General features: G+C 39.7%; 1 protein-coding gene across 9 annotated transcripts; it reads left to right on the top strand.

Moving 5' to 3' along the window:
- Positions 1-39,913: 39,913 nt before the first annotated feature.
- Positions 39,914-132,945, top strand: ZMYM2 (zinc finger MYM-type containing 2). Of its 9 annotated transcripts, XM_074569712.1 has the most exons (26): positions 39,954-40,077; positions 41,119-41,177; positions 62,356-62,479; positions 63,756-64,257; positions 64,522-64,615; positions 71,721-72,006; positions 75,562-75,727; positions 76,525-76,737; positions 89,355-89,505; positions 90,271-90,386; positions 96,008-96,124; positions 96,710-96,860; positions 108,327-108,499; positions 114,234-114,399; positions 115,321-115,355; positions 117,128-117,257; positions 117,425-117,540; positions 118,403-118,574; positions 120,195-120,302; positions 121,780-121,874; positions 123,048-123,216; positions 124,132-124,283; positions 127,891-128,005; positions 129,095-129,346; positions 129,729-129,849; positions 132,095-132,945. In XM_074569712.1, exons 4-26 carry the CDS (start codon positions 63,766-63,768, stop codon positions 132,285-132,287), a joined length of 3,783 nt encoding a protein of 1,260 aa, XP_074425813.1. In that variant the 5' UTR covers positions 39,954-40,077; positions 41,119-41,177; positions 62,356-62,479; positions 63,756-63,765; the 3' UTR covers positions 132,288-132,945. The 9 variants fall into 9 exon arrangements, with proteins under 9 accessions (XP_074425841.1, XP_074425851.1, XP_074425813.1 ...); XM_074569731.1 differs by lacking the exons at positions 89,355-89,505; positions 90,271-90,386; XM_074569722.1 differs by lacking the exons at positions 89,355-89,505; positions 90,271-90,386 and having other exon boundaries at positions 39,983-40,065; positions 63,756-64,615.
- Positions 132,946-144,179: the final 11,234 nt, after the last annotated feature.

The following is a 144,179-nucleotide window of genomic DNA, read 5'->3' as shown; positions in this document are numbered from 1 at the left end:
AAAAAAATATTTTGAAAGGAGGCAAAATGAGTCCCTTGAAGTTCTTGTTCCAATGCTTTCCTTTTGTTATAAACATCCACTTACATTTCTGTGATTTACTAATTGCAACTCGTATCATGGGAGAAGTTCTACTAGACTGTTCCAACCACTCTCCATAAGTTTGGTATTTAATACTTTGGATGCAGCTGAACTACATTAATTTCAGAAGAGTGGGGGAGTAATAGTTATGATCCCAAAATAATTTGTTGTCACACTGTTATTCTTGAGAGTCTTTTTTTGAAAGCCTGAATTTATTCAATTTAGCATTCAACAGGCCACACCAGACAGCCCTTATTTCATACTAACAATGTTTGGTTTGGCCTGGAATTTATTTTAAGACCTTAAAAATGTCAGAACTTGTTGTAGCAGTAACGTACTACCTTTACATGTACTACCAGCCTCCCTTTTCTGACTCATGTATAGCCTTGGATTATGATCTGGCAAATGGTTGTGTATCTAAATTTATTAGCATAAATACAATATTCTGCATATGCATGACTGACTGTGATACAATCACTACTTCCCTAAGGACAAGAACATTTTCGTGGCAGAAGACAGGAGCAGATTGTGAAAATCACCAGAATTTTTCATTTTGTCTGCTACAGAGAAAGGTTCTGTTTGGTGTATGCTAAAATGTTAACGCTATTAAGAGATTTGGATGTATTTCCAAAATACACCATCCAGCCATGTGCCATATGAGACACAGTCAGAAACAACTGTTCTAGCTTTTAATTTTCTGTATCACAGCATTATTTCCCTACCAAATATCATGATCCCGCTGAAAATCAGGGAGGTATCAGACCTCTAGAAGAAAGTCATGAGAGCTTTTTACGCTGCAAACTCGTAAATGCTACACATCTCGATCTGCAAATAAAAATCCCAAACTATTTGTATTTACCCTCGAACAACTTCAAAGTGATTTCTTGGATAACAGCGCTGCAGTGGTGACAGCTGTATTAGCGCTAAAGTCGGCTTCTCAACAGAGGCAATTGTGGCTTACGGTTCAACAGGTCTCTGGACTCCCAGGTTTCTTTTGTTTTACTTCCTGGAACCTGCAACAAGTCACAGTTAGGATCAGTACTTGTAACTCAAACTACAGTGGTAGGTCATGACAGAATGTATCAGGGAGCACTAGGATTGAGAGGTACATTAGGGCATGCAGGGGGATGCTCCATTTGGGAGAAGGAGAGAAAGAAGGGAAAGGATGAAATTCTGCACTGATAAAAGTAGGGAATGCAGTAGGCAGTGGCTGACGGCCTGAGGTTGGGATCCTGCTCAGAAATGCAGGGCCAGGGAACTGAGGGACATCACTGTGCATGACCTGACACAGGTGGGAGCTGATGGTGCTCTTCTCTTGCCATTAAAGACAGCGTTTGCTTGCAGTATTACTCATGGCAGTATCTTGGCAAATTAAGCTTAGGGGGGGTTTTGGTCTCCACTACTGAGCTTTTCTTACAAAATTAAATTGGCTAAGAGTATTAAAAACGGTAGCTGTCATAGCTGTGCCAGCAGGCCTGATGGTATAAACATAACGGTGTGGAGAAAGAAGTGCTTAATGCAATCTGAAAAAGCAATGCATACTTTTGTAATTATCTGAGGCTGACCTCATTATGCTACTACTCGGGCATTAGGAGCGGTTACGAGATCATGTCATTGCAGTGCCATCTGGTGACAAATACTGGAATTAACCACAAGAACTTTAATAGACTAAATCAAGTGAAAATAAAGATGGAAAACCTACAATAAAATTATATGTCTGGTCCCAGATGGACAGGATGACTTTGATTTTCTATTTTTATACCTGGTGGGCAGGCCTCCTTTCTCTGTTCTCCTCAATAGTACCATAATTCAGCAAGATACATTCACTGTTTTTAAATGGAGAGAAATGTATATGAATCACATTTATAAATTAATCTGTAAAACCTAACCTAATATGGTTAGTAGTCACCTTTATGCATACAATATTAATAGATTTTTTTCCGTGAATAAAAACCAGTATTTCAGAATTATCCGAGTATGAAAAGTCAGTATCATTCTTTAAAACAACACTGGTCTCAAGGAAAGAAGGACTGAAAATATAGGAAAATACAGTTATCTGTGAAATGTACTTGTCAGATGGACATTTAGGCTTGACAAAAATTATCTTGCTTTTCCAAAGCTACTTTCCCCACTAATGTAACCAATGCTTTTCATTTTGAATATTTTTCAGCATACTGTCGTTGCCTGTTAGGTAGAAGAGTGACTGTTACCTACTAAGGCAAGTGGGAATTTAAGCCTTAAGAAAGCATTCCCCAAATACATTCAGCCCCTAATTTATCTCTAAACTGTGCTGTCAGCACATCAGGCAAGTAAAGCTTCCTGACAGTCCCTGGGATTAGGTCAGGAAGAAGCAGCAGTTTGCGTGGAACAGCTGAAATGACCCAGAAGAGCTGAGCTCCTAGCCCCAGAAGAAAGCAGTGCCACAAACGTGTTTTATTCAGGCCATTTTCTTCCCAACTGTCTAACACAAACTTGGGCAGTTGCAATTTGCCACCAAACTGGGCAATTAGCCCAACCAAAAATAGCCCACAGGCCCCAGAGGCCTTCGCGCTTCCCACTGGGCCTATTTGTCTTTCTCTGGGCCCAGGAAGCCTCTCTCTTCCTCTGGACGCCTCCCATGACACATGGCCTGCAGACAAACTTTAACCAATCTCTGATGGTTTGACCCTGCTATGAGCTGATGAAAACTGCACTACCAAATCGCAGAACTGCCTGCTGTTCTTCATCCCGTACTTCGCGCACCATGAAAAGCATCCACCACCAGTCTATCTGGGGTTATGGCCTCTACACAGCAGCTACCGTCCAAATAACTAAGGTCATGGAACCAATCTTTGCAGTGCAATCACTCAAAATTGAGCCATGTCATTGATACAGTAGTAGGTACTTAAAAATACTAAACCCCACACCCATCAGGTATTTTCTTCCTCAGTACTTGTGACACCATTTACGATGCGGGAAGAACTTGTTGTTGGGATCACATGAGTAAAGGAAGAGCAGTGGGTTGAAGATGAGTAGGCTACCAACTCTTGAGGATGAACCCTGTTAAGCAGCACAGATCTGATGCAGAGCTAACACCTCTCCTCTGCTCCATGGTGAATTTATGTATAGGCAGTAGGGAAGTGTTGACCCACCACATCTGGAGCACGGGTTCACAGAGTAGGAGAGGGCTGTGGCATCACACTGAGAAGATGTGATAAACAGCCATTGGTCCAAAAGACAATTATGAGAGTATCACAGTAAATGTGTGAAACTTAGAACAGCTGGAAACACTGGACAGGCTGAAGGTGCTGTTAACAGCTAATTCTCAAGTGCTAGATAAGCAGGAGACATGCCCTGGCAATAGATCATTGATATGGAGGTAATGGGGTTCCAAGCACTGGCTATCTCAGTTTCTTTTTGTGAGACTTTTTGGGGGATAGTGGGCAATTCTTTTGAGTGCTTCGCTATTGCCTAATGATTTTGAGCAGGAGTTTTCACTGCATTACCAGGCAAGAAAGAAGCTGGAGTTTGAATGTGCTCCCTATGAACTGTTTCCCTTATTAAAGTGATGGGTTCATAGTCTGCACATACAGTGCACAAGCAACTGAGCTGATTTAATAGTTCGTTGTCACCAAAACAGGGCAGTAAACACCTCCTTCCTGCCTCTACTGCTTCTCTCTTCCTTACTTTCCTCCCTTGGCCACAGAGTGTCCCCATCCTTGTGCTGGCTTGTGTGCTCTGCAGACCCTTCCATGATAAAGTTAGCTCACTCACCAACAGAAAACTTGACACTTTTCTACTGAATTAATTTTCTGCTGTGTTAGTGAATTGAATCAGCTCAAAGGTTTGACAAGCACCTGACCCAACACAAAGGTGAGCAACGTGTAAGTGGCCAGCAGCAGGGAGACGGTGAAATGATAAAAGAGTTGATGTGTTTCAGTTTCAATCATTACAGACCTTACATTTTGTCATTTTTGGTTTAGAACAAGTAGTAGAGGCTGAAGCCTGGATGACTTGGATAATGAGGAAGGACCACATCCTGCCAGAGCAGGGGACAAGCATGCCTTGCTATCAGCTGGAAACCAGGGAAGTATCATCAGGTGAAGAAACAACCTGGGAAAGTTCCCTTTCAAACATAGCTAGGAATTTCTTTGTTTATGACTTCTTCATAGTGATGCTTTTTGAATTTGAGGATAGTGAAGAAAATAATTTTTTTTTTGTATGAAAATTATTTGGCAGAAATACTGTGTTTTATAATCGTTATTAAGGTTATCTAAAACAGTTGCTGAGTTCCAAACCTGCGTAAAAAGTAAAGAATTCTATTTCAGGTGTAACCCCAGACTAAATTTCTTCAGTTTACCTCTCCCTGATAGAGCCTTGACCACTAAAAGTTCACTGATAGGAGATACCGTTCACACAATCCCCCAAAGGCTCCAATATCTAGAATGTTCTAGATTATGATACTGACATCTTGAGTCTTGTAAGAGAACGTAGACAGAGAATCCTTGAAAAGTAGTTCTGTATAAGTAATTGCACATGGCTTTGAATATTTATTACATATATCATTGTCTCCTCAGGGTTGCATAACTAAGCACTCGGTAAGGGTTTGATTGCCTAAACATGCACCAATTAGAAGTGAAGTGACCTGTAAAGTTTTGGTAGTGATATATGTTTTTCATGCAAACCTATTAGTATGACAAAATTCAGAAGAGCACATATTTAACGCTGTCTCTAAAGCAGATATTTTCACTGTGAAATATGTAAGTGGAAAAGTTAGTGTTGTACAAATCAGATATTCTCTGCTAAGCATCTTACTAAAGTAAGTGCAGTGAAATACTGGTTTTAACTAATAAAACCTGTAGTGAAATGTATAGATACTTATAAAATAACTTCTCAATATTCAGCCATTGTGGAAGAGATGAAAGAATGTACCTATTCCATTAAAGGCTTTTAACAGAATAATTTAAAAGTCTAAAGAGCCAATAACGCTACCGAGAGAACTATCTGGCTTTTAAAGGCTTCGAGGCACAATTCACATCGTGTCTAGTACGATGTGGTAGATGGCCAATGGTTGATTGTCTTTTATTCCAAATAATCTCTTACAATCCACAGTAAAATATATTTATTGCATTTGATTATTTGTATCTTCTCTTATTAAGCTAATGTCTTCTGTAAATTTTCATACCCAATTCATCTTTGTATAGTAATTTCTTCTTTTGATTTTCCTTTCAAATTGGAGCATAAGAATATTTATCTGTCAATTAACTTACTCTTCCACAATGTCACCGGGGCTGATAATGTTCTGTAATCTGAACAATTTAAGAACCCTTGCAGTAGACAGTGACTATGATCTGGAAAAGTATTAGACATTTCTCTGCGGTCTTTATTTTTGCTTTCCAGGTCTAGGACTGGGGTATTTTTCTTTGGCAAGGGAAGGAGTTTAAGCTGAATTAGGAACGTGTGAATTAAATTTTCAGTAGTTTATCTAATAGTTTTACCTAAACCTCTTTGATTTCACTCATATCTGTCAACCACTCTTACAGCTAGACAAGAAATAGTATTTATAATCTTTGAGGATTTTCCACAGGTCAAAATATTTTACCATCCTGAAAATTCAATAACTTAAACATTTTAACCTAATCAAAATTATGAAATAATAAACAAATTAGGTGAATTGAAACATTGTTTTGACAATTTTTTTAATATTTAATTTCAATTTTATTTTATTTTATTATTTTTAAGGTAGGATGTCGTTTGTCTGTAGTGTAGCACACAGGAATTCAGGAACTGCCATAACAGAGAAACCTCAAAGCCTGTCTAGTTCATCATACTACCTTTGACGGGTAGTTAATGCAAAATTTTTAAGAGAAAAGTGCTGACCTGTTTAGGAAGTAGATGTAGGTAGCAGATGTACAGTTTTACTGTAAAAAAAAAAAAGCAAAAATAATGCAAGATGTAGCATCTCAAAGTTGCTAAATTAAAACTGATGTCAGAAAATTAAGTTTCATTTCATGTTGTGTAATGTGATATTAAGCTTTTTCAACTTCCTATGGCTGCTATTCAATATTTGTTAGTTCAGGTGTACGTCTAAAATTATACCACACATAGATCAGATTTTAAGCATTTTATATGTTTTTATTATTTTTGCAAAACTCTGAGAATCTGTCTTGTGAGTATGGCTATGCCTGGCAGCACCACTTACACTGGTCTGTAGAGCTTCTGCTCCATTCTTTCCCCTGACATTCCTTACTGTCCCTGCCTTACTTCTTACTGCAGGATTTTTTTTAACACATTACTCAGCTGCTTTCTTCAGCCACATGTGACCCGGATGGGGGAACTAATCCAGCTAAAAGAATAAAGGGAGAGGGAGAAGAGGAGCAACTGAAGCATTGTTTAAGGCAGCGTTGATAGAAAATAAATGTAGAATCACATTTCATCCTAGTCTCAAACAGCATCTCTCAGAGGCTTCATCTTCCCTGGGGGGAGGGAAAGGACACTCCCTAAAGTACTACCTCCTTAGATATCCGGAACTTGGAGGTATCCATCTGTGTGAGCATGACAAAGAGTCTGTCCCTGTAACAGCCGCACTTCAGGAATTTGAGGAGGAAGCCTAGCAGATCCTGCTGCAGTTTAAAACTTTTCTATCCCTGTGTCAGCCATCTCTCTTCCAAGTCTTGCCAGCTTTCTGGTACACTGCTCATCAAAGTGGACTTGAGCTAAAACAGTACGCTGAACTGGAGTAAATGAGACATGAGCACATATTGCTTGCTCCCAGCTCTTCGTGGGATCAAGGTAAAGTTATCTTGGCAAGGCTACCAGGCAAGCAGCTGAGAAATATAACACACTGAATCGTGATAGTAAAATTAACCATGAACTTTTAGCCTAGTGAAAACATTAAATGTAGATCCACTTTTTTTTCCCAAAGTTATAGTCCATGTAATACTCCAGTATAGTCCATTATCTCCCTTTCTGGACCAGAATAAAGAAGGCCACAGGCTGCCCAGTTAATCTCTCAAGCAAGCTTTAATCCCAAAATAAATGAAAGGGCAGTTTAGCTCATTCAACAAACAAATACAATAAACCGCTCTACGTGCCTGCAGGTCAGGCAGCCTTGCAGTGATAGCCTGCTCTCAAAGAAAACCTCTTGCACGTACAGACAACTTCCTGTAGCCAGCCAGCTCCTACTTCTGTTGGGATCCCATTAAGCCTACTAGCAGAGATTGTTGCCCTGGGCACTTCCCCGCACCAGTGGACCTGTTAGTTACAGGGCAGAGTAAGCTGCTCCCACAAGCCCTCATGGTGCTACTTACACTGTATGACAGTTACTGCAAGTCACTGGTTAAATCTGTAGTATAGCAAGATTGCTCCATTGCCCAGAAATGAAGAAACCTGTTAGGAATTGTCCTGTCTCATATAGAAATTTAAGACATAACATCGCATTTTGTCGGCTTCTAGATAAGGCTACATATATCGGCTCCTTTGGGTTTGGTTTGGTTTTTTCTGGTATGTTTTTTCCGGTATGTTTTTTCCTAGTATTAAAGACTGTGAGGAGAGCTTTCTGTTTGAATATCAGACTAAGCAAAGCAGATACTTCCTGTGAACATTTAACACATTAGCCTGTGTTGTGTGAAAAGGGGTAAATCGGTTTTGGCAGAAGATAAACCCCCTTGCGTTCTAACACTCCTCACCGAGGTGGGAGGCTAGGTGCGGCTAGGTTTAAATTCTGAGTGATGCCCAATTCAGCACTATCAGTCCAGTCATGTTTAACATGTATTAAACTATTAGATTTGGATACGCTAATAGTGGACTGCACCTTCAGTCTAGTCGTGCTCCTGAACTAGCACGGCCACTCTGGAGTCTTTGGTCGCGCTCAGTGAGAAAGCGAAACGAGTAGCTACTTAAACAGTGCAGTTTATTTAAACAGCAGATATACAGGTTCTTAGGATTGCCGGTGATAAATACACTGTCTGCAAAGCACGTGCAAATAAAGATATTGTTAAGTATACAAAATGCGCGACAAAGTTATAAATGATACAGCCTGGCTATAAATGTAGGGTAGAGATTCTCTAGAGAAATTTCTAAGTTCCCCGAGGAAACACTCGGTATAATCTAAGTCTTACCCAAAGGCGTCCCTATGGGGGGGAAGAAAGGCTCGGCCCGTCGACTGGTCCTGGAAGTTAGCGATGGAGTTCTCCTCGACTTGTTTGCGATGATGTCTTCCCCGATATCCCCCCTCTCTCAGGCTATTTTTATACTATTTTTTTTACCTTCAAAGTGGAGTTTGAGTGACTTCAGTCATTAATACTTTTGTTATGATTGGTGTACCCAAGGAGGAGTGCTTGCACCTTGGGGGTGGGTAGCCTCCAGGATAGAGGTGTGTTTTGGTACATTGTAATGAGCAAAGTTCGCACAAAGGACAACGTTTCATCAACATTTGACGCAATGTTGGCTTGGGTAGCGAGTAGAGCCACTTATCTGTTTCACAGTAAGCAAGTAGGCCGCTTATCTGTTCCGTAGTACCATCTCGTTCCCATATCTGCTATTCATCATAAGGGAAGGCCACGGAACAATCGTGTTCCGTTCCATCCCTCGTGTAGTTTCGCAAACAGCCTTGTACAGGGAATCGCAGATGTGGCATTCTTCGTGTGCCACCTGCGGCTGTATTCTACCTCAGAAGCCTCTTGATTTTATGACTTTCCTTAATGTGTGAACAATGCTGTACTTTTGTATTCTTGGCCAATTTAGTACTTATTCCACAGCCTGTGACCCAGGGCAATTTAACAGTATCTTCAAAAGCAGGTGACAAAAGCTAGAGGCTGAAATCAGTGGAAGCTATAAGTACTTACTACCTGCAAAAATAAGGCCATTTTTATATAGATGTCTATGGGATGCACAGTCTACAAAGTCTTGATCTTCTTAGTTTCTGCACTGGGGGAAATGTTTACTTGCTTCACAAGGGTAATGTAATGTAATATGAATTAACTTTTAAGCACTCTGAATCCTCAAATGAAAGGAACTCTTCAAGTATAAATTCCCAAGATTAATAGTGCATTATCACACACAGAATCCCAGTTATCCTATGGCAGAAATGTGTGCAGGACAAATCCCCAAAGCAAGTGATGTTCATTAGGTGTTCCAATTCTGAGAAAAATTGGGACACTGTGGTCATTTTTTTTATCAGGCAAAGGACTGAATGTACTTCTTGTAGGAACAGGACTGCAAAGAACAGAAAAAATCAAAGCCATGTACCCCTATACAACTCTGCAAATCAGTTCATGTCATCTCCTGATGCCTTACAAAGAGGCATCCTCGACGTAACCTGGCATTGCCATGTAAAATGTACAAAGCAGCCCACATGCAAACCCATCAACCCCGCAGCATTTCCACAGTGGGATGCACACGTGCCTGAGCCTAGGTAGGGATGAATGCTTCATTTAGTGTGTACGGGAAATAGCGTGAAGTTTGAAAAAAATGTCATGATCCAGAAACACCTCTGGAGCCCAATGATGTGCCAGGGTTCTGCAGTGTCCAACCTCCTGAGTCCAACTCCCTTGGACATAGTGAAACCAAATGAAACTATATGGTCACAAAAAGTCACTAATTCAGCTTTTTGCAGATTAACTTATTTGGTCGATACTCAAGGGAGAACTGTGACCAGAACATTGGAGATACTTTTTCTCAAGCTAGCTGTTATGGTTTGAGACACCCACAACAATTTATTGTCATTTAGACAATTATTCTATCACCTGATGACACAAACACACCCCCAACCCGGGAAGGGGAATTGTTGAAAAACAATGAAACACGAGGGTTGAAATATAAATACATTTAATAGGATAAGATTAAATAATTAAGATTAATAATACTAAAGAACCAGTATTGATCCTGATACCAATATAAAATATACAAGGATTATACTCAGACAATTCTACCAGCAGGACGCTGTGCACTCCCAGCAGGGGACAGCAATGTCAGACACAGAGCGCTGCAGCTTCAGGAAGAAGGGAAGGGCTCAGGGGTCCGGCACCGGGGCAAGAAGTTCTCTGGAACGCTGCCTTCAAGGGAGAGAGAGAGAGCTACGCAGCAAACTTTCTAATTTATATTAATGTGATGTTCATAGTATGAAAACATCCTGTTGGCCAGCTTGGGTCAAGTGCCCGTGTCTCGCTGCTCCTCATCCCTGCACCTGGCAAGGCTCAAAAACACCAAGACCTTGAATCCCACATAGCGTAGCTGGCTATAAAGTAAATATTTTCACAAATTCAGACACTAGAGTCTTCTAAAAGTGCAGTTTTCCCATGCATTAGAAGATAAATTAGTCCTGTGTCGCTCAAACCAGGACATTAGCCCAATCCTGACGTGCTATGCTGTGTATGATGGGATGCAGAACGCTGTGAGGAGAGCTCCCTCGGACATGTGCACACACTTTCTAAGACATGTCAGACTTCAGTGAAGCCCTAAAATGGAGAGATCAACTTGTTGGGAAGGGAGAACAGACTGGCTGGGGTCCAGGTGTGAAGGGATACTGCTATCTCTGAGCCTCTCTATGGAAAATAGGTCTGGTGAGAGGAGGTTCCTTTATTTGGCTACCAATAACTTGGCAAAAATGTTTTCTTTCTCTTTATTTGTCATGGCTCAAAAGAAATGAAGAAATTATCATCTCCTTGTGTTTATTTTTACTTTTGCTTTTTTACATGACCAGGTGGAATCCTTATGTGATCTGGGCCAGGACTAGGTCACCTAAACCTGGCTGGTGGCCACGCTCAGGCAAGGTACTACCATGCATTGCAGCAGAATTTAAATGGTTTTGCACTGAATAGAATTTGAGCACAGGCAAAATTGGACATAAAGGCGGCTGCAAGACTGAGTATCAAAATCTAAGCAGAGAACTGGAGTGCTGTTAGTCAATTTTGAACCATAATGATGCATCCTTTCAGGAACTAAACATTAGCTTTGATTGGTAATCCACAGACCGACTAGAGAATGGATTCTCTGCTTTCAATAAAAACAGCAAAAGAACCATGAAGAGTATGTTTGAATTAAGAGAAGGTAAGGCAAAAGAGACTCTCTGCTATAATCAGAGACAAAGACCTGATGGTATTACACACAGTTAGCATTTGATGAGTCCAACCACCACTTTGTTACATTGAAGAGTAGCAAAAGGCATCTCTCCAAGCTGCATTGCCATATAAATCATAGGAGGAAGCTGTAGATACATGTCAGTAATAGGTACCAAATGGAAAATAATTGGAGAATGGTGGCATCCAGTCCACTTATCAGGACAGATAAAGCCAAATCTAGAACATGCAACATACTCTGCCCTGACGTGGAAGGAAAGAAGGTGCATGACCAATGCGGGGAACCAGCACGTGCCAACCTGCAGAGCAAGTGCACTGAAAAGGATGAAAGCCTTCCTCTAACAGCATGGCAACATCACCCTCGCTTCTTCGTGTTTCTGCTGTTAGTGGGAGATGCCCAAGAGAGTGTTTGGAGGATGAGGAGACAGTTGGTCAAAATACCAAAATCCACTGAGGGCTGAAGCTATTCTCTCTGGCATAGGCTGTACACTAGTACCCTCCACCACAGAAAGCAGTGAATGTTCCCATAAAAGACAGAAGGATTAACAGTATTAAAAGGAAAATATCCTGCAATCAGCACAAAAAGTAGAGGTATTAAGAGTGGTCAGCAGAAAGACCTTGGAGAAGGAGCTGGGCTATGCAAACCGCAATAGATACAGCTGCACTTGCAATAAGTGGCAAGTTTGGTGTTCGAAGTGTAAATTACTTTCATGCAGTTACTCTGTGTATGCTACAAAACACATTTTTTGTGTGTGCATATGGTAATTCTCTCCTTTATTCTACAACCATATAGGTTTGCATAACATTGCACATTTCTTATTCTGATCTCTTACCATCTTTTTAGTAAATGTGCTACCATAGGTTGTCTTTTAAAATACTTATTTAGCACCGATGGTCTAATTCCTTTTTTAATTATTACTTTTTTTCCCCTATAACTGGAGGCTTATCTGTCAGCAGAGGCTGGCGCATAACGTCGCCTGTGAGGAGCCTCATGAATAATTGATCCCTTCCACAATGCCAGCGCCTCCCGTTCTTCCCAATGGGGCCGAGATCACAGGCTGATGTGCTTTTTTTCTGCCATTTTTCAGCACCGGCCATTGTTCCCGAAGGGCTGAGCTCACCGCCCCAGGAGGCCCAGCCCAGCCCACCCGCCGGCCACAAAGCCGCCGCCGCCTCTCAAGATGGAGGCCTGAGGGCCATGGCAGCTTCACTCCCGTTGAGAACTATGTGCAACAGCTGCCATTTTTAAAGAGGGCGCTGGTTGTGATGTGCCTGGCGGATTCAGCCTCTGCGGAGCGTGAACCTTCATGTTTGGGAACACAGGGAAATAAATGGTCATCAACCAAGAACAGCCCTGAGTGGAACACTGTGCTTGAGGTCCCGGTGGTTTTCAACAGCGTAGGAATCTGAAAGATCCATCTTGTTCCCATATTAGGACAAAATTTAGGAGAGTAAGCCTATACGCAGGGTAGAAAACTTGAGATACAATCAATTTTAACTTCTAGGCTAAGTAATTGATTTACACAATCTTATAACTGATGTTGTACTCAAAAAGAGAGCACTGAAATCTTCAGAAGAATATTCTCTATTTTTATACATAGTAAAGAAGTTGACTCTACACTGATACGTCTGTTCACCCATGGGAATGCCAGGGCTGAGTGCTGTCTCCCAAGTCAGGATCCTCTCTGGCCACAGGACCAAGCATCACATACCTTGATGGTGGCTTGGCTGTGATTCTCCAATGTGTATTTACTCTTACAAGAGACTTCTCCAACAGGCAATACATTTGAAAGACAATAATGTCATTTTACGGTTTCTTTTTCTGTGTAACCTTTCTTATGGAGAATGTTCACCATGTCCTCAACGGAGGTGTTGCAGTCATCCTTGCCCATCCATGGTTGCCTCGTCATACCTGGTATCTCAGTAGCTGTGGCTACATTGCTCTGAAAAAGAGGTGGTGTTGGGGCAGCCAGCTCGGGTACGCCCGGTGGGTCTGGGGCAGATGGCGAAAATGCTTCAGGCACAGCTTCAAATGTGGCATCATCCCCGCGAGGCTATGGGATTTTGCCAGCAGTTTTGGACTAGCTTTCGCGATGCAGTTGTAGATATATTCAACACATCTTGCAAGTCAGATCTGGAAGGATGAAACAAGTAATTTGTCTTTATTCATTTAATCATACTTCTTGGAAGTCCACTGTTGTTTCAAAGTGGGACTCATCAGAACAACTTTTAAAGGAAAGCATATTATCAAGCTTTAATAAATAAAGGCACTTGCAATCTGGACCTTCAACTGCTACAGGTTTTAGGTTCCACTGACTGATCTGACCCAGCAGAAGGGCTTGTATTCGTAGTCTTATTGTCGAAATACTTGCATAAATTGTACAGTGATTTAATTTAAAAGTAGAAGATAATACAAGCTGCTCAAATTTCTGAAGTTTCAAAGACAATAAAAATTTTAACATGCTAGATGTTTACTATTTAATTAGTTTTTAGCTAATGAGACTATTTGGGGTGATGTTTTGAAGTAAGAGATAGATTAAAAAAATATTAGCTATCTTCGAAAAAATATTATAGCACAAACTGATTTTTAAAAAGTCTGAAAAAGAAACATAATAAATGTACCTTAGAAATATTTATCCAAATAGCTAATGGGAACTTTATGCTATTCTCTTTTTTAAGATTGCCTCAAGCTAATTCTGAGAGTGGAGGAGAAAAGCAATGTGTATGTTGGGGATGCTAAGTGGAACATTTTGGATAGATATATATATTCTCAACTAATTGCTTCTCTCTGAATTCTGAGTAAGATATGATGTGAATACACACACTTTCTTTTATACAATTTCTATAATTTAATTTCATTTAAAAATATAAGTGCAATATATTTTACAGCAGATCATAGAATCATAGAATGTGTTGGGTTGGAAGGGCCCTTTAAAGGTCATCTAGTCCAACCCCCCTGCAGTAAGCAGGGACATCTTCAACTAGATCAGGTTGCTCAGAGCCTCATCAAGCCTGGCCTTGAATGTCTCCAGGGATGGGGCCTCCACCACCTCTCTGGGCAACCTGTTCCACCACCCTCATTGTAAAGAACTTCTTCCTAATGTCTAATCTAAACCTACCCTGCTCTGGTTTAAAACCACTGCCCCTCGTCCTATCGCTACATGCCCTTGCAAACAGCCCCTCCCCAGCTTTCTTGTAGGCCCCCTTCAGGTACTGGAAGGCCGCTATAAGGTCTCCCCAGAGCCTGCTCTTCTCCAGGCTGAACAACCCCAACTCTCTCAGCCTGTCTTCATAGGAGAGGTGCTCCAGCCCTCTGATCATCTTTGTGGCCCTCCTCTGGATGTGCTCCACCAGGTCCACGTCCTTCTTATGCTGAGGGCTCCAAAGCTGGACACAGCATTCCAGGTGGGGTCTCACGAGGGCAGAGGGGGAGAATCACCTCTCTGGATCTGCTGGCCACGCTTCTTTTGATGCAGCCCAGGATGCGATTGGCCTTCTGGGCCGCAAGCACACATTGTTGGCTCATGTCCAGCTTTTCACCCACCAGTACCCCCAAGTCCTTTTCCGTGGGGCTGCTCTCTATCACATCGTCCCCCAGCCTGTATTGGTAATGAGGATTATCCCGACCCCAGTGTAGGACCTTGCACTTGGCCTTGTTGAACTTCATAAGGTTTGCTCAGATACTGATTGATCTCATGGAACTAATTGGAAGCCCAATATTAATTAGTACATTAAGACTGTATTAAGTTAAACTGAACATACTTGAAATGTAAATACTTTGGAACAGGTATTAAGATATTTATAAAGTCATTAACACAGTGGGACTAAGTGATACTCTTAAGTGATACTGCAATGTAAAACATTACATTAAGTAAATCCTTATACCATTGGGATTATCTGTTACAAATACAAGTACTGAAGATTGCATTATAAGATCTTATAACTTATTAAACAAAATTTTCTTTTAATAAATGCAGAAGGATGAGCATTCAGTTACACCCTCTTACACCGCTACACTTAATACTTGCTAGAAATTGCTACTTTTTAGTAAGACAGCAGTTGCCAGAATGTAGGCTGAAAAATGCAGGGTTTAATTTAAAATTTTATTGCCAGATTTCACACTTTATACTTAGCAAGAACTGTTTCTTGCCAAGTGAACTTTCAGAAGACCATACTGTGCAAAATGGCTGATACTGTATTTGAAAAATACACATAAATCTGTGAACACAGCCTGCAGTCCATCCAGACAGTGTGAATGTTTAACCTAGAGAACAGCTGCCTGTGAGAAGGACTGTATTTGCTGTTATAAAACATTCTTTGTGTATTTCAAACTCACTTCGGGGAAGCCTATCCCAGCATCCTCAGATGCAAATCATTTTGAGAGTGTGATAAAAGTTTTTGTTAATCAAGAATTAAAAATATAAATTCTGGTATGAACCTCTTACTTCTCCCAGCAGAAATGTTTGAGGATCAGAGGAGCAAACAGTATAAAAAGGAAACCAAAACACATTGTAGAAGTGTGGAAAAGGCTCACATCATACAGAGGAGTGCAGTAAGGCCATCAAAGACAACTAATATTCTTTTTCTGAACTTGTGGAAAGAGGCAGAATTGCAAAACTTGCTCTCCAGGTAGCTTAAATGAATGGATGGCACAGAGAGATCAAGCTTGAATGAAGTCTCAGTGAAGAAATACCTTCACAGATTACATAGGTCTTCTTGATGTGCAAAGTTATTTGATGTAGAATGACAGGAATTACAGTGAAAAGTGGTTCAGAGATCATCACTACACAGTCAGCTAGTTGTGCTACACAGTGAAGTAATGATGGAGGAAGAATATCCATCAGCCTGCTTAGCTGCTGCTCTTGGAGACCAGAGCTGCTGCCACTTGACGTTTTTATAGGAGTATGAGCTCTGCCTTTGCATTTGTCTCCATTCAGCAGGTTGAGAGATCTATGTTGGATCTGTTTGGGAACCGGTCACAAAACTGTCTACCTACAAAGACACTCTGGTACACGTACCAAGTATCTCAAATAAGAGGTGTTCCAGAAAATGTGGTTTCTGAAGTTACACATTTCCTCTTAGTTACAATTACAAATCCATTTCTACTCACCTCCCAGAGACTGACTGTAAGTAACTGTAAAGTAAAAAGTAACTGTTGTTACTTAAATGACTGTTATGCGGAAGAATACTAAATCTCCATTTACTCAGCTGAAGCTAGGACATGTCTCCCAATTTCCTCATTATTTCACTAGAATACATAGAATCATAAAATCGTTTAGGTTGGAAGGGACCATTAAGATCATTAAGTCCAACCCTTAACCTAACAATGCCAACTCCACCACTAAACCATGTCCTTCAACACCACATCTACACATCTTTTAAATACCTCAAGGGATGGCGACTCAACCACTTCCCTGGGCAGCTCTTCCAATGCTTGACAGCCTTTTCAGTGAAGGAAATTTTTCCCAATATCCAATCTAAACCTCCCCTGGTGCAACCTGAGGCCATTTCCTCTTGTCTTGTCACTTGACCGACACCCACGTCTCTACAACCTCCTTTCAGGTAGTTGTAGAGAGTGATAAGGTTTCCCCTCAGCCTGCCTTTCTCCAGTCTAAACAACCCCATTTCCCTCACCTGCTCCTCATAAGACTTGTTCTCCAGACCCTTCATCAGCTTTGTTGCCCTTCTTTGGACCCGCTCCAGTACCTCAATGTCTTTCTTATAGTGAGGAGCCCAAAACTGAACACAGTACTCAAGGTGGGGCCGAATACACAGGAATGATCACTTCCCTAGTCCTGCTGGCCACACTATTTCTGATATAAGCCAGGATGCTGTTGGCCTTCTTGGCCACCTGGGCACACTGCTGGCTCATATTCAGCCGGCTGTTGACCAACACCCCCAGGTCCTTTTCTGCCAGACAGCTCTCCAGCCACTCTTCCCCAAGCCTGTAGTGTTGCATGGGGTTGTTGAGACCCAAGTACAGGACCTGGCACTTGGCCTTGTTGAACTTCATACCATTGGCCTTGGCCCATCGATCCAGCCTGTCCAGATCCCTCTGTAGAGCCTTCCTACCCTCAAGCAGATCAACGCTCCTGCCAAAGTTGCTGTCATCCGCAAACCTACTGAAGGTGCACCAGATCCCCTCATCCAGATCATTGACAAAGATATTAAAGGAAAGATAAAGATAAAGGCCCCGATACTCAGCCCTGGGGAACACCACTTGTGACCAGCCACCAACTGGATTTAACTCCATTCACCACGACTCTTTGGGCCTGGACATTCAACTATTATTTTACCCAGCAAAGAGTACGCCCGTCCAAGCCATGAGCAGCCAGTTTCTCAGGTAGAATGCTGTGGGAAATGGTGTCAAAGGTTTTATTAAAGTCTAGGCAGACAACATCCACAGCCTTTCCCTCATCGACTAAGCAGGTCACCTTGTCATAGAAGATCAGGTTTGTAAAGCAGAATCTGCCTTTCATAATCCCATGCTGACTAGGCCTGATCACCTGTTGTTGTTTTCCTGTTGTCCTGTACGTGCTGTGTGATGGCGCTCAAGATGATCTGCTCCATAACCTTCCCCGGCACTGACGTCAGGCTGACAGGCCTGTAGTTCCCCAGATCCTCCTTCCAGCCCTTCTTGTAGATGGGGCATCACATTTGCTAACCTCCAATCAACTGGGATCTCCCTGGTTAGCCAGGACTGCTGGTAAATGATTGAAAGTGGCACTCAGTACCCTTGGGTGGACCCATAGACCTGTGTGTGTCTAAGTGGTGTAGCAGGTCACTAACCATTTCCCCTTGGATTATGGGGACTTCATTCTGCTCTCTGTCCCTGTCTTCCATCTCAGGGGGCTGGGTACCCGGAGAACAACTGGTCTTATTATTAAAGACTGAGGCAATGAAGGCATTAAGTACCTCAGCCTTTTCCTCGTCCTTTGTCACTATGTTTGCCCCCACATCCAATAAAGCATGGAGATTCAATGGTTTGTACTGTAGTTAAATATGCAACTCAATTAATTCAATCTTACCTGTAGAAACTGTACTGCTACAGTTGTAGAACTGTTGTCAGCACATTTAAGCTTCCATCTAAATTCTGTCTTTAGTCCTGTATTGTTTTATTTTAGTAAATTTGTTTGACTTGAAAAGTTGGACAGACTAGTTTTGAATTCCAGATGATGGAGAAAAAAATCCTGGTGCTGTGCAACATTCACATGTGTTTTAAAATTACTTCAACCCAAAATATTCAAGTTATATAGAACTATAGCCACTGTAATCTGATAACCAAATACCTTGTAGGATCTGGATCATAGGATCCACTAGTTCAAAAGGATCTATTTCTATCTTACCTTGACTTCCACTCTTAAAACTCCTGGAAAAATAATAAATGGGATGTTTTACTTGAACAGAGGTTGTAATTAAGTAAAACTATATATAACTGTGAGTGCATTCTGGTCATTTACTGGAATACTTCTCCTGATCAGGAGAAGCCTTATGACCTGGTTGCAAATTGTACATGCTGGATCACCTTTCAGTAAAGATTTAATCTAGATCAAGCATGAATACAGCACTGCATTTGCATCACACTTCCAGAGCACTTGGTACAGTGTTTATGCCTCTTTTATGGTGGCTATCCTTTTTCATGCTGTCTATAGGAGGACAAAAGATGCTTGATTCAGCAAGGAGCCAAAAGTAGCTGATCCAATATCAAATCCTCTAGGACAGAGTTAACCTTCACAGTTTTTACATACACTTGCATGGTGAGTTTGTATGAGTTCAGGACTTTGCATCACGTGGTTGCAATGGTTTTGATGCAATACTACGACATTTCCTAAAAGAGACTGACAGCCCTGTGAAACTATGGCCTTATGGTCAAGCAAGCAGAGGAAAGGTGTCTTCACAAACCAACTACAGGATTCTATTTTTTTTTTAAATTAAAGCACCTGAATAACAATTTCAGCTGCACTGTATAAAGATTACTAACAAGAACAATTCTGAGCTAGTGCACTGTGAAAATTACTTAAATAGGGACATTTACAAGTAAATTTTCGTTCTCATAATAAAATGTGTCACATGGAAAGTCCATTGTTTAATCTCAGGGTGCAGGAGAAGTTTTTTGGCGTGCTGTAAACTGATTGTACAGTTACATTATAGATCCTTAAAATCTGTCAGTTTTCTGAAGGAAATCTAAAATTAGTTATCTTCTGTCCACATTTCATTTTCTAAATACATAGTTTGGTTTCGGGCGATAGCAATCAACAGCTACTAGTAAGTTCATCAGGAACTACCAGGTGTCACTTCTGAAAACATGGTTGCTTATTCAATGTCTATCTTAGTATCTTATTCTTAGCCTACCAAATAACATGATAGAAAATGTACCTGATCTGAATAATGCATTCTAGAGGTCTTCTAGGACATTGAGAGCTAACTTTATCTAGGGTAGGATTAAAGCATAGATATTATATCCCAGTGCCTGCTGACTACCTCTTGGAACAATGTACTTAAATAAAAATCTTCCACTTATATTTAAAACTTAAAAAGCAAATTTCCGGTCTTGAAGTTGTAAAGGAAATAATGCAATCATAAATTAGGTATGACTCATTAAGGGTGTTTGATCTCCTAGCCTAGATAAGAAGTGTGAGCTGCAACTGCCACTTAGTGAAAGAACTCTGTGAAGAGACAAAAGAAGTGACAGATTGCCTCTTTCACACACAGACACATGCATAGTTTGGCTACAGAGAAGTACTATCTGTGCATACCTCTTCCTGCCCCTGCTTCTTCTCTGAAGGGAGATGGGGATTCCTGTCGCTTCATTGTTCCTGAGAGGAGTCATCCCCTGAGGCCTGTCTGGAAGTAGATAACAGAGTCTGTGCCACTGTTCTTGCCAGGACGGTGGGGAAGGCAGCTCCTGCCACCACTACTCCAGTAGCCACAGCCACAGCTACTTGAGTAGCCACAGCAAAGCTAATGAGAACCCCATGTCGTGATATACCTGACTCCATAGACTACTTCAAGGGCTAGGAGAAGATGCCCCCAAAATGTACGGATACTGGGATTTGTCAGACCGAGAATTTGCTGATCCCCATTGTAGAATAAAAAGGAGTACAGAGCCCTCTGGGTCTTTGAAGTATATAAACTTAACCAGATGATGAGGATATCCTAAAATAAGCAGAAGCCCTGAGCATTCATGGTTAGTATGAGCAATCATGAATCTTCAGTCTTCACCTGATGCTCAGAAGATGAACACCCCCTTCCCTCACCCCTCTGCTTAAATACAGCTGTTCCAAATGACTGTGCTTAAAGACCTTTAAGTCTTAATACATGATTCAAGTTATGATCAAACTGGTGTAACAGATTGTATTATTTTTCACAGAACTAGAATACTAATGGGGTAAAACCTGTTGTAGAAGAACAGATAAGGAAATAAAGACTTATTTTTGCTATGAGCTGCAGATGGTAGAGGGACATCTTCTGCTGAAGATCTTTGAACAGAGAATAAAGGAAATCCTTAGGGGTATTACCACTGTGGGAAGCTATTACAGATCAGCAAACTGGAAGTTGTAACTACTTGTGAGAAAGTAGACAAGTGATGCAGAGCAACTATTTGATAGTAATGTAGATTATTAATTAGGCTTATTATTCACTGGGAAAAGAACACAGTGGGACACAGACTGTCCAGTAAGATCCTACAAAGGGGAACGCACCTTGAAGGAAGCTTTACAAGACACGTTTTTAACCAACTGAGGAACTGGTTGAAAGTGGGAAGTTAGGAGATCACCTAGGAAGGAGAGACTAGGAAATAGGAATTTAAGATCCTTAGGAAATAAGAACAAGCAGAAATTGGAGACAAGCTGCCAGTTCCTGAAACAAATAATTTACATAAACAAATGTGAACTGTACCATTGTGTAAGAAAGACCATAAATGTACAAAAAGACCAACCTGATAAAGCCATGAGTTCTTCGTTCTTAAACAAGGAAACACAGACAAAGTGCAAAATAGGTCAAACTACCACGGAAGAAATAAAAATATACAGCATAAATATAAAGGTACAAAAATCGGAGAGGTCAAGACACATAAAAAATAAAAACAAAAAAGGAGGCAGTGAGCTAAAACCATCAAGGAATAGTACATATATATTTAACTACATTAGCAATAACACAAAGATCAAGAAAATAACTAGCCCACTGATCAATACATAAGAAAGTTATCAACAGATCTAACAGTTTAGTGCCTTTTTTGCATCAGCTTCCACCACCAAGGTCAGTTGCGATCAGATGGTAACACAATGCCATAGTTAAAGGAGTAAGTACTCAGCCAAGAATAAGAAAGAACAGGTTAGAAAATACTTTGAATTGTGTACTCTCAAATTGTCTGAACCTGGGGAACCTCAGACTAGGATACTTAAAGCACCGGGTGAAGCAGTTAGCAGCTATCTTTGACAAACTGAAAAGTAATGAGAGCTTAGAAAAGGGAAAACATCATACATATATTTAAGAAAGGGGAAAAGAGAAATCAAGGAATTCTAAGCCAATCAGCCTAATGTCTTTTCCTGTAAAAATGTTGGAACAAACTATTTAGAAGAATCAGAAAGAACAAAAGTTACAGCCAGCATAAAGCAAATAACAGGTTAATGGGTCTCACAGATTAAGAACCAGTCCATGTTTTGTACACTGGCTTTGGTAATGGTTTTCATATTCCTGTATGTGAAAGTCTAGTAGATAACCTGGAGAAACATGACCTAGACAAAACTACTGTAATGCAAAACTGTACTAATAGAGTAGTTATTGACTGTTCTCCATCCAAGTGGGAGAGCAGAGAGTGTATTGACTGGAATCCTGCAGGGCCAGGGGGCCGTATTGTTCGCTATTTCAAAAGGTACCTGAGTAGTTAAATAGAAAATCCAACTTTGCAGGTGATGCAAAAATGGGAGAGATTCTAACTATGTTTAGTCAGGATTAGAATTCAAAAAGTAAGTCAGAGAAATCAGCATCAGAAAAAAAACAAAAAAGGATATGACTCAACAGGTCAACAGGGAAAAGTGCAAGATGCTACCTCTGGGCAAAAATAATCAAATGGATGGAGAACAATGAAGTGCTCAGGTGACTGTTCTACAAAGAAGGATGTGGGACTCCTGATGTATTACCAACATACAATGGTGTTACAAAAAAACCACCAAAACTGGGGTGGATAAACAGGAATACAGCCTACAAGACACAGGACATGATCCCACATTATATGGCACTGGAGACTCTCCAACTGTAATACTGTGTTCAATTCTGGGCACTCAAAGTCATGCACCCACTAGCAAGTGTCCACAGAAAACCAAAAGAATAATTAGAGCTGTAGAAAATACGGTCTGAAAGAAATTAGGCATATAGCCTGGGTATATTTGTTCTGAAAAAGCGAGAAAGATTCAAACTGGATGTTAGGGAAAACTTCTGAATGTTGAAGGTGTTCAAGTGTTGGAATAAAATTCATGACGTTGTAGAGGTTGTTTAAAAACAAGCTAAACAAAGTTTTAAAGAGCAGGTCAGGAATCATAAGGATGTAATTCATTTTGCATTGGGCTAAAGCGATGGGCTACTTGACCCTGAGGGATCCCTTTCAGCCTTAGCATTCTGTGCCTTCTCCACAACGTAATTAGTCCTATGAGATTTCAGCCTAGTGAAGCAGAGGACCAGTCTCTGTCCTAATTACTCCACCTTTCCAAATTGCCTCAGAAATATCTTTTTTTTAACATGAAAACTGCTCGCTCAGATGTTTTTAGCTGTGACTATTCAGTCGTAATATTTATTTTCAATACCCTTCTGTAGACTGAGGATTAGGACATCCTGATGAGGTCTTAAATTAAGTCCTATAAACAATAGTGCTAGAGTGTGCTTCTACAGACAGAAGATTATTGTGTTGTTAACTAGCCTGAGCTAGCTAGCTTAATACCATGCAGGAATGAAGCACAGATTGCTTTTCTCAAATGGCTGCATGAATCATTTCACTAATCCATTCATGGCAGGAGGGTAAGAGGCTGATGTGTCACTTTGATACCGTTTCCTTGAAAAGCAGCTGGAACTCTTCATATGTGAACTGAGCCATTGTCATTTATGGTCTGCTCAGGGAATTCTTGTTCATGAGCCTTATTACTTCCACTATTTACAGTTCTTTGCATAGAATACTGAAGACTATTTTAGACACCTTTTGCACCTAAAGATGCAGCACAGTAGTTGAAATGGAATTAATTATTCATTCTCCAATCAGTATCTGAAAAGTGCCAGAATATTTGTTTGATGTTCTAAAAAGAGCTGCTGTGGCATACTGTCACATGCTGACCCCTCTGATCACTCGGTGTGCACAGACTGCTATGGAGTAATTAGCCGCTCCCAAAGGTGCAAGACTCTTTCTTTTGCATGTGTTGCAGTTGTCATTCTCTTTGACTTTGTCATTTCTTTTTATTTGTGGAAGGCGTTACACTATGTCTGTAATGATGACTGTCATGTTTGCCACTCCCAGTGGTAAGTTTCCCAGGAACAAAGTAAGATTCAGGAATAACTTCTGGTGCTTCACACTATCTCTGGTATATTCTAACCTGTAATTTTAAGCAAATAAAGATGGAATAAGTTGCTCACTGAAGCAAGTCCTTTTTCTCATTACAATACCATGTATGTTAGCCAGCACTAGCACACTTTTGGGTTCATGTTGCATCTGTTTGTTTCCACAGGATTCAGTCTGTACCCTACACAACAGATGAGCTGCTTCTAGTTGTGTATCTTGATAGTCTCACCTGCCGTCACTGATGGCACATGTGAGAAGTCCATTACTCTGACGGTCATTACTTTTTATCTCTGTATCTTCATCAGCAAGTGTCCGAAAACATTTGTTTCTCTAATTGGACATCCGCCATTCCAGGTATTCCCTTTTTTTGATTACCAATCAGGGTAGGAGGTCCAAGTCGCATCCCTCCTAGCTTCCCTCCCAGTCTCACATTAGCACCCCTGCTTAGATGCGCTCGCTCTATCATGTGGTGGATAAAAGAGGGCATCTGGATCCAGCTGCCACTAAATGTAGGAGCTGTCTCCCACCCTGAAAACTAAAATCTGTAGATGTTACCTATAGTAAGTTGCTTTCCATATCGGTACTGGTGATATTTTTCCAGTTCTCAATGCAAACATGGTTGTGTTCTACAGAGGTAAGAGGTTTAGAATTAAAAATATAAAAGTCTTCAGTATCATCTTAAGGTTTTTAAAAACACTGCTTATCTTGTCTCCAGAGGAGGATGACAAGTTGTATGCAAATATGTACTATGATATGAAAGGATCATTTCAGATGACAAAAAATTTATGATAACTGGAAACTTTGGTCTGCTGAGACCAACTCAATTTTTCTCTACTGTATAATCTTTCATTTTAATTTAGCTGTTCTGTCCCAGTGTTAGGTAATAGAGCTGCCGCAATGACTAAAATTCCTAGAAACAAACTTAAACAGATCCTACTATATAGTCAAAATGTCTAAAGACAGCTATTCATTGATGGAATTTATCAGTGGTATTGCCACACTCCCACACTCCACAGTGGAATTTCTATTTTCTATTTTTTTTAAACCCCTTGCTCGCTTTGTTCTAAGACCATACTCAGCATCAAAATATATGTTGGAGCTGAGAGGTTCTGTTTCTCACCTGGGCCACTGAGAAATCCAAGTAGCATCAATGCGTTAAGGATCACATCCTGTTGTGCCCTGCAGTCAGATTGCTCTGGGAGTCGCTTTCTGGGCTAATAGCTCTGTAGCTGATAACAGCAAGTCTTGACAAGCGGACAAGCCAGAACCTGACCCCAGAGCTTTTGCTCCCTGCATTTAAAGGAGATCTGCCCCATATATTTCATATGCACTGGAATTATCTGCTGTTTTTTTGCATTTCAGTTGTAATCATGCTCCTGACTGTTGCTCTTGAGTCCTTACTGATATTCTTGAGATCTGCTTTCTGTTCCTCTATTGATTCCCCTCGCACTCCAGTAGTGGGACTTGTTTTCGACCAGATCACCTCAGCCCTCTGCATACACTAGAACTTTCTTTGGTTCTTTTTAGCTTTGTCAGTGGACATACTCCTGACTGACCACTTAATTTGGTAAATTCTTTGACAGTTCTGGCCTCCTGAGTTCAACATCTTCTTCGTTTGCAATGGAAACCTGTGGGTTTTGCTGTGGCTTATTTTGCATGGTCTATTTCTTGTTGAGAAATAGTAAGTGCAAATATTGTCAGCCATTAATACATAGATGGTTTTAAGTGTTTTAATTTCAAAATAGTACGCTTTCGGTATCCATTGGCTTGGGCTAGACTCATCTTGGAATAATGCTTGTCAACAGATAATAAGGAAAATACACGCAGTATTTTAGGCAAAGAGGATTGATCTCAAGACAGTATTATTAACCTTGCATATAAAATGAGAACTCTCCAAGCGCTTAACTTTTATGTTTCTTTATCTATAATGCAAAATACACTGGATTAGCTTTGCTCCATATTCAAGCAATATCGCACTGCTGTGTTTAAGACTCCTGTGCTATGTAGAAAAATTAATAGAGATTTTTTTCTAAAAGGTTAGCTAATTCTGTTTTTCTCTGGGGTCTTTTTTTAAATGATGAACATAGTTGAATATTCCTCAATCACCTGCTATCAAACAGTACACAATTCCTTCATTTCATAGCAAAGACGCGTAATCATCGTTCCCTGGGCCAATGCCAAATGTACGAGACAACCACTATGTCAGCTGGTATATACCTAGCAATATTCAATACATCAACTTCTAAGTGACAACTAGAAAGTGAGAATGCTGAAACAGGAAAACGCTCCAGCATCTCTATATTTTTTTATTTATATGATTCACATTTAGTCTGAAATTTAGAAGTGAGCAATGCTCAAGAAACACCTGCTTTAGAGTTTCTGGAACTGAGGGAGGTGGGAGACGCAGGAATTCTGTGAAGCTTCAGAATCCTCCACTGAGTCAGTGAAAGAAAGAACATTAAAACACTTCCGACTTTTACTCCATATACCGAGAAATGTTTACTACAAAAGTGTACGTCTTACAATATACAAATTAAGGTTATGCTTTTAATTTCATTTGTACTATCCAAATTCCTGTTTACCTCACTGCTTCTACTTCTAGTAAAATAGTTTCATTTTAATTCTGAAAGCATCATATTGGATTTATACATTTATCGTGATGATTATATTCCCAGCAGTGACAGACTTGACATAGAACTGCAACAAATTCTGAATGTACCCACTAATCCACACAAAAATGTCTGAATCAGATTATTTTCTCTAGCAAATATAGAAGCTGACAACAATGTAATTATTAATTGAAAATATCTATCTGAGTTTGCTTCTAGGTAAATGTGAAGAAAATTAAGCCCCTTGCTGTTAGTTGCTGGAGGAAAATTAGATTTTAAAAATGCAGCACAATTTAGGAAAAATGACTGGTCAACTATTATTAACTGTTCTTTGTAAATAAAACACTAGTTTTTCCTGCTATGCCTATCTTAGAATTTAATCACCCTTGAAAAGATCTCTTACCAAAATGAGTAATTGCTACAAACAACAAAACCCACAACCAACAACAAAAAGCTGTTTAGTGGAAAATACAATATCTCTGTTTAGTTTCAGTGCCTTTCCAAACAACTTTGGGTGATGATTTGTTTCTTCCAGAAGAAAAACTCATGATAAAGTCAGTTATTTCTTGATGCAATCCCATTTATTTACAAAGAAAGAAAAATACATGTATTCTGAGGAATATACAAACAATTCTATTTCTTTTATAGCAGAAGAACAAGAAAGTGATGGTAACTTTTCTCTAGCAGTTCTACAACTTTCTCTCCAGTTCCTTGATGTGCTGCTACTTATGCATAATCACATCTAATAAACAGTAACATGAAACTTATCAGTCTTCCTCTGACAAGCTCATTAGACCACATGTAGCTTAAGGGTCACAGGACTTTTTTTCCATTTTTGTTCCTAATTCTTGATTCTAGGTAAACTACCTGAGCCCTACTCATGACAAAAGGATATCCAGGATGGCTTCACTGATCAGAAAGCCAGGAAGGGCTGATTCTAGGGATTGATTCTAGAATCAGTCAATCCTGATTGATTCTAGAACAGTCTCCCTTGGCTGCCTAATCAACATAGAACAAAAGACTTTCTCAGAATTAATTCCCATGTGAGTTATATTATAACTTTTAGGGAAAAAAAACAACCTGTGATTAAAACATTTGAGTGATGAAGAATCCATACCAAAGCTTGATAAGGAGTTCCAGTGCAGCCTGTGCCTTTCTTTTGTTCTATTATGTCTGTCTTTGACATGTAGGCAATAAACAAGGAGCTCTAGTACTACCAAAATCATAAATAAAGTTAGGATTTGCTCAAAGCTAAAGTCACCTCACCTGAACTTCTCAGTACAATGATGTCTCTGACTACAGAGTGGCTTTGCTCTCTTCAAACATCCAAAAGTTGGGCATTTAGAATATGTAAGCATCAACACTACCCTAAACAGTCAATGGTGAGAGGAAAGTATGTGCAGAAATACTGTACCATCTACAAAGTAGTGCAGTTTTGTGAGATGAAAACTACACTCTAAGTCCATTTTTTTTTCAGTATCTAGTTACTCTCTGTAATTTTCTCATTCATCTTGTCTATTTTTTCATGTTTTTGCACCATGTACTTCAGTACTGGTCCAGAACTATGACAAGCACCGTTGCAATATAACTTCCCTACAACCTCTTAATATTTCGTTCTTTCTACATTTAAGGATTATTATGTCCCTCTTGCCTACAAGACAGTGATGAAGGATCATACTGCACTGTGACCCTGTTAGCACTGGCCAGGATAGGGCCACCTGGACTCTTGAACATGGTAAAATTTCTTCCCACCTGATGAGCTTGCACATAGAAATATTTAAATGTCTATTTCTTCCTTGCACTCTCTTACTAAATGATTACATTATTCTAAGTGAGTGACATGCCCTTACAGATTAACCGTATTAATTAACTGGCTTATAGTCAGCAAACAAGGAAGACCTCCAAATACATTTTATAAATGACTTACTGGATCACGTTGTGTTATGTGCTGGTCTGGCATACACTGGAAAGTGACTTCTCATATCTTACTTTTGCGTCCCCACAGAAGTTAAAGCAAGAGTTTCTCTAAATTATGCCATCATAAGTTTTGCTGCCATTATCAGTGACCCATCAGGTATAGTGTAAGAAAACTGTGATACTCATTTCTTTCCCATTCCCCAATTGCATGAATTACATGATTACATGAATTCCCGCTGATTCCCTAGTCATCTGCTGATGGAGAGCTCTTAATAATGGGGATTTTCCATTAATTATCTCTAGCCATTTTAAATTGTGTGTGTTGAAAAGTGACTTTGTAGAGCAAAATTTCCAGCCTAGGATCTTTCCTCACAGCTGTCTTCATAGTTTTACTTCTTTTCTGTACTTTTACTTCTGTTTTACCAACATAGCTAGAAATAGAGTCAAATACTCTATTTTTTCAATCAGTAAAATGTATCTGTTGACACTTTCCCATAAAATTAAAGGTCTATGAACTGCAGAGAGTTAAAATTTATGGCATTTGGCTTTGTTGTAAAGGGATTTATAACATAGCATATTTTAAGTTCAGATGAAGCTTTCTCCTGCAGGTTATCTGGTTGTAGCTTCCTCTCTCACGTGTTACATCAAAGGTCTACCTCTTCCTTGTCTAGGAATTAACTGGTATCTCACTTCTATCTGAGTAGAGACACAAGCCACTTACCTCAGTGGGTCATCTACTGTCTAGCAGAACAATGACTTCAGGCTGGTTGGGGTTGTTTTGACAATATGGTCAATGTTAGGTATCTTGAAATCCTGAATCTTTAAAATGTGACGCATGGGTAACATTATTGAAAAGCCATGGGGCAGAGCCCATAGAAATCCTTAAATATCGCATATGTATTTAATAGCTATGATCCACGGTAATATATGCAACCTGTTGTTTTCCACCTCTCTCCTTCCTGATTTCTATTCACTAACCTACATTCGCAAATGTTATAAGCTGGAGGCTGAGGGAGCATTTGGGGAGGTATCACTCTATTGCTGTCTTCTGCTGTTCTCTAGATGTTCACCACTGGCCACTGTGAGAGATGGGATCCTGGACTCAACAGACCTTTGGTTTGACTGCTTTTATGTTGCTATGTTCCTGTGAGACTGAAAATTCTCTGTTTGTACAAGTTAGCTTGTGATCATTAAATTCTTAGATTCCATCCATACTGACACACTCCAGTCTGAAGTGAAAACTCTGTAATTGTTCCTGAGCAGCTTGCTATAATACCAAGAACTGAGAGCAAGGAAGCAGTGCTGGAATATGGAAATATGAGAAGACACGCTTGAGGGGACTGAACGATTACTGAGATAAGGAAAGGATGGGAGCTAGAGCAAGGTTTCAGAGAGATAGGGGACTAGGATATAAGCCTCAGATATGCCGGAATGTGCATCTTCAGACTGGAAGTTAGGACATATGTGAGAAAATGGAAGACTGAGACACAGGCTGCAGGGCAGGTATTGATGGAGAAGAGAAGGGAATGCATGGTCCTTTTGAATGCAGATTAGGATCCAGGATTCCTGACTTAGCTGGTAAAGAGACAATATAAAATATTAGTTTATCTCTCCCTAATGATTAAGCTACGCAGAATTCACACATTATAGTTTTCTCCTGTTTTTATTCGCTATTAGCTCATGTCACCAGCATTTGTTCCATAAACTCCCGAGTTTCAAACTTCTTGTATGAGCGCCAGGGATGTAAATTTGCTTCAACAAGATAAAATTTCTGATGGCTGTTTTTCTAGATTGCCTTTTATGAAGTTACCTCCAAAAAGTAATTTGGAGAGTGTTAAGATTACAGAGACAAACATTCAAAAAGTAGAGAGCACTCGAGCTCAAGCTACTTGTGAAAACTTAATTCAAACTCCTGGAATATATGTACCATGATACAGTCTTTTATTTAGGAGATCACATACTATTTCTACCGCAGGCCATTCCTTCCTTCAGCACACAGGATACCTAGTGTTCAGAGTATGAAGTCATGAAGCAGACTGTTGTTTGTATGACCCTTTCCTCATCCAGTACAAAAGCTACACAGTGCAGTGACTGAGGCAGAAGATTTCAAGAAGAAAAAGTTGGTTGTGTGTTTTGGACAGAAGACCATCTCCTGAACAACTGGATTCTCTCCTTGTCTCATTTCAATGAATCCTGCATGAGGCTGAAACTCATTTAATTCAGATTTGGGATAGGCGATGAGAGAGATTTATTTTTCGCTTCCTAAGTACCCAGCCTCGTGCTCTGGAGACTTCTCAACTGCAAGCAAAGTTGATGTCAGATGTGATTGCCAAATGAAGTGTAAAAATAAATCCTATATCCTTGACAAATGTAGCCATCCAAAACAGGCAGACAACACATATTTTTGACACTAATATGATTGTACTTTAGTTCTCTGTGTATAAAATAGGGATAAATGGACTAATGTTTGTGAAGCTGTCATCTGCCATTGATAGGTGTCAAAAGAATCACAGAATCATAGAACATGCTGAGTTGGAAGGGACCCATGAGAATCACTGAGTCCAACTCCTGACTCCACACAGGGCAACCTAAAAGTTAAACCAAATATCTAAGAGGGTTATCCAAATGCTTCTTGAACACCAACAGGCTTGGGGCAACAAACACATTCCAAGGGAGCTTGTCCCAGTGCTTGACCACCCTCCCAGTGAAGAACTTTTTTCTAATATCCAATCTGAACTTAACCTGATGCAGCTTTAAGCCATTCCCTTACGTCTTATCACCAGACACCAGAGAGCTGAAGAGATCAGCACCTCCCTCTCTGTTCCCCCTCATGAGGTAGCTGTAGACAGCAATGAGGTCACCTGTCAGTCTCCTCTTCTCTAAGATGAACATACCTAGTCTCAACACCCGCTCCTCATAAGTCATTCCCTCAAGTCCCTTCACTATCTTTATTGCCCTCCTTTGGACACATTCTAATATTTTTATATCCTTCTTCCGTTGTGGAGCCCAAAACTGCACACAGTACTCAGGGTGACGCCACACCAGTGGTGAGCATAATGGGACAATCACTTCTTTTGACCAGTTAGCTATATTGTGCCTAATGCTCCCCAGGATATGGCTGGCCCTTTTGGCTGCTGGGGCACAGTATGGACCCATACTGAGCTTACCTTCAACCAAAACCCCCAGTTCCTCTTCTCCAGGTCTGTACTTGCACTCAGGCTCTTGTCCCCTAGCATATACATACATCCAGGATTACACCACCCCAAGGAAAATTACTTAGAGCATGAAATGGTGTTTCTTAAAAAATGCGTGAACTGAATACCCTAACACAGGGATAAACCAAAATGTTGAAGGGTATTCATGAATGTCATTCCCCTTATATGCGGTGATACGAGACGTGATACAAAAAAGGAGTATTATTGCAATTTGGGAATACGACATAATGCATACGCTCAAACGTGCATTGCCAATTATTAACCAGTTCAAGGGATCGAAAGCATAGGAGCAGGTCTGAAGGTGGGATCACAGGGTGGGGATTTTTGAGTCCGACTCAACATAAGCTGACAAAGTGGGAGGAGGAGCTGCCTGTTGGGCTGCACATAGGCAGCAAGACTCAAGGATAGGAGACAGCAGCTCCAGGGAGTGGAGAGTATGGGAGGCATTTCTCAAAAGCCATGTCGTGAATTGGCTGTGATTTTCACAGTTGGCTTTTTAGAACTGAACTGAAGTTGCATGGGCATGTAGGGAACATTGCATTTCCTAACCTGCAGGCATTTCACTTTGCAAACTTACAATTGCTTCTATTACTTTTTTGTGTATAACAGATTTATTTATAATGGAGAACACAAGAACGGTTTAGAACGAACTGAAGAAATGCTTGTGAAAGAAGATTATAGTTCTAGGGTAAAAGCAAGAGACTGAAGGGAAGGTACCTTAAGAGACACTAGAAGGTTAAAAGGGAATGATGGAATGTTGGAGAGGAAGTAAAAAGAAGACCACAACAGATTCAGAATTGGGTGTGGGTGTGCACCAGTGAGGTGACTGAACTTGAGGATCAAGCACTGGTTAATGCAACTAAGAAGAAAGAAAAATTTTGGGTATGTGGAAAAGAGGCTGCAACATGATGACAGATGTTTAAAGAACAAGCATTTAGTTTTCTGGACACCGAGCGGAAGTCTCATTTTGCAGTCACTGTAGAGGAAGAAAAGGTAAGGTCAGTCAGGAGTCTTATGAGAGTCTCATCACACAATCTTGTCTTCATGGAAAGTAGGATTGGATCCTTCCCATTTGCAAGGCTTTATGTGACACGTGTTTGGAGTCCCATGGCAAGGGAGCGACTATGGTGTTTAGCATACTCTCCCATCCACCTTATAGTTCAATGATGCCCTGGTGGAAAGATCCTGTAGTCAATTTCCTGACCGTGTCCTACCCTAACTCATTTTTCCAAATGGCCTTCTGTCATATAAACCAGCAATGCATCAATCCAATCTGAAGGTACTGATGACTATGGCACAGTCCTCAGCCAACAGGAAAGGACAAGTTGCCCAAAAAAGCAACTTTGTTCTTTGCTAGAACAGACTCAGACACTTTGAATGAAACTGAAGAAAAATGGCTTTGTTTTGAAAATGAAAAGGTTTGCAAAAAATTACCATTTTCTCCAGTTTTTGTCTACGAAGTATGTGTCAAAATATTGTCAAAACTATCATCACAGTGATTTGCAGTAAGAGAATCTTATTATAATTTGTAATAATTTTATTTTTTAATTAAATTTCCTACAAGAAATTTCTTAATGTTTTAAAAACTGACAAATTTTAAACCTTATGAAATAGAATACACTTCACATTTTCATATTTTGCAGCTTTTTTCTCTCAGCCAGCTCTAAGCAATGCTAATAACCAATTAAAAACTACGTTGTGGATCTTACTGAGATAAAGCAGAAGCCAGGTCACCAGTAAAAACTACTCATTCCTTTTCATATATGTAGCATCATTTTGATTTATGCAGGCTAGCGGAGCAGTTTCATAAATGGGATATACATTGTTCCCCCGTGCCTCCCACTGCACCCCTTTATCTGGCACCATCACTCATCTGATTGCACATGCAGCAAGATCAACGTGTTGATCAACTGAAAACTCGCCAATTTTTAGCCACATGAATGCTCGTGTCAGTGCAGAAAGGTGACAGAAATTTATAGCCAGTCATTGAGGAGAGGACAGCACCGCTACTTTTGGCAGCAGCTTTATCATGCAGCAACTTGCCTGTGGTGAAACCACACACTAAACCTCATGAAGCCTGATCTTGTTCAAGCTCCTCGGTATAAGAAATACCAGGAAAATAAAGGAATACCATATGCCAGATTTAACGGAAAGAAACAGAGTTGAAGGTTCCTGTATACTGAAGCCCTTTCTTTCAACACTGTTCTTACAGACCCCATAGGAGGAGATCTTCAATCTGTAAGTAGAAAGATCTTGTTTAGGAGGAGACTAGAAAAGGTTTGATTTATCAAATCCAGTACTTGATTAATATCTGTGATCAAATAGTCTTTGAGATCCACTAATGAAAACCTAGAAAAAATTGGATTTTGAAAGAATAAGGAATTTTCTTTATATATACGCATACATATGCAGATGCCACTCCAAAGATAGGTTATGGTAAGATGAGAAGCTAGGTTCATGCGACAACTCCCTCCTGCTGAAATGGAGTCATTCCATCCTCCTTCAGGCTGCACGCTCTTCTCTGCTGTCTTTGTGGGGGCTTTGGTACCTGTCTGACATATAAGTCACTTCAACTCACTAAGGTGGCAAAAAGCTATTTGCTTTTTCTTTTTCCTTAATTGGTTTAATAGGTTGGAGAACAAATGTTATTAATGGTGGCAGGGCCCCAAATATAGCTGAATGTCATAGCTGACAGCTTTTCTCAGAAAAATGTCACTAAAGCAACATGAAATTATTCTATTTTAGACTTGGACTTACAGTTTGAGGACAGTATAGAAAAGCTGGTTGCAGAAAATTATCCTAAAGTTGATTTAGTGAAAGAAAACCAAAGCAGGTCTGTATCTAAGCCTCTTGATTTCATAAGGCAAATTTTGGTAAACCTAACTAATCAAGTCAACTGAACTGAGGAGGTCAGGAGTTTGAAATGGAAATGATTTGCTGTTTCTTCAAGAGGCAGGTGCTAACACAGTACATAGAATGGATAACTAAGTAGAGAGCTTTCAGGGAAAGAAAAACCTTTGCTCCACATTGAGAAGCACAGAGGTAAGATGATATTTTCCAGAGAAGAATGAGGGAAATGGCAGCAGGTACTACCAAACAGGAGAGTGTCAAATTGGAGAGTGCCTGCTAGTTGATTTCTTTGGGAGTTATTCTTGGGATTGATCTTATTGTTTGGCAAAGAAGAGAAAATAACCTCATTGCCTTGGCTGGTTTCACAAAATTAGGCAGCATCATCAACACAGCTGCAGTGGGATGTCATATGGAAAAACAATGAATGACCTTGATGATTGAACTAATGGAAATAAACCAGACAGCTATAATACAAAATGCACGGTGATGCACTTGGAGGCTAATAAAAATGTTGCTGTTAACAGAGCACTTTCCCAGTAAATGAGTGGTGTAGAAAAGAACATAGGTACTACTAGACTAGAAGGTGGTTATCTAATGTAGTTGTGCAAAAAGGCAACTGCACACCCAAGACTGTGATATTTCATGGAGATATGGAAATATTAAAGTACTGTACAATGTAGCAATTCAATTAAAAATCGGATATTATGGGAATTTGAACCCACTTTCAAGATAGATGAGTTCAGACTGGGACAGGTGGTAATAAAGGCTACTAGAATGACTAGTGGAATGAAGATCTGTTGAGCAAGAAGGGACTAAAAGATCTTTGTTTAGTCTAGCAAAAGGAAGGCTGAGAGGGAATAATGTTACTGTCTATAAATATATCAGGGGTAAACACCAGGGAGGGAGAAGAGCTATTTAAGCCAAAGGACGAATACTGGCACAAAAGCAAATGGATTCTTGAATAAATTTAGCCTGGAAATTAGAAGAAGGTTTCTAACCACCAAAACAATGAAGTTCTGGAACAGATTTGCAACAGGAGTAGGGGGTAAACATATCAAACTACTATCAAGATGAAGCTTGAAAAGTTTCTGGAAGGGATTATATGACAGTTTCCTGTAATAGCAAGAAACTGGACTCAGTGACCTAGGGAGTCTCTTCCAGTCTTAAGGTCCTATATTCTGTTTTGCACTGTCATTTCTTCTCCATAAGGACAAAAGATATTTATCCAACTAAAACCCTCAAATGTTTCAAAACTATTAAAATTATTTTGCAAGTAAAAATTATGTTGATTATTGTAAACTCACTACAAGTGATTTCAGAATAACACTTTATTGGGTATTACATTCTTAGTCTTTACTGTATTGGAATGTCTTCTGCAGGGAGGTTGCCCAGTTTAGAACATAAGTTATTCTTTACTTTTTCAAAACTGAAATATGGGATGTGGCATAAAGGTCATTTAAAGACATATTATATCATGCAATGAATAGTAATCTTATAGGATAGTGTATGTTGTCTCATTATTTGACCTTTAGAAAGACCTCTTTTGGCTAAGTAAGCTGCAAATTAGAGCTGAATGCAATTTACTTATAGATGCATATTGATTTGTTTATAAACATTATGAAAAGTATATGTCTTCAACAACCATAATAAAACCCATAGGTAATGTTTTGTAGAAAGCAATTTCTTTCCAATTTTTTTATAGTATGGGTTCTGTTATGCACAGTACAAACACATATACATATACGGTATCTTTTCATTAAGAGCTTTAAAGAATAGCTGCAATGCCTAATGAAGCTCAAAAATCAGAACACCAATAGAGGGAATATTATATAAGAAAACTACAATGATCAATGTGTTACTGATTATAGATGTTTTAAGATTCTACTTTTTTCATTTGGTTTTGGTTTTTTAATTTTTTTCCTTCCGCTAGTATTTCTTGAAGTTGTGTTGGGCAACCAACTAGTAGACCAGAATTCCACTAAGCCATGACCATGAAAACATGACATGTTCCACTAACCAATACAGTTCGTCCACACCTTTCTTCTTTGTGATGGCCAAGGGTTTGTTGAGGATAGACAAAGAAGTAACATTAAGGGCAGAAAACAAAGAAATGTTGGCAGAAATGGTAGGGGAAGAAAGCAGAGAAAAGAATAAGATAAAGAGGATAAATAAACTATGTAAAGCAGAGATTGCAAGGCTTGCGGGGCAAGGCAGTATAGAAGCCAACAATGACATCAAAGAAATTTTGGGGTCACGTACTTTACAAAGGATTACACTCCATTTTAACTTCCTCAGGTAGTGGAAACACACCGACATGTCTATAAACGTAAGTTTTATCTGCATTCCAAACACAATTTTTTTCCAAGCCAACCACAGAATCAGTTGTAATAAACTGTGTTCTATCACAAACCTCTACTTTCCAAGTGTTACATATATGAAGTAGTGAAAGGCACCTTGTTCCAAGTATTTCCTCTTCATTCCTCAGAACTAGACATTCTAGACACCCAAACAATTAGATTGATGTAAACCTAAACAGTGTTCAGGCTGAAGAAGTCCTTCAGCCAAAGGAATATGTTTCCTTCCAATTCTGGAACAAATGCTACTATTCGTTATGATAGATAAATACTGCTGATAGCAGGAGGTAGCTTTAAACTATGTTCATTCTGTTCCTACAATATACTACGCATCACTTGAAGGTTGGCTTGGTAGTGTTCTTCAGATTCCTACTCAAACATAAATTCTTTAAAATATATCAGATTACTCCTTCTCAGTTCAAATACAGTTGACTGCTTTTTGAGACAATTTTACTCCATAACAGATAGAAGGATGTCAGTCGTCTTCTAAGTCATTGAGCATACTGTTGGTTCAGCTTTGTTGAATTTATCTACTGCCCGTCAATACATTTGACATTTTTTAGTGACGTTCCTGACATCAGGCCTGTCCATGAAAGCAGTGGTGTGGAACCTATAAATACATCCGTTTCAGATCTCTGGTGTTCATGAAGAGATTTTACTGCTCAGTGTTTGAGCTAATGCTAACTCTTTCAAACCATAAAAAAGAATTACTTGATCTGGATTATTCTTAAAAATAATCTGAATTATACATGGTTTTACAGATAAATTTACATAGGTGTCTGAACATTTTTCTCCTTTCTCCTGATGTCAGTTGAAAAAATGGAAAAATCATGGTGTATTTAATTATTTTCGTCTACATTTGAACATATGAATTCAAAAATAGGGTTACATGTCTACAGGGCGACAAGGGTTCTCTGGAGTTAGAGACTTTTATATATAAATACATTTTAGTACAGTTCCAAAATTGCGAGCAAAACCATTAAAATTTCCGTTTGAACTGTATAATCTAAAACATTAATGAAACTGGTCTATTGCTACATTGTTTCATAAAAGTCCTAGATAATGCTGCTAGGTAACATCTATTGCTAGGACAGCGGTAAGAGGAAGGTGCTCTTCGGTTACTTTTTTAATGACTAATAAGGGTGATAGGTTTCACTTAACATGTTCTAAATTAGAAAGCCACTCATTTTCTACCATCCATCTCTGAATGCATCAAAGCTCTCAAAAACAGGTGCTTAAGTCCTCTAGAATTTCTTTCTGAACTTCATCAGAACTTAAATGTTTATGGAGAAGCACTGTTGTAGAACAAAAGATGTCTTCCTGAGACATCTGGAGGGGTTTTCCAATCTGGAAAGGTTGGAAAATATGTAATGCGGAGGACGACTTAATGTGGTTTTGACTTTTACCAACTGAGAAGATATTCAAAGCTAATAATGGAAATGGTCAGGAGCCAGCTGATGTGATGGAGCATATGAGATTCAATGTTGAAATTTCAACAGCCGCCTGGTTACTATGAACAGATTTAGCTGGATGGTGTGATGCTGTAGAATAAAGTTTATGAATTTACAGGGCAACTTTGAGGACACCTTCAAAACGGGTGGTGATTCATCTCCATGTCGCTCTCTTCCTTGGCAGCAGTTGTGTCGGAGCTGTTCCGCCATCAGCTCACCTCCTTCTGTCAGGCATGAGCAATGGCAGCGCCAGCTACTGCGAGCCCTGAGGTAACTCTCTCCCCCCACACCAAGTAGCCCTTCCAGGCTTCATCTAGTGTCTAGGATGGTGTGAAAAATACCCCATTAATTCCCATCAACGACTTAGTTGGAAAAGCTTTTGGCTTGAGTTGTTGACTGAAGGCTGTGTCTCCGGGTGGGACCATTGGGAAGAAATTAGATGTATTGTTGTGACAATAGAAGATAGAAAATGCCAGGTCTCTCCCACAGATGAAAACTATTAACCAAACACACCAAGGGTGCGTGGTGGAGGAAGGAGCCAGCCCTTACGTGACGGCTGATCCCGCGGGCGGCTGCCAGCTCCGGGCTGGAAATGGCGCCAGCGGCTTGAACCCGGCTCCTTGCGCACGGCTCGCTCCAGGGGACACCGCTCCGCCTGGTTGACTGGAGGAGGCAGGGCGGGTGTTCGCTCGCTCTCTCTCCCTCTTCTGGGCGGAGGAGGATGAGTACATGGGGCAGAGCGCGACCAGCGCGCAAGGCGGGAGGCTGGGCTGGCCAGGTCCTCGAAGGAGCGGGCGTTGAGTGCCATGACCAGTGCGGGGGGAAGGAGCCGCGCAAGGGAAGTGCGCATCCTCCATTTTGGCGGAGGGCGGGCGGAGAGCTTGGCTCCCGGCGCCTGGCCGCCGTCGCCGCCCGCAGCGCTCCTTCCCACCCCGCGGCACTGCCCGGGGGGCACCCGGCTCCTCTTCCCGCGGGGAGCCGGGCAGAGGCGCCTCAAATGGAAGCCCCGCTGCGCCTCACGTTGGTTCGAATTGGTCCCAAGCTCCCCACAGCAGCTCTCGACAAAATGGAGGACGCCACCACGGCTACCACCACCACCACCACCACCAGCAGCTCCTCCAGGAGCCATGTCGGCGGCTGACATGGCGCCCTCCCCCGCAGCGGGTGGGGGCAGGAGGGCGTCTCGGGGTGAGGGCGGCGAGGAGGCGCCGCTCGGCGGGGCAGGCTGCCGGGGAGGCGCCCTCCCGGGGATACGTGCGCTCCCTCGCTGTCCCCTGGGGGAGCGCTGCCATTATCCACGCTCCGTCCCTCATGGAAATGGCCCCAGGTTCAAAGCCCTGCTGGGAGAAAAGGAGCAGGGTGGCACCTCTCGGCGGGGTCCCACCATACCCTACCGCTTGGCGGCTAGGGGCGAAGAAGGAGAGGTGAGCCCGCTCCCCACGGCCGGGGCTGTGGCGCCCACCGGGGACCGGGCGCAAGGCTGGGATGGGCAGCGCAACCTCCCCGCCGGCAGCCGGCCGCAGGAGCGCAGCCGGCACAGCCGGGACCCGGCGGCAGCACAAACTTCTCCAAGTTGCTACTGTCAAAGAGCCGGGCGGAAGTGCAGCCCTCGGGCACGGGTAACGAGCCGGTGGGCAACGAACGATCCGGGTTCCTCAAACCTGATGGATCAAAGTGGGAAGAACCCCAGGCATGGCCAGGAGGAAGATTGGCAGTTTATAGGGTCAACCGGCTGCGGGCGGCTCTGATGGATGGGCGGTCCAGCCACTCCGCGAGCCCGGCGCCAGAGCCCGCCCTCTGGGGGAGCCAATGGCGGGGTGGGGAGGCGGATCTCCCCCGAGCTCGCTTGGCCCGGTTCCTCCTCCCCTTCGCCAGCAGCTGCGCTTCGCCCGGGACTGGACCGAGTTAGAGTTGAGACGCCGGAGGAGTAGCGCAGAGTGCGTGCGTCCTCCGGGGAGGGAAAGAGGGGGGGTGTCCGTGCCTGCGAGAGGTGGGGAGCCGGGTAAGGTGGGGGTGCGGGGTGCTGCGCCTCAGGGGCGGGCTGGCGGGTGGTTGGCGGCGCGGAACTGCCCCCCCGGGGTGGGGATGGGAGAGCAGCCGCCGTGCCGCCTGGCTACCCGGGCTTAAGTACCCCACGGTGTCGCCGCTGCGCCGCCACCTCTGGCGGCGGCGGAGGGGGGCGCGGGCAGCAGCGGGGGCAGCCCCGCGGATAACCATCGTGGCTCGGAGGTGGGCGACGGGGGGTAAACGGGGGGGGCGCCCAGGGCCAGCCCTGGGGGGGGGGGTGGGGGGGCAGGGGCATTTGGGGGAAGGGCCGGGTCTGTTTTAGCGCCTCCTATTTTAACTCCCTCCCTCCCTTCCCCGCCGGGCCCTCGGCTGTTGTTCTGCCCCGGTGCCTCCCCCCACCCACCGCCCTCGCCACCCCCCCTCCCCGCGGGTGCCTCCCTCCCCTGCCCGGCGCGGATCCTGCCGCCGTCGCTGCTCCCCTCCCGTATTGTTTGGCTGGGTCTCTCTAATGGCGGACACGGACAGGAGGCGGCAGTGCTGCCGGCCGGCTGCAGGGGGGCAAACCCGAGACCGGGGGCAACTGCCGCGGCAGCGTGCGGGGGGCCGAGGCGCTGGCCCGGCGCTGAGGCGCCGCCTCTGAGGGCCCCGCGACCCCCCGGGGTGCCGGTTCAGGGCTGCTTAGGCAAGTTAGCAGGTAATATTTGCTCCCCGCCGTGGGTGCCGCCGCTGCTTTTCTCCCCCTACCCCCTCCAGCACTCGGGCGGAGAAGCCCCCCCCGGTGCAGCAGCGCCCGGGGCGGCTCCTTGTCCCCCCGTTTCCTTCAGCGGGGGCAGGCGGCGTGGGTGTGCTGGAGGTGTACCCCGCCGCCCCCGGGGAGGGCAATAAATATTATTTATTTATTTATTTAAAGGGTTGGGATTAAAGGGAAGTGGTGGGTGATGCAGGCGGTACCAGCCCTGGCCAGGCGGAGGAACCTCTGCCTGGGGGCGCTGCCTGCTCCTCGCTGCCCCACGTTAACCCCATATCTTTCCCTTAGGGCTCCAGCCCAGTTTGGTGCAGCCTTGGCAGAGACCAACAAGGAGAGGGAGCTCCATTGTGAGTGCTATTTACGTATCTATTTCAGACCTGCTCAGTGAGGGCTTGACCCATCCCCTACCCCCTTGTATTCTCGGGGGGCAGGGGTAGAAGGAGGGGCCTCCATGGTTGGGTGGGGAAATTCCTGGGTCCAGCAGCTGCTGCCCTGGGGCGAAGCCCCAGTAATGGCTGTGAGGCGGCTCCTCCTCGGGGTGGGCGCTGCTGCTGCAGACATCGCTCCTGCAATACCAACTCCGGCAAGCAGACGACGGGCTGCTGCCGCTGCTGGCCTTACCCGGCTCGGGAGGGAGGGGGAGGGCAGATTTCGGGTGCCCTCTAGAGTTTTGGAGCGTGTATTGACATCCGTGACGAGACGCCTTTAGCCATCTTTAAATTATTTTTTCCTCCCAATCTCGTGTCCTGCGTATCTTGAAGCTAGGAAAAGGAATAAAATAACCCAGCGGTTTGGAGAGTCTACTCCATCCAGTGTCTCTCCTTTGTGCCTTCGGACTGGTTCTGAACACCCACGGGTTTGCTTGGGTGGTTTTGTTGGGCGCCCTTGGCGGTTCGTGCGCCTTGGCGGGGCTTCTGAGCCGTCTGCGTTGCCCCTTCCCCAAAAAGCTGGAGGTCACTGGGGAGACCCACAGTTTCTTAATAGCGAGTGTTTTGGCTGCGTGGGCTTTTCATAGCAGATTGTGATCTCTGTTGGGTGTTAGGTCGGCTGAGGAGAGGCCGATGTCCCTGTCGGTAGGATTGGGGGGTAACTCGACTCTGGTTTGTGCCCCTTTTAGTAATGGGGATTATTTTTTTGTGCTGCGCGGGGGATTCGGAGGTGTCCGAGTGGCGCGGCGGAGGAGGGCGGTGCGGGCTCGGCGTGGGAGAGGTGCGGGAGGCCGGAGCCGGGCTGCGTCCGCCGCTAGGGGCCGCGCGGGACGCGCCGCCGGGTGCGGGGGGCGACGGGCGGCCGCGGAGCAGAACACAAAGGCAGCGCCCGCTCTGCGCTCCGGGGCCGCGCTCCGGTGTGGGGGGGTTCAGGTGGGGTAAGTCTTCTTCCCCACCGCCTGTATCCAAATATTTTCTTCTCCATCCCACCCCCCCGCCCCTTCCTTGCCATTCTACATGGTAAATTTCCCAGATTTGCCTAGCTTGCAACTTTCTTTGTCACTTTTTTTGTGGCTTGCATATACAAAGAGTCCGTGGTTCTCTGTAAAACCTCACTGCTTAGGAGGAAAGCATCAGATTCACATTTATTCTGAGCTTCTGAAATTGCCAGCCTCATGAAAGATGCTAAGAGTTTGTTATGGCCTCTTATATTAATGAAGTGGCCTGCTCTAAACCTTGACTTACTACTATAATTTTAAAATTTCAATTAGAATTTTGAAACTCTTACCATGTCTTGGATGTAAGGCTACCATCTAATTGTACTACTGATGCATTACACATTCCAGTCTTAACAGCTGTTCTGCTTTTTCTGATGCTTCTTCATGTTAAAAAAGTTACTTCTAAGAGTGGTCAAGGCAAATAACACTTTGGAAGGAGGGAGGCTGTTGGGTTGGAAAGGAGTGAAAAAGGATGTTGTGTTTTGAAGCTGGTTTGAAAAAATTATTGCAGCTTTGTGTGGCTGCCTATGAAAAGATGACAGTACTGCCAAGAACAGCTGTATAGCTAAGATTCAGTAAACCTCAATAAGGACTTGACAGCCGGTTTATGAATTACTCTAACATCTTGGACAAAAGCATCCTAGTAGATGGCACATTGTCCTCCAACTGTGGTGGTACAGCCTTTTTTCTAGCACATGACTGGAGGTAAAAAGCGTATCCTGTGGCACGTGATAGGCCATGCTGTTGCATGACGGAATGTATTCGGTGCTTAGTGCTGCAAAGTCAGCTCTAGGAACTAAACTCCTCAGCCACAATTTGTGAAATGAAGGTGATGGTGGGACAAAATTAGGTAGTTAAATAACTTATTTTAATGAAAGACTGTCTTAAGTAGAGTATCTAATAAATTTGCTGTATTGTTTTATAGTTATTAATCCTGTTTGACCTCAAATATATGATTGCATTCTACTGTTGCTTACCCTAGAATAATATGCTAAGAGGGATTTGCATCAGCAAGAATGTACAAATGCCAGTGAAAAAATGAAAGCAAGTTTGTCTTCTGCAGAGCTTGTTCAAGTATATAGAGGGATGTGGGACCAAAACTGGTACAACCTCTTTCAGATTTTTGCTGGCTTTCTTTTCTTTTCTTTCCTTTTTTTTCCTGTGTGTTTTTGTTCAGCAGCATCATGAACAGCCTTGCATTGTTACAGTAGCTTTCATTTTGCTTTTGAGGACTAAATGCAGAATTACTGTAGTTGTGTTATCTTGTGTTGGAGTTTGCAACCGATTGATGCACTCTGCAGCGAAAGCAGACTGAGGCGTTCTGTGAAGAATTTATGTCAAGTATTGTTATTAATGGAAAATCCACTGTTTGTGGACAACTATTTCTTTTTTCCAGAAGACATGTAAATCACCAGTAATAGTGAACTTAACTGTGGAAAGGGATTGAAATTTGAAGTTCTGAAGAGTTCAAAAGACTAGCAAGCTGTCCCTTTTGAGAAGTTTGAGGTAATGCTTGCCTCATGAGGCTCTTAAAGCCCTGTATGCTACAGGAGTTTTGTTGTCTGCTGAAATTGTTGAGTTTAACTCAAGGGTTGAAAGTGCTTTTTTTGCAACTTCTTTTTCACTTTGTTTCAGTGATTTGATCTTACTAGGTGAACGCTCCAGGAGGATAACTGGGTTTCTGAGAGGTTAGAGTTCAGAGGAAACTTAGCTTTTCTTCCATGCTTGTAGCCTACCGTACGTGCTGCTGGCAAATATGGCTGTCAGTAGATGTTAAATTGGTATATGAATGATCTGCTCCATTTAGATGCTAGTATTAAAAGTCTTAATTTTAGACCAAGATTTGTAAGTTTGTCAGGTAGTGTTTTGTACTTCTAAGAGAAATTTTAGGTAAAAAGGAGCAGTGTGAGACTTCTGGAATGAGGTTGCATGGTATGTCCTCTTCAGTTAACACTTTGACTATATTGATTTTAAATCATAGTTTTCCACCAGTACAATGGCTTCCAGCTCCTCCCGTTTGTTTCCCATGCTGCGTGTGTTGGTGTAGTTGCACTTCAGTTGTGTCATTGATCATGTTGCCTTTCTTGGGTGAGAAGCCCTGATTCCTTTTCTCTCGAGTGCTTCTGTGGTTTCCACTGTATCAACAAGCCTTGCATCTTTGTTGCTGTGTGTATCTTCATTCTTTACCCCCACTGAGATGGCTGAGGAGCATTCACTGCTGCTGTGGTTGGCTTGGCTGAATATGAGTTGTCGGTATGCGCAGGTGGCCAGGAAGGCCAATAGCATCCTGGCCTGTATCAGAGATAGTGTGGCCAGCAGGACTAGGGAAGTGATTGTCCCCCTCTACTCAGCACTGGTGAGGCTGTACCTTGTATACTGTGTTCAGTTTTGGGGCCCTCACTACAAGAAAGACATTGAGGTGTTGGAGCAGGTCCAAAGAAGAGCAATGAAGCTGGTGAAGGGTTTAGAGAACAAGTCCTGTGCGGAGTGGCTAAGGGAGCTGGGGGTTGTTTAGCCTGGAGAACAGGAGGCTGCGGGGAGACCTTATCATCGCTCTCTACAACTACCTGAAAGGAGGTTGTAGTGAGGTGGGGATCGGTCTCTTCTCCCAAGTAACAAGTGATAGGAGAAGAGGAAACAGCCTCACGTTGCATCAGGGGAAGTTTAGATTGGATATTAAAAAAAATTTCTTCACTCAAAGTGTTGCCAAGCATTAGAAGAGGCTGCCCAGGGAAGTGGTTGAGTCACCGTCCCTGGAGGTATTTAAAAGATATGTAGATGTGGTGCTGAGGGACATGGTTCAGTGGTGGAGTTGGCATTGTTAGGTTAAGGGCTGGACTTGATGATCTTAAGGATCTCTTCAACCTAAACGATTCTATGATTTCAACATCACTTATTTATACTTAAATTATTTTGGCAATTAAAGTCTTTTGTCTTCTGTGAGCTTCCATAAATTAGCAATCTTAAGACTAAACTTGTATTTATCCTGTGAAACTCTGTGCCAGTAGAGTTCAGTAGGATTCACACACAAAAAAAATCTGATTGTATGTCTGTATGGATGAAGACATCAACAGTTGCAATAGATGAGATCAACAACTGTGCTTTATAGACACGTTGCATCATAAGCGTCCACCGAGGGATTCTTATGCCTTCACATGGAGTATCTTATGGATTGGACATGTCAATGATGGACGTTGTTTTCTTACTCCAGTTTGCTATCAGAACAAAATTATTTTAATCAATGGTTATAATACAGACAACAAATTCATATTTTACTAATCCAACATAAATAAAATCAACAAAGATTCCGTTTTCTGGTCAACTGGGAGTCTCCAGTGACTTGATTGTAACCACTGTATTTTTCAAACTGTTCTGTATTGGGATGGTATTTACGCTTTGTACGTTTGTCCTAATGCTTAAGCACTCCATCTTCCTCAGTGTTTCTCAAGCTTTTTGGAGCTACCTTCACCTTAACTTTGTTCTCTGCCCTTTTCACCATCAGTCACTGGAGAATAGTCTGATGAGGGTGTCAGGGATTCATCATTAGGTGAGGACAGGGGCATTATGGAAGAGTTTTTATCAGTTTCTACATGAAGTTTCCTCAATTCTTTTGTTGTGAAAGATGGCATTGGAAGAAGATCGTAAAATTGGGCATAACCCATAAAATAACTATGCGCATGATTTTCTAATTTAGGCCTGTTAAAGCTCATAGTCACTCTTAGAAACATGGACCTGTTTGTTTTCCTCCTGCAGACTTTTGTTGGAAACATATTGGCATCTTGTATTCCTTTAGGCTCCTCTGTGCAATATAACCGTACTGAACTTTAAACAAAAGCACATTCATGATGCAACTATCCTTTTTTCTTTCCCCGCCTCCCCCCGCAAAGTTTAACCTTGGTCAAAACCTTACTTCTTTCTGGAGTTCCTTTTCTTTAGATCCCTATAAGACCCCTACAGTTTGGCATTTACCCCTAGTACTGCGTCAAATTTCTCTAAAAGTAGTTTTGTTAATCTCATTGATGGACTCAGCTATCATCTCTGTATGGATGACCTTCAAGTCGCTCTCTTCCAGACTGGCTGCCTTCTATAGCAGCTAAATCTTAGCTTGTGCTTCTGACTTCTCCTTGTGGATGTCTGACCTTTAGCTCAGGCTACTATCGCAAAGGTGATCCTTTGGAAACTCTCTGTGCTGTCTGTGACTTGTGGACAGCACTGTCATGAGATCTCTGCTTTAAGTCTGTAATCTGGCGCTTGTTTTAAACAAAGCACATGGCTATTCATCTAACAGACTGCAGATCTCTTCCACATAGTAAGCTGTCTCTTAATTGTTAATAAGCAATTAAGTGTTCGTTACACAGTTGTGTTAAATCACATGACTAAATCTCATAGCTTGCCTTTGATCTCTCTATCTTGTGGTAACATGTTTTCTTACAGTTGTGGTAAAAGTGATCCTGCTCTGTTGATACAGATTTAGAATCCCAAATGAGAGGATTCTAAACAGAGGACTCATCTTCTGCTCTGACTGTCCGGCATTTTTGCATCTTGTGTTCTATGGCTGTAAAAGTAACAGGTTACTTGCCATTAATTTAAAGTTGGATTTTAGCTGTGAAGGGTATTATCTATCTCTTTTCTTGTTGTTAATGAGATTTTAAGTGTTGTTTAGAAGGTGACATCATGGGCAGTTAAACACTTGTTCATTCTCCTGTGATGCTCCTCATGCTTGGAGAAGTTCCTTGCATGCACCGTTTAAAACAGTTGCAAGCTTGTAATGCAAAAGAAGCTAACTTTATGAAACAAAGCCTACTAAAACCATACCACCATCTTTCTTATCACTCTGGGACTCAAATGCACTATCCTTAGAACAAGAACTAATTCTAACTGTTGTTTATGGTGGTGCCGTTGCCTTGTATTCTCCTTTTTGTCTCTCTCCATCTGTTGTCCCTTATGTTTAGCTTGTTTGCTCTTTGAACAGTCTTATTCTGTGTTTGTACGGTGGCTAGCATAATGTGCAGCTTTGGCTCCCGGGAGCCTGTGATAAGAGTTGCAATATATGGGTGTGGTATCAGTGTCTTTTTTTATTTTATTGTTTTTTTTATGTGTGTGTGGAAAGGAAAAGAAGTCCTAGTGTTCTGTTATACCTGAAATCATTTAATGATTTTATTTGAGCAAGAATTGATAAACATATATAGGTTAGTATATTAATCAAGGACCCTTACTAAGCTGGAAGAATTTACCAGCCATCTTTTGAGTTAATATCTAGTATTTTTGTGTTCATGGGTTTTGGATGGTTTTGTTTATTTTGTTTTGCTTGTGGTTGTGTTATTCTTGAAAAATCTTCATTCAGAAGGTGAGGTTTTATTTTGGTAGATGTTGCCTCATGAAAGAAGCCAAATAGTATCTAGAAAGGTCAGGTAAGAAGTTCTCTATGATATTTATAATAAAATAAATTGTAATTTAGAAATGGCAGAAAATGGAGAGTGCAATAAAGGTTGTTTGTTTGTTTCTTATCGGACACAAATGTTGGATATATCTTGGAATTGTTGCCATTGTCACTGTGTTTGGCCATGATTATGTATACTTCTGTCCAAAGATTTAACAGAATTACTGAGATGGTCTGACTAATATTGTGTATAGTACAGCAGTTATGAGCTGGACTAAGTCCAGCATTTTTTTAATAATTAAAAAGAATTGGATCCAGAGTTCGGAGAAGATCTATAAGAGTAACTCAAGGAGGAGTGGAAAACATGCTTTCTATTAACAGACTTTAGAAACTTAGTCTATTCCTCAATTAAAAAAGACTAGTTTAGGGTGCAGCTTAATTCTAGTTAAGGAGAGACTAATCACCCAGTAACATATTAGGTAATAGGGTGCTCCCCCATCCCCCCAGTGTTAGAAGCTTAATTTTGGGGTGCTGATTATTGCCTGAGCAATACAAATTCAGACAGAGAACAGTATGTAGGATAACTAAGAGTTGGAATAACTTACTGAGGCATCACTTTCTTCTTTTTAGGCAAAAGTTTAAAGAGGATTTGAAAAGCTCCATGCTAGCAAAGTCAAATATGTTTTTCGGTGTGTGTTTTTTTTTTTTTTTTTTTTAAAGGTTGGAATATACTTTGTTCTGCAGGTCTTTATTCCAGTTGCAGATTTGGACTCAAAAGATTAAATATTGGCTTAGAACAAATGTTACATAGTGTATTTGTAATGGGGTTAAATTCAAATAAGTATATATGGTTGGTTGCATGACCATTTAAACCAGTCTAACTTAGGGTTGTCATTGTCCTCTCTTCTTTCTACCAACACTGCCTTTTCTGGTTTGGTTTTTTTTTTTTTTGGAGTCAGTTTAGCTCTATGAATCATCACAATGAAACTTTTTTTCAGGGGAGCTGTGTAGGTGTTGGATGCTTGCTCTGATTTTTTTGTATTTCAGATTTCTACCACGTTATTTGCCATGGCGGACTGGCTGCTGGTGCCTGTGAGCAGCTAGTGAGAAAGGGAGAGAGAGTTGTGCTGGAAAAAGTGGGGGAAAGGAATGGGAATTCAGAACCATGTCATGTTGTTTAAAAATAAGGCTACCTTTTACTTTTTAAAGCTAGATCCATAAACTGAAGTCTTGATTGCTTAATGTAACTTACAGCCAGTGAGCGAGTGCAGCTGTGAAAAGCTATCAGACTTGTCTTGCTGACCATATCCATTCTTGCCTTGGATCCCACTTCCTGTCAACTTTACCTCAGCATAGAACTTGAAATATTTAGTGGTTGTTTTTTCTTTTCTTCCCCTTCCTTTTTTATCTCATTTTTGGTTGTGGTGTTAAGATTTTCTTTCCGTTGTTACACTGTAGCTTCACTGGCTATATACTTTGTCATAGCCTACATGGCTTTCCCTCCTATATGTAGCATAGTATTCATGTACTCTCTTAAATTTGTTTTTCTTTGTTCTGAATTATGACATGCATTGAATGCCAATCACTGCAGGTAAATTGTGTTGAAGAAGCTTTTCCATGCTGGGCCAAAAATACCAGGTTGTTAGCTGATACTCAGGTATTTCTCAGGGATGAAAAATCTGGTTGAGACTACTAGGTGATGTTAGTTATTGTTAAAGACAAGGAAAATGATCTATCTACAAACTTGTTGATTTACAAACTATGACATGGCAGTTTTTCGTCTTTCTAAGCACATGCAATAGTAAAAAGAAAGGATTTTTAAAAGCATTAGTAAAAAAGATTTGTCAATCAGGGACTGAGAAACAGTGTGTGCCAGCAGAGTTACTTTTTTCATGAGCTGTACATACGTGAGTGTAGACTAAATACTACCTTAAAATAAAAATTCAAAAAAACCCAAAAGGAAGCAGTAATGAAGAATAACATTAAAACTAACTGTTGGGAATTAGTGAAGCATCTTCATTTCCAAAATGTGTGGGAATAGTACAGGCTGGGCACCGATAGGGGTGGAGTTGAACATGAGCAATGTACCCTTGCAAGGATGAATGGAAACGGCATACTGGGCTGAATTAAGCAAGACCGTAGCCAGCACTTTGAGGGAAGTGATCCTTCCCTGCTGTTGGATACTTGGGAGAAGACATCTACAGTGTTTAGTCCAGTTTTGGGTAGACCCTGTTATAATAAAGATACTGATATACTGGAGTGAAGTCCAGTGGAGGGCCACCAGAATGCTTCGCAGGCTGGAGTACATAACAAAGGAAAAGCTGAGAGGGGTCGGTGTGTTCAGTCTAAAGAGGCTCTGGAGACAGATGTTAGTGCTGTCTTCAAGTAATTAATGAGAAAGTATAGAGAAGATAAAGCCAGGCTCTTCTCAGAGATGCACATTGATAGGCTGGCAGGTAATGGGCATAAGTTAAAACAAGGAGAATTCTGAATGGCTAAGATAGTCAAACATTGGAAGAGGGTGTCCAGAAAGGTGGGGAAATCTGTATTCTTATACATATTCAAAACTCTGTTGGATGTGACCCTAACAACCTGATTTAACTTCAAAGATGGATTTCATTTGTAATTTGTCACTGCCTTGAGCTGGGGTGCATTTGATAAGGTGATATCCAGAGGTCCCTTCCAGTGTCAGCTGTTCTGTTAAACTTGCAGTGTTTAACTTAAGTCTGACATCATATAGTCACCAGGAAGATTCTGTCTATTGATATACAGTGCTTTGCTGTAAGTTAATTTGAAGACTTTCTTTTCCCCCTTAACACAAAAATAAGAATAAAATTATTAATAAAATGTAAATGCATCGCATACTGTTTAAAAACAGCTTCTTAATATTACCTTAAATAGACTGGCTTATTTTTTTTTAAAAAAAAAGTATATTTTTAAAGGGAAGGTTAACTTCTTAACAGAATCAACATTACTGTAGTTAATAAATTGGTCTGGTTTTGAATGTGTAGTTCTACAGGATGCATTAGATCTAGTAGAGCTTATCCTCTTGCATTTGAGATTTCTCTTCCTCTTTTCTGTCTCTACTTGTTTTTTCAGATTTGATTGGTTTGTTTATTATTGGCTATACCCTAATTTCTTCTAACTTCACAAATTTGAAAGATTGTCTGCTACTTATGTATATCACAGAATCTTCATGGTTGGAAAGGACCCTTAAGATCATCGAGTCCAACCAAACAACCTACAATCTCTGCCACTAGAGCATGCCCTGAAGTGCCACATCTAGATGTTTCTTAAATACCTCTAGGGATGGTGACTCAACCACCTCCCTGGGCAGGCTGTTCCAGTGCCTGACCAATCTTACAGTAAAGTAATTCGTCCTAATATCTAATCTAAACCTCCCCTGCCACAGCTTCAGACCATTTCCTCTGGTCCTGTCATTATTCACTTGGGAGAAGAAGCCAACACCCACCTCTCTCCAACCTCCTTTCAGGTAGTTGTAGAGGGCAATGAGGTCTCCCCTCAGCCTCCTCTTCTCCAAGCTAAACATGCCCAGCCCCCTCAGCCTCTCCTCATGTGACCTGGTCTCCAGACCCCTCACCAGCCTGGTAGCTCTCCTCTGGACACGCTCCAGCACTTCAATGTCCCTCTTGTACAGGGGGGCCCAGAACTGGACACAGTACTCGAGGTGGGGCCTCACCAGTGCCGAGTACAGAGGCACGATTACTTCCCTACTCCTGCTGGCCACGCTATTCCTGATACAAGTCAGAATGCTGTTGGCCTTCTTGGCCACCTGGGCACACTGCTGGTTCATGTTAAGCTGGCCATCCACCAGCACCCCCAGGTCCTTTTCTGCCGGGCAGCTTTCCAGCCACTCTTCCCCAAGCCTGTAGCATTGCTTGGGGTTGTTGTGACTGAAATGCAGGACCCGGCACTTGGCCTTATTAAACCTCATACAGTTGGCCTTGGCCCATCGATCCAGCGTGTCCAGGTTCCTCTGTAGAGCCTTCCTACTCTCAAGCAGATCAACACTCCCACCTAGTTTGGTGTCGTCTGCAAACTTACTGAGGGTGCACTCAATCCCCTCATCCAGATCATTGATAAAGATATTAAACAAAACTAACCCCAAAACTGAGCCCTGAGGGACACCGCTGGTGACTGGCCGCCAAGAGGATTTCACCCCATTAATCACAACTCTCTGGGCACGGCCATCCAGCCAGTTTTTAACCCAGCAAAGAGTACACTTGTCTATGTCATGATTCGCCACCTTCTCCAGGAGAATGCTGTGGGAGACGGTGTCAAAGGCCTTACCAAAGTCCAGACAGACAACGTCCACAGCCTTCCCCGCGTCCAGAAGGCAGGTCACATGGTCACAGAGATGAGGTTGGTTAAGCAGGACCTCCCCTTCCTAAACCCATGCTGGCTGGCCCTGATCCCTTGGCTGCCCCGCACTTGCCGTTGAGAGCTCACTCAAGATGATCCTCTCTGTGATCTTCCCTGGTATTGAGGTCAGGCTGACAGGCCTGTAGTTCCCCAGATCCTCCTTCCGACCCTTCTTGTAGATGGGAGTCACATTAGCCACCCTCCAGTCATCTGGTACCTCCCCTGTTGACCAAGACTGTTGATAAATGATGGAGAGAGGCTTGGTGAGCTCTCCTGCCAGCTCCCTGAGTACTCTTGGGTGAATCCCATCCGGCCCCATAGACTTATGTGCATCTAGGTGCAGAAGCAGATCATTGACTACTTCCTCCTGGATTATGGGTGGGTTGTTCTGCTCTCCATCCTTATCTTCCAGCTCAGGAGGCTGAGCACCTTGGGGATAGCTGGTCTGACTATTGAAGACGGAGGCAAAGAAGGCATTAAGTATCTCAGCCTTCTCCTTGTCCTTGGTTGCAACTTTCCCCCCAGCATCCAGTAAGGGATGGAGATTCTCCCTGGCTTTCTTTTTGTTGATGTATTTATAAAAGCTTTTTTCGTCATCCTTAATGTTAGTGGCCAAGTTGAGCTCTAGCTGGGCTTTTGCCTTCCTAGTTTTTTCTCTGTGTAACCTAACGAGATCTCTGTACTCCTCCTGAGTTGCCTGTCCCTTCTTCCAAAGGTGGTAAACCCTCCTTTTATTCCTAAGTCCCATCAGAAGTTCCTTATTCATCCAGACTGGCCATTTTCCCCGCCCTTTAGACTTGCGACGCTTGGGGGCAGCCTGCTCCTGGGCCTTTAAGATTTCCTTCTTGAAGAGCATCCGGCCTTCCTGGACCCCTTTGCCCTTCAGGACTGTCTCCCAAGGGACTCTCAACCAGCGTTCTGAACAAGCCAAAGTCCGCCCTCTGGAAGTCCAAGGTGGAGGTTTTGCTAACTCCCCTCCTTACATAGCTATGAATTGAAAACTTGACCATTTCATGATCGCTAAACCCAAGACGACCTCCGACCACCACACCTCCCACTAGTCCTTCTCTGTTTGTGAACACTAGGTCTAGCAAGGCGCCTCCCCTGGTAGGCTCCGCGACCAGTTGTGTCAGGAAGTTATCTTCCATGCACTCGAGGAACCTCCTAGCCTGCCTGCTCTCTGCTGTGTTATATTTCCAGCAGATACCTGGCAGGTTGAAGTCCCCAACCAGAACAAGGGCTGGTGATTGCGAGACTTCAGCCAGCCGCTTATAGAATACTTTGTCTGTCTCCTCATCCTGGCCAGGTGGCCTGTAGCATATTCCCAGCACAAGATCTCCCTTATTTGCCTTCCCCTTCAACCTTACCCATAAACACTCGACTTTATCATTGCTGGAATGTAGCTCTATACAATCAAAACACTCCCTAATGTACAGAGACACACCCCCACCTCTCCTCCCTTGCCTATCCCTTCTGAAGAGCTTATAGCCTTTCATCACAGCATTCTAGTTGTGACAGTCATCCCATGACGTTTCTGTGATGGCAACTACATCATAGCTGTCCTGCTGCCCAGTGGCTTCCAACTCATCCCGTTTGTTGCCCATGCTATGTGCATTTGTGTAGATTAGGTTCTTACAGGTTAATATAGTCACTAGTCTTGATACAGTTATATCGAAAGTATGGCCAATGCAACTATACCTCTTGTGAAAGAGAAGTAGAATATTTGCTTAGTTACAGAGCCTTTTCTCATGAGTATCTATGCTAAATTTGTAGCATTTGCTGTAATACATCTGTTAAATTCCAACCCTGCTTCCTAGAACCTGTAATAATTAAATGCTGTTTTAAATACATTTTGCGTATTGATGTCTCTATTTAACTTCTTGAATGCTAGCAAAACATAGGGACTTCATAGATTTGAATTATCAATTAATCTTCATTGGTCCCTGTGGAAGAAGAGGAAGGCATATTTTTGAAATGCGTGCTGTTACTCACTGACATTTATTACTGGTCTGTATTCCATTGCCCAGTCCAGACATCTAAATAATTCTACTATTCTCACGTCTGTTTCTGATCTAGCCATTCTGTATGTATTTTTTTCCTACTAAGCATTACATTTTTTTAAAACTAAGATATGTTAAATGACACCTTGGCGTCTTTGCATGCACTTTCTGCTATTTATTTTTACTTCACAGTGTTTTACTTGCCTTTTTCCTATTCTCATGTCTTCAGCATAGTGTTTCTCTACTGTTACTGTACTGCTCCCTTTCCACTTAGGTCATCTTTCAAGTCTCTTGCTGTGGTCTAGCGTTACCTGCTTTCCTGGAAATAGGTATGCATTTGGCTATAAGTAATAGATAAGCATTTAGATATAACTTCTTCTGTGGGTCCTTTGGTTCTTTTTCTTGTTTCACCTTCCTATTCCATTTATAATAAAGGATATCCTTAAGCAACACGTTGCTGCTTGAGTAGTAGGGAGATAAAATTTACTGTTTACCACATTACACAGAATGGCTTTTAAGGCTAGAAGTGGTGCTGGGTTCTTGCTGATCAGCACCATTTTATGATTAAACAGTCACGAAATACATTGAAAGTGTGTGTATAAGGGGGTTGGGGAGATACATGTCAGTATGACTGCCCTAAAACTTACATATGGTCAACATGATGATTTGACATGACTTGCTGTGTCAAGTGCTGCTTATCCCCCAAGAGTCATCTTGAAAATGATGTGCATACACTTGCATTCAAGATTGACCCTGAATAGAATAAAGTTTGAGATGGACCCCGAATTTTCGTTCTGTTCATGTATACAGGGGGAGCAATTCTTTGCACTGGTTGAGTAGGAAGACCCAAGGAAGAGGTGGTGTTAAGTAAAGGTATTGAAATGTTCCTGGAAACATCAGTTGGAAACCAGGTGTCAGCATTCACACCTAACCCTGGTGGCTGCAGTGCAGTTAAGATGCTCAGGAGATACTGAAGTTTGCATGTTTTCAGTAAGCTTTAGGTAGCACGTAAATAGTTTTTCTTTTAAATAAAACCAAGACTTACTGACTCAGCTGCTTCAAAACTATTTCTTTTACTATGTAGATCTTGCCTTTTTACTGTTCTTAGTTACAGGTCTTTGTGTGCGTATGCTTTTCTCTTAAATTTCCTGAAATCTGTGACAAACACATTTTGGTGTTACATAATGACTTTTAGTAAGCTAATTTCTTTAATCTGTACAACTGCTTTGAAAATCTGGGCAAAGAATGAAATTTCAAGCAGCTCCAAACGTACTGGAAAATGACTTCTGGGGTAGTGTCTCTAGGCTGAAGCAATGACATCTCAGGCTTTTGTAATGGTGGTACCCAGACAATGGATAGTGAGACCTGTGGACCAAAACTTATTATCCTGTTCCTGAAAGCTCTTACTTGTGTTCTGAAAAAACAGCAATATAAATATATTGATGGGTTAGTGTTAATTGTTATTCAGACTCTTGGTTAATATTTATAATTAACTTCATAGTATTTTAAGACCCTTGTTTTACTTTGGTGTTGTGAATACTTGCACTTGAATTTAGCCCAAAGTGTGCAAGCAATTATGTTGAACTCACTAGCGTGATTTGTGTATGAAGCTGGTAAACTGGTGAAATAGTTGTGTCATTGTGGCCTTAATGTAGTATGTTAGGTTTGCTTAAAGCCTTACAAGTTTCAGATACCTTCCTGATGGTGACCAGTGGATGTACACATGCTTTAATATTCAGTCTGTCGCTGCTTGCTTCCTTGTCAGTTAGCATGTGCATTTTGGAGTGTTTGACACAGTATTTGCTGTCAGGGTAGTGCAGTTCAGTCTGTGGCTATCAGCATGTCTCTACTATCCTAAAATGATCTCTACACTGAATTTCAGAGCTGTAGCACCAACCTTGTTATGTTCAGGCACAGCTGTTAGTGTTGTTGCACAGAGATTTTTGTTTTGGGGAACTGGTCTGGCTGAAAAGGACTCCAGCAGGAAAAGTCTCTGTCAGCTGGATCAACTTTTGTCTGGCTGTGTATGTGGTTGCAGAAACAGCTGTGCCACATGATAGTGTAACAACATGAGTCTGTGGACCTGATAACTAGGTGCCCCTCAGAAGTGTTAAAAACTTTTGTTAGAGATGTAAAAGTTGACAGTAGATTGGAGCCACCACATACCTGAGCATAAAACGCTAGGGTTGATGAATAGATAACCCTCAGAAAAGATATAAGAAGGAAAATAAAAACAAAATAAAACAAAAAAACCCCACCAAACCAAAAATGCTAAATGTTTATAATAAGAACGTTCAACAAAAATGGTTTTATTGTGTGGTTGCCTGTGGTAAGAATTTTATATCTGATGACTCAGAAGGACCCTACAACTCCTCTTTTTTTTTTTTTTTTTTTTTCTTCCATAGTATATATTATTCATTACACAAATTGTGACTGGACTGCAGTAACAGCATTCAGATTTAGCTTAAAGCTGTCCTGAATTGCAGCCCTTTAAAAATGTTGGGTTACTTCTGCTATTTTTTGGTCTTTATGAGCGGGTACAGTTGGGCTATTAGACTGCCTCAGTTGCAGTGTAAAACAGCTACTTAAAGGCAATTTTAAGTGTAGTGGTTTATTTTGCTTTTGGGGTGAACTGTGGCATAGATTTGGTCAGCCACTGGGGTTCAGTTTATGGTTCATACCCCAAGAAGGCCATGGTATGTAGGTTGCATCTGGTTGTGTAGGGAACGAACGTTCTGGAGTTGTAGCAAGACGTTACAGCATGCTGTTAAGCTACAGACCTTCTTGATAGCTCCACACAATCTTTACAATAGACTGAGTTTTTGATCATCAGACTTAACAAAAGCCAAGTGGTAAAAAGTGACTCGCTGTAATAATGAAGAATAAGAACTCTTGGAACTAGCTGAATTAAGGAATTAATGATATTATGGTCAAAGAAATGTCAGGGTCAGGAATTAATCATTAGAACTATATAGCCTCGCAGAACATTGAGATGAGTTCAGATTTGTCTCTTACCTGATTATTTTGCCTAAATGTTGACACCCATTGCTCAACAAAGTCAGTTGGACAGCAATAAGCCAAAATTCAGATTTTGAGTGAGTAAAACTTCCATGAGGCTAGTGACGTTTCTTTTGCATGTAAGAATATTACTATTCCGCTACTAGGTTAGTAGACAGTTCACCACTGTTGCAAACAGGTTACTGTCTAGGAATAGAAACTTGGCAGGTATAGCATGATTTTTCTGCAGGTGTATGCTGGTTTTCAGCAGCTGGCTAGCTAAGGACTTCTCTAGAGTTGCCTTTGGACCACTGCGTTTAACAGTCATCAGTGCATTTATTTTCATGTTTATCCGATCCCTGGTTGAACTGGTTGTATTTCTGGCCCTTGTAGCCTTCTACAGCAGTGACTCTCACAGTTCAGAAGAAAAGGTGTTTTCCTGCACAATAGAGTATTAAAGCTACTGAATTATTTCACTGAGTGCCTTTTTGTTTGTGTATTGTAAGACACTGGGCATGGCTTTCTATTTGTCTTCTATGTATTTTTTTCCTTGCGGATTTATCATCTTCCGTGAGTTGTCTGTCTTTTCCAACAAGGCGACTGTTCATGTAATATAAGTTGTTCACGTAACTCATCTGTTTTCCCTTTCCATGAAAAGGGGATCACCTGAACATCTCATGATAAAAAACATAGTTCACCAGCATCTTGCGTACGTAGTGACGAATGTGTTCTGTATTGGTCTTGATTCTTCTTTTATGTTGTTTTTCCTCTTTGGTCGTTGAGTAGATTTGGTTTGAAAGAGTTGCAACTTGGATCTTAGACTTCCACTTCAGAGGAATTCTGTGTACGTGTAGTTACCCTTTTCTCCCTGTTGGTTACCTTGAACTTATCATTAGTGATTTTGCCTACCTTACTCTGAGCATTCAGGACTGTGATATCCTTCTGTAGTTCTTTACAGCCAGTTTCTGTTTTCAGCTGCTGTGGAGCCCCCCTGGTAACTGTGATAACAGAAAACACGTGCTCTTTTTCTCTTTAAATAATTACAAATCCTCCAGGGAACCTTTCTCAAATCTTTGTTATAGATAATTTCCACTGCAGTCTTTAGTGAGGAACGTGTTGGAATGCCTTTTGGAAGTTTTAAGTGCTATATACCAGTTTAATTGGGGTTGGTTAACAAGTGGTCAACGCTTTAAAAGATCTCTCCAGTAGTCCTGTGAGGCATTTCCTTTTCTTTGCAAAATCCATGTTAATTCTTTCCCCGTATATTATTTTTTCTTTTTTATGTTTGTTCTGATGTAGTTTCTATCAGTCTATTTAGTAATGAGATAGGACTGTAGTCTATTATTATTTGGGTAATTGTTACCACCTTCTGCTTAAGTAACTGGTTATGGATATTGAAACATAAAATTTCTGACTATCTTTAGACATCTTAAATTAATGCAATGTGGCCTTAGTGGTTTGTTCTAAGATCCTCTTCTATTAGCACTTGGATACCACATTTTTGCTCTGACTTGACCCCAAGAAAGAGAGCTTAGATGTGATCTTCCCTCATCTTTTCCTTACTGAACATCAATGCAAAGAATTTATTCTGTGTTTTCTGCCGTGGTTCAGGCTTCTTGGATGCACTTTTTCTTTAGAAAAATTTTACTGTTTGTAAAATTGGCAAGAATTGTCATTTTAGACAGATCTGCTCTGACATAGCTCAGTAGCCTGCCTTGAACCGTGCCTAACAAAAAGTAAATAATAGGGCAAATGTACATGAAACTTCCCCCTAATACAATTCCAGCATCTTCTAAGCTCAGAGACTTCCTGATAGTAGTCTTTATGATTTTCTGTGGTCTTTCTAGATTGGTTGTATGCTTAATATGGTGAGATTTTAAATGACCTTCATGCTCTAAAGAAGCTGCATTTTTTTCCCCTCTTAACTGGGTTTCTCACACTTATATTGTTCTCCTTTATGAAGTCAAATGTTGAAGTAGTGTAATGTTTTTTATTATTTTTTATTCCCCTGGGAATTTGAATACACTCTTCTGGAGTGTTATCTAGATAATTACATCTTGAACTATGTTGTGTTGCTCAGAATTAGATCAGGAATTGTTTTTCCTCCTGTTAGTATTCTAGCTGGTTGCAGTTGGCTGTGGGTTTGGTTTTTGTTTTTGTTTTTTGTGGGGTTGGTTTGGGTATTGGGGGGTTGTGGTTGTTTTCAGTCTGCCCTCTTCCCCTAGTCTGCACAACAGTAGTTGAAGTCTTCAGTTATTACTTTACAGTCTCTGTTGTTCCCCTTATCTCATATGTGCTGTCACCGTTGAGTGGAAGTGATTGATAGTATGCCATTAATACACTATTTCTTCTAGTTTGGGTATGGAATTTAAATGTAGCACAGTACCTGTGGAGGTAAATAATTCAGTTAGGATACTGTGCTTTCCTAGCAGAAAGTAGTATTCCCTCACCGGGGCAAATCAATCACTCTCTTCTTGTTCCTGTGTTTGTACCCTAGTATAATACTGTCTCCTGAATTTTGTTCATGCGTTCACTTCTGAAGATGTCTCAGTTATGCATTCTCTCAAAAGCGGTCTTTCAAGCTTTCCTTTTTTAGGCTTCTAGCCTTTATATGGAAGAACTTGCACACGCTGGTCCTACTTTTGGTGTCCATTTCAAGTGCTCTGCATTGGTGGAACTGTAGTTTTGGCCAGATTTCAGTGACTCCTTTCGATTTTTGTGATTTTGCTCCAAGTGTACAGAACCATGACTGTGCTGTTCTGTCACCTTCATCCCAGCTGTTGTTAATGGCACTTAGTAAAGGCTTTTAAATTCCAATTTCTGCTTTTGTTAAAGCAGAGTTGATAATTTTTTGGGGGATATCCACACCCCACCTCAATTTCTGTGATTCATGATAAATTTAAAAATCTATTTTATCATTCAGCTATGGAGTTAAGACGTGGCCTATGGAGTGTTACCTAGCTGGCTGTCTCAAAAGCTGTAGTATTTGCCATCCTTCTAGAGAAGTGCCTGCATTTTGTCTTTTATTTCTTCCAGCAATTAAGCTTTGAATGTAGCTATGGGATTGTAATTTATTTCAGCATGAAGACTTTTATAGATGAGTGATTTAGCCTAATTTAAAAGGAGGATACACAAAGCCTGGTTCAGGAAGGGCTGATGTATATTGGTAGTGCCTCTGTTTCCGTCCAGGTGTAATTTTGGTGCTTGTGTGCTACCACAAAGCTTTGAGATCATTCTGCAGCTGTACTGAACACGCATTTTCTGCAGGCTAGGTCTCATCAGTCTGTGTTTTGTTGGTTTTTTTCAAAGTCTCAGCAATTCATCCAGTGATCAGTCTAATCAATCTTACAGGTTTCTAGCAATTGTATTTCTATTGTTGAGCATCTTTTGCTATTACCAGTTGAGATGTGTGGTTTTTCCTTGTTTCCCATTCTAAACCTACTCTTTTCACTCTGTAGGTAGTTCCTTTTTTGGTAGTTCTTCATTCAGAAATACTGATTGTGACATTGCCTGTTTAGTTCTTTGCGTTTGTCCTTGGTACTAGCATTTTTAGAAAACAAGCTACCTCATTTTGCAAAAATTCTGGTTTTTTGGGGGTAATTTTGTTGCTGAGTCTTGCAGAGGTAGGAGATGATATTTGTGAGGAAATATATGCAGGTTTTACTTATGACTATGCGTTAACAGTTAAGCACATAAACTCTGCTTATTTTTATGTCATACCTAACAATACCTTTTTAAGACACTTCATGGAAAAATATAAATGTATTTAGACAAAAACATATATGTTTTGGGTCTTACCTTTGCACATATTCTGTGCATGTACTGTAAAACAGCCCAAGTCTATCTTTCTAGTAAGGATCTGTAAAAATAGGAACAGCAGAGGTTTGAGTGAGGCCTGAGGTATCATCTTGGCATAGTCTCATTTCTTCTTTGCTCCCATCTGTTCAGGTATATTTAAAACTTTATTAGAAGCTTTATGTGCTTGTGATGCTTTTGTCCTTATAGAGAAAGAAAATACATGGAATAAACCCGGGAAACTTTAAGAATCAGTGAACTGAATGAGTGCTTTTCAGCAAAAGCTGAGTTGTAGGGACATCTGACTTTGAATTATTCAGCCCTAGAGGGAAAAATAAGATAGGTAAAAGAGAATATTTGATTAAATTAATCTTCAGTGTAACTGACTGGTTTCCAGGGAGGTACAAGCCAACTGCATTGATAATACAATTTTTTTTTTTTTTTTTTTGGAAGAAAACCTCTCTCATTCCAATTGAATGTTACCTTTATTGCAGTTCAAATGCTATTACGTAATGGCATTTGGCTGTAAGGCTAACATATGAAGGAATTAAAAGGTGGTCGCCTCTCTTCTAGGATTAATCTGGTTCACAGCTTTGCTGTTCGGTCTGTCCTGCCCCTTGCCCTCCCCCCTGTCCCCCCCTGCTGCCACTTAGTTAATGGACAAGAGCGCTTGAATAATGTTGCGAATGCGTAGAATATTTGAGCTTTATTCCTCTGGGCCTGTTTACTGTCTGGGGATTTTAAGGGCTGTCCTCAAACAGGAGATAACAACACAAGTTGATACTCTCTATTTTAAAAATGCTGCCAAGTGTGGGAAACCTAATGACTGTTATAAAACCTGAAGAATAAATATAGGCTTGAACTCTGAACATTTTCAATCTCTTGTGAATGTTCACATGTGTTAATATAAGCTATGGATGCCTGAACCTGTGCTAAGAATCACTGCAATGCATATATACAATTTGAAAATTACTAGCAATGTAAGGTTTATATTGCATTGTAAGCCTAATTTAGAACACATGTTCTGTAATTTTCCTTTTGCTATATCTTAATTTAGCATAGTATATTCTGCTACAAGCATCAAGGAGATTGATGTGATAAAAAGCAAAGAAATGTAACTGCTAAGGTTTCTTTTCTCAATAGCTTAGTTTACCTGAACCATTTATTTCCTTAATATTCTATTGCAGATATACTTCTCAATTCTAGTCTTTGATTACTTAATTGCAGTTATGTCTGTCTGTCTCTTACCAAACACTGTATTTTTTTCTATCTGTCTATAAAGCATCAAACAAAGGATTCTGGAAATATCATGTGACGGAGTGGAAAATCTAGAATAAACAGTACTGCCGCTGCTTTACTTGCGGTAATGACTGTATAGACTGACATTCTCTCTCTGACATTGTAGGATGATAGTGCTAAAAGTCAGGTTTGAACTTAACCTGTAAATTTAGGAGGAAGTCAGTTTAATGAATGTAGTTGGTAGAAGAAGTTTGAGATGAGGAAACTTTTTAGAATATGTAATGTTTGTTTTAACCTTGTTTCAGAACGCACTGCTTTTGTGGAGGGCAGCAAGTTGATACAAGAAGAGCAGGTTCCCTACAGGAAAGAAAAAAAACCCTCTTGGAGCAACTTATTAAGGTAAACAGATTGCAGTGGATTTCTAGATGGGTAAGTATTGATGAGCAGGATATTTCTGCTTCCTCTATTTACCTTCCTTTCTAAAGGATTTATTAAAAAGCACATAAAGCTACTTTCTAGCCTTTCACAAAAGCTCAGTGATATCACACATTAGCGTATACTCCAAGGCATGCCCAAATTATCCTGTAATTATATTTGTATTTTTCTGGTTGTGTATATGAAGATCTATTGAACTTACTGATTTTTAGTACAGATGGTTTTTAGCGAGATATTAGGTCCTTTAGCACTGATCATGTACCGGTTTGGAATTACAGGTACAGAAATTCTTTGTCCAGGTTGCTTTTTTGTAATTTTTTGAATTCATGGCAGAATTGACAATTATAAACAACAGATTCCCCAAACTGAACAATTACTAAAAGCAAACAGAAACCCCCAGGCAAAGAAATGGTTGAGAAGAAGCTTGAAGAAGCATCACTTGCTGTTAAAAAGAGATAAAGTTCTTGAAAGCTGCAGTGGAACGTGAGGTAGTAAGGACCTCAAATGAGCTGCCTCTGGTAGTGGCTAGAAATGAGAGAGGTTGCTGTACACCTTCCATTGCTCATTAATATGTCTGTTCTTGTCGTGTACAGCAGTTCCATATCTCTTTTGCTTACTTCTGTGCTCCAGTTATATTGGGGTCACATAAGGAGCTTTGGCAGTGTGGGGTTGGGGGAAAATCAGTTTAATTTCAAAGTCGTTAATATGTCGCTTTTTTTTTTTTTGCTAGACACTTGGATATGCACTTCGGTCTTTTGTTGTATAAGTTACTGATATTGAAACTCTGTAACACTTCTAATAGGAATGAAATTTAATAGGAATTCAGATTTTCTTTCTGGATGTCTAACTTTTGATCTTGCTTTGCAGTCTAAGAGAAGCAGTGTTATAGGATCGTTGTGTGCATATGTGGGTGGGAAAGGGACTGAGAAATAAGGATCTTTTAATAAATACCATCAAAAATTCTATTTCCTGTGTATGCATGTATGTATTGCTAAACATAGTGATGTGTAGCTGTTGTGTGGAAAATATTGGTACTGGCAGTATGTTTTTGGTAGTACAGGATTAGAAAGTAAATGAATGTTAAGACATGCAAAGAAGAGCACAGAGAAACTTTTGGTTTTTCTTTATATGATCTCAGGAAGAAAACAAACTAAAAGCTGGGACTATTAATTCTGTAGTTATTGTTGAAGAACTGGTCCTGGAAAGTTATATCTTACTCTGAAGTTGGGTGTGTCTTTTCTTTTCTTGCTTTATGTTTTTCTTTAAACAGCAGATCTGGAATGGACACAAGTCCTCTGGGAGGATTAGAACTGTCTGAACGTACTCCTGGTCTACTAGGGAATACCACCATGGCAGCAGGTCTTGCAAATGTAGGAAATACATTTGGAGGTCCACCAAGTTCTTTAGTTTCTAGACCTAATAAATTCCAAAACTCGCCTGTAGAAGATGATGATGATGTAGTTTTTATTGAACCTATACAACCTCCGCAGAATTCTACATCACTAATAGCAGATCAAAGGAACACTGCATTTACATCATCAAAAAATGAAGAACTGCAAGGGAATGATTGCAAAATGCTTCCTCCTCCAAAAGACGTAAATTCTCAAAAGGGGAGTATAAGTGAAACTATTATTATTGATGATGAAGAAGACATTGAAACAAATCAAGGACAAGAGAAGAATGCTTCCAGTTTTAATGAACGAAGACTTCCAGAGTGTAAAAATAGAACCAACGATATGGAATTCTCAGCTTCCAGTTTTTCAAGAAGTAAGGTAAATTCAGGAATAGGTAATAGTGGTATAACCACAGAACCAGACTCTGAAATTCAGATTGCTAATGTTACTACATTAGAAACAGGTGCTATGAGCTCTGTGAGTGATGGTCATTTAGAAAATGCTGAAGGGCGTGACATGAACTTAATGATTACACATGTAACATCACTGCAGAATGCCAACTTGGGAGATGTATCTAACGGACTGCAGTCAAGTAATTTTGGTGTTAATATGCAAACATACACCCCATCTTTGACTTCACAGACCAAGACTGGTGTAGGACCTTTCAATCCTGGTAGAATGAACGTGGCTGGAGATGTATTTCAAAATGGAGAATCTGTGACTCATCATAATCCTGGTAAGTTGCAATTCTGACCATTTCCTTAAAAGCTGACAATAAATAATAGAATGTTTGATTAAAATATTTTTCACAGTGGCACTGCTTAGTTTTTTAGCTTAATTCATATGAAAGATCTTCATTCCCTTTATCCCCATCACAACCTTATCTGTGACTCTGGAATAAAATATACTCAATGACTTAATGTGCTAGGTAGGTAAAATATCCCAGTTTAGCAGTTAGCAATACCTTCAGATGTTTTGAGACACAAGTATTTCTAGATGAAGTTCTTTATGGCTTAAGCATACCCCGTTAACTGACACAAGTAGAGGTGAGTATATCTATATAAGTTTTGTACCTTTTTGTGCAGTTCTATGACTAGTATAATGCATCAAAGTTATTTTAAATATTAGTTTACTGATCTGTTGTCTTGCCATCTGAATATAATTTGACATGCAAAAAACCTGAATTTGAAAGTCTGATCTTAAGCTGTAAGCAGCTAGCTGTCATAATTCATTGCATACTGAGCAATTCTCGGTATTTACAATGCTTAACAAAACAGGGTCCAGGTTACTTGTGGACTCGCATATTCCCGCAGTAAGTTATACACACTTTATAATTGCTGTTTAGTCACCTGTGATAACATGTATTTGTATCATACAGTATTAATTAATTTGAATTGGCTGGTTTTGTTCTATATCTCTATGTAAATAGCAGTGTATTGTCTCCTGATTTAGCAAGTAAAGAGGTATTGCTAAAAGCCAAATGGAGCAGCCATGAATGGTTTTCTGGAATTGCTATTCTACAGAATTTAAGCTTTCACATAAGCAATTTAAAACCTTCCAAGTTCCAACATATACTGCTACTCTGCTGCCCTGTTAGGCTAGAAGTGGGGGGAAAGGAAAGCCAAATTGCCAGTTTTGCTACAGGTTTAACTTCAGACTAGTTAGCATCATTTTAAAAGGAAAATTTTAAATGAGTAGATTCTAGGTGCAGTAGATCTTTGTTGATGCATGATTTTTTTAATTTGCTTATATGCTAATTGAAATGCATGGATTTTTTTTTAACCTGTTTTTCAACAAATATTTAAATAGTGCAGTTCTTCAATTTGGTCATATATTACCAAATGTACTTCTGCAAAAGTCTTAATACCTTTCATATTGTATTGTGGAAATGGCAGCATGAAGCTAAGCTTAAAGTCAGATGTTAGATTGTGGGATTTTTGTGTTAATCTTGAAACTGGTGTCAAAATTTGACTTCTGAATTTTAAAGCTGGGAAGTTTTTATACTTCGTGTGTCTCACTGAATAATTTAGGAATTCAGTTCCTAATCTTTTACAATCAAAATTCCCACCATTGCTAGTTGATCCCTTAGACATGGGGTATGATTCTTGTAACTCAGATGGTCAAGTAGTCATGGATGAGAACTTAAAGCATTTGTTACCTTAAAGTAGTGCCTTTGTTTTTCTTGGAGAAAGTGCATCTTAAGAAAATCGGCATGTGCCTTAAGCTACTGAACTTTTATTTTTTGTTGTGATTAAGAGAGACACAGGAGAATTTTGCCAGTGTGAAGTCTTGTAGGCTTGGACCATAGCGGTATTGAAATAGATTGAGTTCAGAGAGACAGTAGTGGCTGGGAATCCTTTTAGGGATTTAATGAAGACGACTGACTCATAAGTGGATATGAGAGATGTATTTCAAGGTGTATGTGTATAGGATTTTTTTTATTTCTGTGGTCTGTATATTTGAAAAATAAAGAGCAGTAGGTTCAAAAGAAAGCAGAAAGGGCTGCCACGGGTAAAAGAGAAGGAGAAAAATACCAAACGAGAAATTAGAAAAATGACAAAGAACATGAGAAGAAGAAACAAGAGGAAGAGAGAGGGAAGACAACTATAGTGGAAATGGCTTTTACACAAGAAAAAGCCTGAAACACGGTAGGTGCGGATCACTTCAGGGTTTTTGTACTTATAAAGATGTAAAGGAAAGGTTTTCAAGTTCTAAGTTTCAATTTTGTTCTTTTTTCCTGGAAGTTGCCTCCTTTTCTTCTAAAAAATCTTATTAGCAGAAGTTAACCCTGCCTGTTGGAAACTTTGATAATATGACAGGAAGCATTTGATCTTACATATGTTTAATGTATTCTAGACAATTCCAGTCTAAGACTGCTAAGGATAGATTCATCTTTTCTGGATCAGTGGTGTTCCATCTGTTCTGATTTCCAGATTTCGAAAACATTTCCAATGGAGGTGGAGACTCCTGCTTAGTTAATTTAAGCCTACTGATGATAAAAATGCTTTGATTTATATAATTTGAAGAACATAGATTGAGAAACCCTGCTTATAGTTCACAAATAGGACGTAAGAAGTTGGATAGCAAACTTTGTTTTCAGATACTAACTTTCTTTAGGGATTTTCTAGCTAGAATTTGTTGAATGTCAAAACTTTATCTAAGGATTAAATACATAAATTTCCAGAGCAGTTTTGCAAATCTCAGAACTAGTGTGCTACCTTGCTAGGACATTCTAGCTTGCATCTTGAACAAGACCTATTATTCATGTTTGCTTCCTATATGGAAGATTTAAAGCCTTGAAGATGCAAACATGTATTGTTCCATGGTAGTGCTTCTTTTTCACCTAAAGACAAAGGAATTAGGACATGTGACATCTGTACGTTGTTAGAAAAATAGTAGCTAAATAGTAGCTCAGTAGTGAGGCTCTGGCAAATACATTATATGTATTTGTGTCAGAAATAGTGTGGCCAGCAGGACTAGGGAAGTGATCATCCCCCAGTACTCAGCACTGGTGAGGCCGCACCTTGAATACTGTGTTCAGTTTTGGGCCCCTCACTATGAGAAAGACATGTTGGTGCTGGAGCATGTCCAAATAAGGGCAACAAAGCTGTTGAAGTGGCTGGAGCACAAGTCTTACAAGGAGCAGCTGAGGGAAATGGGAATGTTTAGCCAGTAGAAAAGGAGGCTGAGGGGAGACCTTACTGCTCTGTACAGCTATGTGAAAGGAGGTTGTAGTGAGGTGGGTGTCGTCTTCTCCCAAGTAACAAGTGATAAGATGAGAAGAAATGGCCTCAAGTTGCATCAGGGGAGGTTTAGATTGGATATTAGGAAAAATTTCTTCACTGAAAGGGTTGTCAAGCATTGGAAGAGCTGCCCAGGGAAGTGGTTGAGTCACCATCCTGGAGGTATTTAAAAGATGTGTAGATGTGGTGTTGAGGGACATGGTTTAGTGGTGGAGTTGGCATTGATGGGTTGGACTTGATGATCATTGATGGGTTAAGGGTTGGACTTGATGATCTTAAAACGTCTTTTCCAACCTAAGTGATTCTATATGTGGTTCGGAAGATTTCTTCTAGATCAGTGTTATTGTATTCCCCTCGGCTAAGTGACTCCACTGTATGGGAAGCAGTAGGTGCACGTCAGAGAAACTTCTGTCCAGTACATTAATTCAGAACCTAGTGTCCCAGTAAGCACTGAAGAACATTTGATAGAATGGTTTGGGTTGGAAGGGACCTTTAAAGACCACCTAGTCCAACTCCCCCCTCCCCCCTGCTATGGGAAGGGACATCTTTCACAAGATCAGGTTGTCATCCATATGTGTCCAGTTTAGCAGCAAAAATTTTGGGGGGGAACCATATCAAAGTTTTTGGAGAGAGAATCTGGTTTTTGTCCATCAAAACTGCTCCAAAAATAGAACCAACACCTAGTCAATTGAGGATGAAGTTCAGAATTGCCCTCATCTGAACCAGGTCATTAATGCAGATGTATCTGAATACATTTCAAGAGCTACCTACTGCTGTACAACTTTATTACTGTCTTCCTCTCCACCTCTGCCCCAGGTTGTGCTGATACAGTTTTTTCAGCTTTTTTTAAAAAGTCATTATTTCATTGAGCCATTTTTGCAAGATTGCTCCACAAATAAACGTAGCGGTGCAAATGAGGGTAAAGAATAATTTTATAGCATTTTAGAGCAGGAATGAGTGAAAAAGAATGGGAGCACCCTAAACAGCTATTATAGTAAGAAGAATCATAGAAAGGTTAGAGTTGTAAGGGACCTTAAAGATCATCTAGTTCCAACCCCCTGCCATGGGCAGGGACACCTCCCACTAGACCAGGCTGCTCAAAGCCCCATCCAACCTGGCCTTGGACACTTCCCGGGATGGGGCATCCACAACTTCTCTGGGCAACCCGTTCCAGTGCCTCACCACCCTCACAGTAAAGAATTTCTTCCTAATATCTAATCTAAATCTCCCCTCTTTCAGTTTAAAATCGTTACCCCTTGTCCTATCACTACACTCCCTGATGAAGAGTCCCTCCTCATCTCTCCTGTAGGCCCCTTTTAGGTATGGAAGGCTGCAATAGTTTCCCTGGAGCCTTCTCCAGGCTGAACAACCCCAACCCTCTCAGCCTGTCTTCATAGGAGAGGGGTTCCAGCAAGAGCTCAAGAAAGTGAACATGAAACTGTACAGTCTCATAAACTTAGCCATTAAAGAGTTGCAGATAGGAACGTGAAGGATGAAGACATAAGGGCAGTGAAACTCATCAGGAATCAGCTAAGGAAGTGTGATACACCGTTTCAGTTCGAGGACACGAAAAACAGATTTTACAGATCCTTTGTAGAGAATATAAAGTGGAGGAGGTAACATGGTTAAAAAATGAGATGTGAAGAAAAAGTCACAATGTAAAAAATAATGTCTATGAAGATGTGATAGGGAAGAAGTAAAAGAAAAAAAGGCAAGAAGATCTTTTGGTGTTCTTCTGGTATATTTGTAGAAGGAGAAATGCAACAAAATGTCAATTATGGGAGGCTCTCTGAAGCCTTAAGATACTAAGGAAATACTGAAGTAGACTTAATGAGGTACTGGGAAGTCATGGTAAAAGTTTTAAACCCAAATGAACCTAGAAAATTCAAGTTTTCGTTAGAGGCATTTGAGCCCTACTGAATTAAAAGCACATGTAACTCTGCTGCATGTGCTACCTAATCCCGATAAGAGGTACAATGTGGTCCCACTTGAAACCTATGAGAAAAGAGAAGAATCTCAAAATATTTGAAGGTGTTAAGGTGCTACCAGGATATAAATATATCTGAGGTAGTAGACATAATAGTATAGAAAAGCTGGAACAGGGCAGCCAAGTGAATTTTAACTTTAAGCACCGTGGTAACATATCTTAGTTTGTCAGTATGGATACTCATGCCTTCAAAGGTAAACTTCTTTAATGGTTTAAAGAGGAATGTGTTTTGTTCTGCTTCCTTTCCCTCACCTCTTTGTTCCAGCTCTTCTATTTACCCTCAAGCACTACGATGGGTAAATTTCCAAAGTGTCTGAGAAATAGAACATCCTTGACAGCTACAGAGTCACACTGGAAAATGATCTTCTATATGCTAAGGAATGTGTGTTGTTTGTTGCTGTAACAAGGGTTCTTGGAACTTTGCCCTGAAATAAATTTTAAAACTATGCAGAAGAATATGTTGTTAATAAAACAGAAAGAGGACTTCAGAAAATAGTATGAGGAAAAGGGTGCCTCCTGTTTAATAAATTCTTATGGACCAAGATAACATCCCTTAAAATTAAGGTATGGCAGTTGCTGAAGTCTATGGATTAAGGTTTTTGTTATCTAAAGTTACAGAATTTAAAATAATCTGTTTTATATTTCCTTATTAATACTAGTTGTAATACCACTCCAGGAATATACTGAGTTACTGCAGTAAGGCATTCAAGGCTTTAGGATTTTTATTTAGTTACAGTAAATACTGTGTTTACTCTTTACTTAAAAGTAGTATACAAGTACTACCAAATACAGTAATATTTATGGAGGTATTTACTAGTCAGTAAGTCGGTGAAGTACTGTTCCAGATGCTGGGAATAAAAAGATTGAAAGGTAAGTCCCAAGTGTTGGGACACTGTTTGGGCTATCTGACATGTACTATTGAAAATGTGTATGAATGTTTGAGTTTTTTATAATGGAAAGACATTTCTGTTCAGGTTTTATTTCATGCTTAAGTAACATATCGTTCTTGGCATTCTTCAGAAGCTCAATGTTCCTAAATTCTGGTGATAATAATTTAAAATGAAAGCTTAAATTCCAGAGAAAAGCCTAGAAATTACATTTTATTTGGAGATATTTACACCCCACCCCACCCGGAACTGTATATTGTGCTCCAAACCAAGATACCGAGCATGTAATTTAACAGAAGCATGTTATCTTTCTAGATATATTTCTGTTGGGGAAAAAGTTTTACCTAAGTTCTTGTGTCGAAGTTTCTCTGTAGCATGTTATGCGACAAAAGATTGGGCAAAGGTGACTTCATTCCGTAGTACTCCATTGTACAGAAATGCAGATGGAAGACTACTGAAGTCTGGAACACAGGGTCATGGATTTGTGTACTGCCAGAACTTAATGAAATGTTATTTTCTAGGTACATTGATTTCTACTGAGGAAGACTTGGAATTCTCATGACTTTGCCAGTTTGCACATTAAGTGGTTTTCATTGCATTGAAAAGGTTATTGAGAAAAACAAGAACTCTTACAGGAATCAGTGATGTAAATGCAGATCCCCGATGTGGAGCTCTAACTGCAGTGTAGTTCTCTGGCTGCAGGCTGGACTAGGAAACCTGTACGGAGACCCCAAACTCTAGGGTTTATCACCAAGGCCAGACAAACAATGCTTGTTAAAGATTTAGAACAAAATAACTAATGAAAATCTATATAAATTTGTAGAGTTTCTATCTCAAACCTTAGTTTAGAAATTCATGTTCTCTGTTGGTATCTTTTTTTTTTTAATTGCAGTTGGTAATTGCAGTTTTGTTTGTCTGAAGATAAAACTGCCAGTTTGCAAACCCAGTGCAAGTGAATTGAGGTCTGCAGAACTTGTCACTAGATGCAGAATGGGACCATCCTGAAATTTGTTCGTATTCTGAAGCTTTGTAACAGTGGAGAGTGGTACCACCAAACAGCGTTTTACTTTAAACCTGAATTTCTAAAATATCATCTTCCTCCTGTTAATTCTCATTTCCAACAGAAAAATTATTTTATGATCATATATCTGTGAATATTATTCTCTCTCTCTCTCTATATATATGTACACATCTGTTCACTTTTATGTTTTTTTTGTCTTGAAGATTCTTGGATATCCCAGTCAGCTTCCTTCCCTAGAAATCAGAAGCAACCAGGTGTGGATTCCTTGTCACCTGTAGCATCACTTCCTAAACAGATTTTCCAGCCTTCCGCCCAGCAGCAGCCTTCTAAACAGGTTAAAGTCACATGTGCAAACTGCAAAAAGCCTTTACAAAAGGGACAGACTGCGTATCAGCGAAAAGGATCAGCTCACCTTTTTTGTTCTACTACCTGCCTCTCATCATTCTCACACAAACCCACTCCAAAGAAACTTTGTGTTATGTGCAGAAAGTAAGGGATTTTTAAATTTTGTTTCATATTAGGAGCTAAATCCAGTAATATGTGAGATTCTCATGCATGTATGGGAATTGCTCCATTAATGATATAAAATCTTGACTATAGAAGTACTTTATGTAGTGTCTCTTTAATGTTGTTTGGAAATGTTGAATTCACCATACCAGCTACAAAATAAAAAGTATACCAGCTTTTGAATTTGGAATATGGCAGATTGTTTCTATGAAAGCCAATACACTAAAAATTACTGATTTTTTTTTTTTTTTTTTTTAAATAAAGGTAAGGTGTCCAAGTTACAATATATCCTGTGACAATTCTTTAGATTTAAAGACTTTTGTGGAAAAAAAGTGGACCTTGTGTTGCATAGAAAGCATTCTTTTTGATAGATTAAGATATAAAATCAAGAGGCTTTAAAAGGAGTAGAAACTGATACTTGCAAGAAGCTGGAAGAAATTTGGGAGCTCTTTGACTGTTGACAGTGTGGGGAGAAGAGAAGCCTTAGAGTTTCCCCATAGTTAGGGGCAACTGTGACAACTTTTGAAGTTGAAGATACCTTAAGTGGGCAGCACAGAGGGAGTGACAAGCATACCTAGAAGTGTCTTTCTCTAAATTATTGATTAGGTTTGACTTGTAATTTTTCATTATTTCCCAAACTTAAAATTGCCAAAGAGAAGTCTTCCATAGTTGTACTATTACAGTACAAATTACTGTAACAACAAAATAACTGTACTGTCTTTTTCTTTGAGCATACTGATTACTGAGATACTTGCACTTTTTCATATTTTTTCAGTAAACTCTATCCAGTACACCCTGCAGTGACACTGGTTAAATGATGAATTCTTGCTGACCTAAAGGCTTGCAGTAAAGACTACCTTCATTAATGTATGTTTTGGAGAGCGTGGTCTTTGCTCAGTTGCAGATTTAAACTAGTGAAGAAGTTTTACTTAGTGGCTTGTATTCAGACGTAAGCTACTGGGCTGAATAACTCTATTTTTCTTTTTTTTTTTTTTTCCTTGAGATCAGTAAAAATAAACTACAGAAAGTGTTGATATCTTGTGTATTCATACTTTGGTGGACTGAAAACCTTGCAGATTTAACATATTTTAGCTTTTTAAAAATATGTGTAAAAACTCTCAACCTTCGCCTCTACAGAGCTAGTTAAAAGCACTCTGTACTCTTTCTATTGGCTTGTACATGTTTATACACTTTTTTTAAGTAATTGGTGACTACCATCTTCAGGTAGCTGCATTATATGCAAAGATGAAGATTAGACTCATCTTTTTATTTCTGTCTGAAATCTTGAAAATTCATGGCTAAATCTGTGCTGTCTTGCTACTTTGGAGATACTTATCTGTGTATTGTAAGAGGCTACGTGCACTGCCCTAAATGAAAAGGCTTTATTTTTGAATGATGGGGGAAATAACTTATTTCTTCTAGCTTTTGAGGTTACTTAAAATAGTTATAGTGTATTTGATTTCTAGAGAACCTCTGAGAAATCACTTTTCACAATTTTTGAGGTGATGTTGGTCTTCGTTCTTCCAGTAGTATGAGGTTGCTTACTCAATCACAGTTAAATACAAGGCAATATACGCATGAAATTGTTCCTCTGTAGCATGGCTTTGTTGCGAAGCCCAATCTTATCCAGCCTTTTTTTTGCCAAACTTTGGCTACCTGGTGGTAGCAAACTAGGTACTCTTTGCTCCACGCTTGCTTCCGCATTCTTTTCCTGCTAAAGCAGACATAATATTGTTAGATTGCAATTCAGTGAAAGGATAATGTAGGTTGGATAGATAATAGTTGATATGTCATAGGTCAGACTTTCAGTGGTAATGCTCAGATTTACCTTTAAATACATAGATTACTTTAAGTGGAAAAAGTGAAGCCTATAATAACTTTTAAAAAAATTGTATAACCCCATCTGAAAAGTCAGAATTCTTGCATATTTTGTTGTAAACCACTTTTCTAGCACTCAACCTTTGTAACTACATAATAGCATAGAAATTATTGTAAGAAGGAAAGTAGAGGAAATATCTGGCATTCTCCTTAGCGTTTATAACTTCTATTGACTTGTGTTACTCTTGTTGACTTTTCACTTGTGTCCTTTGATACAGGTTAATATGTGCTTTCATACAAGTTAATAGTGTTTGTAAGTCGTGGTGGAATCCAACTAGAAACTGTAAGCTCCTCAGGGCAGGAGCTCTGGCTTTGTTTTGCCGAAGAGAAGTGATAACACTCCCCAGCACAAATCCTTACTAGCTTGCCAAAGGGCAAGCCAAAATACGCTGACTTTCCTTTGATGGAAGAAGGCAGGCTTGCAAGCGTTAATAATCCAGTTGATTTTCAAGGGAGTCTGTCTGGGGAAGCATACAACATTTTTCCAATGTATCCCACTCATCCTAGTTTTAGGGCTCCTAGATATGAGTATCTGGTGCATGTCTTTTCCAACTGGTGACCCATTGTGATGTCAATAGAGATCCAGACGTGCCCAATCAATTTTTAATTTATTCTGCCCAATGGCATTTCCTGTATGTCAATAATAGTTTTCTTCCTTAGACAGCAAGTGGGGGGAGGCTTTTATTTCTTCTTTCTTCTAGTTTATGGTATGTGGTAGTTTGGGATTAAGAGTGAAACTACCTTAGAAACAACCTCAAGTTTGGTAGACCTGGTGACAAAGGTGCTCTGACAAGCATGGTGTTAGCAGCTTCGCTAAGTTTGCAGCATGTGCAATATACAATTGAAAATCAGCAAGTCTAGAATTAACTTCAGTGAAAAACAGTGTAAGTCAGTTTAGTTAGAAGAAGGTTTGTTCTATTTCAAATTAGTTTTATTAATGGATGCTTGTCTGGTTTAATGCATTAAATTGGTGCAGTTTCTTGAGCAGCTGCATGAACTGTTCAGGTGCTTTGGAACTTTAATGACGGAATTAACTTTTAAAAAATGTTTATATGATAAAACTTCAAGGCAAGTTTGTGGTAGAGTTTTAAGCTTTTTGATTATGTTTATTAAAGTATGAGAAAACAACCTTCTCTCCTCCCCTCATCCTGTCCTGGGATTAATACTGGAATGGTGAAGTTATATACAAATAAATACCTTTTACTATAAATTTTGTCTTTTACAACAAAGCTGATTTTTTCATATGGAACTTAACCATAGCTTTTGTGTAAAGTTGCAAAAGGGCTAGTTTAAATTTACTCTGTTCATTTTTTGTGTAAAGATTGAGTTTGACACAGCTGTTAACTAATGGTGCATTAAAGTCACTTAGTTCTAGAATAATGTAATGGGAAAAAAATAACCCAAATCCAAACAAAAAAAATAAGGTTTTGCACAGGAAAGATGTTGTACTTGCAGTACTTAGAGTAGTTGTAAAAATATTATTAAACTTAGTGTTTACATGTGACTAACAACTGTACATCTACAAAACCGGTTTGAAATGTAAACATTAAAAGGAAGAACAAATGTTACGAGATGTAAAGTGTTCTTGTTTAAATAGAGAGATATATATATATATGTATTTATCCACAAGCACACTAGAGGGTTTTTTTTGTCTTTCAGAGATATAACAACAATGAAAGGTACCATTGTTGCTCAAGTTGATTCAAGTGAGTCTTTCCAGGAGTTTTGCAGTACATCATGTTTATCCTTCTATGAAGATAAACAGAATCCCTCGAAAGGAGTTTTGAATAAATCAAGATGCACTATCTGTGGTAAACTAACTGAGGTCTGGCTGACTGCTTTTTCTCTTTGACTTTCTCAGTAGTGATCCTATTAATAACTTGCATTCTGAAATAAGAGAACTGGAAATAGGGAAATTTAAAATCTGATTCAGTATTTTCATATGCAGTGAGATACTAAGATATGCAGCCTTAATATTCATGAAGAGCAACTGAAGAAAGAAAGAACTCAAAGAGGTTAATACTGATTTTTGTTACAGAAACTTGAAGTGCCTTTTGCCGGTACCTTGTAGCTACTGTCAACAATTTTTTAGGTGTAGAATCTTGTAATTATAACCCCGATCTCCCACATAGAAGAATTAATCTTGAAGTCAAGATTTACTATTACTTACTTTTTTGCTGTATATTTTGAAAGATTTTGCAAATATTTTTAGAGATATGTTGAACATACATGATTTCAAATTCTCATGAATGTACTAATTTACTTTTGATGCTGTTACTGGACCCACCATAGTTCAGGCTACTACTTTATATGCCATGTTGTTAGCCTGCAAATTGAGCATTTTATAAAATTGCATAAATTGACCTACTCTAATATGCAATTATTACATGCTTCCCTGTGATCTTTGCTTCTAGGCTACAAGAGCAAATGTGTCCAAGATTTTTTCCTAGAACACCCAATTTCTGTTTCTGTATTTCACGGTCACTTCAAGCATCTCTGTTCTTGAATAGTGAGATAGTATAATCTGGTTTTAGTTATTGTACTTGAATGTAAGACTTTGGCTTGTCTAGTAGTTTCAGGTAACTGTGTGGTGATAGAATACTTTTTTTTTTTATTTTTTAGATTCGTCATGAAGTTAGCTTTAAAAATATGACTCATAAGCTGTGCAGTGACCACTGCTTCAATAGATACAGGATGGCGAATGGTTTAATAATGAATTGCTGTGAGCATTGTGGGGAGTATTTGCCTAGTAAAGGAGCTGGAAACAATATTCTTATTATTGATGGTCAGCAGAAAAGATTCTGCTGTCAGAACTGCGTTGGTGAATACAAGCAGGTAATTACTACTTGACTTATAAATTAAAATTACATGAACATTAATACTTCTTAAATTTATCCTGTTATTCATAACATGGGTTTACTTCTTATTAGAAGTCTTAAGTAACAAAGACTTCTTTTGTTCTTAAGTAACAAAATGAAATTCATGCCAGTGAGGCCAAACTAGCTGGACTGGACCTTTTACTACTGGCTTTTTTTGATGTTGTTGTAACAGCAATAGCTATTTGTCATTAATGAAAGTATAATTGAAATTAAACTTTCTGTTAAAAATTTCTATTTCTTTCTAATGGATTTATCGCTTGTGAGTATGTTAATAGCAAGCCTGACACACAGGCTTACTGGTCTTTAAATGATGTTGGTTTTTAGATACAACAGTTTGTTTGTATGCAATCGAAACACTCAAAAATGTGCAGAGCATACAGATCAGACATAGCTGGGAGAATGCTCTTAACTGATTACACCTTGGCTGCGTACCTGTACTATGTCTAATCTCCTTCACTGTACAGCATAGGATTTCAAAATTTATTGTTACTTTCATCCTTCCACGTCATAAATTTTGTGCTTTCTTTTTCTTTACTTGGTTTATTTTTCATTTGTTAAGACTGTTAAGATAGTAATAATTGTTGTGGTTAAAAAGAATTATAAATCAAGAAATCTGATGCTGATGTCTTTTACATATTACAGAGCCAGCTTAGCTCTGAACCATTGCTAATGGTTTAAAGGTTTGTTATTTAGGTTTAACCATTGTTAAAGGTTTAAATGTTACTACAGTATTTATGGTATAATAGGATATCTCTGAAATACTAAGTATTTTGGGGAAGGATATGCAATTTGGGTAATTTCTTTCTTTTTTTTCTTTTGCTTGGTACATTTTGATCGTGAGTTTGTAGGGATAGTGTTACAAAATACGAAAGTACTATTTTACTTTATCTCATTTTTGAAGTTCACACTTGAATATGTGAGTGGCCCCAGTGCTGCACGTTGCTCTGGGTTCTTTCTTCATCTCTTTCCATTTTTAAGAAAACAATGATCCAAGAGAAAAGGGTGTACAGTGCTGAATGTTTAGAAGTTCCTTAATGTTGCATCATGTATGTTTGTATTTTCTCTTTGGACATTCAGTTTTGATGCTTTTGGGGATGGCTTTTCTTGTATATATGCAATGTGCAAACAGCAAATTTGGAAGGTGCGTATGTAAACAGCATAACTGAAAACGTAACATAAGCGTTATTCTTTTGTCACAGCTATACCAAAAGGGACAGGATAGGTTTCCAAGATACTAAAAACATAGGCATGCCCAGAAGCCATGGAAAGACTTGAAGAAACGTTGAATACTGTCTCTCGAAGAAACAAAAGGCATGAGATTAACTTTGAACTTGAGACATTCCCAAACAACCAGTATAACATGCACTGCACATGGAATTATGAAACGAACGTGGAATTTTGAGAGGTCGAATGATAAATCTGTGTTTAACACTCGTTACAGACTGTACTCTATTTGTTCAGATATTTTTGTATTTTTTTTTTTGTGCTTAGATACATGTATTTGAGAATGAGAAGGATGTGGGTAGCAAGTTGTATGTTCTGGTTTGATTTGGGGAAGAGCAGCAATTTGCAGTACCAGGAATCTTCACAAGTAGTGTTGGGTAATTGTGCATTATTGTGAGGATCCTTAACAGAACCTTTAAAATTGAGACGCATTGTTTTGGTGTATTTAGTTCTGACAGCAGACTTTATTCAAGCAGGTTCTTAATTCTTTTGTGGAAATATTTGGTACTGAGGAACTGTAAGAGGCTGTGAGAAACTCAATTCTAGTGTTCATTGGCATCTGGTTTGGAGTGGTGGTTAAATGTAATTCTTAACTGGTAGGTTTCAAATGTTTCCTCGAGTGTGGGGGCTTTGGGCTATTTTTGATATTAAGAGAACCTTAAAACATAAAATTAGAAGTTTTTTAGTTAATGTTGCTGTAGGTGTCAGAGTTGCTCAGGGCACAATTATTTGAGAATACATAGTTGTCTAGAAGGATTTATTTAGGGTTGAACTTCCATTTGCCTTAAGGTTTTTTGAACTGAATGTATTCAAGGAATTCTGTTTTTTAAAAAGGAATTTAGACATTGGAAAGTATCGCTTGACAACTCATTGGGCCACAATTGATAAATTGTAGGTTGCTTTATTCAGCAGTAACAATGTTTTTTTTCGAAACTTTTTAATAGATCTTACTTTTAAAGGAGAATCCGTGAAGGAGAGACTATAGGAGAGTTGCTATTACATACTGAAAGTATCTCAATGGACTCAATAATATAGGAAAAGTTAATGTCATTTAATTATAATAGCATTGTGTTGTACAACTGATTATCATGTGTCACACAACAGTTTTAGCAAATGTTTTTTTACAAACAGTTGTAAAATAAATAGGTCTTATTGGTATGAGCTTTGTATTAAGCAGTTTCTGTTGTAAATGTCATACACCTATCAATATGCTATACGTTTGTAGTAGTAATAAATGAAAACTGATTCTTATTATTTGTACTTATCTATATACTTCATCCCTATTTTTTTGAATAAATATTACACTGATTTGAACAATTAATTTTCAGTAAGTTATCACGGATATTTTTTTCTTCCTGGAATGAAAAAATTAAAACTGTGGGTAATAAAAATTACTGTGGCTCTTGGAATGGCCGCCGACTGTTGGTGGGAGGCAGGGAAGTGAGAAACATTGTTATTCCTGGCATGGGGAGTAAGTTTTTTTCTGAAGTGTCTAAGTCACCTTTCAAGGTGATGGATGCATTTAGCTTTCTACATACCAGTTTCAGAATCTGTTTTAAAACAGACACACAAATAATCTTGAATATTGCATCCTGTGTTTTGCTTTTCTGAGAGGCAGTGGTTGTAAAACTGATGTCATTACAGAGCTTAGGGTTTTTTTCATATTAAAAAAGCTATGAAAAATAAATAGGTTAATAAATTGTATAAGACTTTTTTTTTTTTTTAAATTTAAATAGACATAGCCTAACTAATACTCACTGTGGTTATATGCAAGAGCATGTTAATTTCCTGGTGGCACAACAGCCATTCATGAAGACAGCTAAGTACAAGTCAAGCTTTTTTAAAAATGAATAAACAGGGATAAAATCCTTCCTCCAAAAATGAAATCACTGTGACAATTTAGATAAAATGTCAAAACCCTTATTGCAAATATTTTTTTTTTTTTAAACCTGAAGAAGACTACTACTTCTAAATTGTAAGTTCTTTTTACTTGTTGCACTGAGGTTCAAGCTGTACATGTGTAGAGGGATAAGAAGACTTAAAGAATGATGCTAAACAAAATGAAACGAAAAACAACGCTAGAAGAGAACGAGATATCTGACAAGGAGGTGGCTAAACTGTCTGTGTAATTGTGCAAATGCTGAAATATTTTATTTGAGTAGGCGTTTCATATAATTAAAATGAGAACTTAATCATTTTAAAAATTACTTTAGTGATTCATTTAAAAATTAGTATCTATGCAACAAATTCAAACTGACCTCAAATGTACCTGCCATGAAGATGTATTAACCAAAAGCACATAAATACATTTTGATGTTTCTGCTTTTGATGACAGAACGGTAGGGGTTGGAAGGGACCTTCGGAGATCACCTAGTCCAGAATTTCTGATACTATTGTATATTTTCTGTCTCTACAAAATTAGTCAGCTTTCTTTTCAAGGCAGTTGCAATGTTGTTTGTGTCCTGGCTTGCTCGATTTGGGTACAGACTTTACAACCTTTTTTTTCCAAGGAACAAGCGAATGCTGTGACTTGGCTCGTGCAACCAACCATACCTTTTAGTTTCTAGCTGTTCAACTAAGATAAAGCTGAGTCTATGTGTCTGTTTTTAAAAATACAGTCTTTAACTGCTTTGTTTACTGGCCTGATCAGTCCACAGTGCTCTTGATTCTGCCATGAAAGCATTTAGTGATTTACTAGTTTAAAATGTTCCTTGATTACTTTTATTTTTTGTTGCTTTGTTTCCTTAACTAAAATTCTTCTTGTTAGAATGTGACCTGAGATTAGCTTGCTTTGGGTGCTTCTTAAAAGTGATGGTCTTCGTGTGCTGTCAAAAAAGGGAGGGAAGGAGCTCTAGCTATTTCTTCATAGGCTTCTTAATAGCTCTGGCATGAAGTGAGTACCTGACAAATGGCAGCCAAATGAGTATTTTCCTAGTTGGAGAGGATGCTTGCAGTGCCTTTTCATCTAGTGAAAATTTTACTTCAGTACTGAATAGAAGTGCATTTTGTTGACTTGATTGATTAGAAGAAGGCCTATTACTGAACGTGCTTCAAGACTAACCAGGCTATGCCATCCCTTTGAGCTATTGGCCTTACAAGCAATAGAAAAAACCCCCACCCGGCCAGTTGTGCTTCCTTGTTTCAAATCCTGCTCCTTGCCAAACAGCTGCTTTTGTGAAACTCTCCTAAAACTCATTTCATCTGCTTTATCTGTGTGCAGGGATTTAGGAGCCTTCACTGTATACAATAATATGCATATCAGTTCTGCAACTTTGGATTGTTCTTTGTGTAGAGTTTGTATTTAGTCTCACAGAATGTATTGTTATCTACTGCTTTAAATCTCACTGAATGCTATGATAGAATGTCTTGTCACATCATACTTCAGTGGAAGCATCTAGGGTTTTCAAGGGTTTTCAACTTTGTCTTGTCCCATGCAGCGTCTGTTCCTTTTCAGTTCTGCTTTGCTATTAAGACAAACCTGTCCTCCTTTTTACAGTACAATTAACAACAAAATCTGCTGTTTCCTGCAGTTGTTACTGCTTTGTAAATACTGTTGACAAAACCAGTGAGAGCTGAACAGCTCCTATATGTTGAAATACTAGAAATACTGACTTTTCAATTTATCACACACACACACCCCGCCACCTCATTTCTGTTAACTTTTATAGACAAGTTCTGTGGTTTCAGCCAGTTCAAACTGTGGTTTAATAGTGGAATCTCTTCCTCAAATGATAAACCACTTCAGTCTCACTTTGAGTAATACTTAGCTTGGTATTAAGTAATCTCTGGTAATACTGAAGTCTGATACTACGTATGCTTGTACAAATTAAGATAGCTAGATGCTTTTTACACCATCTACCATGGTTAAATGACAGAAATCTTTATCAACCAAGAAATAATCAATTCCCTTTTCTTCCTGCTCAGTGGTGTGGGGTTTTTTTTGAGGCCTCTAGGTGTTAACGCCTCCAGTTTCTTGCGTTTCTGATGCAAATCAAGTCCTTCTAGAAACTATCCTGTTCTTCTACCTTTTCTTCTACCTTTTATTTACTCCTGTTTCCGGAACCGTTTGTTTTGCCATTTCTGCTTCAAATGTCTATCTTCATCTGTAGAATTTGCTGCTCTTCAATAAAAAACTATATAATCAGCTTCCTTAGGCACCTGAATATCATTCATAGTAAATGTTCGGGATGTTATTTTGTCAATAGAAGATAAAGTGAGATAGGTACATAAGAGATGTTGCTACTGCTTTGTAGTTCTGAAGAAAAGTACTTGACCGCAGTCAAAATTGTGAGGTGTGATCTGTGTGGGAGCACAGGAAATTCTTAGGAAGAGGAAGCAAGGAGGTACTATGACTAGATAATGGAGTTAGGATGGATATAACCACATCTGTGCACTGCTGTACCTGGAGTAGTTGGACAGGGTTGAGGAGAAGGAGGACAAAAGGCAAAACAAACAGCTGAAATGTTCAGTTAAGAGTAGCTTGCTTTTTGAGGCACAGGAAGAAGGGATTTTCAGCTCTGCTTCACTTGAAGGCGTGGAGGCAAGTGTCTTGAGAGCAGAAACAAAACTGGCAAAAAGAGGGAGCGCTGGCAGTTGGAGATGCCGAAGAAAAGTTACCGGACGAGTTACTGATTTAGTGGTTTGCAGAGTTCAGCTGATGGAACATAAATCACTTGCCATTCAAGGGCTACAAAAGCAATTACTTCAGCTTTTGCCCTTAAGACTTGGGCAAATGCTTTTGAGGTGTTACTAATCTTAGGAAAGAGTTTACAGTTCTTGGGGGAGTGATGATTTGGGTGCATTATTTCAAAAGACTGAATAAATAATATGGTTTCAGCTTTCTTTGCTGTTACAGATTCTGCTGACATCTGGTTCTTTTCTTAGACGTGCGTGTTGCTTCTGGATCCACCTGGACCATCCTTCTTTCAAAAATATCTGAAGTAGTTTAGCTGCTATTTTCTCGATTGCCTTACTAATGGATCTCTGTTATAGAATTCCATGTAGTGAATATGTCTGCTTTTCTACTTAAAGAAAATGTCTGTCTTCTTTCTCCTTTACCTTTCTTATTTGAACACAGGTTGACTGTGCTTCTGTCCCAGAATATTCTTTTCTAGAAGCTTTCCCAGTATTTATCTTATTTCTAATTTGAAACCGTTACTCTGTAAAACTACCAGAGAGAAGTTTGCCTGGATTAAGAAGTATGTACCAATCTGTTTTACCATGAACCATATGAATTTAACTGCAAAGCATTTCCTTCAACTGAAACCAAATCTTTGGGCTGCTACATGGCGTTGTAGCAATCCTCAATCAACTGGCCCTTGCATGGGAGAAGTTGTAGCAAGAACGCTCTGTTAGGCTGCAGGCATGTTCTTCATCCTGTTCGCTACCCTTCTGAAGGCACGTGAAGCAGATCATACTGCTTTTTTCAGACAAGAATAGAAGTCTGTAGCACAGATATCTGGATGCAAGGCACTAATAGCTTTATTGGAATACTTCTGCAGCCAGAAAGTTCAAGACAACAGACTTCAATTAGTTTCAGTTGCAAACAGAAGTGAGGCTTACTTCTAAAATACCATGAAACTACAGAATGGGGCTGATTGATACTTATTTTGGGGGTTCATCTTTCTTCTTAGTAGGATATATGCAAGAAGAGCTCTAGACTTCAGTTTTCATGATCCTTTCAGTAAGATACAAAGGAAGATCAAGACTACTTCTAAAATGATTGTTGCTGGTAATGGCAAGAATAAAAATGCCTCAGAAACCCTCCAAGTGAATTTTCTCTTATTCCAGGAATTTGTATTTCTGTTGCAACAATACTTGTATTTCTGGAAGATATTCCATTCATCTTGCAACTTGCTAGCCACTCTTGTAGTTGCCAATTTAAGTTCAGCACTGTCCTAGTGCACAGAATGGAGATATGAAATGTATATAGAACTAGTAACTTCTAAGAATTTTCAAATTGCATGAAGTGTTTTATAATATATCTTTTCTCAGTTACTGTCATGAGATACCTATCATGAAGTAGACCTCATTTCTAGGATTAAGTCTCTAATAGAGTATACAAACAAGTCATAAAAGAATGAGTGGGTTTAGAATCAAATATAGTAAGAACAGAAGAATATTCAGGCTTCGGCATTTACTTTAGACTTCATGCTTTGGAAGAGGTCAAATATGCAATGGGATGTTGCTAAAATTGGGTCATCTCGGTGCAGAATCTGGGTGGAGTAATGAGGGAGAGATCTAGCCAGACCCCTTTGCATCAGGCTTCCCCTCAGAGGGCACTGGGACAGTATTCTCTAGAAATTTTGCCTCTGGATTAAGTTAATTTTTTGGTACTTAATAGTCTAATTGATTCCATTTTTCTTACTAGTTTGATAGCAGTGTTTTTACTTAAAATTTTCCTTAAAATTGCAGTCCTTAAACTTGCATATATTTTCATATGACTCTCTAGATTTGAATTTGCCAGAAGTGGTGCATGGAAGGAAAATGCTCGTTTCTCTTGTGGAGTGGTTCTGAGTTAATTCCATCTCTGAAGGAAACTTGAAACTGAGACTAGTTTGAATGTGCAGGTTTTTGTCTATTATCACTTTTTCCTACCATTGAAGTATCATGGGGAGCACAAGATGAAGCCAGTACTTCATCTGGAATGAAAGAGAACTGATAAGATAGCAGCTCCGGAGAAAAAGACTTGGATGTCCTGGTGGACAACTAGTTGAACAGGAGTTAGCTCTGTGTGCCTTTGCTGCAAAGATGTCCAACTGCACTGTATCGTAGAATGCTTGAGGTTGGAAGGGACCTCTGGAGGTCATCATGTCCCCCTTCCTGCTTAAGCAGAGTCACCTGGAGCTGGTCGTCCAGGACCGTGTCTGTTTGAGTTTTGAATATCTCCAAGGATGGGGACTTCACAGCCTCTCTGGGCAACCTATTGCTGTAATAGCAAGAGTGTAGCCAGCAGGTTAAGGGAAGTGATTTCTGTGCTCTGCCTCTGTCCCCGAACTCTCCCCCTCCCCTTATTCTTCTGCACTTCTGAGACTGCATCTGGAGCACTGCGTCCGGTTTTGGATTCCACAGGATGAACGGTGCTGACATACTGATGCAAGTTCAGGAGAGAGCTACCAAGGTGTTTAGAGGGCTGGAACATATGATGTAGGAGGACACACTTGGGAGACCTTAGTTTGTTCAACCTTGCAAAGGAAGGGAGCGTATAGAGAGGACAAAGTTGGGCTCTTCTAAGTAGTGCACAGTGGAAGGATGAGAGGCAACAGATACAACTTGAAAACAAGGGGAAACTTGATACAGATAGAAGGAAAAGCTTTTTTTTTCTGTGAGGGCAGTGAAACCCGACAGAGGTTTGTAATGCTCATCCTTGGAGATGCTCAGATTTGACTGGAAGAGATTCTGAGCAACTGGGTCTAGACCTGCTTTGAGCAGGAGGTTACACTTGACCTCTGGATGTCCTCACCTATCTACATGATCCTGTGATTCTGTACTTCTGAAACAAAGAATGAAGCAGTGACGTTTAAAATAGAGAGTCAGGAAGTTTTGGTTGGTTTTTTTTTGTTGTTCCCTCTTTACTTAGTAACGAAGATTTTGGTATTCTTTGCTGTTTTTCTCCCTACCAGTGAAGTTCTTTCTTTTGTCTCCTGACCATGAAATATCGACAATATTGACACAGCTTTATATCTTCCTTAATTTCTTTTCTAAACAGCCACTTTTCCTTGAGGATGGTTAAAATATTCAATTAAAAAGAAAACGTTCTGTAGTAAGAACATGAGAACAGCTGTTCTAGTTCAGATCAGAGGTTGAGACTCCTGCAGTGTGTGTAAGTGAGCATGCGGGGAATAGCAAGAACAGGGCAGGTACTTAGGATATTTTCCCCTGAGCATTCTCTTAGCTTCTGACTCTATAGAAGTCAGAGAATCTCTTGAACTTTATGCAGTGATCCTATATGCTATTTTTAGCAGATCTCTTTAATTAGTCTTGTCCAGTCTCCCTGTGAATATATACAAGCAGTTTTTCCATCCATGAAGTTCTGCTGATGTGCTGTTTGTTATGTGAAGAGCTGCCTCCTATTGTTTGTTTTGAAACTTCTTCTGTTGATATTCACGTGATTTCCCATAGTTGTTAATATTAGAAAAGACAATGAACAGTTGATCCATAAGCGCCCCACATTATACCATTTTTGGTTCTGTCATAATCCTCTTAAGTTATCTTGTTTCCAGGCCAAAAATCCTTACTTCATAACAATGCTCTCTGACCCTGTGTATTACAGTAGTTCTAGTTCTACTTAGTTTTAGTGCATCTTCCATTTATTTATTCCAGCTAGAAGGGAACTTCTCAGGAAAGGGTTCTCAAATGTTACATTTCGACAGAATGAAATTACTACTGCGGATTCTGAGAGATGGAAAATAACGTGTGATGAATGTTAGAGTCGAAATGTAAGTTACCTGAGAACCTTGAGAAGAGGGTCTCACCTGGAAATCTGACACTTAAGAACAAGAGAAAATTCTTTGTTTGCATTATAGCTGTATAAAAACATAAGGGATATTACAGTGCAAGGTTCTCTGTTGTCAATGGAGGAAGCCTTTGAGTTAGATAGACTATTAAACAAACTGAGACGGTTGTGTAACATATTTAAACTACTAGTAATGCAGAAATGCTCAAATGCTCTTCTTAGTTGCTGTGACAAGAATAAAGTGAGAGCTTTGCTGTCATGCTTTTGTTTCTACCCACAGAATCTTCTCCATCCTTGATAATGTTTTTTGGAAATTCATGTTCTTTGTAGTCTTGATAATTTAGATCTAGGTTTGCTAGATTATTACTAGATATTAGTAAAGATTCTTCATGTTGCTCTTAAGTCTGAAAGATGTTGGGTGAGATCAGTAAACAATGCCAGTATTACACGGATGTTTGCAATTCAGAAGTGACAGATGTGCTGCTGCACCGCACTTTGTGTGCGTGATCCTTTCTTGCCATCAGTTAAATGACGAGGTATTTGAGATGCTGGTTACCAAAAGCTATTTCTACTTCCAAGTAGAAACATGTAGTCTGTTGACACAATGAATCTTCTCTGATGATTATGCTCTGATCAGCTGACTATAAATTCATTTATTATAACATGTATTTTCATCTCGCTGTCTCTTGAATTCATTGTGGCCTCAGTTTGATGTTTTTTTTTTCTTTCGGACCTAGAACTTGTGAAAGCTTTGCTTACCTGTGCAGTGTTTTCTGGTTATATTCCTGAACGCTCTTTAAGCTGTTTGTCTGCGTATTTGTATCAGTGCTTCTAGATTTACACTTTGGTTTGTTCTAGAGGTACCAAGGCTATTTGTGCACGCAGATTTTTTTTGATGGTTATTGTCCATTAGGCTTGTTCCAAGAAGTTCTTTGTAAATTGTGACCTCCTGTATTTTCACTGGTAATATAACTCAGAGTGTTCTTGATGCCCTGCTTTTGTCTATTAGCCTGTCAGAGGAGATGAATGTATATTGGCAGAATAGCTGCAACTCATAGAACAGTATGATTGCTACATTTTGGTCTTGGTTCTTAGTATGAATTTTGTCAATATTATGGCTGATGAGGAGGATTATTAGGTGCCGGGTAACATATTTAACGCAACCAGAAAAAAATGTAATAGGATGGGAAAGAAGGATCCTGGAGTTGTATAGAATACCCTTCTCTAGGTCGGAGCTTGATATCTGGACACGTTGTCCTTTCTGGAGAAAATCCACAGTAAAGCTTTCATCAAAGCAGCATGTGAAAATTGTAAAATTGTGTGGTATTTTGAAATTTTTCTGGTCTCTGCAAGGTGCTGTACCCAATCTGTGGCAGAGGCATGTGTATTTGTACATTTTTATGTACGTGTTTTTAATATAGGGAAGATAATACATGTTAGAAAAATCTAAGCTGCTTCTCTGTCTGTCTGCAAGGTGGGATTTAGACAGTTATCAAACGTTAATCCAAGATACCCAGCAAAGATATCTATTGAAGTTTCTGTTGCTCTGAACAAAGTGAAACAGGCTTTGCGTTTCCTTCCCCCTTCAGCCCTTGAGAAGAGGGGGAAAAGGGAGAAAAAAAAAGGGGGGAAAAAGGGAGAGGTAGTGCCAAAATCATTCCTCAACAGAAGGGAAGAAACGTGAAGTGCCTAAGTGTCAAGAGGGTATTTTCTAATAACTCAGTAAGGAAAGAGTCTGTCTAGTAGGAGTCTCACTGCTCTTCAGATGAGGAGTTCGCTGTCATCACTCTCAAAACCATGGTACTGTTTCTATGGGCAGAGAACGCGTCTAGACATTTTTTTCTGAAACTTGCTTTATGGTGCTTGAGATATTTGCCTAACACTGAAGTATGTAATACATATAGCAGATCAGAACTATTGATTTTGTGTGTTAACTGCGTCATTGGTATTTTTGCTGGGTGCTACTTTCCAGTGCTTTTTATAGAACATTCCCTTCTGTGGAAAACTGTTGATTCATGGACTGATGTGTTGAGAGATGTCAAAATTGAGTCTGTTGTAGAATCACAGAAACATAGAATGGTTAGAGTTGGAAGGGACCTTAAAGATCATCTAGTTTTAACCCCCCCGCCATGGGCAGGGACACCGTCCACTAGTCCAGGTTACTCAAAGCAACCTTGGTTGTATAATAATAACAACCTAGGTTATCAGGTTCCTGGAGTCACAGTTCCTCATTGGATCCAATGAGGAGCATAGAAACTCCCGCAGTTGTTTCCCCTGCCTGGAGGACTGGAACTGGAAGAGTTGAGAAGTTAAGAGGTTCTCCCAACAGCGCTGTTACCAAGAAACTTCTACGTCTAACTCATACTTGATACTATTAAAGATGTTATAATTTGGAGGGTACGATTTATTTTTTTTTTCCAAATTTTAGCACCATTATTTATCCTTCATCTTTGCCGTGCCAGATTCCTGTTTCTTTTCTTAAAACTGTTGTCCCATCAATAACGAGAGAGGAACAGAGTTGTTTCAAACTCTCCAACTCAGCACCACTTGCTGTATACTCTTACCAGAGCTCACAGGTTGCAGGTGGTGGGGTTTGGGATGGTTTTTGTTGGTTGGTTGGTTGGGTTTTTTTGAGGGGTATGTGTTTTGGGTTTTGTCTTTACACAGAAGTTTAGTTTTAGACAGCTTGCCCCAGAAGTAAGAGACCCAACCATAGCGCTGAATGCTCTTGAGAGGATGATCGTGATAGTTAATATAGGAAGGTTCTGATGAGGGAGCAAATTGCAGAAGTAAATCAGTAAGTTTTCCACTGTTTTTTTTATACCGTAATTTAAAACCAAAAGCCAAACATAGTTTTAACTAATGCATTGTTTTGCTTTTGTTTTATGTTTTAGAAATGTGGCAAATTAACATCTTGTACTGGCTGCAGAGCCCAGTGCAGGTTTTTTGACATGACTCAGTGCATAGGACCTAATGGATATATGGAGCCATACTGCTCAACTGCATGCATGAACACACACAAATCAAAATATGCAAAATCACAAAGTAAGTGAAAAGGATGATGGAATTTCATCACTGATAAGAGTAGACTTTTTTTTTTTTGAAGTTTAAACACCAGGGGTGGGTTTTGTTTTAGAATTAATCTATGCAGATGTGACTTTATAGGTTTTTAAACTTACATAAGAAGAAAAGAAAAAGATCATGTTATATTCAACACTAGTAAAGGGACCCATGAGGGATCATTTTCCCCGCCGGCCTTTTTGGTTGATGTCTTAAGGCTTCTGGGGAAAAAAACGTTGAGACATAATGTGCTCTGATGTGTCAGAGAATGATAGTGTGGTTTTCATGCATATGAATTAATACTCTCTTCTCTGTGATCCAACCCCCCAGCTCATTTTATCTCCTCAAGCAATGTTTGGAGGATAGAGGTAGTTATAATGTCTATGGGTATTTTCTAGGTGAAATTTTTAATCTGGGTGAAAGGAACTGGTAAATAACTCAAAACGTGTGTTCTTCAATATGCAACGCAGGCATAGATCTTAATTCAGTGAACTCAAAGTTGAAAATGCTCCAGTGAATTTTATAGAAGAAGGTGCTCTTTCATATTTAATGCTGATTTTTAATGGAAGAATTCAGCAAAACCTCTGCCGTTTCTTTTGTTTTATGTGACTTCTGGAAGCTGACTGGAAAACAGGCAAATCTTAGTTTTTTACATTGAAATGGTGGAAAGAGCTGACCTGTAATCCGGGTGGGGTTTTTTGCACTACTATCTTGTGTTTATTTTGTTTGTAAACTACATTTTTCTTTTAGGTATGGGAATTATTTGCCACTTTTGTAAACGAAACTCTTTACCTCAGTATCAAGCCACAATGCCTGATGGAAAACTGTACAACTTTTGCAGTTCCAGTTGTGTAGCTAAATTTCAGGTTAGCTGTTGTGTTAACTCTTTTCCTCCCTAAATATTTGTGTACTTGTGTTTGTGTTAAGTATTTACATATTAAACTGAGTTGCTTGTATATATATGTTTGAGTTACAATTTACATACCAAATGCTTCTCGCTCATAACAATTTCTTTGATCAAAGTACTGTTTCATAATGATAGCACTAGCTGCTATCTTAAACTTAGAAAACTGGATAATAACAACCCATTTCTCCTTGATACCGTAAGAAAAGGCAAAGCAATGTCACTGCTCATCTTATTTTTATCACCCCGCCCTCTTGATGGCGATGAGCCTTGTTGTTTAGCATTGAAGATCAATAAATTTCATCTCTTTCATACTAAATACAGTAACAAAATTCTCATGTACTAACAAAGATGTGTCATGGTGAAAAGTGATTGTCTCTGAAATGAAAGGCTAGAGCCTAAGCCATTAGAACATTTATGGACAAAACTAGCTGTTTAAATTATGTCCAGAAACTGGAGTGTTGCAAGCCCAATGATAGGCACACTGGAAGAAGCTGCTACGCTTTTTGAAAATGTCATATTTTTAATACGACTTAAGGTTAAAACATTAGTAAAAGATGTTGTAGTGATTAATCTCTAGGTGATCAAAGAACGTTTTCAAAGAAAATGTTTCAGTTTTTTTAATGTAAAAACAGTTTTCCCAGATGCGCACTGTATAATTGATAATTGCCTTCTCACGTGTTGTTGAACAGTTACACCCATACAGGGTTTTTCCCATTTGTCATTAAGCTTTGCTGTTTCCTGTCAACTGGAAAGCAAATCAATCTTTTAATTGCTTCCTTAATATACCCTGGGTAGGACCTCTGTCATGTAGCCCTGTTCTGTGCTTCCATCCTAACCAACGTAGTAGATGTCTGTCAGTGGAACTGATTAACGAAATAGATGCAGATTGTTGGTATGTAATGACAAACCTGTAATACTTTTTGCAAACTCATTTGGCATCTGTTTTATTCTACGTGGTCCTACAATTGGTTGCAGCCCCAAGAGCTCTCAGAACAAAACCTTTGTGCTATTTGACTGAGAAAAAATAAGTTAGTGAGTGACAAATACAGTCTGGGCCTTCTTGGAGTTGCAGATAAGTCAATATCAAGCAACGTTATTGAAGATAACTGCCGGATCAGTTGATGCTGGTTAAGGGTTTCTGATCTTTCTGAGGCCTTGCTGATGCTTTTGTTGTAGTTTCAGTAGATCTGTCTTTAATGTTGTAGTGGAGTTCAGTTAGAGCAGCCATACAGGCTGTGCGTTCTCAGTAAAGACCAAGAACGGGTAGGTAATCGGTCACTTGCTTACAGTTAGTTTGCTCAAACATCTCTGTCAGATTCTGACTTTTTTTTGGATAGTTTTTCTATATTCACTGTCTAAAAAATAAAATGTATTCATGTTAGATAAGAGTCGATCGTATGAGAACAACTTGTTTATTCCGTTCATTTAGTATTTAGATGGAAAGGACGGCACAGCACAACGTGAGCATTGGACTGTAAGTGTTCCCTTGGGGCTTTTTCATACTTAAGTGACACATAAGGCATTGAACCTAAATTGAGAAAATGGCTTAATCTGTTTGGTCAATTGCAATTCTTTCTGCAGTGATCTTTGGAAAAAATGGCTGATTTACGATGGTGCTGATATTTTTCACTGTTTACTAATGCAGATAACTCTTGTTTTAGTTTTCTGTCATTATATTCATCACATTTTCTTGCTGTGCCTGTTATTCCATTACGTTTTTCTTTGTTAGGGGTTACCCTTCTCAGAACAGAATAACTGCTGTTTCAGGCCTGTCTGCCTTCTGAAAAAATTTTAGGACTTTTGGTTTATAAATGGTTGGAATATTTAAATTCCCAATTTGTTTACAGTACTTTAGGGTTGATGGTCATTTTATTTTATGAATAAGCTTTTGTTTCTAGCTAAATATTGTTTTAATGTATTAAAATATTTGAAAGATTCAGTTGAGCTGCTCGTTGTGCAACTTATGTCCGTATCTATATTCTCCGTTGTGCAGACAAATTGTAAGAGCGTTCATCCTTGTAAGAAAGAGGGTAAAAGAGTGAGAATAGTCTGCTTGATGTGATTTTTTTATTTTTTTTTCGTTTGGTCGTTGGTGATAAAGTAGTATGACTGTATCTTGTCTTCTTTCACGCTGTGTCTTGGAGGATTTATTGCAGAGTTAAGGACAGAACTGTTCCAAAGTTGTATTGTTTTAAGCCAGTTTTGCTATCAGTACCTTTACTGGGTCAGCGGAAGATCTTCCTCTGAACTTCTCTCTTAAGGAAAAATAAACTGCTAATTTATTTATTGTGAACATGGAAACTGTAGCACAAGTGTCTTCCCAAAGTTAGCAAATGTGTAAGTATCTTGAAGTGCAAGCTATCTTGCAAAACATGAATCTATGCAAAATTTTCATAAAACTTGTGCTAAAGCTTCGATTTTTTTTTTTTTTTTTTTTTTTTTTTTTCTCCTATCTGGAGAGTTGTAGAACCAGCATGTGTAGGAATTATAATTACTGTGTTTCTTAGCAGGTTACTCATGCTGGTTATTCACTAATGTGTGCTGTTTCACCATCATTATGGCGTCTGTAAGTGTTCTTCATTATATACCTTACATTCTTTCTTGCACAGTTATTTTTTCTCATCTAGGAAAAAACTGACCACAGTCTGGCTGTGACTGCCCTTCCACGTACACATTCTATGTACAGAAATGTTTCTACAACTTGATTTTGTGTTGCTGTGAGCAGGGACAACCCCTCTATTGCTTATGCTGTGGTGGCAGGGGCAGGCCAGAAGTTGTGCTGCTATGCTGGTCTTCTCAGAAGAGTCCTAGGCTGTGTTTGCCTACTGTTCATTAGTAATTTGGCAGTTTAGAGCAGTCTGGAGGCTGAAAAGGGCTTTACAGTGATTTTTCGCTTTGCTTGGCACTTCCCATGCTCTGGTTGTTCAGGGCAGGCTCAAGAAAAGTCAGATTAAACATAACTATTTTTTGATTGAATTTAAGATATTTGAAAGAGTGTGTATATATATGTGTGTGTGTGTGTATATATATATACACAATTTCAAAGATACCTTTGATGAAACACAATGTTGATAAAACCTTGCTGTTCAGGGTGACCTGTGAAAGATTTTAATGAATTTATGATCTTTTTGCTGCATTATTCTTTGTGTGTAATAATGCTCCCAAATAATTCCTAAAGATATTACCTATTCTAAGCATCGTGTAAGTTAGAGGCAAAGCAAGATGATGAGAATACTATGCGTATCATCTTGACTCATTGAAACACTATACAGAAGCAGTCCTTAATTGTAAGCAGGATAATAGAAACTTCAAGGAGGCATACAAAACTGTGTTGGTTTTACAACCATCTTCTGCTTGGTTTAGAGCTTTCAGCAACATGAATTCAGTTCTTCACTGATTTCTGTGGGAAAACTGTAGGAGTTTTTGATAAAAAATGTTGGGTTTGTTTTAGAAGCAGTAATGTTTCATTGTTTAGATTTTTTTATCTACAGTTAGATGTAAGTATTCTTTAAAACAAGTTTTAATTTTAAACAGTCTCAAACTCTGTTCTCCCATTGCTAGCTTTTGTTATTGTTCAATTACCAGCCCCCTAAACTGTGTAGGGCCTGAATTTCTACCACAGCACACAGTAGGGGAAAGAAATAAAAGAAGCTAACACTGCCATATGTCTGAAAACAACAAAAAAACCATGTGTTACTTTTAACTTGTGGCCCTCACAATAGGGGATTTGGTCCTATATTTAAAAGTAATTACAGATATCAAAAAATACATTTGCTTTTCGTTTGATGAGCACTTAATATATTTCATCTGCATTCCTCCCTCTGTCTTCAGTGTTTCTGTACACGTTGTCGCATCTGCTAGTTCTTTAACATTTCCTTCGTTCCTGAACCGGAGGTGGTGGGTATACGTGTTTCTTGCTTTCTTACTGTTTTCAACCGGAACCTCTGGTTGTGCATACATAACCCATTGTGCATACATAACCCATGCGGCAGGGCATGTTGAGCGCAGTGTTGGCTTTGTGAGGAAACCTGCAAATGCAGGAGTGCACAGATTAGACCTTGAACTTAAAATGCCTTTGTAGCTCCCATGTTAGTACAAGTCTTCAGCTGCTTGTTTAGAGCAGCCAAAGTCTAGCAAACCTCTCTCCACCACAGGGACATTTGCTGGATATAATGGGACAGATATGACTGCTGTATGTGGGCATCAGACTGCGTTAAAGTTGTTACGGGACAATGGGGATAAAGGTTTATCCGTTGGGATTAAGGTGGCGTCTTTTCTGCAGTATGTGGCGTTTCGTTCTCAGGTCCTGTCTGTGGCTGGGACTTGTGCATGACTACTTCATGTCTGCAAGCTCCTGATACAGAATTAGTGCATCTGCTTAAAAAGATACTGTTTGCATTGCTAGCTAGCACTCAGCACTACCAGTTTGCTTATGTGAAGGCTTATATCAGCAATCAGTGTTATTACAATTATTTTTTTAGTGGGTTCTTGTAGATGAACCCTTAGTAATGTGACAGTCCAAAGTATCGTGTAACAGAAATGTTTTACACTTTCACTGTTATGAGGTGGAGAGGTAGTAACAAATCTGTCTGAAGAGAACTTTAAATACTTTTTTGTTGTTGTTGCAAACACTGTGGGAAGGTTTGTTGAGAAGATGGACATAAAAAAATTGTTCTCTGGAGTCTTCAAGTGACTGTGATCATTATTAATTCAGATTTTGTCTTGAACATCACGTGTAATACACCAATAGTTGTTGCTTGACCTAGATGTGCAAAGGATTGTGTTCTGTCTTGTAATGCCTACTGGAAGACTACAGGTGCTGTAAAATTGAGTTCTCTATCTACTGATTGCCTCAGAAATGCATTAAGTGAATTTTTCAGTTACAGAGTTAAATTCTCATACCTACACATCCAATCTGTAGTATTTTTCTCAGTCTGAAAACTCTTTAAATTGTTTAGGTGCTGGCTGTTTGAATGATTGAATGCTTGAATGATCTTCCTGCCATGGTAGTTGAGGCCAGCTAGGACTATTAGCTGGTTTTCTCTTAATCTGGGTAGATGCAGCGTTTCTTGCTGAACGCCTTTTACTTTATTTAGTATTTGTATTTTCAAGTGGTATGCTTCAGTGATGTGTTGGTGATCTGCCTTGGTGAGGTTTGGATTTGAAAATGATTTGTAAGTCTTTGTCTGAACTTCTGTGACCAAAATAAGACAAGCTGTGAAATGTGTGTATCTGAAAATACATGTTTTGTGATTAATAGCTGTTCTGGTTTGGGAGACTTTTTTTTTTTTTTAATTTATACATTACCCTTAAATAACAGGCATTAGAAAGGTAAGGTAAAAGAAATACAACCTAAAGTAATGACGCTGGAAGCAAGGGTAAAGATTCGAGGTTGGAAAACCTAAGATGACAAGGGAGAAGGAATTAAGGGAAAAGACTAACCTGCTGTGCTTTTGCCAGAAATACTTGTGAGTTTATTTATAACTCCTAAATTCTCAAACACTATAGGCTTAATTGAAAAACACCTTTTAAAAGTAACTTTCTTTTTTAGTGATGTGTATATCTATTTATGTTTTTCAGACTCTCAGTGTGCAGTCTTCAACAAATGGTCAGTTTGTCTCTCCCAGTGATATTCAGTTGAAATGCAATTATTGCAAAAGTTCTTTTTGTTCAAAGCCAGAAGTACTGGAATGGGAGGTAAGGGGTTTCTTTGTGTTATTCTTAGAATTATGAAGTATTTAAAAGTTCAAACCTGTAACTACAGTACAGTTTTTCTAGATAGCTATTTTATAAGGTATTGAAGCTTAAAAAAGTAAGTTAATAAAATCTACCTTGTTCTGGAGAGTATTATTTAACTTTAGTATGGATACAAGCAGATGTCTTTGTTCATAAATAACAAATAAAAAAGCACCTATGGAATTCAAAGAAGAGTGTACTTTCTCGTGTCAGCTGTAAGTTTGAAATCTGCTTTAATCAGTTATTGTATTGTATAATACTCAGTTATTGATAGACCGTTGTTACACTTCTCTCTGAACTGAGAGAAGTATCTGAAGAGGATATGCTAAGTTTATTGGCGTATTTTCTGTTTATCATTTTCATATGAAATGATGAGTATTTGTAGCACTCAGCCACCTTGAGTGAGTTTTGTGTGTTTGCAGTTCCATTTACTTTGCATGTTAAAGTTGTGTCTTAATGGCAAACTATTATTTAAAGTTGCACTCTCCAGATCTTAAGACTTAATCCATTAACCCTATTCGTGATGCTTTGCAATTTTGCATTTAGAACAAAGTGTTTCAGTTCTGCAGCAGAGCATGTTCTGATGATTATAAGAAACTGCACTGCATAGTTACGTACTGTGAATACTGTCAAGAGGAGAAAACGCTGCATGAGACGGTGAATTTCTCTGGCATCAAAAGACCATTTTGTAGTGAAGGTATGTATGTATTTGGGTTTTTTTCTAAGCTATCAGTCATTGTAGTTTTACTGCACCTGATTTACTGTGTTAGTATTTAAGGTAACAACTCATTCTGTTGTACTTGAGGCTGAAGCAGAAGTTTCTTCGTTATTATTAATTAAGTGCATGTACCTGTTATTATTAGTGCATGCACCTGTTAATTTATCTGAGCTGCTTTTATGGTCTTTTTTTTGAGTTTTTCACCACTTACTCCAGGTTAAGGAAGAGTGGGCAACATTCTTAAGTGTGTGTGTATAAATGCATACACATACACATGCACACAAAAAAATTAAGCATAAATTATTTTTTTTGAAATTTATGCAGCAGAGTCTATGCCAACACTAACTGCATTGAGGAATACCAAGCTTTCTCTTTGATTAGTATTTTCAAGGTTAATACAACAGTGGAAATTCTTTCTGCGTTGGCTTAGGATGGTTATTCAAGCAATAACATGAATGATGCCTGTTGATGTATGGTGATTACTGTCGTTATAATTTTCCTGACTAATGATTTGGATTTTCCAAAAGAAAACAAACTAAAAAGGAGGTATATGGGCATAGGATTCTTTTAAGTTGCATTAGAATATTGACTGTTTTAATAGAAACAGCAAAATACAGTCTTAATAAGAACCTATCCTTTCCACTTCTGCGATACTTGTGTTTAATACTGATCTTAGAAGTTTAACTACAAGATTGGATGACCTAGCTCTGAAGATTAGAGTGAATATTTTTTTCTTTAGTTATAGTAATAATGCTTTCTCTGTCATTTGATAAACCTTGCTGAAAAGATTCTCAGCTTTCAAGCAGATTAAACAGCAGGTGTGTCAATTGACTTGCAGCAGGATGCTGTTAACCTGGAGAGGCTGGAGTGTGGGGCTGGAGGTAGCCTTCCCTCCATGCCCTTCCCTTATAGCGCTGGACTCTGCAATCTTTTCTTTCTGATGAATTGAGTGTGGTGGCTTAGGTCTCTTTGCCATCATTACTTTCTTCTTGCGTTCCGGACTGCAAAGTGTTAGCTGGAGAGGAAGAAAGGACAAAGCAAGGCCCGGTTTTACAGCATATCATTGTAGTGCTCAATAACATCTATCTAGAAATTGTTTCTGTGAATAAACAATTCCACAGAATATATTCAAAGACAAGAGCAAACTGGTTTTGGCCTGGAGATCACAGTATGTGCTGTTGTTACTGTGAACACTTAAGACTCCCTCATTTTAAACGCTGGTGGCTGTCACAACAAAGTCAGTACAATTCATAATGTGAGCTATGCCATGTTACGGCTGCTGTAGATATATTTCTGTATGAGGAGGCTTGAAGTAAGGGACGACTTGCACTTCCTATTGGAAAATCTGAGGAAGGAAGTAAATAAAAACACAGTCTCTTGCATTAATGCAGTTACCAAAAGGGGGCCATCCATTGCTGGATGTCTTAGTGTGGGTCCTGAGTTTGCATGTGTTGAACTGCCAGCTTGAGAGCAAAGGTGATTTTTATGAGGATGAATATGCCAAATGGTACCATTAAAACAAAGTTTGTCAGCTTACCGTGGTGATCTGAACTACTGAGTAATGGAAGGGTAGTCAAAAGCACCATTAAGTAGAAAGTACTTGAGTAAATATGGCACATATCTGCTAGCTGTAGCTTAGCTCTGCTTTGTGATGCATATGAAAAAAGCTGTCTGTGTTACCTGATCAAAACAAACCTCTGCCCGGGACAGCAGCTCTGTAGAAAAAACCCAGTCCCTGTATTTTGAAGGAGAAACAACGATTGTCATTGCTGCAGAAAGAGTGGAATCCAAGAGTGAACAGCGTTCAGGTCTGATGTGGGGAAGAGAGGGCAAGGTCTATAGATGGACTGAGTGGAGCTCAAAAATAGAAGTTCCATCATCAGAGGAGAGATTTCTCTTCCCCATTTTCCAGGCACCCAGACAACAGCAGTTTTTCCTTGGTGTTGTAGCCTTTTTCCAGAAATATGTCCAACTGTTTGTAAAGTAGGAAAAGTAGTAGATGAACCAAATAAGCTTGTTGGATATGGAGGCCATGCTGGTTTTGATACTGCAAAGTTCATGAAACTTCACCAACATAATCATTTTGTTGAGCATGCAATTACTCTTCACCAGACGACAATGTATTACAATTTGAGAAGAAATAACCTGAGGTGCTCAGTCACAAAAGTTGTTGACATTTCTGGAAGAAATTAAACTCTCAAGAAAAATACTGGAAAATTTCAAGTGTACATTTATAAAAGAAGGCTCCTAGATAAAATCAACAGAAGTTAAACAGGTGTTGAAATTTCTGCAAGAGTGCTTATTTGTTAGTCTTCAAGCAGACTGATGGGAAAGCATATATGAGATAAACCACAAATAGCCCTTGACTGCTTATGCCTGCCTAGGCAGAGTACTGAAGATGTCTTTGTTCCTCTGCTTACATTCGTCGTACCTGAGGTGGTTTTTTTTCCACGTACACATATGTATATATTTACACACAAACCCTGGCACCCATATTAAAGTCTCTGGGATCAGTATTTCTGTGCAGTTTCATTCCAACTCTGTTTCTTTGTGTTTCTCTTGAGATAGTTAAAAACACATGCAGTGACCAGCTGAAATTTCCATTGCAATAAGATGTAATTAGAACTTGACCTATCATTTGTGCTGAAGATGGTTATTAATTTCTTTTGTGGAGTACAGTATGCTTTTTCTATTTCTGTCCGAAACTCGGATGCCATGTGGAGGATGAACAACCTGAACGGACTATTTGAAAGAGTTTAATCTGTTCCCCTGGTGCTGAGGCTTTGGAAATTAAAGTGTCCCAGTGTTCTTCCATTAGAATGCCTCATTCCAAAATATCAGTATCTAAATTTAATAAGATGTCTATTGTATATGCTAAAGCAAGAAGATCAAAGTTGCTTGTAGATCTTTATGTATGTGTAATCACATAAGCGACAATTGGGGTTGGCTGTGCAAGTTTTTTAATCCTGATGAAATCTTCAAGTTACTGAGTTTTGGGGTTTTATAATATCTATCTCTTCTGAGGGTCTAGGAGAACAAATCAGTCTTTGGCAATCCAGCAATAGAATTATTTTATGATGAGTATCACCATAACTTTTTATATTTGTAGACTTATTTTGCATTTAATTCATCTTTTCAATAGAACTAAGTGTTATGATTTAAATAACACAGGCTTTGTAATAATTTTATAATGTGAATTTTGATAACATTGATTCATATCCAGTAGTCTGCTTCTTGGAAGGAGAAGGTCAGTAAGCTGTGGAGTAACTCAGTTATCTTATACTTGGGAGTTCCTTTCAAATGGATAATACAGATAAAGGACAGCTATGACACCAGCAACTGTAGTGTCATCTTGATAGTATGCTGATAAGTTTCTGGGAATTACAGATTCTGCAAATTAAACTCGATGTGAACAGTTCTGATGTTTTATCTAAGTAGAGATAGCCGCTTTTGAAATACTGGAGAGCTGGCAAGTGGAAAAAGAAATTTAGGAAATTAAGTGATCTGAGAACTAAGTATGTCTAGGAAAGATGTATATTCAGTTAAAGCATTGTAGATTTTAGAGTGTCATTTTTCCAACCACTGCTGCACAGTGGATTGTGCAGTAAGGTATACTATTGAATGTTTAGTTAATCAATTTTTAGATTTACATGAAAGCATTACAGATATTGAGAACATGAGTGTGTTAAACTTCATATAGATGCTTACATATGAATGTTTCACAACCAATTCGGGTATTACCTGAAATTTATAGCAATTCCTGTTGTTACTAGAAACATTAACAAACTGGTTTCAAAACAGATGTTTGATACGAAGTGTTGCTAAGGCTAAGTTATAGTTGCTGGGCTTCTCTGGTAGGTGGAGAACTGCACTGAGGAAAAGTTGGTAACGCTGGCTCTGCCAAGCTGAGCTACTGCGTTCCCCTAGGCCAAGGGGTTTGCCATCAAGCCTGCTTGAACCTCTTAATTCCTGACGTTTGGTGGTGTTATTGGTAAATATGAGAGCTATGGGAAATGTTTACACATAGCTTTTTTTATAGTCTACATGTAACCATCTACCTATTTTTAGAAACACTGATACTCCTTTGAAAATATAATTTGCAGAATTTGGGCTAGCATACAGAAATTTTTGAAGACAGTAGTAAAGCATCCATTTTTATAAAAAATGTTATGGCATATGTTATTGTTTTTTCAATAACAAAATGTTATTGTTTCTGACCGCCTGCTACTTTACAACAGGACCTCATAATGCTATCAAGAAATTTATAGAGTAGTATAGAATATAGTAGTATAGAAGTAGTATGGAATATAGTTCTAGGGAAAAAAATTGATGTTTAGTATGTGTTAAATTTCATGCCACGCTTAACTGTTTTGCATAATAAGACTCTACTGTTACAAGCTCTCGGGTTTGTGCTTCACGGAGCTGTTATCTCCTCCTCTGCAGCTCTCACGGTGGCCCACCATGTTAAAATAATTTTTGCATGCTGTGGTGGCTTTTCAACTTTATCTTACATGTTGGACAATTTGGTTTTGGTTCTGACCACTTCCTTTGGCAGTGACCCCCTAAGATAAATTCTAACATGAAATATCAGCTTTCTTGTGGCTTTCTTTTGAAGGTTTATTTGGTGATGAGTTGGAGTATCCTGGCAAAAGGGGACAAATGAAAAGCAAAGCATATCTTAAATACTGTAAAATACATGATCCATAAAAATGCCCTTTCACAATTGCAAGAGTTGTGTTGTAACTGAGAGAAGGTATTCCTTTCCCACAAATCAGATTAGAAGAAAAGTGGAAATCAACTTTGGAGGGATTTTGAGGTGCCTGAGTTATTTTGAGAGAATATGATCTGCTTTGACTGTTACAGTGGGGTGTCCCTGTCATCAATTTGAGCCACAGCAGTTTTTGTTAAAGAGCTCTGTCACAGTGCAGTTGTTTGGGCCATGATGTCTTATTTAGTAGTCTGGTATTAAATCTTTGAGCTGCAGATGACTATTCCAAACAGATTTTGTTCCTGTAGAAGCTCAAAGATACTTTTCTGCTGATAAAAATGAGTTAAGGTACAAAAGACAGCATATCATAGAATCATGGAATAGTTAGAGTTGGAAGGGACCTTGAAGATCATCTAGTTCCAACCCCCTGCCCTGGGCAGGGACACCTCCCACTAGACCAGGCTGCTCAAAGCCCCATCCAGCCTGGCCTTGAACACTTCCAGGGATGGGGCATCCACAGCTTCCCTGGGCAACCTGTTCCAGTGCCTCACCACCCTCACAGTAAAGAATTTCTTCCTCTTACCTAATCTAAATCCTCCCCTCTTTCAGTTTAAAATCGTTACCCCTTGTCCTATCACTACACTCCCTGATGAAGAGTCCCTCCTCATCTCTCCTGTAGGCCCCTTTTAGGTATGGAAGGCTGCAATAGTTTCCCTGGAGCCTTCTCCAGGCTGAACAACCCCAACCCTCTCAGCCTGTCTTCATAGGAGAGGGGTTCCAGCAAGAGCTCAAGAAAGTGAACATGAAGCTGTACAGTCTCATAAACTTAGCCATTAAAGAGTTGCAGATAGGAACGTGAAGGATGAAGACATAAGGGCAGTGAAAACTCATCAGGAATCAACTAAGCAAGTGTGATACTGACAGCTGCAATAATGTCTTCCTGGAGCCTTCTCTTCTCCAGGCTGAACAACCTAGCTCTCTCAGCCTGTCCTCATAGCAGAGGTGCTCCAGCCCTCTGATCATCTTCGTGGTCCTCCTCTGGACTTGTTCCAACAGGTCCATGTCCTCCTTATGTTGGGGGCCCCAGAGCTGCACACAGTACTCCAGGTGGGGTCTCAGGAGAGCAGAGGAGCAGAATCACCTCCCTCGACCTGCTGGCCACGCTTCTTTTGATGCAGCCCAGGATGCAGTTGGCTTTCTGGGCTCTGAGCACACATTGATGGCTCATGTTGAGCTTCTCATCCACCAACACCCCCAAGTTTTTCTCCTCAAGGCTGCTCTCAATCCATTTTACGCCCAGCCTGTATTTGTGCATGGGATTGCCCTGACCCAGGTGCAGGACCTTGCAGTTGGTCTGATTGAACTTCATGAGGTTCACACAGGCCCACCTCTCAAGCCTGTCCAGGTTCTTCTGGATGACATCCTGTACCTCAGGCCTGTCAACCACACTACATAGGTTAGTGTTATCAATAAACTTGCTGAGTGTGCACTCAATCCCACTGTCCATGTTGCTGACAAAGATGTTAAGCAGTACCGCCCCCTGAGGAATGCCACTCATCACTGGTTGCCCCTTGGACATCAAGCCGTTGACTGCAACTCTTTGGTTGTGGCCATCCAGCCAATTGCTTATCCACCGAATGGTCCATCCGTCAAATCCGTGTCTTTCCAGATTAGAGACAAGGATGTCTTGCGGGACAGCGTCAGATGCTTTGCACAAGTCCAGGTAGATGGAGTCCATATTCAAATCAGAAAAGTCCCTTCTCAAATACTTAACAGGCTCCCTCACTGCAGAAGCACCAAGTGAAGGCTCTTAGCTATGCTTGAAGGAAAGCGCAGATTCGCACCTTACACACAAATGCATATGGAAGAGGAGGCAATTCTTGTGGTGTTCCACAAATGGGAGAGTCTGACTGTGTAAATGTAGTTTCCAGTTAGTGCTTGTCGAATGCATATCTTCTGGAATGACTTGAAAACTCTTAACTTGTTAACCTGGGTTTTGATACTTCTGGCAGTGTTCTTGTAGTTGAAAAAGTCAAAAGGTAAAGCTATGCTGAGGAAGAGATTATATGTTTATCTTCCCTCTCTCTCTAGAGGGAGAACATTGATACTGTTAAAGTAACGTCATTTAAATTTTAGTTTGAATACAGGTTGTGCTGAATGTTGACATTTTTTTCATTCATGGAAAGCTAATTTCTAACACAGTAAAGAATATAAAGTGAAATCCTGTGCATTGTTCAACTGCAGTAGTCCTTGTTAAATTGGTGTTCTTTAGTGTTAATTACACTGTTGTGTCTTTGAAGATGTTTGAGACGGTTCTTTAAGCAAAGACAGCATTGGCTATTGCAGATAAGTGGTGATGACAATTTAAGGTGCTGAGATTGTGAGCACAAGAAGAAAGCTTATAAATATGCTTCTTATTAACCTGAAAGAATAATCAACTTCAAAAGATGAAAGAACAAGCAGAAACTGAGTAACTGAATGGGAATAAGAGGCAGGAGAAAAGAAGGAGCTAGTATCTAATATCACAAAATACCAAGATAAACTGAGGATGTATAGAAGTTGAATAATAAAATACTAAAAGGTTCTTAAGCAGAAGACAAAGAAGGAGGTGGGAGACGCAGCCTCTGTTACTTGGAGAGGATGGGGTCTATTTTAATGGTAATCCAAGCAGGACCCAAAATTGGATGCATTGCATCTGTTTTCCTAAGGATAGTAATGTTTGTGAGGCCAGAGACAGGATATGATAGGAATGTGAGTATGGAAGAGTTGGCTATTGCGTTCAAATCGATACAAAGGGAGGCAACCAAAGGCAGCAGAAAGCTGTGGGTGGAAGATTGCTCAAGAAATCTTCAAGACCTAGCTTGTGATGATACAGGCTTCTTGCTACTACAGGCGTGTGATATGACAGGCCTGTTGTTATTCTTCTCTAGATTAAGTTGTTAAAGGATAACAGGTGAGGTTATTACAAGGTGAGAGAACAACAAGTCTTGTACGTAGCTTGAAGGAGGAGAAAGGTAGTCTAGTAAGTACAGCCTTTCAGAGGTAAAAAATGAATTACTTTTAGGATAGAACAATTACATTCTATAAAGGATGTTAGTTTCTGTGGTAAAACAAGACTAGTGTTCAGGAGTCGAGACAGCAGCTTGATGTGTCGATGTACTGAACTTCCCGTAATTCAGGTGAGTGCTGCCGGTGGAACAGGATCAGGTTCTTAGTAGCTTGCTTGCACTGAGTCTGCGGACAGCCAAGTGAAACATGTTCCTATCGTGGGTAGCTCTGCAGGGCTGGGCCTGGCAGTTCTTGGGTCTGCCAAGAGAAAGGAAGCTCTCTTGACCTGGAACATGCCTGAAGTGAAGGTCTGGAGGAACTGCTTGTGTGTTGTCCTGCCAGCAAGCCTTTGTTGGATTTGTTCAGATGCTTATCCTCTCTCTACAGTTTATGTGGGAAACCAAAGTTCAGGCCTGTTGAAAGGGATAGGTTTTGTGTTGGGTTTTGCCTGGAAGCCAGAATTCTAATAGCATAGTTAAGGGTATGTTACATTGATTTAGCAGATACTCAGCTACTTCTTTTTGCCTGGTTCGAATTCTGAGTTGGTGATACTTTGTCTGAAGATGCTCTTTAGTGGTTTTCTGAGACAGTTGACTTGTGGGGTGGTCTTCTGTTAGAACTTTGCTAAAGAACATAATTGATTACCTGTGTAGCTTGAACCAAATGACTTGCACTTACATTTTTCTTCGAAATTATTAAGAGCTGTTTTTTTCTTAGAATCACTTTCAGGCACTGAAAATTTCCATCTGGTCATGCTGTAACTTGTATATCTGGTGTTATAGCAGAAATCCGGAGGAGTTTAGGATTTTACTTGTATATTTTTGTTCAAAATGTTGGGGCTGTCAGCCGTTTGTCTTAGACAGTGCTTATACTCATGAAGTCCCGAGTCCCCAGGGGAGTTAGGCTGGCCAAAGCCTCAGGATTTTAGTGTTGATACTGGAAAGATCAGACAACCAGTGCTCTTTGTGTTATTCATCCACAATGTACTGTCAGTTAAAACCCGCTTCTTGGTCACATCTACAAAGCCAGCGTGGAGGCTGCTTCTCTGTTGATTCAGGATTTACAGTGTGCACCATGAAGACCAAGTTGTTTGAGCTCAGTCTGTTTTGACAAAGGCCAGTACCTCTTTCCATACTTCAGAGAAAGTTTTACCATTCCAATCAAAACTATAGTATTATAATAAAAAGTTCTATCCTAAATATGCACAGAGTACCAAGGACCTAATTAAAATACATCCTATAAAAAGAAAGGCATTTTGTTTTCCCTTTGTCTGAAGTGACAAGATCTTAAAGCAACCTTGGTCAGGTCAATTAAGTTACGTATTACAAAGACATAAAAAAGTATCAGAGAAATTTGAAGGATTTTGCTCAAGATGTTGCAGAAAGAAAACCCTGTTACTTCATTTTAGAAGTCTTCAGGGTTGTAACAATCTTCTGTCAACATCTGAAGTTTTAGAAAGATGGTTTTTTTATCTTCTGTAGAGGCCTCCTTCAGCAAGAAGCCCTGCAGTCAGGGATCTATAAAAAAAAAAATGTTTTTCAGGCATTTAGTCTTAAGGACTGGAAATTTGGACTTCTTGTTTCCCCTTACTTAATGTTCACTGCTCATTATTTTCCCTGAGTCACAGAGATGTGGGAGATGTTTGACTATGGAATGGAAAATTTCTTACCTGGTAGCGTTTTTTAATGCAACAGCAGTATCTTCTTCAATTTTACTCTCTATAGTTTAGAAAAATGTCAACTTTTTCCATTCCTTTATTTAGCCAGGTGCACATATCTTACCTGATCAGAAGTAGAGTACTAATCTATAATCTTGAAAGGTTGATGCAGCATTGAATGGCTCTTCTAAGGCACATCTGAGGAGGAGGGTACACTGTGGTGTTGACCTATCTCTGGAATTGTAAAGAAATGGAAAGAATCCAATGTCCCATACAATAATGAGAGATACAGCCAGCAGGAAAAAATACTGACTGCTTTAATGAGTATTTTTAACGAGTAGCTTGCACACACTGCTGTCTTCAGGATTATTATTTTCTTCAGAGCAGTGTACTTAACATCCGAATTAGTTGCACTGTAAGGATGATTGCTTGATTTGGCACTTTCTTTCTGCGCTGCCTGTTTTGTGTGTTAGTAATTTTCTTTATTCTGTTGTTAAAGAATCAGATATATAACTAAAAAAGAAAAAAAGCCAGTTTAAAGCACAGTTATTACCTACAGTGTCTTATTTGTACAGTATTCTATAATTAACTTGTTTTGACATTGCTGGCAAATTTAATCTGTTAGCAAAGCTTGTAGCATTGCAAGTTAAAATTCCTCAATAATCTCTTGTTTTTGGAAGATGCTGTCCGCTGCGGCTTCCACTTGCATTCTTGTGTTTTTGTGATTTTAAAATAGTGTCTCAGTTTCACACATACGAAATTCTAACCTAATAGGCAACGGTGCAAGTCACGTAATTGAAATTACTGAGTACATTATAATTATAGTATTTTTATATTCTGTATGCCAGAGGAAGTGCAGCGTGTATTTTACATATTGAGTTTCGTAACTTACCAGAAGTAGAGAACTCTGCATGTGTTAGACTGTATGCCCTCGCAGAGGGGGCACTTGGAAGGCTTGTGGTACTGTGGTATTTGGGAGATGATAAAAACTGGTGTGGTATCTTAGAGTAAAGGTCTGTGTAGATGTTACCTCGTCCCTCCAGTGTTTAATATAGACAGTTACTTCATCTTCTCATACTGTTCTCTTCTGTAAAATTAGCACAATTACAGAGATATATGGTATACGATTTAGGCATCAGATGAATAGACGCTAGATTTGAGGTAGTGTAAATACATTATATTCTCAAAATAGCCTACGTAATAGCTACAGTATTCATCTTTTAATGCATTTAATATGTTAGAATGTCTTCTAATTTGCTCGAGGGAGGATCAGATTGTTGAAGAATACAGCTGTCCTTACGGCAACCTTGAAATTACGACTCTATAGCAAATGTAAAAAAACCAAAACAACCAACAACCCACCTGATGTGAAAAGAAAAAATAAAAGATTAATTGCATACAAATCCGACACAAATTTCATGTGTAAACTCCTGTCATTACGTAATTATTCTCAGTACTGATCATTGCTTCCTTTATGGTTATATTTTTAAGAAACTTCTCAGTTCTTAGGTCATCTTGTACCTATTAGTGCTCTAAAAAATTGAGATCTTTTAAGTCGTTTGTTGTACTAATATGAATGATAGTAGTAATAGAAATAAGTTGATCCTTGAAGATAGGTATTGTCTTAGTATCTAGTGTTGTCTAGCTTAAAATCTCTGCTTGTCATTGCATGGATATCTAGCATTCTGAGGATATGCATCTGAGCAATGTAGTTCCAAGTCAATGCTTTTGCCTGCGTCCATGTGAAAAGAAAATTATGTATTTTTTCTGACTGTTTATTTAGGGATTTGATAAGCACAGATTCAAGCGTAGTGTTTTGAAAAAGATGCAGACATCACATGAAACCATAGAGTTGTGCAGGAAAAGTATTCAGGTAAAAATGTCTTGAAATATAGTCTATTATGCAACCTGAATTTGTCTGAAGCCCCAATTGTTAGCTGTTGTATTCATTTAATTTTCAATATTTAACTCTTAACTGTGATATCTCTCTGTAAAAATTACTTTGTTCCTAATGTTTAAAATCTGTTTCCAGGCTGCAAGCTGCTATATAAACAAGACTTTGCAAGACGGTTAGGACTGAGATGTGTTACTTGTAATTACTGCTCACAGCTGTGCAAAAAGGGAGCAACTAAGGAACTTGATGGTGTAGTGAGAGATTTCTGCAGTGAAGAGTGCTGTAAAAAATTTCAGGACTGGTACTACAAGGCAAGTAACTCAGAATTTTTGACGAGAGCTCCACAGTTAAAAAAACCAAAAATGCACGTGTGAGGATATCTCAAGGACTGTGCAGCAAATATGGCTTACTTCAGCAAAGCATTTGCTACACAATAAGCAAATGTATTAATTTCATCATTTGAGTTTTCTTAGATCTTGCAGCAGCATTTCTACCATCTGATTTTATTAATTCATTTGGCAAGGAAGTCTTGAGTTACAGAAAACCAAGAAACTACTATGTATACTTGTTAATTTACAATTCCGATTTTTTTTTTCTCCTCAATTGATACCGTATTTTTCTTGTCAGAACTTCTTAAATGTGTATTCAGAATGTTGAAAACACTGTTAATGGCAGCTGGATGATACCTTAAGTTGGCTGACGATAAACTAGGTTAGCAGAGTTTTTCTTGTTCCTGTTTTTTGCCTCCTTTTTTGCCTTTTCCCTTCTCCCACAGTTTGAACTGCAAAAGCTTTGATTGTTCAGTATTTCCCAGTGGAAAGGATGCCAAAGTGAAAAGCAAGCCCAAATGGATTTCTAATAAAAGTTTTAATCGAACAGATGGCATCTATTTCTAAATCTCTGGAAGCTTAACTACCTTGTGAAGCACAACCAGCAAAAAGTTCACCTTAAGAGGTTTTTTGTTTTGATTTTTTGAAAGAAATAAAGGTGAAATTGGACTGGGTTTAACCTGCGATTAGTACCATGGATAAAATTTCTGGTGTGACCATCCTGGAAAAGCTACTCTGATAATACCAAAACAAGAACTACAGTTGTGGATGCAATTGCAAAAAAAGACAGTACAAAATTCATCACCTTACCAAAACTCTGTGTACAGCCTGGAAGGCCATAAAAAGCTTGAAATGTTAGAGGTCTAGATACAAGTCCTGTAATTCAAGATGATCTACCTACCATAACAGAACTGAATCTGAAGACATATCTGATATTTTGGAAAGGCTGGTTCCAGAAATGTTACGGCCAAACATTGTAAAGTCTTTATTTTTGGTAATATATGTAGGGTCCTGTTACACATTCCTGAAAGAGAACTACTGAAGACCAGAATGTGTTTCTTCTGTCTCATGTGAAAATAGGGTGACGAAGCTTGGCTGCAAAGTTCTTAAACTTACTAAAATGTTAACTTCATACAATAATATTTAATCTATATGCCTTAAAACTTGGGGTATCCGGTGAAATTTATCCCTGCATAAAAAGTGCTTTCTGATAGAGAACCCAATAAAGCTTTGGTATGCTTTAGAAATCCCTTGGTGATTAGGCAAAGAATATAGTCTTGGGGGTGTGCGTACCAAACTAGTTTCATATACGTAAACTTCTATAGAACTTGTACTCTGATTCAGGTTTGAGAACCACTTGGAAACTCTGATTTCAGGTTATCCATCTGATACATGGGATAAGACAATAACTTAATTGGCCCATTAAGTCTGCTTAAGAAATGCTGTTGGTTCTGTGGTGCAGGAAAATTAGACATGATGCCATGAAAAGGCAATTTATTCTAAGCAGACTTGCTGCTAACTAGTGACTTTTGACACTTCTGACAATACTGAAGTGTTAGATACTTCTGCTTTTTGAATCTTAACGCTTGCTAGTGGAACTAGTGTTTCATGATGTTACATGATTGTCTTTTTTTTTTGTTTTCCAAATATTTCTTAAAGCTTTTGTCTAATTCAGTTCTGGGAAAAGTTTGGGATTTATTACACGGGGAAGACATGTAATAGGTTTTGGGAAATTGTGTGTTTTGCTAAAATTGTTGTCTTTTTTTTTTCCTTTACATCCTTGCTGATAACTTCTCCCTCTTTTTATAAAAGTCACTCCAGATATCTTAGATTTGGCAGCTCATTGTTAGCTGATGTTCTTACCTAGCCATAAATAGATAATATAGATCATGATCAAAATATAGGAAGACAGAATAGACATGGACCCCTCCCCGAATTTGTACTTCATTTGCTGTTTTGTCCGTTATCTTCTTAAAAGAATAGTTACATATGTATGAGCTTTGTCTCATTTATGCAATGTCCCCTGTTATTTTGGAGTTTCAATGAATGTATACATGAAGAGAAATAAGTAGTAATAACCTAGTAATGTTTTAACACCAGCATTATGTTCATTAAACAAGTGTTTGTCTCCATCTTCTTTGTCTACTTTTTTTATGGACACATCTTTCTCATGTAGTATTATCTGAAAAACATCTTAACTTTTAAAAATAATGAAGTATTATGGGAGAGCTTCCCTGACCGTCAAAATTCTCTTCTCAAAAGGCAGAAGGAGGTAGCAGTGGTAGAAGCACAACAGACTGTTATCTAGAAGTATTACCTAGAAGCGTTCTTCAAACCTAATATGAAGGAGTGAAATGTAAAAGGAATAGTTCAGTACTAATCATGTGTTGGGTGACAGCTACAGTTATCGGTTGGTGCCAAGTTCTGAGGAAATTTCGACTGTATGGTGTCCATGCACCTCTGAGAAGAGAGGTAAAATTTTTGGTGTCTTGAGGTTAGTTCCCTAAGTTATTAGAGTTTCTCCTGTAAACTTCAATAGCATGCCATGGTTTAGATGTTCATCTGAAAAATGCCTGGGAAATTTCAATATAAATATTTTAGTAGCCTGATGATTGATGACAGTTTCAATCATTTGATGTTACTTATACTGGAGCATTAAAAGTACCTTGAAAAAGAGTTTACAGTTCCGAGAACAGCACAGAAATATGTTTCTTTAAATATACATTATGGAACATTGCTGAAAATACTACAGCTGAGGTGCTCTTACAGGTCATTCAGGGCTACAGTGGAGTATTGATTGGATTGAGCATGTACAGTGATGACTGAGGTCAGGTGTGGGGAAATACAGTCTGAGGCACAGAGAAATTATTGTGACTGGTGAGCTCAGGTAGCAACGATTGTCAGCGGTGGTAGAGTTTGAAACAACGGAGCCAGCTTTAATCTAAATGGTAAAGGCAGCAAATCAACCTCATGGAGTTTCTCTTGTATGAATTTAGCCATTGTATAATTAGGCATCTCAATTTCAAGTAGGTACTGTTTCAGAATAGTAGATCTTTCTCTTGTAATCACTCACTCTCTGGAAACATCTCTTGCTTCCTACTTACTGTGGACTGAACTCAGAATAGACAGCTAAGATTGGGTCAAATTAATAACCAGTCCAAATCATTGGAGAACATTAGGAACAGGTCATTGGAGGATTAACAATGTAAATAAAAGCCCCACATGTCAAAACTTTGTTTTTAAACCAAGTTTTGGGCAAGCGTTAGTGATTTATACTGATCACTATGCCTATTTGAACATGTTGAAGTTGGACCCGGGAGAATTGGACCAAAAAGCAGTCATGAGTTATCTGCAGTTGGAGCACAGAGTATAGATGGACTTTTTGGAAACACAGAGATAAAAAAGCAGACTTGAAGGCAGGGATTTTGGAGATGTAATCAATGGATAATGCCAGTATCCCAAATGAAAACAAATGGGAAGGAAGGAAGGAGCAGAAAATCATGAATTCACACTTTCTCTTTCCATTAATTTCATGATCCAAGGAAGTGGGGAGAGCAAGCAGTAGGAAACCATAGGAAACTTCAGTGCACGGAAGGGTGTATAGTATTGACTGCAAGCATGATTATGGAAATAGCAGTGTAGCAAATGTTGGGATGAGAAGTGAAGCATCCTTATAAAGTATTCTTGGCCTTGCTGAGGAATAATAATTTCCATGTGGAAACAAATAAATTCTTTTTTCACCTAAATACCGTAGTAGCAGCCCAGGAGAGACTGCAATGCACTCACTCAAAGGCCTAAATGAAAGAGCAGAACCAGGAGAGGGAGAAAACAGTTACAGAAAGGCTGTAGTTACTGCATTTGACAAGATTTATCACTTTTCTTTGAAGGAGAGAGAAAACTGAGCAGAAAGTGGTGCTTTGGTAGTCAAGCAGTGTGCAGCAGGTCAGAATAGGTGGGCTTTTCTGTATGTGAGTCAGCTGTCATTCTTAACAATCAGTGTTAAGTGGGCTTGAGATTTAAAATTAGTGAATTACACTTCTTTTCTTTTTTTTTTCTAATGGTATTTCAGCCTTTTGGTGGCTTTGGAGGATGCATTTGCATTAAAGGTGTGAATTCACAGTTTCTCTGAACTGATAAATCTAGACTATTTTGGCAACGCTCCACACTTCATCTTCCCCACTCCCTTCCAAGAACACAGCTTCCGAGCTCTTTTGTCCCACTGAGGACATCTCTGCTGCAACAAGAGCTCTGGATCAGCATCAGCAGAAAGTCAAAGTGACAGATGTAATAAAAATTGAGGGAGGATGGGGCAATAGAGCGCTGTAAGGTCTCTGACCTTGTGTACCCTTGCGGGTGCATGAGCCCTACTGCTGACACCTGCACAGAGCGGGGGGGGAAAGAAGTACCTGCCCTTCCTTGGTGTGAGGTGATCCTGAAGCCACAGCTTTAATTGCTCCCAGTTTAAAGCTGGATATACTGTTAGAATTGAATCTCTGTATATACCATCTTAAACATTTGAAAATTACAACTGAGAGCTCAATTTCCTGCGTTGCCGAAGGGTGGTGCTGGACTGTTTAAATACAGAGAAGGAACTCAACATCTAATTACTTTTAAAATTTGAACTAATTGGCCTATTTGTACTTTTTTGGTTGTGAGAACTATAGTTGGACCATTTTTATTTTTTATTTTTTTTAGCCATCAGAGCCTTGTGCATAACTGCAGTGTTGTGTATGGTTTTATATATTAATGTTTTGTGTTGCATATTATCATAACTTCCCTCTTACTCTCCTGGCTTTATTATTAGGTTGACTTGTTTTGGATTCCTGGGTATATATAAAGGACTATTATTTTTTTTTAAGGAGGTTGCAAGCAATATCAAGGGGAGCAGTAGTGCAAACAAATTTTTGCTTACTTGAGGATCTGAAATTGGGGTTACCACTGTTCAGATAATAATTAATAGCATAGCTGATTAAATTCAGTGGAACCTATATTGGAGAAAAACAATGTCTGTCTTAGTGATGCCTCATGAAATTATCATGATGTAGGCTGGTGAAAGTTATATTACTTACATATTTAGCTAGGGATACAGAAGAATAAAGTTTTGAGTTTCAAGTTATGTGCTAAGTAGATTTATCCTCTTTAGTTGAAGAGATATTGTTGTTTATAAATCATAGACTTTGCAGAACTAACTATTAATTGGAATCTTAAATTGTCAAACTTGTAAAATAATGAAAATATAACAGTTATTTACACTAAAGGGCTTTGATCTGATACCTAGGGAAGAGCTTTTGTTTGTGACTTTAAACAAAAAAGCACCAAACTTTGGGGAAAGGAAGGGAAATCTCTGCTTGTCCTTGGTTCAAGAGAGTCATTGAGAAGTCTCAGTCGCTTTCTGCCCTTGTTTTGCAGAATGTTTCAGTGGCATTAATTAAAACTGATGCATAACATTATTTTTTTGGCTGACTGTCTTTAGCGAAACAAAGCATGTTAATTCTGGGTGTTAACCCCCCAGCAAACAGTTGAAAGTAAAGTGATAAATGTGCGTGTATATGCAGAAATAGTGTATCTATCATGGAGCCTACACGAGCAAGACTTAACTCTGTAGTGGTAATGATTCTTCAGTACTCTTAAAAATGTGACCTTTTAAAATGTAGAAATACTTTTTTTTTTTCCCAAGGCTTGTTTAAAAATGTCAAAAATCTTCCTTTGCATTAAGGCTGCGCGATGTGACTGTTGTAAGTCTCAAGGAACTCTCAAAGAGAAAGTGCAGTGGCGTGGCGAAATGAAACACTTCTGTGATCAGCACTGTTTGCTCCGCTTCTACTGTCAACAGAACGAACCAAACCTGGCAACCCAAAAAGGACCTGAGAACTTACACTATGGTATGTGCTGCTTTATGGCTGCTAAATGGCAAACAAGATGCTTCCTTTAAAAGGAAAATGTAAAGTGCATGGATTATTTATTTCTTGTAATAAACTGTGTGAGAGATTACCCTTTTTTATTTTATCATCAGAGGCATCATTGCGCTGCTTGCTATTTTTATCTTAGCTCTTTATTTTATTGTTTTTTCAAGAGCTGAAACATCAGGTAATCAAACAGCTTTGTAACCACTTTTTAAAAAACAAATCTTTTTAGGTTAAGCGTAAGTTTAGTGTTGTATCATGATGGGGACAGAAAATGCTTCCCTCTCATGCTCTGGTTTGTCATTGTGTGCTCTGTGGAAACACTTCTTTTCAAAATGTGTTTTGGTCACAGACAGCAGATAAATGCACTAGGAATGAAAAAAGAAATAAATGGAATTAAAAGGAAATAAGTGAAATGGAAACTAAGTGAGAATGGGATGAAAGTGTCTAGCTAAGAGGAATATATTGCACACTTTGTTGGCAATAGGTACCATATAAATTTACTCGTGGGGGCTGAATGCATGTTCACATGGTTTAAGTGGCATGTCAGGCAAAGTTCAAATAAATCAGCCTTTTAATTAATGTAGTTATATCAACACAACTTCTTTATATGGCCATTTTAGTATTTGAACATTTACTTTTCTGAAAGAGACGATATTCGATCTGGATGGAGCACTGATGTAGTGTTTGCCTTTGTGTAAGGTTCAGTGCCGGCGTGGTGAGGTGCCTGCGAGTGAGAAGTCTTGCGGGTATTCTCAGCCTGGGATATACAGTGTTAATCAGTGCTGTTAATTTCATGTTTCCCTGATGATACACGGTGTCTGAGTTGCTTACTGAAATTTGCTTTGATTCTGAAAAAGGGGAAAAAAAAATTCTAAAAATGTTTTCTTACATTTTTAGATCAGGGCTGTCAAACCCCCCGAACAAAAATAACGGTAAGTACATATATTTAATACATATATAACATAATTAGATGTATTTAAAATGTTAGATCCTGATGGCTTAAAGGGATGCTATTAAAAAGCTAAAAAATTACTATCTTTGAATGATAGTACGATAAATTTAGGAAGTTTTTCAGTCTTTTTCACATCAGTAGTTGAAATTAAATTTTTTAGTCTTCATAATTTATCTTTTCAGCGTCTTCTGGAAAACGAAATCATCAGCTATACTTTTCATCTATAATGCATGACATGTTTAGTCTGATCAGGTGTATTTATTGAGTATAGAAAGGGAAGATAATTTCACTGATCATTTACAATATTAAGGTTGTATCTCAGTGTTGAAAGGCTGAAAATAAAGCTTCAGCTCTTAAATTATAATCCCTAGGAGTAGAATAATTGGTGCTCAAGGTCTGATTGACTTTGCTGCAGGTGACGGAGTGGGGAAGCGTAACTTTTGCAGGATCACTGTCAGGGAGGATGGGGATCAGGAGTGGAGCAGCAGCCTTCATTCTGAGTTTTAGTTTTTGTCAGCTTGTCAAAAGTATTACTACTAATAATATTTTTTTGTTAGCTTAGTGTATTCTGTTTGAAATTTAGTTTTGTTTTGATTTGTTTGTCTCTTGGAAGATCTCAGAAGTGCCTGTTTTTCCATGAAAAAATTGACTCACCTTTTTAATGCAAATAGGTTTCTGTAAGGTACATCTTAGATTTAGATGAAAGTATTTTGATGGCATAATAAAATATATTAATGAAAAGCACAGAAAATAAGTTTGCTTAGGTACCTAGAGACATCAGACATGCTAAACTGTCAGGTTAGAAACATCTAGTATTTCATGTTTAATAGCTTCCAATGATGTTCATTCAGGCCATAAATTTTTAATCATATAAAATCTATTAGTGATACAGTATTTTAAAAATTATTTTAGAAAGGGTATGCCTGTTAAATAAGGTCTACTGCTGTTCTTACGACTTGACTTTCTGAATTGAAAAGGTTACGTGGGGCTAGCCTTGCTACATATGACCAAATAAAAGTGACAGTCTGTTTCTCAAATCAGGTTCTAAAACAGGTTCTAGGGGACAAAAACCGTGTCTGGAACAAGAGGTTTTTTACCTGTTGACTGTAAGGATGCAGTTTGAGCATTATGTGATGTTCCCAAGTATTGGTTGTCACTATTGTGGAGCCAGCAGGGGGAGCTCGAAGTTCATACTTTAGGTATTAAAAAATTGTTTGGAGATATTTTATTTCTAAATAAATTTAAAAAAAAAACATGGTCTTTGGATTATAGCAGGTTATAGGTTAGACCTTGAGCCAAAAGTTTGTTATCCTATAGTGAATTCTTTGGTTGTTAAATAAAGTTTGTTAGCTTGTAGTGAATTCTTTTTACAGCTAAAATTATTTTTAAGTTACAAGATCCTTTAAATTGCACTTTCATTTAAACAAGAATGTAAAAAAGAATATCTCAAGAGTATCTTAAATTTAAAAAAAAAAAAAAAGGAAAAGGAACCAGAAGTTGTTAATAAAAGTGCTAGCCCTGACTGAGCCAAACACAGCTATGTTACGTTCCTGGCAGTGGCAGCTCATTACTAGAAATGTAGAATAGCTTGCAATTAAAGAATCATAGTTCATGCTGTTGTGTTGTGTTGTTGTGAGCTTGCTCTTCAGTATCTCATATATGAAAAGTATGAACTGATAGATTAAATCAAGAACTTTGTGTTGAAATCAGTTTGGTGTAACAGGACGTTCTCTTTTGTTTTCTTCTCTGCAGGGCTCGGCACCGCCACCTTCTCCAACGCCTAACAGAGAAATGAAGAACAAGGCAGTTCTTTGCAAGCCTTTGACAATGACGAAAGCCACATACTGTAAACCTCATATGCAGACAAAATCTTGTCAGACAGGTAACTCTTCAACTATACTGGAACTACTCATTTCTTCATTGCAGATTTTTTAAACTCTTACTGTCTTGGAACATATTGCAAACATTCTGATTTTTTTCCTAAACTGCAGGTGTAAAATATATCTAAGTACCTGGCAGTGTTTGCCTTTTTGTTTTTTCTTTTAATAGAAGATGATTGGAAAAAAGAGTATGTCCCAGTGCCTATTCCTGTACCTGTCTATGTTCCGGTGCCTATGAACATGTATAGTCAAAATGTTCCCGTTCCTACAACAGTTCCTGTTCCTGTAAGTGAGACTTCGGCTTCATTTTTAGATTGGCATCTATTCACATCCATGTGTGGGACCGCTTTGGGTTGTTGGCTGTTCTTGTTCTGGTCCAGCTAAAGGACTGCAGGACGCTGCAGCACTGTTTATGGGAAAAGCATTAGAAATCTTACAGTGGCACTTAATTTCCTGATTGTTCTTTAGCACCTGTCTGCCTGCTTTCGGTGTGAAAATCTTGTGCTGCTGAACGCTGAACTTCTTAGGAACAATTCTGAATGGTACTTTTGAGTTTGCCGAATAAGTAAAGAGTAATGGGAAATGGAAAGATTGTGTTGGGGAGGGATGGCGGAGTGGGATAAACAGGAGGAGAAAAGAAAGGAAAAAAAAAAAAAGTAACTTTGTGCCAGCAAAAGAGAATAACTCTTAAGTTAAATTTGTTATCACTTAGGTACCAAATCTCATACAAACTGGGGAAAAAAACCCTGAATTCCTAAAGTTCCATATTTCACAAGCAGGCTGCTAAAACAGGATGCTGATTTGTCCAAACTGTTAGTCTGAAGTTATAGTCAAGACAGGTTTGAAGCTCCAAAGTCCCTTCTGTTCTTACTTTGACCCACTATATTTTGGCATATTGAATTTTTTTCTGTATATTTTTGTGCTTTCCCTTTGGTTCTCAGTCATTTATATTGAATGTTTTAACCTGTCAGTATTTTTTTGTTAGCCCACACTAAAGTGATATGTTTCTAATCTGTATTAACTTTTTAAATTAAATTTTAGACAAAGAATAGAGAGTTTGTTTCTGTGTTGACTGGTGTTGATGCTTTGTTGCAGCTTTTTTTTTTTTTTTTCTTTTCTATTTATCTCTTCCTCTCTGTCTGCATAGGTGCCAGTTCCAGTTTTCTTGCCCACGACTCTGGATAGCAGTGAGAAAATCCTTGCAGCAATAGAAGATCTGAGGGGAAAAGTACCCTCAAATCCTCTGGAAACTGAGCTACTGAACTTGTCAGGGGTGGTACCTGAACATGATGGAAAAGATGAAGCTTCTGATGTGGCCAGTGAGTTTCCTGCCAAGTTTTTGACTTTTTGGAGCACTGGGGTGTATGTGTGGGTGTGTAAGAATCATGAGAAAGGTTGTGATTTTGGTTATGGTGGGGTTTTTTGGGGTTTTTTGTTTGTTTGTTTTATTTTAGGGAAAGTTTCTTTCAGTATAATAGTGCTATTATTGAGTTCTTAAGTTGAAATCTTAATTACTTAAATATTTTTGAAGATCATTTTAGCTCATTTGAAATACAGAAAACTTTCTGAAGTCTGTTGTGTGACCTCGGTGTCCTGTACCAGATCTTTGTCTTTACAAACACAGGCATTCCCTTTGCTTGCACCAGCTCCTTGGCTGATGGCAAGCAGTCATCCAGGATTGCACACACGTGTTTTCTTCTCAACATAACTCAAACCAAGCCAAAATCAATCCTTTCTTTTTCCCAGAAAAACTGAAGTCAAAAGTTTAAGGAAAGTTGTGTGTGGGGAAGTGCAGACTCTTAAAACTAAGAGAAACATACATTTCACAAGTGGAACTGTGGTCGAAAAAAACAGGTGACCTAATGGTGCTTTTGCTTTTGATTGATCCTGGCCTGCAAGTATCATCTTTGAAGATCGCAATGTGTCAGCTGATAGATCATGGGGGTTGTGATGCTGAAATAGCTTGTCATCCCATCAGCTCACCTCAAAGGTGAGAATTGTCTGGGACAACATTACAGCTGAAGATCAAAAAAATCTCGCACATTCTGTAATGATATTTTTGCAGTGCACTTACCTCTTTGCCCCTCTTTCCCAGCCCTGCCGGCCAAATTCCTCATCTCGGCTATATCTTCCCAGGATAATTTTCCTTCTCTTCCAAAACCTAGATTTTAAGGTTTTTCCGTGACTCAGGTGAAATTTTGATGGATTTTTTTCAAGGTCTTTCAACAGATGCCTCAAAGGATGTTGATAGTTATGCTTTGGGCCTGGTATATAGGATGCCAGTGGCACTGCAGTCCCAGGAGGCTTATTGTTTTCCAAACTGTTGCCATTCCCCCACTAAAGCCGGACATTTCTGGTAGTGCTGCAGGGTTGTCATTTGCAGTTCCTTGCTCCCTTTTGCTAAGTACAGCTGGCTGAATGAGTAGATACATGGGATCAGAGCTTGCTCATTTGCAGAGAACTGAGTTTGGAGAAATCTGTCTTTGCCAGCAGTTGGAAAGCGGTCAAGCTTTTGTTTCTCTCAGCCTGCCTTCCTTGTTTGCTTTTCTAGGATCTCTTTCACAGATTTGAAGGTCTGTTCTGTTGTGGGCAGAATTGTGTAGAAAAATAGATAGTTTGGTTTGTCAGGCTTGTTTGAGTTCTGTGATTAGTTGATATGATCCAGATTCCCCAGTATTTGATTTTCTATGCTTGTGCTTTGCTGACACAGCTTAATGCAGGACAGATGGGCTAGTAAGTGTCTTTTCTGTTTGAAGGAAATCAGATTGGAGAAGTAAATCTGAGATCCCAAGAACAACAAAACCTTGGATGGTGATGAGCAGAACAAGCAGCTTTAGAACCACTCAGCTTCTAATGTTCTAAGTCTGTTCTGTTTTAACTAGTCTGTGTGTTGGTTAAAATAACAAGAGGTTTTCTTGTTTTTCTTTTTTTTCCAACAGGTGTGATAGTTGAGTCAAATCTACTAAACTCAGAAACAGAGGCACGGACAAGCTTGCCTGATGTTCCATATGAAGCAGACCTTGATATTGAAATAGACTTTCCAAGAGGTATTTTTTTTCTGTCGTTTTAGTAAATATTGTGAAATAGGCATTATGGGCAACCACTGCACTTTGTTTCATTATCCTTTCAGAGGAGTTTTATTTGATTGCAAGATCCACTTGAATGACTGTTAGGTAAATCTTTGCTGTGCGTTTGCAAGACTGGCAACTTCTAAATGACTTCCTCCTTCTTTCTAAATATGGTATTTGAAACAGAACGCAAAGAAAAGGGGGAGTTAAGCTTTCACTAAAGAACTTAGCTGTATCAACTTGGTTTTGGACATGGATTTAGGAAAGCTATTTTGAAGGCTCAAAGTCTCAGATGGCATGTGTCACGGAAAGCAATAATGAATACATTCTCAGATGAGGTTCCTTGTGGCAGCAGGGCAAGGACTGGTTTTTAGTCTGGGTCACAGTTCTTAAATCTTTGCATATGAGTGCTGTTTCATCTGGACCAGTTTGAATGGTGTCTTGAGTAGAAGGTGATGAAATCAGACTATTAGAAGAGCATTCGTTTTGAATGAAGACATTATTTGATGGCTAAATGAGGGATGAACCATCTTCAGTAAAGTAAATAAAGGTGGAACTTGCAACATTAAATCCATTCGTATGTTGTCTCATTCCATTGTGTTGTCTGAAATAGTCCTTCATCCCACCCCTGAAATGTTAAATAAATAGTATTTTGACATAGTACCGTATATCTGTTTACCAAGATTACTGTAATATCCATCATGAGCTAGACCTCCACCACTGTATGAATGTAGACTAAAACCAGTTTCTCTGAAAGAGTTTGCATTCTGATTCTTAATGTTTTTAACTAAGTATAATGTGCTATATAAAACATTAATAGAAATGATAGAAATACATGAACAAAAGTGCATGTAGTAAGTTAATTTGTATTTTTTCCACTCATAGCTGTTCATTCTCACCATAACTTAAACTTCTTAATACTAAAGACTGCCTAGGCAGGAAAAACTGTGTCAGAGTCCATCGTAAGAAATGCTGCCTTAGTGTCTTGAGATAGTGCTTGAAAATATGGAGCATTGTATCCTTTACCATTTATTTAGAAATAAACATTTTTATAGCTTTGCCTTACTTCGAAAATAAGAATAGGTTTATTTCATAGAATCATAGCATGGTTTGGGTTGGAAGGGACCTTCAAAGGTCGTCTAGTCCAACCCCCCTGCAATGAACAGGGACATCTTCAACTAGATCAGGTTGCTCAGAGCCTCATCAAGCCTGGCCTTGAATGTTTCCAGGGATGAGGCATCTACCACCTCTCTGGGCAACCTGTGCCAGTGTTTCACCACCAGCATTGTAAAAAATTTCTTCCTTATATATAGTCTGACTGAAATCCAGTCATGTTCGTACGCGTGCTTTTGTGGACCTCTTATGATAATGCACACTGATACACTGCATTCGTTTTTTCAAACCATTATTATAACATATATGTTTAAGAAGTAAGTCTCTGTTACTATATTTTCAGCAACTGAGGAGCTTGATACAGAAAACGAGTTTTTATTACCTCCTGTTTTTGGGGAAGAATATGAGGAACAGCCAAGGCCTCGGTCCAAAAAGAAGGTAATTTTGTCATGTTATGAAAAAAAAAATAATCAAAAAGCACAGAATTTAAGTGGGCAAAAATATGCCAGGGTTTTTATTTGGTGGGGGTTTTTTTCAGTTCTTATACTGCTTTAAAACAAGTTACTGCCTATTCATACCAAATACCCTGTCTTTATGATGTAAATTGATATATTTCAAATAATAAAATTATTTCAGTCCTATGTGCGTTGCAGTTAGCTATCGGACTCAACAGGAGTGAGATTTCTAAATTCTGATCCCATTTTTGCTTCCTATTGGTAGACCTGTTGATGTAATGTGCTAGTGTGTATTAATTACTGTACTCTTGGTAATGCTTTTGTACCTTCTACTGTGAACAGAGCTTTAATTTGATAGTAAAATGCAAGAATGCAGGCGTTACCATGGCTTATAATGGGAGCTATAGCATCTCCTATATAAAATAGTTAAAAAAAAATATTTTACTTGTTTGCAGTTCTCCCAGATTTTATTTTCATTCAAAAATCTTAGTTTAGACATTGCAAATAAATTAGCCATATTCTTTCCTTTAGAAGGAAACTAACAGGAGATAGAGTTTCTGATGCCTAGCACAAAGCTGAAATGGTTTTGTTGCAATAACCGCAGTAGATATCGCAGCTTTGAAAAAGCAGCAAACTTCTAATAAAATTGTCTAAGAATAAATGTGTCTTTCTAGTTTTAAATTTAGAGTCTAAACTGTCAACATTATCTGCTGGACAAGGTCCATATATCTACTGCTGGACATGCTTTAATTTGGGACCAACACTGGCTTTTCCATTGATGAGTTCATTTGAGCCTTCTGACATAATTTGTCACGTCTTTAACTTCCTGCACATTAACCCAGTGAAATCCTATAAATACACGAAATTATATGGTGCATCATGTGTTTGTTGCTTAATGGGATATAACCAATACGACAACTTCATTATCAAAACTTACTCTGTGTTTGAAAGGCAAATTAGAAACATCTGTCAGCCTAAGTAAATACTGTCCTTAGAAGTATGTTCAACACAGAAACTACTGCTGAATGAAGCATGTGTTTCTTTACACTGATCCTTCCGTTTGTAATCTGGCCTGCAGCTTGCTTATTCTGCCCGGCTTCTGTGTTGCTGCCGTTAGCGGCTGTGGGCAGCGTTAACCACTGTGTTTCCGTGGCAGGGGGTGAAGAGGAAAGCGGTGTCAGAGTACCAGTCTCACGATGACAGCTCTGAAAACTCAGAGTGTAGTTTTCCATTCAAATACGCGTATGGTGTAAACGCGTGGAAGCACTGGGTAAAGTCTCGGTATTTAAATGAAGAGCTTCCAGAATTAGAGGAACTGAAATCAAGTAAGTATTTCCAAAAATCTGGCATCCAGATTCTTATTTGGTAGGGAGAATTGTTGTAGTCATCTGATTTTCAGCTGGAATTTTTCATAGAAGTTTTCACATGCCCGTAATGTTCCCACAATGACTGGGACTATTTTACCACAGAGCTGCTAAACTCTTTTTTTCCTAGTTTTCACTTCTTGGTTCAGAACATTGGGTCTCACACTTCTCGTGTGAGCCAGGACAGCACCTTCCTGGCCCTTCTGACTTTCCGTGTCCATTTTGATTTTTTGTTTGCATCCTGGTTTTCCTCATATTCTAACTCGCCTTGGAGTTCACACCTTTTCTGGACTTCCAAATTGCAAGGGAAGGGGCATCCTACCCTTAGTCCTGGAAAGAGATCGTCCTCTGAGGCTGGCATTACCTGGCTGTGGAGCTCTGACATGAGGTGGCCTTCGCTCCTGTGGAGCCTCGCTGCTCTTTCTGTGACGCTCCCCTGTGTGTACATTTATACTGTGAGGGAAAAGGGGGATTGCTGCTACTCCTGCTGTTCTTCAGCTCCCACATGTGTCTTAGCACCCTCGCGTTATGCAGTTGGATCTTTGGAAACTGCCGTTTCCCCTGAAGGTCTCCGTCTACGGAGCACTGTCTTCACTTCAGCATCTTGGGCCACTTCTGTGCCATCCTCAGCCATGCATGACAGTGCATTCGTCAGTGGGTGATACTGCATTTGGTTAACCAGATTTCACTCTGGTAGCCTTGTTTATTTTAATGCAGAACTAGCATTTGAACTACTTAGTACGTTTAGATTCATTCATTGGTTAGTGGAGAGGATATAAAGCCAGTTTCACCCTTTCCAGTCCAAAAATACCCCAAGCCACCCTCACCATGTAATAATTCTGTTGTATAATGCAGCATTTTTTCTCTATTTTACAGCAAAGACTGTGAAATTAAAGGAAGATCTATTATCACATACTTCAGCTGAGTTAAACTATGGGTTGACACATTTTGTCAATGAAATTCGAAGGCCAAATGGAGAGAACTATGCACCTGACAGCATCTATTATCTGTGTCTTGGGATTCAGGAGGTTAGTAGAGGCTGTAGCAATGGGAAGCGGAGCTGCTGATTTGACTGTAACCCATTTCAGTGGAAGAATGGAGATAATGTGGATTTATTGGCTAGGAGCTATTCTTAATATAATGGCTATGATCTGGAACACAGAGAGGCTGCTGTGTAAATCACGTTGTAGGAAGCTGTCTGTATAGAAAATGAGTTTGCAGACCCATCCTGAAAGCTCAAATGTAAGCTGGTATATTGTAGTAATTTTAAGCTTCTTGCTGCATTAAAGCAAGGAATTTGCATTCTAAAATGACGTAGGCTTTTTTCATTTTTTGTAAAGTGCAGGAATCTCTGCTATATTGACTGTCTCACACACACACCCTGCCCCTGAATTGTAATTAGATTGTATTTTGGAGATAAAGGGAGTCAGTTTAGATGTATCGTATGTGAAGGCAATAACATATTACTAGATAATTAGAAAAGCCTATTCCACAGCTTATCTTTTAAGCAGAGGCTGTCTTAATTTTTAGTACGTAAGGCAAGACGTAGATAAAATAGGCAGTGTTCAGAGCTGAGAACACAGAAAATGTCATTCAAGTCAAAAGCAATAAAAAATGCATATGATGTGGAAAGCAAGTTGTTCACAGGCTTTTGAGTCTTGCTTAAACTGTTTCATGCTTAAGACAGAGGACTTGAATCAAATAACATTTTTTAAATCCAAATCTTTTTAAAATAAATAGTACCTCCGCTAATTTTTCTGTATTACAAGTATGCAAAATTAAGGAGTTAGTTGATATCTTTACCTCATGGTTGAATTTTGAGAAGTGAGCATTCATTGTTTGGCGTTTTAGTCAATAGTGCTACAAAGCATGTTTCAAGTTCAGCAAGCTTTCTGCTTCTGCACTTGCATGATCTGCTGTCTCTCTGTATCTTTCTGTTGAATTGAAAATATGTTAAGCTGATAAACAATACACAGAGTCGGGTACGTGTTTATAAAATGGAACTCAACTAATATTTATTTATTTTTTTCCACCTTTGTGCCTTTGGCATTGTCTATTTTGTCTACTGTGAAAGCTAGTTACGTGTAAAACTTTATTATATTTTTAGCTCATCAGAACCAAAGTTTACGTGGCGCAACGCAATTATCATGAGCCCTAATACACATAACACAACACTGGAACATTAGAGGAACAACTTGTGGTCATTTGACTGTAATTATTGCTTATACTTAGTGTCCAGTATTTAATCGAGGTGATGTTAACAGCCCCATTTCATTGGCCCAGTTGTGCTATTGCTGTTCAGACTGGTAGGAAGATGTGCCCTCTTCCAAGGAGTTTGCGTTCCACAAGGGCAGACAGCAGGCGAGGGACATGTAAGCATGTAAGCTGTCAAGGGTTGCAGCAACATTATGTGTGCTGATGGCAACTTGTGTGTACATGGGTATGTGTTTACCCTTCTAAAAAACAGGTTTAAACAAGTTAGTGATACACTAAATGCAACGTAGTTGTCGCAATGTGCCACAAAACTCCATTGCCTCCCAGTATTTTCTTAGTCCTTTCCATCTGACAACCCTGATGAAGGAAGGTACTCCCGAAAGAGACTAAATTGTCTGCTACTGCGTAAAAGGTATTGGCTCTGTTTAACTCAGAAGGGTCTCAGAGGAGATTAAATTATGCCATTTAAGGATAAAGTTGTGCCAAAGATCATCAATATTTTGCTAACTTAGAAAGTAAGTTTCTCTTCAAAGGAAAAGAATGTGGAAACGGTAGGTTAGAAAAAGGGCGCTTTCCCTCCCCACCAAAATTACTGCACTCGCTGTGGCTAAGGACAGGCTCAGGCTGCAGCTTTCTGTCCTGGGTTTAATATGATTTGAGCACAGGGGAGGTGCTCAGGAGTCTTCAAGTCTTAAGCTGTTTTTTTGACTTTGTAAAATAACTTTTTCTCAAAGGAAGCACTTGGAAAATCTGTTACAGCAAACTGGTCCCTGAGTCAAATGGTACATTTTCTCAGTTCAGCTTCATTTGCAACTGAAATTGTTCTTCTTCCAGCCAGAAATGGTTCAGTAATGGTTTTGATAACTCTGAGGTACTGATCCTGAAAAATACTTAAAAGTAAAGGTTGTTACGTGGTCAGGTGAGCATTTAGTGGAGAGGGTTCATCTAGAAGAAGGTGTTATGCACCATGCTCCCCTGCTGCATCGTGGCCTTCGTTCTTTGTCCCAGGGACCCAGGGAAGTGAAGGTTTGCAGATGCACGTTGGGTATGGTGTAGCAGGGGAGATTGCAACGCAGCATCATTCTTCTGTAGACCCTGCGGTGCTAATGGTCCAGTGTCCCTCACAGGTTTCTACTGGGCATGCCAGGGTTTACCCAAACACTTATTCTGAAACAGGGAACAGAAATATTTTTAGTTGAGTTTTCACAGGCTTGTGTGGGAATTGGTTCGAACCCGTTTTTAGTCTGATTTCAGTTTCACTGCCGGTGTTCAGTGTGACTGTTTAATGCAAACCAGAGAAAAAGAAAACTCACAGAGGAAAAATGTGCCAGGGAACAGAGCGGCAAACCCCACGAAGCTTATAGTAAGCTGTATTGTGTATAGTCTAGAATCGATTTATAAAATGAAAATGGATATATGTAGAAAGAAGCAAATTTTGGGGAATATTGTGCTTTAAAGAACTAGTTAAACATATTGTATAAAATAGTTTTCTGAATTAAGATGATGTGTTGGACACTTCTAGGAAGTTCATTCATCCATTTTTCCTTATAATAAAACTAAGTGCAAAGATAAGGAGGTCAAGATATGCTGAACCACTGAGTATAAATGAGTGCTGTGTTTAATGTTATTTCACGTATGTGTACAGAAATAGATGCCATTCCAGTAGTGAGGACTTTTTTGTGTGTGTCTGTCACTTTTATAGTATTCACTAACAACAGGCTTGTTCACGCAAAGATAGCACTGAAGTGGAAAATTTAAGAAGCCAATCCTCCGTTTCTTAGAAACATCTACAGAGGGGATAATGTCAAATACTAGTATAGCCCTCAGCCATTAATTCTTGGTAGAGGTTCCAAAGAGTTTCTGTCTGTAAGGTCAAGAGGGTTAAGATAATTAGATTGCAGAATAGGCAGGTGCCTTGCACCATCCTGTCATTTTCCTTGCACTGCTGCATATCATTACCACAAATACATGGGGGGTGGTTTTTTGATTCCTCTTCTGTGTTGAAGACGCTTTTGTCAGTGTCCGGAGTTCACATTTAAAGTGGCAGGTTCTTGCTAAATGTTTTTTTTTTTTTCTTTGAAGACGTAGGTGGAGGAAAAGATAAATTAGTTGTTGTGTGGTTTGGTTTTTTTTAAACTACTCCCCATTCACTGATACAATGTTGCACACAAGAAATTTTAGAGAAAAATGTCAGAGTTGTAATTAGTCTATGATTCATATCCAGGTAGCAAATTACAACATAAATTATATTGGAGGTAACTTTTAAATGCTAAATATTGGAAAAGTGTCATTGCTTTATTTTTAGATACTGTGGGGTTTTTTTTTTGTAAAAGTGCAAGCATTGTAATGAAAAAGAATCCTGTAGCACAGCATTTGTTCTAATTTGGAATTGCAAATATTGTCTCTCTCTCTTTTCTGTAGTATTTATATGGAAGTAATCGAAAAGACAACATATTTATTGATCCAATCTACCAGACGTTTGAACAGGAATTAAATAAAATACTTAGAAGTTGGCAACCAAGCATACTCCCAGATGGTAATTTTCTTTTTGGTCATGTATGTTTTTCATCTCTTAATAGTTCAGTGTTCTTAGGCATGTAGATACATACAAACATTTTATGCATTGCGATAGTAACTGATTAAAAATCATAAAGATCTCATCCAAGAGTTAAGCATTCAGTTAAGACTGTACCTGTTCCTATTGTCTTATTTCTTGGTAATCGATGCTGCAAGAATTGATTTTGCCACTGCCCGTTAATCTACAATTGAGTGTCCATTTTTAGGAGAGACATTTAGAATAAGGAGTTGCTCTTCGACGTATACTTTCTACCTGAGCTGAATTTATTTTTTGTCCATTTTTTTCCCAGATGGGAAGCAGTTAGGCAGCCACTGGGCTATGTGTGGGTAGGGCTGACAAGCTATGTGTTTTAGTCTTTCTCAGCTGGATTGAGAGGACTCTCTGCTGTGGGCTCAGGAGGATCGTCAGTTCATGGAGAAAACAGGAATTTTCCTCAGCAGGTCAACGTTGGTGCTGAGCTGCAGAATCCACCGTTCTTCCATCTTTCTCCCAAACCTCTCTTGAGTGAGGGCTTGTCCTTACCAGCCCCTTTCCCCTCTCTTCTTGGTACTGGCTTTTCTCTGGATAGCTCTGGAGAGCCTCTGTATAGGGCCCTCCCTATACCCTGGTACGGCCCAGGAGTGCTTTCTAAGTGGGGTATGCATGAATAATAAGAAAGAAGAAGGTATAGCTATTTGGAGGCCTTGCCCGAGCAGAATAAAATAAACTCAAAAATATGCTTTTTATGAAGGGATTAAGCCCCTTGAACATTTGTTTTTATGTAATGACATGAGGGAGCTGCATGTAAGCAATGTTGTTGTAATTAAACAGAAATTTGTTCTGTGTGAAATTGCCTATAGTGGTATTGACTATCTCTTTCTGAAACAGTGAGTGTTTGTGTCTTTAAGAGGTGGTTTTGGGGGTGTGGACATATAATTAAATATGGTTATTAGAGGCTTCTGTCTGAGCATTTTGTTAAATTTTATGGTAAACAGAAGCTTGATTGTTTTGCAACTGGACAGTTTATGGGCTAATCCCTTGTATTTTCTCTAATATTCTTTTTTGAAGGATCAATATTCTCTCGCGTTGAAGAAGATTACCTCTGGAGGGTTAAACAGCTAGGATCACATTCACCGGTTGCTCTTCTGAATACTCTGTTCTACTTTAACACTAAATACTTTGGCCTGAAAACAGTGGAGCAACACTTAAGACTTTCTTTTGGCACTGTTTTTAGACAGTGGAAAAAAAATCCTCTAACAATGGAAAGCAAAGCCTGTCTTCGATATCAAGTGTCTTCCCTGTGCAGAGCTGATAGTGAAGGTACCATGGCAGTTCCAAAATAAGTATTTCAGGAGCGTCCATGCAGCGCTCCTCTGAGGGACATCTGGGCACCGTGCCAGGAGCCAGGGGTCTGCCTTTGCGTAAAGTTTAGCAGCTCTCAGCTCCCGGATCTCTAATCGGAGCGTGTGGGCCGTGGTGGCTACAGGGTCTCTGCGTTAAATGATCCCTTCGAGCCCACTGGTCTCCACACTAAATGCTGCGACTTTGTTGTGGCTGTAAGTTGCGTTTCCAGTTTGCAGATACGCATAGCTGCGGTGACTGCATTGCCGTGCTTGGTGGGCTGCCCACTCTGGGGTGTTTACTGAAAAACGTAGAATAACTTCAAATTGTGTCTTAGATGTTGTTGGTTTTCTTCTTAAAGATAAAATTACTACTGGAAAAAGGAAACACGAAGATGATGAACCAGTATTTGAACAAATTGAAAACACGTCTGATCCAGCTAGATGCCCTGTGAAAATGTTTGAGTGCTATCTGTCTAAAAGGTAAGTGTGAAACGGGGTAATACAGAAGTGTTATAGAGTAGACCAGATACGCAAGGGAGATGTTTTGATGCAACATGAAATATGCTCAAGCAAAGGGAATGGATTGAGATCTTCTGAAAAAATAGCTAAATGAAAACATTGAAATCTCCAGTTCTGTATCTGGACAAGACGTGCAGGAAGTGTGGGAGCAGCAGAGTACTTCACTTTTAATTGTTAAGGACTCCATCTGGGAATGACAGTATGATTCAATTTTCTTACCGGGAAGCAACCAGGTGTTTCTGTGGAGAAATACCAGCAAGGGATCTGGTAGGTTTTGCTGCTGAGGGTTTCATTTGTGAGGTCCTTTTCTCTTCAGTAAGAATTGGATTTAGACAATGTATTTGCTTAATGTTAAGTTGTCAGGAACTGGAAATGGTGCTTTCGAGATATGTAGTTTGAAAGCATGTTTTAAGTATTTTGTAGCAGAAAAAAATATTACTGACAGTAACCCAGCAGTTAGAAGCAGCTTGCTTTCTTCTCATCTGCACAGAAATTAATACATTAAAAACAACCAACCAACCAAAAAAAAAAAAAAAGGCAAAAAACTGATTTAGCAGCTAAGTGTTTTGGAAGTGTTTGAAAACAGGATTTCATGGGAAATCCTTTTCTTTAATTGGAACAGCCATTCAAGTGACTGATTTTAATGGAGATTTGTGTAACTCTTAAGTGAAATACAGGTAAGTGATGAGAAAGAAATAAAATCACATTGTATATGCAACACAATAATTCAAGTGTGAGACCCAACATGTATTAGGAACCAATTTCTTATTCTTAAAAGTGAAGAAAGACCTTATGCGCAGTGTAGGCAGAAAAGCAAGTATGTGATGTTGTAGAGAGAAACACATAAAGAGTGACTTGTGGTCTGTCAATGCAAGCACCTTTTTTTCATAAACTCAGTTAATTCTGATTGTTGGGGGTGGAGGATTTGCCTTCACACTATCCACTGTCATGGTTTGGAGAGGGTATATTGTTTAAAGTTAAAGCTGGATTTTTTTTAACTCAGTTACACAGCCAGTAGAGCGGAGAGAACAAATAATCTATTTTCTTTAGAAACATCTCAACTTTGGGGGAAAAGAATGCGTTTACAGATACTGGTCACCATTGCTGACTAGAGCAGCAGACTGCTTCTCCTGGTTCCACTTCCAATAACATACGCCTCTTGTCTTTGATGAAATCATTTTAATAAAATATTTAACACTTTAAAAGCTATTGTAAAATTTAAGGTAATGCCAACTGTTTGAAATATACTTGGCAATCAGTTGCCGCTGAAGTTCCAGGATCCTCTCATTCACAGCTATGAGCGCTATATCAGGTTGCTTGTTCCTATAAAAATACTGGCTTGTCAAAACAGTAGGAAGGCGGTTGAAATATTTAAATTATCATATTTTGGCTTCTTATCTGACTCTTAATCTGATTTATGTGAGTGTAGAACAACGTTCACCCCAGCTAGTTTGGGAAGACGAGCTGGTAAAAATTCTTATTTTTACCAAACAAATAGGAAATGCAGTTGACCTCTGAAGTCTACAGTACTTACGAAGGAGGGAGCATGAGTGAGCACTTGTACATGCAGAATTGGAAATTACGTTCTGAGACTTGTCTAAATGGACAAAATGCTAGAATTTCCTTGAGGGGTCTTCTGTAAGGAGGCTTGGAGGCTATGTCTGAGCTGGATCGAGCACATATACAAACTCCAAAGTATAGCAGGTTGGGAATTTAAGGATTTTAAGACTTATAGTGGCCAACCCTTTAAGTAAAAGAGGAGGAGGAGGAGGAATTTTAGCTTATTGTATTTCTGTGCGTCTCAGAACTATCGTCCTTGACTTTCAAGGCAATGCCAGGCTCTATATTCAGAGATCTCTGCATCAGGCTGTGGTGCAGATACTGATGTCAGTGTTGAGCCTATTTGCAAATATTTCAGTCAGGGGTTTCTAAGTAGGTAGAAAGTACTTTCTGGTTTAGCAAGTCCTGGAGCTGCAAATTGAAAGCGGAGGAGTCTGTGGTCTCCCATGTGCTTGCTCGGTCCCAGGCACCTGCTTTTGGCTGCTCTGAGGATGCAGGACTGGCTGGGCTTGGGCCAGTAGTCTTCTTTTTGTAATTTGACTAAGTACGGTTAGAGTTTTGTTTACAGAGGATGTCAGAAGTGCCAACATACTGTTTTGTCCTGTGAGGCTGCTTTTCTAACCCCCTTTGCTTTTCCCCGTTGTAGCCCACAGAATCTGAATCAGAGGACAGACATGTTCTATCTGCAACCGGAGTGCTCTGTCTCCACGGAGAGTCCCATCTGGTACACTGCCACGTCACTGGACCGCAACACTTTGGAAAATATGCTCGTACGGGTTCTTTTAGTAAAAGATATTTATGATAAAGACAATTATGAACTGGATGAAGACATAGATTAAAACAAACTTCCAAAAACCATCAAGAAAACCAACAGCATTAGATATAGTCATGCTGCTAGACCTTTACTATGGAAAACATTTCAAGTTTACCCTTTGTTTTATGAGTTTTGTAGCAATGTGTACCCTCACGTGGGTATTACCATGTAAATAGTCTGTGAGTGAAAGTTTCCATTATTCTGCATAGTGGTTTTAGGATACATAACAAACACATTTCAGATTCATTTTTTATTATTTATTTGATTAGGTATGTTTGTAACTTTTTACATTGCAAAATATGAATGAGAATGTGCCATGTGTAATTTTTTTTTTTCCCCCCCCTTGTAGTAAGAGAAATTCATATTGCACAACCTGCTGTTGGAAGCTCCCTTGAAAGGTGGCTCTTTTAATGGGTTCTTAAACCGGGTGGTTGTGTATGGGTAGCACTACTAAAGTTTAGAACTTGCTGTGTCTTTCAGAATTTTTAAATAAATTGTAAACTAATAGGTTTTTTACTTTTTAGTTACTGAAGCCTTATAAGGTTATGTAGAGAGATTCCATCTTATGTACCAAAAATAGACAAAAGAGAATGCTGTCAATATTGGTGTACTGTAATGTGAATCTATTCTGGTGAAAACAATTTTTTTGTTGCCCTTATTAAAACCTTAGTGTCCTTTCCTTATTTGTGACTCTCTCTCAATTGCCCCTACAAATAATATATATATATATATATTAAAAAAAATAAATGAATTTAAGCTTAAAGCATGTGGTCATCACGACATGTATTTTGTAAAAAAACAAGAACAGAACCAAAAACCCCTCAAAAAAAAACAAAAGGAAAAAAAGAAAAAGAGAAAAGAAATGTCTGATGACAATGCTATATAATTCTTTTCCTCCTTTACTTTTGTGACCATAAATGTCGGTACCTCATATTTCTGTAAATCTGTCCTTTGTAGCCTTAGCAAAAGGGATTTTATTGCCATGTTACATAAAGTAATACGGGACGCTAAATTTTTAGCTTCTGTTTGTCCTTGCATTGCTGTATTTAAATACAGTCAATACTTGACCTATGGGTGGGGAAGTTCTTTTAACTTAATGCCTCCATTCAAAAGCCATATGAGACGTGAAGTTGCAAGAAGTTGAAAGATAGTTTTTTTGAAGAAAAGTCCTTTCATTTGCTGTATATCCTTTCATTGTGCTTACTTTACGTAAGGAGTCTGATTTCCAGATATACGCTTATCCGCTTAAGTTTTGTTACTTGCTCTTGTTTAACTGATGTGAGCAATATGGTGGTTCTTGCAATGGTTTTGCTATTGTACTGAAAAGAATGTAGTAGAATATTCTACTATAAAGCAGTCAAAAGTTTGGCTCTCCTAAGGGACATTAAGAATCTGTTGAGAGGAATCATCTACTAACGGGGAAACTTTCTGTGTATATATATTGCCACCTTAGGATTTATCTCTTACAAGGGCTGCATGGCTTTTTCATTTTCCTTAGCTTAAAAGAATGCACAGGGGGACACCTCTTTCTATATAGAGAAATAAAGCTTCAGTTGCTTTGTTTTGTTAAGAAAGTTTATTTAAATTTCTGCTATTCCTGTGTGTCCGTGAGTATGTATTAACTTTAGATACACCACTATTTCAAAAGTAGATGGAGATGTACATGTTTCATTTCTCATTTTTCCTCTGGTCGCTCTACCCTTCACATGAAATCAAGAAATACTACACAGCACCAGTCAATAGATCACTAACAGCTTCAATGCTCTTTTCCTTTTGTAAGTACATAAGAACTTAGTTCATTAATGCTTGGTTTTTTCAAGCAACAGCCTTATAATATGCCCACAATACGTAAAAGTGATGAAATCAGAAATCGTAATCATGGTTTTGTTCTGGCCTCTCCAGTTGAACACCTGACTTGACCTTAAGTTAAGTTTTACATTTGGGTATCATCGTTACTGATTACCTGACTAAAATGCATGATGTGCTTAACTTGAAATATTTATTTTAAATATACATTTCAGTTTTTTGATAAATAGCAATAAGCATCACTTGTTAGCTCCTTCTCTATAGTTCAGACTTCAAGTACTTCAGCAGGGGCTTTAATCACTCCCTGTTTAGGACAGTGTTTGACCACAAGCACATTCTTGTAACACTACAAACTTTTAACGTGAAGCTTAAAGTGCCCTAAATCAGGAGGACTAAAGTTACGTTACGTGTGTGTTCAGTGTTTTGTCTTAAACAGAGTTTGAATTCTTGTTTGCAAAGTCAGAATACAGCTATTTCTTAAATAATGTCAGTTTTTAATATGGCATGCTGTACGTGTTTCCAATGTCATTAGAAAATAATGAATGCTCCCTGAAGTTTAACAGAACTCACATTATCATCCGAAATTCTCCCATTTTATTCCCAAGATTCACCTTCCATATCAGTAAAAACATTCAAGTTAGGTTTTGAAATAGACATTTTTACGCATAGATCCAGGTTGGAAATACAAAGATGATTGTCAAGAAAATAACGTTTATTCCAGAAGATGGAGCTGTTCCATCATCAGCAATAATGTTTTCCAAGTGTTTAGTGTGTTCAGATGGAATGTTGTAAACTGCTGAGATACTGCAGTCAAGAATGCATCATGGCTCAATGTATGCGGTTTATTCCTAAATTTGAATGGTGGTGCAAAATGCAATAAAAGGCCTTAGTTCTGAAAAATACAAAAAGACATGCAATTTTGTAATAACTAGGAGTTCAGGGCAAAATTTTTTTTTTTTCTTTGTGAGAACTGCTGGCAGCTGGCCTAGAATCAGGTTGGTGTCAAGGAGCTTACCTGTGGGTTGCTGTGCAGGAAAACGTATGTTCTACACGGAGCTTCCAAGTTAATGAGATGTATTGGAACCTGTCCTCGCTTTCCACCTTCAGAGGGTGTGAGGCGGCAGCCTGGCTGTTCTGGCCATGCCTGTGAGCTCTGGCACAGCTCGCCTGAGAAATGCGCCATGGAGACTGTCCCAGAGGGGTTTTCCTAACTCCTCAAGTCATGCCAAGCGTGTGCTCGGCATCTCCTCAGTTTGAGATCTGGTTTTGAACGACTTGCAGGTGAAGTAGTAGCCTTAAGACACTAAGGAAATTAGATGGCAGCAAATTATGGAGAAAATGCAGCTCAGTGTGAGAAATAGTGGAAAATTCATGCAATTTTCAGAAAATAAATTTGCTTTGTTAGTCATATTTTTTCTGTCAATAATTGTGTGCAGTCATTATGGGAGTATGAGGAACATGCAGCTTTTTGTAATTACTGAACTAAGCATAAATTATGATAGTTAATTTTTATTGAACAAAACGTTGTGGTTGTGGACTAATTTCAACACTTACAATGTTAATTGTCTTTAAAATGCTCACAGTGTGACTATAATGCAGCGAAATTTGTGTTTTTTAGTATCTGCGACTTTGTCCTGTGAGAGGCTGTGTGAATAGGTGGGAAAAGAGGACAGCTTCCATCCCCAAGTTGGGATGGAAGAGAAAAGGCAGAAGTGGTGGTAGGCACTCACTTCATTTCCATTTTCACTGACCTTTTTTAGGATATAAAATTTTCTTTCTGTTCTAATACTCACTTTCATGTTTTTGTCTGTTGCTGTTAGGAAGGGCAGTAAAATATTTTCATTTCCATCTTTGTAAGTATCCACTTTTCAGCTTGTTACGCTCCCATTGTGCCTTACATGATACACATTACCTGTAGGACCAAGTCTGATGCAGAGTAGGTAGAGTGGGAGTGTTTTGATTCCTCTTGTGCAGAGGACTGTGGGGACTCTCAATGAAACTGAAATTTGACGAGCTTAAGGCCAAGAAGTTACTGAGATTTAAGAGGGTGTTAGATCATCATATGTGAAACAGAATGGCAGGGGTTGGAAGGGACCTCTGGAGATCATCTAGTCCAACCCCCCTGCCAGAGCAGGGTCACCCAGAGCAGGTTGCGCAGGAACGCGTCCAGGTGGGTTTTGAATGTCTCCAGAGACGGAGACTCCACCACCTCTCTGGGCAGCCTGTTCCAGTGCTCTGCCACCCTCAGGGTAAAGAAGTTCCTCCTCATGTTTAGGTGGAACTAATTTTGTGTTCAAGAGTCTCTGGGTTGTAACAGCAAATGCTAATGATGTTTTGGAAGCATTGAGGTTTGAGCTACCCTTTGTTTAGGGTTAGAGCAAAGCCATGGAGTTGGTGTGTGTCTCCTGAGGGTGTGATGGTGGCTGCAGTGGAGGGGGGGGGGGGGGGGGTGGGGGGGGAGATGACTAAGGGAGGGACCTTATCAACACTTATAAATACTTAAAGGGTGGGTGTCAGGAGGATGGGGCCAGGCTCTTTTCAGTGGTGCCTGGCAACAGGACAAGAGGTAATGGGCACAAACTTGAGCATTGGAAGTTCCACCTAAACATGAGGAGGAACTTCTTTACTTTGAGGGCGGCAGAGCACTGGCACAGGCTGCCCAGAGAGGTGGTGGAGTCTCCGTCTCTGGAGACATTCAAAACCTGCCTGGATGCGTTCCTGTGCAACCTGCTCTGGGTGACCCTGCTCTGGCAGGGGGGTTGGACTAGATGATCTCCAGAGGTCCCTTCCAACCCCTACCATTCTGTGATTCTGTGACACGCTGTCCCCAGGGGCTTGGGTCAGTGTGGCAATTTCCAGTTCCTCAAGTCAGAAATAAATCTTTCCTCTGGCTGCCTTTTCATTTGATGTGTTGAAACCTGAAAGCCTCAGCACATGAGCCATGGCATGGATGCTTGAAACCAGTGTGTAATGGGGCACGTGCTTCAAAACTTAGGCCAGCGTTAGCGTCTGTAACACTAATTAGCCGTTGCTTTGGACACCCAGGAGCACGGCAGGCATCCAACAGCCGTGCAGAGATGAGGTGGGGATCAGCGCCTGCTCCTTCTGTGGGAGCTGGCAGCCTCTGGCGAGCGGCTCTGCCTTGGCAGGGCCCCAGCTGGCGGCAGGGCAGGGCCTGCGCCCCCACGGGGGCAGCGCTCCGGCTCTTTCCTTCCCTATCGGGGAGGTCCCAGTCACTTCAGAGTTTTTCTTGCTGTTGGTCTGTGATGGGAAATATGCGACACGAGCCAAGTTCATGATTGGGTGCAAAATAAGTCTTGGGCAAAGAAGGGGCTGAAATGATTTCACCTCTTCCTTATCCCTTCGTAACAGCGCCCTAAGTGTTACTTTCACAAAAGTCTCCCCTCTCCCCAGCCCAGTTCTCCCAGGTAAAACAGTGGAAGGGATTTGAGTGAAGCGCTAGTGTGGTAAAGAGCTTCAGAGCGAGAGAGATGTGATGGTGACAAGAGAAGCAAGGGAAGTGAGCAAATGCACAAGGAGAAGGGGCAGAAAAGACTGATTGTATCTGTTTTGATAGTAACTAACGTTACTAAGTAAGGGCTTAGTCTGGCTAGTTGTATTTTCAGGATGTCAGTATATTGGTGTTTCCAAATACATATATCTGGGAAATATTTTTATTTCCTCACCCAAGCACTTCATGGAGTAAAGCCACTGATGTAGCAGTCACAGCGCACTTGCGAGTACGTAATTTGAGTAGGGAAGGCTGCAGTTAAATCACTGTGTTGTGTCCCAGGTACCAGTGAGGCATCGCAGCACGTCAACTAATTGCTTAATCAAGTGTTTTTCTACCTCCCGTGTCCTTTCTTTTGTTTTCTTTTTTGTGAGATGTAAGTGATTGATTTTGTGAAATGTGATTTTTTGAAATGTGATTTTGATTTGTGAAATGTGCCCTTGTGGCCAAGAAGGCCAATGGCATCCTGGGGTGCGTCAAGAAGACTGTGGCCAGCAGGTCGAGGGAGGTCATCCTCCCCCTCTGCCCTGGTGAGGCTGCATCTGGAGTACTGTGTCCAGTTCTGGGCTCCCTGGTTCAAGAAGGACAGGGAACTGCTGGAGAGGGTGCAGCAGAGAGCTACCAAGATGATTAGGGGACTGGAACACCTCTCTTATGAAGAAAGGCTGAGGGATTTGGGTCTCTTCAGTCTGGAAAAAAGACGGGTTCCTGTGCAGCCTGCTCTGGGTGACCCTGCTCTGGCAGGGGGGTTGGACTAGATGATCTCCAGAGGTCCCTTCCACTCTGTGATTCTGTGAAAGGAGAAAATCTCTGAAGATAGCCAAGTCCTTGGAAAAATTCAAGGACACCATCAGTTGTTTTCTCAGTTGCTGGCAGGAGGACGTGAGAGCTGGCTGCAGGCAAGGAGCCACAGGGTAGCCCTCTTGTTTGTCATAGCTGGGAAAAGCTGCCCAGACCCTGCTCCCCTCATGAAGTGTGGTTTTACCCGGGCAAACCAGCGCTGGTGTCAGTCCTGGAAACACTTCTGAGCAGAACCATTTCATGCAGATGTTCACAGAAAGCAAATAGAGAAAGAAAATGAGAGGATCAAGCTCAACTTTGATTTCTCGCTCAAGTAATTTTTCAAACTCCAAGGATGTGAGTATGAACAGGGGCTTGAACATCATCTGAGTTCTGCTTTCTCTGCTGTGTGGCGTTTCTCAGAGAAGCGGTGTGTGGCACTTGGTCATTTCTGGCTCCCACCCCGCCTTGGGGCAGGGGTGGTGTCAAGGCAGCAGCAAAGCCGCTGTCTTCCCTCCTGACGTGAGTGCCGAAAGCTTCCCAGAATTGTTCCCCAAGTTTAAATCTTTATTGTACTGGATTTACCCACCTTGACCCAAAATGGTGAGGGTTTTACAGAACAGCAGATACTGAGAATGTGTGTCCCTCGGTCGCCTGGTACTTACAGCTGTGTAAGGGGTGAAAGCTTTGGAGAAAGTAAAGTGCTGAGCAGGGGAGCTGGCAGGTGGGACTTGAGAGGCCTGGAAAGAACAAAACCTAGCACTGAAGGAGCTCCTTCATCGAGCTGTGGCTGTTTCCTGACTTAGAGTTTGTACACTTCAAAAAAAAAATGTTAAAAAATCCTTTGGTGGCTGGTTCTTCCCAAACACAAGCTGGGCTCTTTTGGTTTCTCTCAGAAGAACTCCTCAAGGATGGATCTTCTCACCAGTACAAGGAGAGTTAGTAGCATCTTTTTCCTTTACTTATGTATGTATTGATTTATTTATTTAAATAATGATTCCTGGTTCGCCGTCAAAGGGGAGGGAAATGTTCATGTACATGAAACCTCTGTGTCCTTTCTGGGAAATGAACAGGAACATCCTTGTCATATATGTAATTTAAACTGATGACATTTCATTTGTGCCAAACCACTAAAACTGGTTTATTAGTTTAAAAATATGAATATTATTTTCTTATTATGCTTGCTGAGTAAGCAATATGCTTCCTACAGTCATGAAGATGGTGATTTCTGATTTCAACATGCATTATGCAGGGCAATATAAGTGCAATTTCTATTCTTTAATTAATATTTTTTTTAAAAAAATATCCTACTTGGAAATGAAGAGGAAGCTTTTCAGCACAGAATAAAACTGTGTTACTAAGGCAAAGGAAGGGGCCCACCATCATTGCAAAACCTTCAGCCTCGGTATCTCTTGTAAAAAATAATTCCAAGAGTCTTTCCTCCTCGCTACATGTAAAAACATTTTATGTTTGTCTCTTCTCTAGCCCCAGACATGACATCCACCTTAGTACAAAATAAGTCTATGGCAGTAATAAAAAAAAAAAAAATTGAAAGTTTTACAGTCTGATTTCCATTAACTTGAGCAATAAAGCTTTTTTTTTCTTCCCCCTCTGGTGCGTTCTGGCGGTATCAGTGACCTTACCAGAATTAAAGGTGAAAGTTTTAAAAACAAATTTAAAAAGACAAGTTTTGAAAGAGAACAAGAGGAAGAGCTGGTTTTGATGGGCTTCATGTCAGCTGAGGGAACTGAAAAGGAAATCATTTGAATTTTCTACCAGCACGTCCATTCAGTTCAGGTTGGTTGGGGGATAGGAGCCCAGGCGTCTTCTGCAATGTACAGGCTTGTTCGTGCGCGTGTTCTTGTATCTCAGACAGCTCCTATAGCCCACGTACTCGAAGTGCTGTACTTCAAAGAAGTATCTATAGATTGCAGTATGTATTTATGTGTGTGTGACTGTTCATTCAGAGAGATGACTGCATTACAGTGAAGCAGTCATGTCTGCTGACCTTCAAGCAAAAAGTATTTCTTGTCATAAATACCCACCTCATCCCCAGAAGCGATGTCAAATGTCTATTTTCACATGTATATAAAAAAAAGAAAAGTGTGCTCACCCCCAAGAGAGGACGTTCTTCTCTGTGTCATTGGTGTCTCATCATGAAATAATGTGATTTCTCCTCCAGCTTCAACTGGAAAATCCCACAAAGGAAGAGAGCAGGAGGTTCAGAGCAGCAAGTAACTCCTCACATCAACTGAATCCCCAGAACCGCAGGCAATAGCTTAGGTGAGTTAAGTTTCAGTACGTTGCCAGAATAAGAGAGAATCCTACAAAATTCCTTGGTAGCTCTGCAGGCAGTCTAATGAGGAACTGCCTTTGTGCTGCCATTATTGAACCTTCTAAGGATCAGAGCCTAGCAAAGACGTGGAAAAGGATTTTCTGGGAGAAAGACTGAATGATTTGGATTCTTAAACTCAGTAGGGAGGAAGTGAACAAGAAGGGATGTTACTATGAATTATCAAGCAAAAGGATTCAAAATTAACAAGACAAGAGCAATGCCCCCTTCAGAGCGTGTTTTCTTACTCTACAGAAACCTGTTGGGATGTGATTTCAGCCAGGAGCTGTGGTAGGTCTTCTAGGTAAGGGTGGATGTGTTTTTACATCAGGAGAGCAGTCACAGAAACAAGGTACAGATTTTTTTCTTTAAATGCAAGAAAGTGAAAGCTCTCCCCTGTATTTTTAAGCAGGTATCCCAGCTCCTCCTGCTCCTCCAATCTGTCCTCCTGGGAGAGATTTCTGCAGTGCAGGGAGAAACAGGGGAGCAAAAGAGCCTCAGAGAAGTCAGACCAGTTGTTTTATGCTCTGCCTTCCCAAAGGCTCAGCTGTCCCCAGCACAGGGAAGGACATTCCTGAGTAAACGGGAAGCTGTCTGATGCTGCTGTCTTCTTCTGAGGTGATTGTTACCAGGAGGAAAAAGATTTTGTGGTGACAGTGGCATCCTCGCTGCCACCGTGGGCTAGAGGTGCACCGACAGAGGCTGCGTTTGGTCTGGTGGGGGAGCTGAGGGTGCTGTGCTGCTGGTGGCCATGGAGGTGCCTGTCCTGGGAAACACTTTTCCAGCCTGCTCTTGTGTTTGGCTGCTCCTGTTCCTTCTCACTAACGGAGTAATGCCCATGTCCTGCTGGAAAAGGACCCCACTTGGAAGAGGCAAAGCAATGGCAGCTCCACTCTGGTGCCAGAGGGTGACTGCCGTGTCTGCCCGCAGAGTTCCCATGGTAACCACCAGGAGACTCACCTCATCACAGATCTTTCGGGGCTTGTAGTGGGAATCATGTGAGCCTGCAGGGCTGGGAGGGTGAGTAGTTTGAGACCTTCTTCCAAAATCCCGGGGATTACATTTGGGCACTAGTCCAGATTCATGACAAGATGCCCCAGCTTGAGGTTGGGAGCTGAAGGCAGCGAGCTACAGTGTAGATGTGTTGCTCTCCTATATGTATCAGTTGCAGAAGGTGACCTGCCTTAACTTTGCAGTCCTGGGGCATATTGGCCCTGGCAGGGTTTTGACGTTTTATGACAGCAGAGCCTGAATGTATATACATCCAGAACCTGCTCCAGTTCCTCACTCGCATCATGGTGCACATTAGATGTGTATCCTAACGTCAAAAGACCAAAATAATAGAAGCAAAATGTTTTTTTAGGAATGTGTCCCACAGTGCGTAGCCACATGTACCAGCCATGCCTGAAAACTTTTCTGGTCTTTACGTATCCAACAGAAGCCTGCCAGTGTTGAGGGATATTCCTTTAACACCAGCTCCCCCAGCCCCAGTGTTCCTGGCAGACCCTAGGAGTGCGTGTGAGGGACAGGGAATTCAACGTGAGCTGCTCGTTTGAGTGCAGCTCTGGAAGCTCTGCTACAACATATTTTTGTATGATTTTGTATGATTCTCACTCAACTTATGGGGGAAATCAGCATTCAACTTCCCAAACAGCATTCAACTTCAGCCTGGAGAAGAGAAGGCTCCAGGGAGACCTTATCGCAGCCTTCCAGTACCTAAAGGGGGCCTACAGGAATGGTGGAGAGGGACTCTTTATCAGGGAGTGGAGCGATAGGATGAGGGGTAATGGTTTTAAACTGAAAGAGGGGAGATTTAGATTAGATATTAGGAAGAAATTCTTTACTGTGAGGGTGGTGAGACACTGGAACAGGTTGCCCAGAGAAGCTGTGGGTGCCCCATCCCTGGAAGTGTTCAAGGCCAGGCTGGATGGGGCTTTGAGCAGCCTGGTCTAGTGGGAGGTGTCCCTGCCCATGGCAGCGGGGTAGGAACTAGATGATCTTCATGGTTCTTTCCAACTCTAACCATTCTGTGATTCTATGAAACTGTTATCTCACTGAAATGGCAGGTACAAAGGAGAGTGCTAGGAATCCCTTAAGGACTTAGACTGCCTTACAGAGCTTTTCCTTTGAAAAGATCTTGAGGATGAGCATTTAGAGCCCATCATTTCTAGTTCATGACAATCACTTTGATGAACTGTTGCTAAAGGAATCAATAGATCCAAGCTTCTTGTTTCAGGAATGTAACTAACACAGTCATGAAGGCCTTCAGATTTACTGGCTCTGCAAATTGAGATCATGACTGTGACAAGTCCTAGTTTGGACTCTATAAAAGGTCTGTTTCTCTCTCTGTGATTAAGAAAGGCAATGCAAAAATTGCCAGGGTTAAAAGGGAGGGCTTACCCCCGGATACCCAGCAAGGTACCAGACTAATTGAGTCCAATTCAAGAAAATCCAATGTTGTCATCAGCATGCTATTTCAAATTCCAAGTAAAACCTTTCTTTGGTACAAGAAGGGAGATGACGCACAGGAAACCCATCTTTTCATCAATCATTTTCAACCCATGGACAACTGGGTTTGGTTATACAGAGACGCTGAGTGAAAGCTGATTTCCTACGGACGCACCAGGTGATAAATATCATTGTGAGGGCACATCTCACGCAACGGCAGACACACATGTATGCGTGTTTGCTGTCAGAGTCTCGCTAAGAGTGGTTTCCTCAGAAGGAAACTTCTGTGGTCAGAGCAAGGACTATGCAACAGGAGGCCACGTCAGAAACGGTTACAGCTCTTGGCGTTTTTCTGGCCAGCACACAGCAGATCTTTCAGATGGAGAACTTGGGCTGTTCTGTCTGCCTCAAGGGTCAAAGCTCGTTGAACATTGTCACAATTGCTATTTTGCCCCCTGCATGATGTTCTGCTGCCCACCGGGCCACCCAAACTCCCTGCCTCCTCCTCTTTGATAGAAACCCCAGAGGTGCTGCTATCTTGCAGCAATTTGTCTTAAGCTGCACCTTTAGCAGGGATAAGAGGCAGCAGATTTCTTTAGCTGATATGTGGCATTGGTTAAAAAATAATCATGCCTATGATGTTTTTACAAGGCAGCCCTTTAGACTCATCCCAAGCTGAGGTATGTCTTATGTGAATGGGATGAAGCCTGGCTAAGGAATGCTGATTTTGAAAGAGGAACTCTTCCCCGCCCCCCCCCCCCCCGCAGAAAATTTGTGACATCATAGAAAAAAAAAAGGAAATTCTACTTCAGCTGCCTGATGTTTGATACATGAAGCTCAGAGGGAAGTACAAGTGCATCCTTCATCAAGTGAGGGAATCTCATTTTAGAGTTGTTTCCATTGTAGGTTAAGCTTGTACGTGCGCATCACTCCCTGGAACTCTGCTGGTCAGAAACAGCTTCTGTGAGAAGGTATCTACGTGACTTTTCAGTGGTATGATCCAATAAATAGTCAACAAACCAAAAAAATACCTAAAGTTT

The sequence above is a fragment of the Larus michahellis genome, chromosome 1 (genome assembly GCF_964199755.1).
Source record: "Larus michahellis chromosome 1, bLarMic1.1, whole genome shotgun sequence".
Lineage (NCBI taxonomy): Eukaryota > Metazoa > Chordata > Aves > Charadriiformes > Laridae > Larus > Larus michahellis.
Note: the sequence above shows the minus strand (reverse complement) of the source record. Positions and strands in the feature narration are given on the sequence as shown.

Bases quoted from the DNA above. Each gene is read 5' to 3' on its own strand.
- ZMYM2 (XM_074569676.1), top strand. From the start codon at position 63,766: ATGGACACAAGTCCTCTGGGAGGATTAGAACTGTCTGAACGTACTCCT. The intron at 75,728-76,524 runs GTCTGGCTGACT...TTTATTTTTTAG, and splicing joins TCTGTGGTAAACTAACTGAG to ATTCGTCATGAAGTTAGCTT. The intron at 117,541-118,402 runs GTAAGTGAGACT...CTGTCTGCATAG, and splicing joins CTACAACAGTTCCTGTTCCT to GTGCCAGTTCCAGTTTTCTT.